Source organism: Callorhinchus milii, unplaced genomic scaffold, assembly GCF_018977255.1.
Source record: "Callorhinchus milii isolate IMCB2004 unplaced genomic scaffold, IMCB_Cmil_1.0 Scaffold3, whole genome shotgun sequence".
In the NCBI taxonomy this organism is placed as follows: Eukaryota; Metazoa; Chordata; class Chondrichthyes; order Chimaeriformes; family Callorhinchidae; genus Callorhinchus; species Callorhinchus milii.
In genome coordinates, this window is record NW_024704744.1 from 21,591,342 (window position 1) to 21,735,520 (window position 144,179).

Below are 144,179 nucleotides of genomic sequence, written 5' to 3' on the forward strand. Positions count from 1 at the left end.
TGTCTTCCCAGGTTTGTGCGCACAATGCCTGGATGTAACACGTTAACAGTTACACCAGTGCCCACCAGACGTTTATCCAGTTCATGAGTGAACAGGATATTGGCCAGCTTGCTTCTGCTGTAACTAAAACTCTTGTTATAGTTCTTCTCGCTATTCAGATCATCGAAGTTGATCTCACCATACTTGTAGAGTTTGGAAGACACCACTACGATCCTGCTTGGGGCTGATCTTTTGAGGAGATCAAGAAGGAGGTTAGTCAGCAGGAAATGTCCCAGGTGATTCACCCCAAACTGCATCTCAAAACCATCCTCAGTTTTCATATAAGGGCACTGAAAGATTCCAGCATTATTGATCAGCACATCAAGCCTCGTCTCTTCCTGGAAACAGGGAGGAGGAAGAGATCCACTATTATTTACCATGATTAGACAACAAAAAGAGACAAAATGTGTTAATTATTTTAACGGCAGTTTTAATTTTTTATATATATATACACACACATATATATAAAATCGCTTTGGCTCAAATCACTGTTCCAGCATGTCACACAATGCTCTTGCCATCTTTTCACGATAACTAAAAAGATGCACAAATGGTGACAGTAATGTTGCTGTTATACTTGCTGCACACCTGCTGTACTGCTCAAATTTGTATAGTGTTGCACAGAAAAAGTTTCACCACAGGGTAAGATGTACCTCTGAGTGCACATATTCTGAGTGCTTCTTATTATCTAAATTTCTTGCAGAAAAATCAGCTAGTATATGAAATCAACTATTATTTCAGAAAAAGTAAAAGTTTAAACTGATATAAGTAAAAGGCAGCATTGCAATGGAAAGATTATTGATTTTGAAAAAAATGCACATCTACATTTCACTAGAAAAAATGCATTAACAGGAAACTGATAGTAATCCTTGTATTTGATATAACATCTGTCGTTGAAACTCGTCATGGAAATTACTGGAGTGAGTGCAGTAGTTATGTATTTGCAGGTGAACACTGCAGCCAATTTGCGCACAGCAATGTTCCATAAACAGCCATGAAGTGAATGACAATTGTTGGTTGGTTTACCGGGAGAAATTCCCTGATGCAAATGATTATATGAAGTATGACCTGCTCCATTCAGGAACATAAGGGCTTGAAAGTATTCAAGGCCCAAACATGGTAGTAATAATCTTAAATCCATCCAACTGATAAAGGTGAAAGATATGTCTATAATTTCTTGTAATAAATACTGCAGTGATCCTAAAATAATTGGACAAACCCTAATGTGTTTAATCCCAATGCCTTTTCAAAAAAATGTGTGAATTCCTTTCCCCCATTAACAAGTGGCAAAACAAGAAAATATATTGTTGGTTGTCTTTATATTAAAGACACTGATTTATAAATATGAGAATGAAGATAACCATAAGATAACCATAAAAGGCCTTCTACTGATTCTAGAACATGTGGTCTGTGAGACTACATGTTGTTTAAAGTGTACCAAATAAGATGCCAGGAATAGAGGGGGCAAGAGAAAACAAAACAATTAAGTAAAAGAAACTCTGAAACCTTATAATGTTAAAAACACTGATACATTCTTTGACAAAAAGTTCACGTGGATATCTCACGTATCAGGAATTGGTGCATGGTATAATTTCACTAACAACCTAACAAGCTAGATTATATCTGAAAACATTTTAAAATAGTTATCGCAAAACCGTGACAGATTCAACAAGCATCAGTTATTTGGCACCATAACTCTCTTGCCAGACAATAATCTCCTTAAATTCAAAAAAGCTTTGTCATTGTCAGTTCGAAGGTTACATAATATGCCATCACTTTGCATTTCTAAAGGGTGAAGAGTTTGAGAGCCTCTGACTAATATTTGTTCCTAAGAGTATATTTTGCAATATTTCAGTCAGAGAAAACTTGTGGCAGTTTGCCTGCGTAAATTTTTAAAGTATATAGTCTAGTCAAAGATGTAAAATGAATGGCTTGCTTTTCATCTGTCGTTTTCCAATCTTCCTAGGCAAAACTCATACATCTGTCTCTGGTTTTACCAAGTTCATTCACAGAATGATGCCAATATCTGGATTTCAATGTCAAATCAGTTGACTTCAGAGTCCCAAGACATTATGGCCAAGCTTTACAGAGCTCAGGTCAGGCCTTGTACTGAATAGAGTACTCAATCCAGGTCTAAGTCACAAAGAAGCTGCCAAACCCTATAGGATTGCTGCGGAGAACAATAAGGCTGATCACAGTATTAGAATTATTCTATAAGGAACACCTAAATAAATTCGGGCTTTTCAGTCTTGAGAGCATATCATTGAAGGGATCTTCTAAAACTGTTTTAGACGATAAGTGAAAGAGAAAAAGTAAACCAATACTCATTTAAAAAACTGAATGCTGCAACCAGTTTGTAGTATTCTTACCTCTGTGCCAGAAAGTTGGGGGTTCAAGCCCTACGTCATGACTTGAATTTATAAATTAGGCTGGCAGTTCATTACTCTCGGGATCCTGCTATACTGGAGGAGTCTTTATTCAGATGACATTGAAACAAGTGGACGTTAAAAATAGGTTATTAAAAATGATTAAATTAAATATTTAAAAATCCCATGACATTATTTGAAAAGATAAGTTTCACCCAGTGTCCTGGTCAACAGTCCTCCAGAATAATTGGTCATTCATTTCAATGGCTGCTTGTGGGAATGTGCTGGCGCAAATGGCTGCTGCATATGCCTACAAAAACAATCACAATACTCAACAGTAATTATCTTTGAAGGGCTCGGAGACGTTTTGACATGATAAAGTGCTTTAAAAACGCACATTTTTTCTTCCTTCAATAATTTCTGGAAAACAGGAACAAGGGTGATGTGGAGAATCCAAACAGGAAGGGGCTCACCAAGCTATTGCTGAAATGAGATGGATTGGCCTCCACTTTAAAGCTCAGACATCATCAGTCTCAAATGAAGGGGATTTACATCCACTGTAACTGAGATGGAAAATGGTGAGGCTTGAAAACAGATGGAATCAAAAAATGAACAAAACATAAAGTAGGGGAATCAAGAGGATTATAAACAGAATTGCTGAAAATCCACAGTAGATCAATCACCATCGTAAAAGAAAGGTAGGTAACCAGTTTGGATAGAACATTTTGCCAGTTCTGATGAGAGGTCATGTCTGAAATGCTATCCTATCTCTCTTTCAGGTGCTGATTGATCTGCTGTGAATTTCTAGCATTTAATGGGAATTTAAAGGATTTGCTAAAACATTTAGCTGCTTTTGATACCAGAAAATTGTACTTCAAAAACACAAATCAAGATGATTTTGCAATCTCTTCCACTGCTAAAGTCACCACTTTGGTGCCAAACATTCATTTTACTCTTGACTTAACTCTTTTACAAGACCTAGGTCGATGTAGAACAAACTAAGTCTGTCGGTGATGTGAAATTCATCCAATTGCATTCCAGATAGATTCTACAATTATATTAGTGAGAAATTAGCCCATCCTAGAAAGGGCAATAGGAAGGAGAGTTTAGGAAGGCTTGTACAGTAGTATCAGTTGGACCATAATTTAATATGACTGATGCAAAGTATGAGTTATGTCAAACTTGCATAAATTGTATTATGTATGACTCATATAAAGTTATATATTAAGGCGGATTTTATATAACTTACACCTAACAAATACACAAGTACTGAACTGCCCAGTGACATTAAGGCAAGGTTTAAAAATGGAAATTTTCAGACCCATCATTTTCCGGAACAACCATTTTCATTTACTTTTTAATCTGTTTTATTATCTATAAATGTTTTATTTGAATGTTCCTGTTGACTCCCTGATTTTATTGCATTTTTCTTGCATTGGGAGATGATACAAATGTGTAAATTATTAAGAGTTGTAGTGGGATGTTAAGGGTCCACTTAATTGTCTTAATTATAAAGGGAGGTATGTGTTCTGTTTTAGTTATGCGCGGGAAACAAAGGTTTGACCTTGCATCCGACAAGCGCGGTAGCAGCGTTACGAGTTGAACGATTTTGACGAGATGTATGACTGAGCCAATTATTCAGATCATACAGATCAGACTTATGTGAGTTTTACTTGAGGAGGGAGCTATTGGTATCAAGTGTTGAGTATAATTTATGAACGAGTGTCTGTTGTTTCTCCCTCAATTCCTGTTTTAGTCAACAACTTACACTTATATAGCACCCTTCATGGGGTAGTAGTCTCAGTCCCCCCATCTATGCCTATCCTGGCTCCCCATGAATCTGTTCTTTGTCTTTCACTCTGTCTTTGCGTTTGTCACCTTTGTTGTCCAGCTAATACTATAGATTAGTATTCTAGGTTACTGTGTCCCAACCGCCAGCTCTGCTGCAAACCCAGGACTGTCCAGCGCCTTGGGACGTCATCCCGACATCAAAGGCACTATAGAAATGTAAATTGGTTGTTGTTATACTATATGGGTTAATATTATCGGGTATTACTCCATCTTTCATTGGGTTATTACTCAGGCTATTTTGTTCCTCCAGTTATTACCTGGGTTATGTGTGACTCCATTTTACCATAAATCGATGATACTATAATTCATAATATCATTTTACTCATTATTACGTGTGATATTGCACATATTATTACTCTTTATAATTATAGTGTTATGCTATCATTGCTCAGGTGAGGTAGTAACTGAGTATTTCTCTCTGTATATTATTCTGGTTGGTATTCCTGTTACTATTATTCTTTTGTTAGTACTTTCTGTTGTTATTAGTCCCCATTTCTATGACTGGCTCTTATTACTCCTTGTTACTATTACTCTTTGGTTGTTATTACTTTTTGTTGTTATTATTTCCTATTGCTATGACTCTGTTGTTATTACTCTATTACTCTTGTTATTGCTGTTACTATTTATCTGTTTTTGTTACTCTTTGTTACTATTTTATTATAATTATATTATTACTATATCTCTTTGTTATTGTTCCTCCAGGTGCATGTTCATCCCCGGTAAATATTGATTGGATTGTTATTACTGTTACTATTCTTTTGGTAGTTATTTCTATGGTTGTTATTCCTCCGGTGGTTATTACTCTGTTACTGTTACTCTGGTGTTGATCAATCTCTAATGGCTATTACTCTGTGTTACGATTAGACTGGTGGTTATTAACTGTCCATTACTCTGCTGATTATTAATATTATTCTGCTAGTTATTACTCTCTGTTACTGTTACTCTAGTTGCTATTACTCCCTGTTACTATGGCTGTTATTACTCTCTGTTACTATGCCTATTATTCTGTTACTGTTTGGTGGTTATTACTCTGACTATTATTACTCTGTTAGTCTGGTGATCATTATTCTGTGTTGCTGTGCTATTGTTGCTGTGTGTTGCTGTTGTTACTGTGTGTTGCCGTTATTACTGTGTGTTGCCGTAGTTACTCTGTGTTGCTATTTGAGATGTGGATTTGAGCACCTGGCTCAAATCCAATATAACGGTCCATCGGCAGATTTGGCTAAACCTTACCAAATCTTATTGCTCCACCCTCGCCTCCGCTAAATCGTCATTTTACACCAAGAGATCTTGGAGTCCAAAGACAACCCCAGGCTCCTCTTCTCGAGTACCAACCGGCTCCTCCGCCCACCCTCCACGCCTCGCCCATCCTCTCCTCCAACATCAACTGCGAGGCGATGTTGGACTTCCTCGAAACTAAAGTTGAGGGAATCCGCTCAGCTGCCTCGGCCCTTCCGTCCACTACCCCCTCCCCATCTCCCACTCACACCCGGCCCCTATCCATTCCTCCTTCCACACGTTCGAACCTGTTTCCTGCTCCTTTCTCACTGCTTGTCGACCTCCCCGACTCCTCCCTCCACAGACTGCAGATCATCCAGACCTCTGCAGCCCGTGTCCTCTCCCGCACCAGGCCCCGCGACCCTATCACCCCCATCCTCACCCAACTCCACTGTCTTCCCATCACACAGAGGATACAGTTCAAGATCCTGGTCCTCAGCTTCAAAGCCCTCCATGGCCTTGCTCCCCTCTACTCTGTGACCTGCTAACCCCTACCATCCCGCTCACTCCCTCTGCTCAGCGGGCTCCGGCCTGCTTCACGGCCCCCGCCTCACTCGCTTCACCACTGGTGGACAGCCGACAGCCACCCTGCACCCACCCTCTGGAACTCCGTCCCGCAGTCCCTCCGCTCGTTCCCTCCTTCAAGACCCATCTCAAGACCCTCCTCTTCGATCCTGCTTTACACATGTCATTTTGTTGTTGTATTATAACTCTGAATTGCTGGTGTTACTCTGTGTTGCTGGTGTTACTGTGTGTTGCTGTTGTTACTCTGTGTTTTGCTGTTGTTACTCTGCTTTGCAGTTGTTATTCTGTGGTGCTGTTGTTGCTCTGTGTTGCTGTTGGTTGTTGCTCGGTGTTGCTGCTGTTACTCTGTGTTGCTGTTGTTACTGTGTGTTGCTGTTGGTTGTTGCTCAGTGTTGCTGCTGTTACTCTGTGTTGCTGTTGTTACTGTGTGTTGCTGTCGGTTGTTACTGTGTTGTTGTTGTTACTGTATGTTGCTGTTGGTTGTTACTCTGTGTTGCTATTGTTGTCCTATGTTGTTGTTGTTACTCGGTGTGGCTGTTGTTACTCTGTGTTGCTTTTGGTTATTACTCGGTGTTGATGTTGTTACTTGGTGTGGCTGTTGGTTGTTACTCGGTGTGGCCGCTGTTACTCGGTGTGGCTGTTGGCTGTTACTCGGTGTGGCTGTTGGGCTGTTACTCGGTGTGGCTGTTGGGCTGTTACTCGGTGTGGCTGTTACTCGGTGTGGCTGTTGGGCTGTTACTCGGTGTGGCTGTTGGGCGGTTACTCGGAGTGGCTGTTGGGCTGTTACTCGGTGTGGCTGTTGGGCGGTTACTCGGAGTGGCTGTTACTCGGAGTGGCTGTTGGGCGGTTACTCGGAGTGGCTGTTAGTCGGAGTGGCTGTTGGGCTGTTACTCGGTGTGGCTGTTAGTTGGAGTGGCTGTTACTCGGAGTGGCTGTTGGCTGTTACTCGGTGTGGCTGTTAGTTGGAGTGGCTGTTGGGCGGTTACTCGGAGTGGCTGTTGGGCTGTTACTCGGAGTGGCTGTTGGGCTGTTACTCGGAGTGGCTGTTACTCGGTGTGGCTGTTAGTTGGAGTGGCTGTTACTCGGAGTGGCTGTTGGCTGTTACTCGGTGTGGCTGTTAGTTGGAGTGGCTGTTGGGCGGTTACTCGGAGTGGCTGTTGGGCTGTTACTCGGAGTGGCTGTTGGGCTGTTAGTCGGAGTGGCTGTTGGGCGGTTACTCAGAGTGGCTGTTACTCGGAGTGGCTGTTGGGCTGTTACTCGGAGTGGCTGTTGGGCTGTTACTCGGAGTGGCTGTTACTCGGAGTGGCTGTTGGCTGTTACTCGGAGTGGCTGTTGGGCGGTTACTCAGAGTGGCTGTTACTCGGAGTGGCTGTTGGGCTGTTACTCGGAGTGGCTGTTGGGCTGTTACTCGGAGTGGCTGTTGGGCTGTTACTCGGAGTGGCTGTTGGGCAGTTACTCGGAGTGGCTGTTGGGCGGTTACTCGGAGTGGCTGTTGGGCTGTTACTCGGAGTGGCTGTTGGGATATTACTCGGAGTGGCTGTTACTCGGAGTGGCTGTTACTCGGAGTGGCTGTTGGGCTGTTACTCGGAGTGGCTGTTACTCGGAGTGGCTGTTACTCGGTTACTCGGAGTGGCTGTTGGGCTGTTACTCGGAGTGGCTGTTACTCGGTTACTCGGAGTGGCTGTTGGGCTGTTACTCGGAGTGGCTGTTACTCGGAGTGGCTGTTGGGCTGTTACTCGGAGTGGCTGTTACTCGGTTACTCGGAGTGGCTGTTGGGCTGTTACTCGGAGTGGCTGTTGGGCGGTTACTCGGAGTGGCTGTTGGGCGGTTACTCGGAGTGGCTGTTACTCGGTTACTCGGAGTGGCTGTTGGGCTGTTACTCGGAGTGGCTGTTACTCGGAGTGGCTGTTGGGCTGTTACTCGGAGTGGCTGTTGGGCGGTTACTCGGAGTGGCTGTTGGGCGGTTACTCGGAGTGGCTGTTACTCGGTTACTCGGAGTGGCTGTTGGGCTGTTACTCGGAGTGGCTGTTACTCGGAGTGGCTGTTGGGCGGTTACTCGGAGTGGCTGTTGGGCGGTTACTCGGAGTGGCTGTTGGGCGGTTACTCGGAGTGGCTGTTGGGCGGTTACCTGCAGCACTTGTTGGCAGAAGCTGGTGACGGAGCTGAGGGAGGACAGGTCCAGGCGGCGGAGGAGCAGCTCTCCGGCCGGTGTGAGTCGCCTGATGTCGGCCACGGCCTCCTGTGCGGCGCGGGGGTCCCTGCAGGCGAGGATCACCCTGGCCCCGGCCCGGGCCAACTCCCCCGCCGCCGCCTTCCCGATCCCGCTGTTGGCGCCCGTCACGATCACCGTCTTCCCGCGCATCGGCATCGCCATCGTCACCCGCCGCCGCCGCCCTCCCGGCCCCACCCTCAGCAGCCTCCGGGCCACCAGCAGCCCCGCGCCGAGCAGCGCCAGCGACACGGTCACCAGGGCCACCGCCGCCATACACCAGCCCCCGGCCAACCGCACCCGCCCCCGGCGGTGATCACAGCCCCGCACCAGGACCGGCCAACCGCACCCGCCCCCTGCGGTGATCACAGCCCCGCACCAGCCCCCGGCCAACCGCACCCGCCCCCTGCGGTGATCACAGCCCCGCACCAGCCCCCGGCCAACCGCCCCCGCCCCCTGCGGTGATCACAGCCCCGCACCAGCCCCCGGCCAACCGCACCCTCTCCCTGCGGTGATCACAGCCCCGCACCAGGACCGGCCAACCGCACCCGCCCCCTGCGGTGATTACAGCCCAGCACCAACCCCCGGCCAACCGCACCCTTTCCCTGCGGTGATCACAGCCCCGCACCAGGACCGGCCAACCGCACCCTCTCCCTGCGGTGGACAACAACAACACCAAATTACATTTGTGCAGCGATTTTCACGTTGGGGGGGACGTCCAAAGGCTCTGAGAATAGAGCCTGGGACGCCCTCTCCACACCGTCTCCCTGTGGTGGCAGAGCCTGGCACAGGGCCGGCCACTGCATTTACACGGCACCCCTCCCCGGGGTAGCCTCCCAGTGCTTGACCCAGTGGCAGTGCACAACACCGAGCCGGCGGGGTGGGGGCACAGGGAGAGGAGAGGTGACCACAGGTCCGGTCGAAGGGGAAGACAACAACAGAATTGCATTTGTAAAGTGCCTTTCACGTCGGGAGGACGTCCCAAGGCGCCGGACAGACAGAGCTACGGACTCGAGCTGGGGGTGGGGGTGGGGGAGGGGAGGGGTCTGGTGTACCAGGACCGCACCCTCTCCCTGCAGTGACAGAGCCCAGCGCTATCATCAGGCCGAGGGTGACCAGCACTAGGTCATCACTGCCCAGCAGTGACGGGCTCTGCCACCGCCTTACACCGGTGGGTCGTTCAGAACTCCAATTTCCATGTTGTGGCCAAATGACGGTCACCTGCCCTGCAGACGTATCCGAGATCCTTGCTGCCATTTCGTGTATCGTGTGGGTAATAATAAACTATACATTTTGTTTCCTTCATTTGATAGAGTGCATTTCACCCTGGGAGTCCGTCTCAAAACGCTTCTCAGGATTAACCATAAAGTAATTTGTGCTTTTGGCAATGAACAAAGCGACTGTTAATCAGTTTGTAACTCAAGCAGTGATGCTTCTTTCATGTTTCTTGTGCTGGTGCCTGGATGTATCTTCCATGCAGGTATTTCGGAGAGAGAAGCAGGGGAAAGGGTAAGATAGGACACACAGCCCTTTTACCCTAAGGTTCATCTCCGTGCCTTTGGGACATGTCTCATATGAAATGCGTTTGGGCAATTATCACAGTCCAGTTCCTTGTAGCTGTGGGACCACCGAGCAATACCATTGGTGGCCGGGCCTTCAGCCACTCTGCCCACACCCTCTGGAACTCCATCCCGCAGTCCCTCCGCCTCCATTGCTCCCTTCAAGACCTGTCTCAAGACCCTCCTCTTAGACCGTGCCTTTAGTCACCCTCCTCCCCCCCATGCCCTCCATCCTCCCTGATCCTGACCCCCAGCTCGGGTTCGAAACACTGACTGCCCAGCGCCTAGGGACGTCCTTCCAACGTGAAAGGCGCTTTTCAAATGTAATGTTGTTGTAGTGCACATGTTGGCAGTTTCACTCATTCTCTGATTATTAGGTAAATAATATCAGATTAAAACGGAAATTAAAAAAAACAGTTTACAGAGAGGATGGTTGGAAAGTTAAATTCTCTAGCACACAGAGAGGCTATTGTTGTAGCAGAGACCATAAATTCTTTCGAAAGCGAATTAGTTAGATACTTGAAAAAGAGCATTGTTAAAAGAAATGGTGAGAAGGAGTGCGGGATTAGATTAGGTAGCTCATGTGGAGAATAAAAAACAACTCATACTTGATGGGCCAAATGGCTTGTTTCTCTGCTGTAACATTCAATAAATCAAATATTCGAATGATGATTCTGTCAAATCTGAGAACACTTGGATAAATTTAACAATGCCTAACTTCAACAAAGATCCAAAGCAACTCCCTAATCTCAGTCACTAAATGTGTTTGCCAGCACCACTTTTAGATCCCTTGTATTGTTGCCACTTCACCCAATTGCTTCTGGTTTCTTGGCTTGCAAGTTGCAGATTTTCCACACTTGCCCTGTTTGCTGTGCAGGGATCAGATGAAGAAATATTGTCATTTTTCACCCTGCATGCCAGTGGTTCACAGAGTTGGCAGGGACATGAATGTTTAGAATTCTGTTGAATACAACTGCAAGTTAGATATTAAATTTGGCATCGTAAACACTGCAGTGTGGTCTGCGTGGAAAGTAGATTGAAACATTCTGGTGAGGTTAACAGATTTATTCAGTACCCAGTCTCAGCCATGCCTGTGAATGTTTGATACTGAGATTGGTGTCAAAATTGGTTCGTAATTAATTTGTTCTTCACAGTGATAAATAGAAAACCTATTCTAAATATACTATTTATACAGTATTTTATATTGCAAAAATACAGTGCATCTCAAAAAAGAGACTTGACAAATGATATGGAACTGAGTACAAGGTAACTTTGAGTATTGTTCAGGTTCACATTGTCATCCATTGGGCACTTTGTTTTCCAACAAGTAGAACTCGGCAGAAGGGGAAGTTAGCCTCAGGCACTAGCACAAGAAGCAAGTAAGAAGTAGACTTACTTCTTTGATTGCAAACTGATTAAGAGTTGCTTTTATATTGTATCTATCAGAAGACGACGGTCTTATGGATGAATCAGAGGTAAGCTTTGAAACTCTGCTTATGGGTCAAACATATTACCAATTTTAGGCATCATCTGATTCAGACTGAGTAAGCAGCCGGGGAGGTCAATGGAATAAGAAGCACATCATTTCTAGCAAGAACCAAATAAAAATGTTTCATGCCTTTGATGTTTGGCTGCACAAAGTGATGGCTCATCCAGTGTATATGATAGATAGCTGGTCAGCTAGAAATTCTAAAATGTAATTTTAATTTGAAAGCCAGTTTTCTTTAAGTTAATTTCAGAACTACAGAATATCAGGTTCAAAGCTGAGTCTGAATTAAACAATTTGCCAATTTTTGCACATATTGAAATGCGAAGAAAAATCTAAACCTAGATGGAATTTTTCCCTCACAGCTTGCCATTGGGAACACTGGCAAGTTTCCTGCTTTGTGTCCCCATTTCACTTACCCTCCCCCGAGGGGTACAGGCGCCAGTTGGTAGACTTTAATTTCTTACTTACAGATAATGGTAAACATGAATCTTAACGATCTCAGTACTGTTTTTTCCTAGTTGAGAGGAGTAAAGCCGATGCAAGGGATGAAAAATCTTATAGGATCCACCCATCCTCAGATAATACTGTTTGCCTTTTTTGCCTTCTTGAAAGATAACATATATGCATAGAGAACAATTTTAATTTGAACCATAACTATTGCATGTCAATGTAAATCATCTACTTTTTACCCTTGAAAAAAGCCAGCTCCTTTAAAAAGAGCTTAAACATTAAGTTGTACATCATTTGTGGCACTGTAATGCGCAATTACTGGTCCAAAACACTCTAGTAATGTTTTTTATTAAGAGTGGTTTATCTCAGCTTGGTTACTCATAGCAACTCACAGTTTATTCAGACAAATTGACAAAATTATTCAACCATGCTACTGGTTACCTTCCTTCCTGCTTGGTGTCCAGGATGGTCTCTGAGATGTTAGTTATTACTGTGGTTATATATACTCGCATGAGTCCACTTAGAGGTTCAAACTGCCCTCTGATTATTGACTTAAATCTACCTCGGTGCTCTTTGTTTGGTTACTTAAATCATAGAATGGCAGAAATTTCCAGCACAGAAAGGTCATTTGGCTCATCGAGTTTGTATTGGCTCTAAGAGCAAGGTGTTCATTCAATAGCACTGCCCTCCGCATAACACCCCCCAAAAAAATGTTTTACTTCAATTATTTTTTTTAACCCGCTGGTTGCCTCCTTATGTCACGGTGATGGTTGCATAGCTGGTTGTTCTCCAGTAACCGACCCAAGATCTTGGCAGCATTAGGCTACTCGACTTTCCCAGCTGAGCCTGGTCTCTCCTCACCCAGCTGCTTCACACATGTACAACCAGTGGAGGGTGCAAAGCAGATACAAGAGGAAAAGTGCTCTGGGATGCTACCCCGCGTGAAGGGCACGAAACTGGATTTCCCCTACGTAAATCTACCACACCATCCTCTGATTAGCTGCCCAAATACTGTCCTTTGGTTACTTAACAATGTTCTCTGACCTACTTAAATCTACCACATTGCCCTTTAAATTGGTTACTCGAAACTATCCAATTGCAGGCAACAGCGAGCCACTCAGCAGTTAAATTCAGTTTCACTCTTACATTGGGTAAAGGCAGATTTACTGCCATTTCTTGAGGAAGATATTGAGAAATTTTTTCCCATATATCCAAAGTAGAACCACAGAAATCATCCATGAATCATAAGCACATTTATTGTTTTATTATCCTCAATATTCACTTCTCCAGCGAACCCATCTATTCCAATAATTATATAGAGCCATACAGTTGTGATGCAGGAAAGTAAAACCATTTTGCACAAAATTTGCCACTAGATGGAACCTTTGTGCTAATTTTAAAAATATGGTTAAAATTTAAAACAAATGTTCAGTGTGCAAATGGTTTAGTAAAGAATATACGGATATCTGATTGTATAATTCATTCATGACATGAGAACCTGCAGCATTCTGTGTCATGCAATAGTGTGTTTTGGATGGACTTTCTCCAAGTCTAATTTCAGGATTCCCATGTTAATTGCTTATACATGGTTAATACTTTTATGGTACAAAAGTGGAGAGGCCAGTTACAATAAGTCTGTAATCAGATGTACCTGTTGTACTATATAATAATAATTAATAATAATAATAATCTTTGCATTTGAAATAGGAGCTTACCACATCAAAACATCTCAAAACACTTCACTGAGCTTTCTGTAAAGTGTAATGATGGTGTATTTGTAGACGAATGCAGCAGCCAATTTACACACAACAATGTCTCTCAAACAACCATTATGTGAAGAACATTTTTTTAATCTGGGGGATTATTGGCCAGGATACCAGGAGAAACTTCCTTCTCTTTTCAAATAGGGTCATCCACCTGATCAGGCGGTTGAATCTTTGGTTTTTAATGTCTCTGAGAGACGGCACCTCGACATTAATGTGCTCCCTCAGCACCTCTTTGTAGACCCTGCCGAGCCTGTGAGTTCAAAGTCCTGATATAAGGCTTTAACCCACAACCTTGTGACTCAAAAGCAAGAATGCTATCAGCTGAGCCAACCTGACGCCTAGTTTAATATCAGTCCAGTGAACCACAAGAGTGAAGTATGTAATTAATTGTGATCGCTGAAGTTTGCAATTAAATTGCTCTTGTATATTTATTGACACCTATCCAGTAATAACAGTATTTAGAAGATGGATTAGCTATTAGAATATTAGCAGTGACTGGTATGTATCTGGTTGTCTTGGAATCATAATTTAACATAAACTGTCTATTTTACTGGTCTTTTCTCAGACTTTGTTGAGTTTCAGGATTTGCATTGAACTGTTTTGCAAATCTTACAATTCAAATGCCTTCGGATATTCACAAAGTCATAATCAACTCAACAAAAACAGTTTGCGACTATGGTAAATTTAACTACAGTACAATCTAAGAGTGGTTTTCATATTATATAATAATAATCCTTGCATTTGATATTGCGCTTTTTCACGTCTTCTCGACGTCTCAAAGCGCTTCACAGAATATACTGTAAAGTGAATTGACTGTATATTTTTGTGGGCGAAACACGGCGGCCAATTGCGCACAGCAGTGTCCCACAAACAGTCTTGGATTGAAAATGACCAATTGATTGAAAATGACCAATTTATTATTGTTTTGTTTTTTGGAGGAATTATTATTGGGCGTGTGGCGTAAGGAAACTTGCCCAAGGTTTCGCTCTGACCTGCCTGGAATTGAACCCAGGTGTCTCGCTTGCAAGGCGAGTGCTCTAACCACTGAGCTACAGGACTCCAATTGCAATTGTATGAAATAATTTCACAAAAGAGGCTTTCAAACTATGGACAGAAGAAACTTAACCTATCAGCCTGGACTGGATTCAAACCAGGTCCAGAGGTGAAAGGCAAGTGGGTCATTTTGTATCTGACAAGACCAGCTTTACAATCAGTTAATTTTATGCTGATTAAAATAGTGAATAATAACAAATAAGAATGTTATCGATGCCCAGGTATACTTTATTTATGGAATCAACCACTGTGACAACTGCACTGTGTAAAATGTGCATTGGTGATGGTGTGACAAGTGGTTACACTTCCTTTCATGAAAGTTGATCCTTCATTTGGAAATGCAGCAAGTAGTAATCAGTGCTCAGTAACATTTCTCAACAGGGTAAACAGGATGTAAAGAGGAAAGAATGTGCAGGATTTCTTTTTTACTGGATAGAGATGGGTTGTGTTTCAGAATAAACCAATGGATTCTTGAATAGACCAAGAAGCGGTACCATTTTGGAAATATCAAATTATGTGCTGCATCAGTATAATCAAACCACAAAGTCATTGAGGAGTTAATCGGTGAAGCGGTAATGGGTGATTTAAAAAAAAGTGCTCAGGCATTTTTAAAAGTTTATTTTAATTAATTGGTTAATTCTCTCTGTTCAGTGAAAAGTGGCTTGCTTCTGTCAAAGGTGCCCGCTCTGTCTCACCACCAGTGGGCAAGCCTACAGCCACTCTGTTCCCACTCTACACCCCAGAGTCGCTTCACCTTGTCCTCTGCCTTCAAAGCCCACTTGAAGACCTCTCCCTTTGATCTTGCTTTTCAACACCTTTCTTGTATCAATTTCCCCACAGTTTCAGTTCTTGATCAGTCATGTGAAACATTTGAAGCCCTCCTACCTGTTGGACAACACTGATCTAACATAATGTCATTCACATTCATGAGCTCTGCATTATCAGCCATTATTGGCCTCTTGAGTGTAGATCCACTGTAGTATGACTTATTTTCAAATATTGCATTGGAGCAAGGCATATTTGGCCACATGATAAGTTCAGAAAATGTATAGATGAGTTGTTCAATGAACAGGAATTGTGGATTTGAACCTAATGTTACTTTTCCCAATTATTTTTCCTTTTTCTAAAGTTTAGATAATTTTGCGAAATAAATCTCTGGAAAGAAGTGTTTTTGCTAAAATTGAACCCGAAGGCTTCACAAACCTTTCTCATCTTATACCCTGAACTGTCACCAATTTTGAAATATATGGTGCTGTACATCTTAATAAGAGTATTCTGTGCAAGTACAATTTGAAAACGATCGATCCAAAATACATAATATCTCTTGGACAACTAGAGACATAGATACTTTCATATCACCAAGTTTCCGTTGAGAAAAATCATTGAAAACTGCTTTTCAGCATTTCATTATTAATTTCTGGACACAATAGAATATATATATTCAAATAATAATTATATTCATGATTCACTACACTTTTCATTTGTCTAAAAATATAAGATTGTGTAGAGTTTTGAAAACTTAAATTTGGTCTTAAATTGGAAGCTACTGAAAATCATCTTCCAAATCAAAACTGAACTCAAGAATTCTCCAAAATTCTGCACAATCTCAAAATGTAATCCCCACCCTGCCAGCCCCACCATCAGTGGTCGGGCCTTCAGTCTTTCTAGCTCCACCCAGTGAAACTCCATCCTGGAATCCCTTTGCCTCGCCCCATGTCCTGCCTCCTTCATGGCCTGTCTCAAGATCTTCCTCTTTGGCTGTGCCTTCGGTCATCTTCTCAAACCCCAAACCCCTTCCTACCCCTCACAAACCCCCTCTTGAATCCAACCCCCCGTTCAGGTGCAAAACCTTGATTGAGCACTTTGGGATGCCCTTCAAACGTGAAAGGCACTATATAAATGCAACTTGTTGGTTTTGACTTATGGTCTTAACGCTAAGACCATGAGAGGTTTAGACCGCAGACTTGTAGATATTACAGTATTTTGCCCACAAAATATACAGTCAATTCACTTTACAGTATATTCTGTGAAGCGTTTTGAGACGTCTCAAAGACACAATAAGTTGCTATATCAAAATGCAAGGATTATTATTATTTGCAATAAAAAAAATGCAGCTCTGAAAACTGCCAGTAGAATCCTTTTAATTGTCATTGTTACAGACACCGTGCATTCTTATACGTTACAGAAGATACTTTTTAAACACTAGTACATTTTAGACTGTTAGATAGTAAAACTTTCCGAGAAGTGATACAAGATAAGGCCAAGTTCTCATCAAAGAAAATATGAGGGTGGATTGCTTCTAAGACTGGTCCTTTCGGTGAACCAGCCAAGAAGAGAGTTTTATTAATCTCCAGGCCACAATTGTGAATATCCTTCAAAACTTTCTCTACTTTGCTTGCAGGACTTCTTTCTGTGATTAAGTATGTTCGGATGGGACATTCCAAACGTTCGTTTTTGTCAAAGAATTTTCTCTGGATCTTTCCCAGGATTTCTATAAATCCTTTGATATGGTTCTGTTTGTGAAACAGGTAAATTACAACTTCAGAAATAGTTGCTGTTTAATATCTCACACATTTAATATGTTAATATTTTCATACTTTGTCATTTCAGACCATTAAGGCCCAGTGGCTAGTTCAAAGAAATAGTGGGCTCTCTTCATCTTTTAGTTGTGCTTAAACCAATGTCTGGTCTATTGCCTGGCTCAGGAACTGGTCTACCGAGACCACTGCAGAGCATTGACTCGATGCTGATATTCCGTTGTCAAACATGTCACCTTGGCACCAGTTCAGTTCCAATAAGATCCAGCTTACCTGCTCTTTCCCTCCAGATGGTAATCACTTGTAGGTCATTTACTATCTGACAAGTCCAGGTTTGATTCCTGAATAGCAGGTATCAGGAACTCCCTACAAACGTCTCTATAAAGTATTACTGAGAGATGTAGTATAATTTTTTTTGAAAAATACACACCTGAGAGCGAATGAGCTCCTATGATGCGCAAATACAACTTTTTGAGTCACTATTATTTTGCTGACAGGATTTATTGTAACACCAGCCCATCTTATTATTAAGCATTTAATGAAATATTAGAATGAAAATTGTGCAGTGTGCTGTGAAAATGACCGCCTGTGCTTATTATCACATTGTTGAAAACCATAGTTGAGGCCGGCCGATATTTATCCACAAGTACTGAGTCATAGGTGAGACAGTGAACTCCTGGTTGACATTGTTACTATCCTTCTCTTCTGTAAACCTAACAAAGCTCATATTACCACGTGTAACCAGTTGAAATGCTTTGAGACATTCCTGTGATATGAAAGGCACTATATAAATGGCCTTATTAAGATTATAGCTGAACTGTATTTTATTTGTTAAATTCAGCACATAATAAAAATTTCTTACAATTGTTGTTGCCCCTTATCACATAGTTGTAATGACTCAAAGCCCTTCACCAGATTTATTGTAAAGTGTAGTGACTGTATTTGCAGGCGAATGCCACAGCTGGTTTGTACACAGCAATGTCTCGTAAACAGGCAACAGCAATTTTATCTGAGGAATTGTTGGCCAAGCCAGGACATCTACCTGTTGCACTTGAATTTAGATTTTCTCTCAATATTTGATCTTTAACTATGAAGATATTGGAAAGTAGGAAGCTATCACTGACATAAAGATAGGGTTGTGAGGGTACTCAAATCCATTAAGTATGGCTCCTGTTGCACTCAAACATCATAATACAGGTGTGGAATTTCTGTTTTTTTCTTCAAATTCATGCATGAACTGGATCGATTATAAATATTAGTCAATTTGCAGAAGTTTCTAAATTTTATCCATTAGATGGAAGTACCTTCCCTGATTTTGCACCAGAACAAACACATTTTAATGCAAATTGATCCAGAAATGTAGCATTTTTGGAAAACAAAACATTTTCTGTTGTGCAATTGACCTTCCAACCTACTCACTAATAATCAAGGCCTAACCTCTTAATATATTTAATATATTTGAGAAGCATTCAGATAAGAAACTCTTTGCTTGGGTTGATAAAATATTCTAACTAATAATATAATAAATCTAAATTTTCTTATAAAATATTGCCAATTCTATGATTCTCAATTGGCTAATAGGTACAAACTAAAACAGACAAAGTTTAACTTCAAAAGTAATTATTGGACAGACAGTAAACCATAAATGATTGCCTAAATACACCAGTGTATTGTTCAGAGCATCAGAATATTGAATATGACAAAAAACAGACATTTTGCTGCAAAACTATTAGCTAAAAAAAATTAGACATTTGACCAGTTGAAAAAATAAAATTTTATCTTATATTTGAAAATCTTTGAAGAACATGAATAGGTACAGAGTAACGTGTTCAAACTTTGTATACTCAGTGACAGCTCATCATTCCTGTTTTGGATAATACTGTATCAACAAAAATGTAGATGTGTGCAAACAGGACACAGTGCCAGGAGATTGTTTTTAATATCATGTCAAAACATCTCAGTGTTTCACAGAGTTTTTCTGCAAAGTGCAGTGACTGTATTTGCAGGCTAATATGACAGCCAATTTGCACACAATAATGTTACTTAAATAACAACAAGTTGCACAAACAGCCATAAAGTGAATGACTAATGTTACTGGCAACAATGGACAAATTGTTCATGTTACAGCTATGTTTAAGGGTTTCTCCCTCTCAGAGGCTGGAGATAAAATCTTAATCCAAACTAAAATAAAATAACCAATTGAAGGCTTTGTTAAAACTACTGAAGACCAGCTTTTGTAACTTTTTGTAACACTGAAACGTGCACTATTGAATCCCCAGGGTAGCCATGCAGTTACTGAGGTTAACAAAGAGGACCATTCAGAGATATAGTATCATCACGGGAGTAAGTGATATTAGGAGAGACATTTTCTACCTGAATGCATAGAAATGATTAGTGTGCATCTTACAATAGAGGACAGGATAATCCGGCAGCACAGAATATTTAGACTTTGCCCTGTGTGTAAAAATGGCTGCCGCATTCCTCCACAAAAAACACAGTTCACTACACTTTACCATATATATGGTGAAGCACTTTGGGACGTCCTCCTGATGTGAAACATGCTACACCAAAGGTAAGGATTAATATTCAGGAGACACAGAAATAGGAGCTGGTTTACTTCCCCAAGTAACAATCCCAGGGTTGTGCTTAGTCTTTGAGTAAGCTTCATAATTCAAAAATGTTGTGTGGCCATGGAATAGTTTTTGTTGTTGATATCTTACTGGGAGGAATCCAAAGTTCTCAACCAAATCCTAAAACTGGGAACTGACATTGATGGGCTAACAGCCCAGAGCCAGTCAACTGAACATGACTTGATTAAGATAGGCTACAATGAGATGGTGCTTAAAATGGCACAGGTGAAAATGATACAACCATGGAGTAACATTAAGCAAGATCTAAATCAGGACAAAGAGTCTTAATAACAATAAATAATAATAATCCTTACATTTGGTGTAGCTCCTTCCAAGTTGGAGGACATCTCAAAGCACTTCACAGGAAAGGGTAGTGACTATGTATTTATAGACAAACACGGCAGCCTAATTTTGAACAGCAATGTCCCACAAACAGCCATAGCTCCATAGATTGGACAGATCAGAACTAGGTCATTTGACCCATCCAGTAGGGCTGGTGTTTATACTTCACGAGTGTCTATTCTAGACACCTTATCCCTGGTCCACTATCCCAGCTTTTTCTTCATATTCCTCAACTTTATTCACTCTTAACTGCCCAGTGATACTTGAATGTGCACATGGTTGTCGGCACAACAACTAATTTGCAGCAGAGAAGTCCACACGCCTACCATTCTATATTTGAAAACGGTTTTGTTCATCTCTGTTTTGAATCTCTTAGTTCTGATTCTAAAACTGCACCCTCTAGCTCTTGATCCCCATGCTACTGGAAATAATCTTTCCTTATCATCTTATATACCTCTAGGATACCCCCTCTTAGCCTTCTGAGTTTCAAAGAAAAAAAAGCCCCAGCTTATAAGCCTTTTTCTATAACTACATTTCCTCATTCCAGGCGACATCCTAGTGAATCTTCGTTGTACTGTCTCCATCGCCTTAACATCTTTCCTATAATGAAGAGCCCAAAGCTGCACACAATATGAATGGCCTGTGGTTAACTGTGGTTTTTGTACAAATTCAACATGACCTCCTTATTCTTATACTCTATTCCCTTAGCTATAAACCCAAATGTCCCATTGCTTTTTTAATGGCCTTATCCACCTGAGTTACTTCAGTGATCTATGAATCTGCACTTCTAGATCTCTCTGTTATTCTACCCCTTTAAGATTTAAGTTGTAGGTTCTTCCTATGTTTTTGCTCCAGGTTTACTGTCGATGGAGCTAGCACAGACACTATGGGCTGAATGGACTTCCTCTGTGTTATAAATTTGTATGGTTCTATGGTTGTTGTCACCAGTCGTTGTTATGTGTTAACCTGGCTCAGCTGAGTCAGAAGCTTGTGGGGTTCAAACCCAATGTGGAACTCATATAATCTAGGCTGATTTTCCAATACAGTACTGTGGTGCATTACATCGTTGGAGTTGTTGTCCTTCAGATGAGACATTAAACCAAAGTCCCATCTACCTGTTCAGGTGAATGTTAAAATTGGACTGCCGCATTCAATCACAAGGTACACAGATCAAAAGATATAAATGTTATAACTGTGGCCCGTACAAGATAATATTAGGTACTTTAACAAAATATAGATTCCTGTCTAGGCTTTTTCCTTTAAAGATACCAAGCAGATAATATTTGGAACCATTTACATAGCTGGTGTATGTCAGTGATGTTTCTTTTAATCGTCCTTGACATTTACAGCTTGCATTGTCATTCACCACAGAAGGCATTGATTTAACAATGACATATACCCTGACCGTGTGATGCTACTTCTTGGTGATGAATAATTTGATCAGGTGGGAACATCTGTCGATTCAACAGAATATGAGGTTGTATTTTTTTGAGGATTGAAGTTTTCATTGAGCCAACGAGGAAGAGTGCTTCATCAATCTCAAGTCCCCAGTTCTGAATTTTCTTCAAAGCTTTAACTCCAATACTTGCAGAACCTTCTACCATGATTAGATATGTTCGGACAGGGCAATTCAAGCGTTGAGATTTGGCAAAAAATTTTCTTTGGATTCTTCCCAGTAGTGCCAGAAATTCTCTCATGCAGATCTATTTGTGAAACAGGTCAATTACATCTTCAGGAACAACTACCGTGTAATATTTCCTAAAATCTTAAAATGCCTGCTAGTTTTGCAATATGTACTTTAAGAAATTAAATTAATTTGGATACTCTATGTGAACCCTAAATGATAGTCATGCTTAAATCAATGAACAATGAAAGGTGTATGAACAGTATCAGTGATATTTATCATAATGTAGTCCATCAGCTTCAAACATGAGCCACTAACATGATTTGAATTCTTCAAGATGTCATTGGAATATGCAGGAAGTTTCTGCCAATGAATAATCTGTGTTCCACAGTGTAGCATTCAGTATTATTAGATTTAGAGATACAGAAAACGAATCCAATCCAGAATTACATGGGTAGTCTAACCCCATTGATAGTCTATTCCTGCCTGAAATTGTTCCTATGTTTAATCGTTATTAGCAATTTACAATGAAACAATAGAAATTGAGTCCCAATTTCTAGTAGCTATTTGGGGCATTTAAAAAAAACTGGACAAGCATATAATGTGTATTAGGTGGTACAGGAAATAACAGAGAATCTGCATTAGGACAGATAGCTTCTTAGAGGAGCAAATACCGACACACAAAAGAGGGTGAATGTATAGTTTTTATGTTTGTGATGTATAGTTTTTATGTTTTGGAATCTACAAAATACTCTATAATTATTTCATCCATTCAAAATATTAATCTAGATACTAAATAAAACCATCAAGTACCATCATAATAATAACAAATTCCAGAAGATTATTCGAGATATGACCCTTGATGACCAGAAATGTATCAAATTAAATTATAATTAGTGACAATGAGCTCCTCATGGAGCTCTGCTTAACCTACCCATGATCATCACTAATATTCTATAATAATAATATTCCCTGCATTTTTATATAGGACCTTATCAAGTCCTTGGGACGTCTCAAAGCACTTCACAGAATATACTGCAAAGTGAATTGACAGTATATTTTGTGGGCAAAATGCAGCAACTAATTATACACAGCAATGTCCCACAAACAGTCGTAGATTAAGTGTCCAAATCATTCTTATTTATTTATTTATTTATTTGTTTGTTTGTTTGTTTGTTTGTTTGTTTATTTATTTGGTTGTTTGGTTGGTTGCTTATTTATTTGTTTGTTTGTTTGTTTGTTTATTTATTTATTTGGTTGCTTGCTTGTTTGTTTGTTTGTTTGTTTGTTTGTTTGTTTGTTTGTTTATTTATTTATTTATTTATTTATTTATTTATTTATTTATTTATTTATTTATTTATTAGGGATAAGTGAAGCTTATGCATATGTGTTTGTGACTTAGGGATGATCACTTCCTTTCCTATTTGTATTTCTTAAAGTATTGAAGTGGATAAAATAATAAAAATCCTTGCATTTGATAGAGTGCTTTATCTCAAAGCGCTTTATACGATATACTGTAAAGTGGATTGACTGCATTTTGTGGGCAATATGTAGCAGTCAGTAGCACATAGCAAAATAATTACAATGACTTATTTTAGTTATTTAAAATAACTTATTTTAGTTATTTAAAATAAGTACATAAAACTTTACACTTTCAAGAACACAAAAGCGCTGGCTTCACAATCAACAGATATGTTGTCAGAAGCCTTTTTTTNAATAAATGTAGAAACAAAAGGTTTTCCAAAATACAAAGCTCTGCAATATAAAATTCATGAAGATATGAATCCACACCCCCTCCCTATTTCTGCAACCTGCTAAAACCTTACCAACCGCCATCTCCTTCCCTTTGGTGGGCACTGACTTGCTCCATGTCTCCTGCCCTGTCCCCTCCACCGTCAGTGGTTGGGTTTACATGCTTTCTGCCCCCACCCTCTGGAACTTCATCCCAGAGCCCCTCCGTCTTGCCCCCTCCCTTGCCTCCTTCAACGCCCGCCTTAAGATCTTTTGTTGTCCTGTAAAAACTCTGGTCCAGAAGTAAATTATGTCATGATGGAGTTCCTATAGACGTGGTAACCCACAATCTGTTATTGGAAAGAATTCCCATTTACTTGATTCAGATTCCTTATTAAGGAACACAGTTATGAAACAGTCTAAATACGACCCTTTTGTGCTTTGCACTGAGGTCATCTCTTGTGTTGTCAGTACTGCAGCACTATTGAAAGAATAAGCAATTTGGCAAGCCTAATGAATTGGTGAGACTCTCTCTGGTTTGATGTTGTCTTTTTCAAGTGGAACCTCTGGAAATCCCTCCCTGGATCCCCCAGTCTTGCCTCTTCTCTATCCGTCTTTAAATCCCATTTTAAAACATACCGCTTCACCCACACCTATGGTCATCTCCCCCTTCCTCACTTTCCCCCTTGCCGGCTCAGCAACCTTCTCTGCCACTGTAAAGCTACAACATTATTCTATATGAAGGGTGTGATATGTACACAAATTGTTATTGTTCTTAAATGTGCATATGGACACTTGCGTATTTCTCCTTGAGTTTCTGAATTATCTAAGTTTAGCCCCTGAATATGGGATCAAAGCTGATTTTCACTAAAATTAATTCTAGGAATTTCCAATTCCATTCAATCAAGTGCATCGTTTGTATGCAGTTCAATACATTGCTAGAGCCTTACTTCTATTTCATATTATGAAGGTATCAGTGGAGTATATTTCTCCAATGAAATCCTTTTTCCTTCATTGTTTGAGTAGAAAATAATCTTCCATTTTAGCTATGATTTTTTGCCAGCATTTTGGAGTCATTTATTAAATAGTGACATTGACAATATGAGTTAACAATGACACTCAGCATAGGTTGGTGTGCATTGTCAAAGTTACTACACTGTGGTATGAGGAATGTTATGCTCTTTCCATCCTCTTCTACTACACTGGATAAAATCTGCCATTAGGATGACAGGTATTCAAAGTTCTCTCCAGGGATATAATTTAAGACTACTAAGTAATTAAAATGACCACTGTTATGTTAGTCCCCTAACACAACAATGCAACCATTCACTGATGTGCTTTGCAGCAGTTGAAGGTCAAGTTCTTCTGAACCCCATTCACACAGATGTGTATATAAATATAACTTAAAATCTACTCACATAGCGCTATGGAAGTTTAGGATTTTTTTTTTACTGTTATCATTTAGTCATTGTATATCATTGGTAGTTTAAACCACAGGGTCATAAGCATTGAAGCATCAGGAGGATGCACAAAGATTGTGACAGCAGAGACAAGTAAAGGCATAAAAGAGACTTGGTAAAGAAAGGCCCAAGAAAAAAAACAAGAAAGGATTTATAGGCAAGAATCTTGCGATAGGCAAAGCTGTAGGATACATGTAAAGTGTATAGAAGAGGTTGCAAAACTGTTGATAATGAGAATGTGTAAAATATTATTAGCAATCATGGAACATGGGGTACAAAGATCTTGGAGGTATAGAGTTCCATGTCTTAGTTACCTTCAGAGATCAATTGCAGCCAACCCTAGATGACGTAGTGCAACAATGTGAAGTGCATTCCCAATTGAGCAGTTTAAAGGGAACAACAAAACTAATCCATCTTTGGAAAACATTTGTGTTCAGCATGAACACCATGTATCAACGAATGAGCAGATTCACCAAAAAATGCCTAAAGCTATATATCTAGTGAAGGTTATTGTAGGTTGTGGTGATAACTCCAAACAGCTGTCCAAACAATGTCTGTGAGTAGGTCCATAACCAGAACAAAAGTGTGCAGGGATGTCTGGTCTGTGTTGCACCCATATTTGTTTTGATATTAAGCATACAATATTAGAGCAGAAGTGGTGAGCTACATGTATTTGTGCTTTGTGAAAAATCCAGTTATAACATGGTAATAATGGACGAATCATCGGCGATTCAAACATTTTTTCTATTCATTGTCACAAATTTATATTTTTACTCCTTTTCACGATTTGTTTCAAAATCCATACGTGTTCTTTGCTCTCCCAAGTGTTGGGACAGTTTAGTGAAGGTTGGTCTTCTTACCTTTAGTATTACTACCACAGGCCATCTGTGCATGGATGTGCCATGTCACCAAAGTGTAACCAACCTGAGTATTGGGGCTCCGAAAAAGATCCACCATTGGTTGCTGCCCCCATGATTGCATGGACATTGGTGGACTACAAGCTTACAGTTTATAAAATTCAATAGGAGATCCAGACAATGATAATAAGATTTCCGCCAACTGTAACTTGTGCCAAAGTGAAACCTGCTATCTGTGCATAATCTTGTTGCTTTGTACATTGTCTTGTGTATCATGTGAAGCATGATATCGTGGTTCATCTTTGTTTAGCAGATTTCTGTTACCTTCTGACCCAGGCCTGAACATTTCCAGAAATATAGAAACGCAGCTGTTATGAAACATGGCCACCAGCACTGTCGTAGAATCATCTTGCTTCCAAATCTGCCTGCAAATGTGGGCCACAGTAGCCAGAAATCTGCATGAACAGCTACTCCATCATTCTGCAGGCATGGCATTCTGTTGTAGTACACATGATCCATTGGTTAGTAGCAAAACTATTGGCAGAGATGGTGGTAGCGTCATTCCCATGTTATTATCCCATCTTCATCTGGCACTGCCAGAAATCACAATGCTACATTGTTTCCCAAAGTAAATCAGCTTCTGAAAATGGCTAAGAATAGCATGGTTGATGTCCCACTTTATGAAGAATTCTACTTTTCCACAAGGCAGATCAGCAAATGTCACTCATTTTACTGTTAGCCAACACAACAATGCATACAAAGGTTTTCTCGATGTGACCTAAACCCTGACCGCAATTTTTCATGACTTTACATTGGAAATATGGCATGATTATAGTTTCATTACTTTATCAACCAACGCTTTATGGAAAACGTCTTGTCTGCTGTTTAACTCCTGCCCCAAATGACTATTAGCTGTAAAATTTCATTCAAATTTGGGGTATATAATGAATTAGTTGGTAGCACGCTTGCCTTTGAGTCGACAGGTTGAGGGATCAAGCCCCACATCAGGATTTTGAACCCAAGTAGTCTGGGCAGATACTTCAGTCCAGTGCTAGGGGTGTGCTGCATTATTGATGGCCTGCATTGTTGAAGGCCCTTCTTTAAACTGAGGTCTGTCTGCCTGTTCAGGTGAACGTTAAAAATCCCATAGCACTATTAGAAAAGAGAAGGGAATTTCTAACTGGCCAACTGGACAGAAAGAAATATCATTCATTTCATGGCTGAGGGACATTGCTAGAGGAAAATTGTTTGCTGTGTTACCCTACAAATATACAGTAACTACACCTTACAGAAAAAAAAACCTCTGTGAAGTACTTTGAGTCTTTTCAACATGACAATATCATACGCAAGGATAATTATAGTATTGCCCAAAATAAATTTCACAAATGAAGTGATAATGGAGATGTTTCGTCAATATTTCTAAACTTGTGTGTTAGTCTGATGCAGTGGTAGCATACTTGCGTCTGGGTCAGAAGGTTGTGGGTTCAAGCCCCAAGTTGGGACTTGGAATCGCATAGCCTAAGATGACACTCCAAAGCAGTGCGGGGACTGTGTTGCATTGTTGGAGGTGTTTTCCTTCAGATAAGTTGTTAAACTGAGGTCCAGTCCGCCTGTTCAGGTGGATGTTTAAGATCCCATGGCACCATTTGAAAATAGAAGGGAGTTTCTTCCAAGTGTCTTGGTCAACAATCCCCCAAATTAAATTGATCACTCACTCCATGGCTTTTGTGGGACACTGCTGTGCACAACTGGCTGCCGCATTTTGCTCACAAAATACACAGTCAATCCACTTTACAGTAAGTGCTTTGAGACTTCTCGACGGCATGAACGATGCTATATCAAATGCAAGGATTATTGTTGTTATTATTATTTGTGATTTTACATGAGCTACCTCCAGTTGTTGAAAGGAACTCAGAATCTGAAGAGAGAAAGCAATGCATTATCTGTTGGAGAATGTAACATTATCAGTTGGGTGAAAATCACATGGTATTTTAGAGACATGTAATGCATCTAAAAATATGCGTTTATTGGAGGCGGAAATAATTTGTAAAATTATTTGCTTAGAGTCCAACCCAGTCACAGTATAGTGTGACACTATTCTGCATGAAGAGCAGGTTGTTGTTGAGAACAAAATACTAGCAAAATCAATACTTGAAAAAGGTAATTGTTGTAAAATTGCGCAAAAAGCAATATTTTTTTTAAACAAGCACTTGCATTAACTTAATGTTTTATCTACAGATTATACATATATGTAGTATTCAATATTTCAGAATTATCAGATGTACAAAAATCAAACCTTTATAAAAACAAAGGCGCTATACAAAGTGCAAGGATTATTATTATTACCAATAGTGCAAATAAAATTATTTTAACACACTTTAGATCAACTTTAGGCTTCAAGCACGTTCTTAATGTAAGAACAATGATGTGAAATCTAATGCCGATTAGAAGTTCTTAAACAGATAATGCTTGCTTGCTTTTTCCATTAAAGATTACAGGCAAACAGAAATTATTCATAATAAAACACAAAGCTATGAAATCGTTCAGTTAAATCCCTTTAATTCTCCTTGATGTATACAACAAGCATCCGTAATCACTTTCAAAAGGATCTTAATGCTTCTTGTATGTTGTAATGGGTCCCGACTGAACTGTTGAATGAAGTGCTTGGTCATCAAAGAAAATATGAGGGCGAATTTTATCTATGATCAGTAATTTTGGTGTACCGTAAAGAACAAAGGCTTCATCCACCTCAAGGCCCCAGCCGCGAATTATCTTCAAAGCTTTTGCTCCATTAGTCGCACCGCATTTTGCCATGATCAAGTATATTCGGATTGGGCAATCCATACGTTCATTTTTGGCAAAGAACTTTTTCTGGAGTTTGCCGAGAGCTTCCAAAAATCCTACGAGGGGGGCCTGTTTGTGAAACAGGATGAATTACAACTTCAGAAACAACTGGCGTTCAATACTTCCTAAAACCTCATCATAGACTTAAGTTAATCTCTGCTAATTTCACACTCTTGTCACTTTAGATAACCAGCACAATAGTTAGTTTAAAGGGACATAAGTCTCATTTCCCCTTCATTTTTTGTGCATTGTGCTTGTCTCCTTTTAGGTGACCCATACTAATAATCCTTGCATTTGATATAGTGCCTTATCATGTCTTCTAGACTTTTCAAAGTGCTTCACAGAATATACTGTAAAGTGAATTGACTGCATATTTTGTGGATGAAACGCGGCAGCCAATTGCGCACAGCAGTGTCCACAAACAGTCGTGGATTGAGTAACCACATTTTTTTTTAAAGGAATTAATAACCCTGGACCCATTCCCAAAATATTTTCACAGACAGAATTCCCCAGCTTTGTCGTGTCCTGAATGCTAATCTACAACCAGTGCTTAGTATTTGTACAATACAGCCAGGTTGTCACATCTTGCAATATTTCCTCTATCCTTATGCATCTCAGCTCCACTCAGCATCTCTCCTGACTGATCTGGACAACTGGGCATGGCCTTGGAGGGATTAGCAAATTAACGGTGTAGAAAGGCTTCTTTCCTTCACAATGTGTTTGCAAGTCACCCATTGCAGAACATACACTTACATTGCTCCTGGGCACCCACCTCCCTGCAGAAATATGCAGAATGCAGAATGATACGAAAACCGCAAGCATTCAACATTCCCACCACTCGAACGCCAACATGTGATAGAAAATGGTTGACAAGTTGATCACAGGTTGTTAAATTGTATGTTTGGAAGCTTGGAACCCCAAACAATTCCCTAGGTAACCGGGACAGTTGGGGTTGGAGGGATTTTTTAATATAAAAATTTAAAAAATAATATAAAGAGGTGACATTTACTGCAAACAGAAGCATTTATTATTGCATAGTATACTGATCAATGCCCTACATACTTAAGAATAAAAAGGATTCTTGGAAACGCATTCCCCCCACTCAATGTTTGAAAATGTATTTCAAGCACAAATCTTCCACTTTCGGAGCAACTAAGATCCAAAATGTGGCCTGAAAACCTTTTTCAAAAAAATCGTTAAACTGAACCAAATCTTAACTGAACCAATTAAAGAACCCAAATCTGTTTTTATCTTTACTCACTCTTAAAAGTGCTCACTGTGGTAAATCGTTGCATTTCAACAGCTACTTTTATTTTAATCTGAACATAGGGTTTCTCTGATGGTATGGAAGAAACTCTGCTAACGAGTGCCAACAGTATTCCTTTCATTCAGTGACAGAGAAACCAATGTGGGAAAATGCAGCTTCGGAAAGTGAAACTGATAAATGGTGAAAATTCATATTCATAACAATTCTAAATGCTGCTATGACTACAGACAATGTAACATAATAGAAATTGAAGAATAAACTTAAAAGAAAAAATCACAGAACATTTCAGTGAACAGAACATTATGTTGACAGATATTGACAGATCAGAGTCAGCAGCTCTGAAACAGAGACAAATTCCTAATACCATGAACAGGAAAAGAAACAGAGACAATAAGAAACATAATTATAAAATTAGGTTACTCACTTTTAACGGCTTTGGTTGTTCATGTGGTTGTAAGATAGAGAGTGTAAGTGGAAAAATTATTTTGCTGCAGAAAAAAATAATCTGACCCTGCATTCTCTCTGGCCCCTACAGTATAACTTGGGCAAAAATAAACTTCCGAGGTGGTGTGTCAGGCAATGGTTGAAGCATTGGTACTCTGATTAGACATTGTTCTAATTGCCAGATTGACACTATTGACAGAGTGTTCTGGAGGCAGAGTTTACTATCTTACCAGATGCCAGTTATGAAGAATATTTTTTTAAATGTCGTTATAAAGGGTATCATAAAGAGTGTTGTACTGCAACCTGTCACCATTGCAGACAGCCATGTCCATAGAGTTCATTATTCTAAAAGTGCCTTCCTCGCTGATCTCCCCAACTCCACAATACACAAAATACAACTTATTTAGATCTCCGCCGTCAGGATTCTCACCCGCACAAAACTGCGTACCCATCACACCAGTCCTTGCCAGGCTCACTGGCTCCCAATTACTGAATGGATTGATTTCAAGATCCTCTCACTCATTTTCAAATCCCTTCATATCTTCGCACCTTCTTACCTATCCGATGTGCTTACACCCCACTCCCCCATTCGCTGACTCCGCTCGGCTGGCTCCGGCCTCCTGTTTGTCTCTTGTCCACTCTGCTCCACCATCGGCGGCCGTGCCTTCAGCCAGTACACCCCGAAACTCTGGAACTCTCTCCCTCAATCCCTCCGCCTTTCCCCCTCCCTCTCCACTTTCAAACCCCGCCTAAAGACCTTCCTTTTAATTGTGCTTATTGTCACCTCCCTCCTGCCTCTCCCCCTGGCTAGGGATTAGACTCTTCCACTGTCAAGCACTCTGGGACGCTACCCCGTATGAAGGGCGCTATATAAATGCAAGTTGTTGTTGTTGTTGTGGATGTGCAAAGATCAGCTCTCACCCAAATCATTGGGTGTTGTAGGAGCAGATCATTGAACAGGATCCCAATGCTATGTGTCCAGGGGAAGAATAGCAAAGAGAGCGATAATATTTATAGTTGTCTGAACCATGGAAGACAGATTTCAATGCAAATGATTGCACAACAGTAACAACTTACATTTGTAATGTTGAATGAAGCATTTCACAGAAACACTAGGAAGCATTGAGCAGAGAGCAGAGACGATGGAATTTAAGGTTGTTGATCAAAGGCATGGTCAAAGAGCGAGGTTTTAAGAGGATTTTAAAGGCAGGAAGGAGCGAGCCAAATGGATTTTTAGAAAATGTTTAAGGGAACGGATAAATATATGTAAATGCTTTTTAGAAAAGGAAATGATAAACAAATAGTAAACCATTAGTAAGAACTAACTTGCATTTTTATGGCACCTTGACAAACAAGACTAATCTAGTTTCAGTTAACTAAATCTAAAAGTACTTCACCGATAATTAACATAAAATCCAGTAAATAATCAGTAGGCCAACACAATAGTCTTTTACATAGCAAAGTTGCATAAAAAGTCCTGAGGTGCATAGCCAATTTATTATACTATTAATATCTCATCTGAAATCATATCTCTGATAATGCCCCCACTTACCCCACCCCCTCCCCCCAAGGAGAATAGTCACCAGTTGGTAATTTGATATCCAACAAGTGCGGGTTTAAGTCCTCACTAGGTGAATGGGAGGTAACAGGAACTCCTGCGAGCTTCCTGGTGGGCAACACATCTCAGCATGAAATGCTTAAGAGTATCCAAACCAAGCTGAGATTTCCATGCATCCCACCTACACATGGAAATTCCAGAGATAGATTGTTGGAATGGAATGTGCACTCTCTCCCTGGAGGAACACATCCGTCTTACCTAATTCTGGAAGGTATTAGGTGCAGTTTGGCAAGAGCGAAGGCTTGGGGACCCATGATTGTGCATAGGGGTACTGCTGGAGTCTGACCAGCTAAAACCCTGTCCCCAATGACTGGTCTGCCCTTCCAAATCCTGCCAATGAGCCAGGCTGGCTGTGCTGTCATCAGCAGTGCCCTGGAATACTGCAGACCCACCTGGCTCAGGAACCGGACTACCGAGACCACCACATACCATTCAAGCAAGTCACCTTGGAGCCAGTTCAGCCCCCACTTATCTCCCTCTTCCCACCCAGGAGCATAGTCACTAATTGGTCATTCGACACCCAGCAAGCTTGGGTTTGAGCCCTCACTATGTGGATGGTAGGTACGAGGAACTCCCTGTGAGTTTTCCCGGTGGGTAACGCATCTCAGCATGAAATGGGTGATAGCATCGACACCGTCTTCCTGGCCACAGCTCGGACTCCAGGTAGAGCCTTCCAGCAGCTGTCACCCCAAGCCTCAGAGTCTCCTCATCAGCTATCTGTGGGAATCTGCCTTCAGCGTGGTGGGTGGATCTTTACATGACAGCTTGTGACGTGCTAGCCACCTTGATGTTCTTGAAGTCCAAGTCTATTATCGTGTACCAGGTTTACTCAGTACCAGCTGCTCCAGGTCCTCATGTGAGGAGCCTTGGCAAATAAATATGCCCATTGTGAAGCCAATTCCATCTCCAGGGTGTTCAGTGACAGATCAGTGTAGGCTGGAGGCCTCCATCCTTGCAGCCGCTTCCCGTGTTTGCCACAAATTCCACCTTACTGCTTGATCCTGGACTTTCCAAATGGGCCAGAGGAAGTCTCTCCACCGCCAGGTGCAACAAATTAATTATTGTCTTCCACGTAACTTTTGCAATTGTATCCATGTAATGCAATCCATATATTGTAGCATACAATCTCTTTTCTAATGAAAACATGTTGAGTTCCATGAGTCTCTCAAAAGAGCCAAATTGATTTGCACCGCATGCATTTATACTCTAACAGTATATATTCAATATTCTGGTTAAGCTATTTCCTCAAGGCGATCTCAGCAGCTGAGTTCCAGAGCGAATTCCTTCATGCTTCAATGCCTCACACATGATTTACACTAGGATTTTCATGGCAATTTGGCAAGTTTTTTGTGCCAATTTGGCATGAATTTCATGGTGAATCAGCACAAAAAGCATTGTATAAACTATACATTAATCTTTTCTGTAAGCCTCATGTTCGAACATTTAAGTAGATTATTGCCAGTGAATTGTCCTTGTGAACTCACTCACTAGTATCCTGAAAGACTTTCAGTGGATTTAAAGCACATTATTACTTATAAATCCATTGCAATTATATATGAAGATCTATGGGCTCCTTTAATGAACATAATAGTACGTTGTCAAATGTTCTGAAGGACTTGCCCAAATGTCCCCAGTACTAGCATTAATTCAAATGGTCTACAATTCAAAATGTAAACAGCCATAACTTTTTGATATCCTGAGATAGCTTCATGCTATCCCACTCCCTTAATCTTCCCATCCCTTATTTCTTCCAACCTTTTCTCCCTCACAGCCATGACTCTACCCTCTGCGGTTTATCTCTATCTTTCAATCTCTTACACAGCTCTCATCAAACTTGTATGAAGTCTGTTCATTTTACCGTTCAGCAACTTAGCCACTAATTACATAACAATGGTTCTAGACTTAATTCTAGACAAAAATGTCAACTTCCCTTATTTTCAACAAATAAACAGATTTTGAAATTCTTATCATCGTTTGCCTTATTAAAAAGCTCTTCCATGATCCCTCGACCTTCTCAACTTGCTCTTTCTTGCCAACTTGGTAGCACATGTTGACACTTGACTAAGCTTTCACCTCTATCATCATTCCTTGATCAAGACCCTGGCACACCACTGATCAAAGTTACCAATTACATTTGTCTGTCTGCAACCAGGGTTTATTGTCTGTCAACAAGAAGCTGTTCCTCAGTTTTGGAGAATGATCTCCACTGGTGGAGGAATGAACTATGAGCAACATTCAGGGCTCTTCGGACTTGAAAGTTGCTTCAGGAGGGATCATGTAGAGGTATACAAGATTTTAAATTGAAAATGTAAACCCAGAACAATACATTTTATGCATCATAGAATGAGAGGTTTAGAGTTGCAGAGGGGAAGTTCAGGAACTATGTCAGGAAGTATTTCTTTACTTCTGGGTATCTGTCCAGAATTTGCCCGTTGGATGAGACCAGGACACTGGATTCATTAAAAAAACAAATTGAAGGATATTCTTCATCTGAACCAATCTTGTGGTGTAAATTTGAGTTTCTCCAATGTTTGCTGCTGTTGTTGAGCATTTCATTTTTGTACATTACATTTCCTCCATGATACAATTCTATGGCACCACAATTTTGACAAGCATTTTGGCAACATGGTCCCATAAAAAGCCTTAAGGTGAATAAACAGAAATTCTCTTTCTTAATAGCCACATGAACAGGTAGACCATATTTCAGTTTAAACATCTGATCTGAATTATAGCACGTCTGACAATAAGTGTTGACCCAGAGTCAAACATTGCATCAGCCTAGAGTTATTTCATCGTGGGAATTGAACCCACCATCAAATTGGTGCCAACTGAGCAAACTTTGACACGTTATATGTGGTCTTGGAAAGTGAATCAAAACCTTATATATTGAGTTTAAACTAGCTGATTCCTAAAATCCTCAGCTCCATTAATGTTAATATTTAAGGTGACTGCCAAGATGTCAGTCAAATATCAGAAATTGGTGACAAGAAAAACTGAGTAAAAATCTGATCAAGAAATCAGATCAGTGGAGTCCAGTAGTGTATTGGTTAGAACAATCACCTCACAATTTAATTCTCGGCCGGGGCAAAACCTTAGGCAAGATTTCTTACACCACATGTTTCTGTTTGCCTGGCAGTAAGTAGGAACCCAATCGATTGGCAGATTGCTTTGCCAGGGGTAATAATTCTTTTAAAAAATAAATAATAATTTGGTCACTCAATCACTCACAACTCACAACTCTTTATGGGACACTGCTGTGCACAATTGGCTGCTGCCCTTTGCCCATGAAATATATAGTCAATTCACTTTACAATATATTCAGTGCTTTGAGATGTCTCAACAATGTGATAAGGCACTATATCAAATGCAATAACTATTTTTTGATTATATATATATTAATTCGACAAAAAATGATCCAGCTAAGTAATACCCATTTGTTCAAAAGGGATTGGGTTGTTGGGATGGAACACCTACCTCAGGTAAAGAAAAGACAGCTTCAAATTAACATCCCTAATGGGTATTACTCAGCTGGATCATTTTTTGTCTAATTAATGTATATAATAATCAAAAAATAGTTATTGCATTTGATATAGTGCCTTATCACGTTGTTGAGTCACCTCAAAGCACTTGACTGATTAATATTGCCAAATGGTCAAGATTTTCAATCAATAAGTGGTTCAGTCTAATTTCTGATCCAAATGTGATAATTTTAGTCCTGGGGTGATTCATTTCTGTCTGGGACTACTGCGGATGGTAACTGGAGCCTCTTGCACAACCAGAAGCCCATATAGGCTGAGGTCCGCATCAAGAGAAGGTACTGGAGATAAAGGATTGAATCACGATATTCACAAACTGTCAGAAGTCTCAAGTAATGCAGGAATTTCTGGTTTGTGAATATCACATTTTCCTTCCTAGTGGGCACGAATGGGAAGGACCCTCTGCAGTCAATACAAAGCTGAAACATTCTGTAAAACACTCTTGTTATAAGAAATTTGATCAACTTTGCAAATAAAATGATATTTTTGCCTGAAGGCCAGGAAAAAAGTATAATACCATTAGAAATTACTTCTCAGAAAACATAAAAGATATGATGTGACAAGACCAAATAGCTTGATAAAAGAATTATGAACACACAGTCATATTTCATACGGTTATATTCCAAGCCAGATCCAATTTCTAAATATGAACAGAATATTTCTTAGTTAAAAGCTGTATAATCTGTAATGATCTATATCACTGAATTTCATGGCCACCAAAAACATATTTTTTCATTTTTAAGGCACAGTAGCTGTTTATAGTCAAATGCATTTTACAAACTATTCATTGTCTTTGAGATGTCTCAACAATGAGATAAGGCACTCTATCAAATGCAATAATTATTTTATATATTATATACATTAATGAGACAAAAAATAATCTAGCTAAGTAATACCCATTTATTCAAAATGAAATGGGTTTGGGATGGTGTATGTGTTGGAGGATATGGGGTTAACACAAGACAAATTTGTACACACATCTCTTAGGAGGATTGTTCTTATGCTCTTTTGAGCCCAATTCTCAATGTAATATGAATATACAGAGTTAATTTGCCTATTTGCAATTCCTATATTGAGGGATTTTTAAGGGAAAGTTTGCATTTGTCCTAACTTAATAGCCTAATATCTTTGGCTACTTTCTATTTTTGGTTCAGAATTCTATCTTTATTACCTAGCAGTTCATACTACTCATATTACTGCTTTATTGTATGTGTGACATTGAGTTAATATCTACAGGGTAGTCAGAGGCTCAAACTGCTTCTGACCATTTCACGTAGACAATTGCAGATAATCAATATCTAAAATAAAAACAAAAAGCTGGAAATTCACAGCAGGAAGAATGAACAGCTGAAAAAGAAAAAAAAAAGTTCATCTTTCTGGTAATTGAGAACTCTGAAAGAGTCATAACAAAAACATTAACCTATTGTTCTCTTTCAGATAGTAAATGATTTGTTATCTATTTCCAGTCTTTATGATTCAATGTTAGATACCTGGCACTCTCAGTTTGTCTTTGCTGATTTTTTCTCCATGAAGTCAGTTTTAAAGCAAAAAAACCCCACCAACATCTCACTTGGCTCTTACATCTTACTTTGCTCAAGTGAATTACAAAGTTAAAAGCTCTTATGAAAGCCACCAAAATCCAACAAATAATTGGTTTCTACTACAACACACACTGTATGAATTACTATTGAAATTAGTAGAATAACTTTGGCAGAGTAAAACAAACATGATGTGTCTTATTCAGTAATTTCACATCTTTTTAATAATTTTTCAAAAGTAAATATTGACAGTGTGAAACCTTTGGTGATTATCAGCTGCCATCTTGGCTCAGTTGGTAGCTCCCTTCTTCTTGGTCTGAAACTATGAGTTCAAGCTCCATGTGGAAACTTTACAGTCCAGGCCTCGCCACTACACACTGAGGGATTCTTGAAAGTTCTTTGTTTCTGTGCTAACGTAGATGTTAAAGGCCCCATAATATTATTTGAAAAGAGAAGTTTCTCTTGATATTCTGTGAGGCAAACCACCAGTCAAACTGACCATTCACTTCATGGCTGTTCGTGGAATCTTGCTGTGTGCAAAATAGTTGCTGCATTTGCATACAGTTGCCTGTGAAGTGCTTTGTGACATTTTGGCATTAAGGTTGCCACATCAAATGCAAGAATTATTATTATATTCCATTAGACTTGTTATTATTGTTGGAAGGAGTGAATTTTTAAACCAAGTTTTCTTCATTCCAAATGCTCATAGGAAACTATTTCTCCATACACTTGATCATGATATACAATTGTGTCAATATTGAGTTTGACTACATCCCAAGCTGATGTGATGACAATTTGCCTTGATAGGTTGGATTTAAGTGAACTGGGACAATTCCAAGTGTATGCAGATGTACAGTATTAACCTCAACATATCAGGTTGTATTCCCACCTAAGGAGCCAATGGAAAAGGATGGTATGGAAGATTGAAACATTGTGGTAGCTGTAGCTCAGTGGTTAGAGCACTCGTCTTGCAAGCGGGAGGCCTGGATTCGATTCCCGGCAGGGCGAAATGTTGGGCAAGTTTCCTTACTCCACACGCCTCTGCTTACCTAGCAATAAGTAGGAACACAGTTGTTAGTCGATTGCCAGATCGCTTTTCTTGGGGTAATAATTCCTTAAAAAAAAAAAAATTTTTTTTCACTCAATCCACGACTGTTTGTGGGACACTGCTCTACGCAATTGGCTGCCGGGTTTCACCCATAAAATATAGTCAATTCACTTTACAGCATATTCTGTGAAGCGCTTTGAGATGTCTCATAGATGTGATAAGGCGCTATATCAAATGCAAGCATTATTAATATTATCACACTAGTGCAGAAAAGAAGTGTGCTGGAATTGGAGCTTGGACATGTTTTATTGAGCCAATATAAAGGAGTTTGTCAGCTTTACTAGCTGGTGGTAAACATGACCAAAGAACAGTTTATGTTTAACATGGGGTGGCAAAGCCTTAGCATTCACCAGGACTAAACTCTCTTACTTGAGTACAAAATTCCCAGCAACTACCTTTATCTGTCATTATTTAAATATGGTTATACTGTGGGTCAAATGGTAAGCACATTTTACTGACTACATTTATTGCTAGGAGTAATTTTAAAACATATTCATGCAGAAAAAAAGATAGGTAGATTTGAATAACCAGACTTGGTTTCTAACCATATCGTATTTAGAATGTGATCATTCGTCTATTTCTAGGTCTTGGTGATGGTAATTTATGATAGAAATTCCCATTATAAGGTCATACATTGAGATTACTAAATTTTTGATTAGTGAAGAATATGTATCTCTGTGAATGTATATAAAGTTACAAGAACCTGGAAAACCATTCATCAAATTCCTTACTGATTTTATCAGTTGAAGCAGCAAAGGCAATATTCACCTTAACACAGTTTTATGATTTGTCAAAATTAATGTTTTTATTCCAAATCCTATTAAAAATGAAATTTTCTCCTTTACATGAAGGAGATTTGGAGTTGTACTGTAGTACAAAACAATTCTTTGATTCTTGAAAGTATCACATTAAGTTGACAAACACAAGGACAGGTTCCAGATTACGTGTGTATATTTTAGTTGTTTGGTTAGTTTTCTAGGTTAGATAATAAGAACATAATATAATAGAATAGAAATAATCTCAATGATGTGATAAGGCACTATAAATGCAAAGATTATTATTATTATGGGTGCCTATGGTCGGAAAATGCAGCTTGTTGGTTAGAAGACCTGGTATTTCCTTGGTCCCCTCCTTTGCAATATCTATATGACATTATCCGCATGTATGCAGATGGCACCCAACTCTATCTCTCTGTCTCCACTCTCGACTCCAGGACCACTGCTGTCCTGACAAAATGTCTGTTAAACATCAAATCCTGGATGAGAGCTAACTTTCTACAGCTGAATGTCAACAAGACCGAGGCCCTCCTGATTGGTTCCCTTTAGCACTTCCACACCCCAGGCACTGAAAGTATCACCATCCAAGGATGCACACTCCACTTTACGTAAGCCTGTCTGGAACCTTGGCATCTTGTTTGATTCTCAACTATCCTTTCTCCCCTACATCTGTGACCCGCTCTGCCTTCCCCCACCTCTGCAACATCACCCGGCTCCACCATTGTCTCACACTGCAGGCCGCCAAGACCCTCAGACACACAGTCATAATATCCAGGCTCAACTATGCAAACTCTCCGCTTCTCGGCTCCACGACCCTATCGCCCCCATGTTCACCCGACTCCACTGGCTTCCCATCACGCAGAGGATACAGTTCAAGATCCTGGTCCTCACCTTCAAAGCCCTCCTCTCTCTTGCTCCTCCCTATCTGTGACCTCCTAACCCCTACCAACCTGCCCGCTCACTACGCTCAGCGGGCCCCGGCCTGCTTCACATCCATTGGCAGACAGGCCTTCTGCCACTCTGCCCCCACCCTCTGGAACTCCATCCTGCTGTCTCTCCGCATCGCCCCCTTCCTTGCCTCCTTCAAGACCCATATCAAAATCCTCTTCGACCGAGCCTTCGGTCACCCTCCTTCCCCCCCCATGACCTCCACCCTCCCTGATCCCAAACCTCCAGCTTGGGTCTGAAACACTGATTGTTTAGCACCCTGGGATATCCTTCCAATGTGAAAGGCGCTATAAAAATATAATTTTGTTGTTATTGTATTTATCATTGCTTTGACACTGATATATTTATTTATAGTTTGGGTATGAGCACTAAATAGGTCTGTAGGCTCATTTTGGGGAGGCAGAGATGAGATTCTCTTTGGTTTGCTCCTGAGGCTCTTTATATATTTATGTACTCCGAGATCTCGTCCGGCGTGGAGGACACTATATAAATGCAAGTTGTAGTTGTTGTTGGTATTTAAACGACAAATTCACTCTATTTTGACAGTTTCATTTTTCTCCTCTTCCAGCATCACCATCTCTCTCATCCTCATCAAGATTGTCTTATTAATCCTTGCATTTGTTATCTTGCTAAGACATCTCAAGTGTTTCACAGTTTTCTGCATGGTGTGTATTTACAGGCAAAATTCTTTCTTGGTAAAAGGTAGGCCAGTCCTGTCAAATTTGCCCATTTCCTAGCTGGCTCGAGCTACCAGCTGCTACGAGCTGCCAGCTGCTAGTTGCCAGTGCCTTGGCACATCCTTCCGATGTGAAAGGCACTTTATAAATGTAATTATTTGTTGTTGTTGCTGGCAGGGGAGATTCTAACACAAATATCCCAGCAGGGTTTGTACAGAAAATGAAGTTGGCAAAGATTCTGATTGTCCTCCATCTGTTGATAGATATACAAGACAGATTAATTTATTGATTTTATGATGTGAACATACACTTTCTCATTGAATGATACTTGAACTTAAGGTAATCACAGTTTACCATTAAAGGGAAAATCAGTTTGCAACATTCTGCAGTTTTCGGAAACATCGATGTTCTTAACATATGTCCTGAGAAATTATTTCCACTGGTTGGGTAGTCAGTGATTAGAAGGCATCAATTTAAGATTGTTTGTAAACTAGCACATGGGGAGGTTAGAAGAATTTTTTTTCACACACAAAGTAATTAGGATATTCTGCTAGGTGAGGCAGAATCCATATTGGCTTTCAAAAGTGTAAAGATAAGTACCTTAAAAGGAGTCAGCTACAAGAATAAGGGGATAGGGCAGTAAAATGGTTCTAAGAGGATTACTTTTAAAGAACCAGGCACAGACACAATGGGCTAAATGGAGTTCTTCAGTGCATTTGTACGGAATAGATTTTTGCATCCAATAGTGAGTTTGCAGATTGCTTTAATTTTGCTATGCAGAGTTAAGATGCTTTAGTAATAACTGACCTGTTGGTTGATCTCTTTATTGCAGGTCACGGTTACATCCTGCTCCACCACAAGCTACAGAGATGGAAATCGTCCAGTACTTGGTGAGACTTGGGCTGTTCAGGAATAGCTAGAACCCCATTTCACTTGTGCCTCTGCCTAGAGGCATAGACTTTGCGTTCATGCCAGTTTATCATTGGCTTCATGACCTGTAAAGTGACATTAATTTAGAGTCCATCACCTCCCATATCCTCTTCCTCACTACTGGAAGCGAGGATGGAACTCGCAGGTCTTAAAAAACAATTCACAATATCATATAGAACCTAATCCATCAAGAAGTCAGCTCTTGCCTCAGTGAATATGGAATCACACTACATGCCAGGATGTAACTCTGCTCCAGTGTCATTTATTTTGTGCTTGTGAAGCATGTTTCTTTGCTGAGTATTCAAATGTCTCCAGTAGATATTGATGTGCATGGAACTCTAAGTGCATTTATTACTTGAAAGACAATAAGCCACTGATGTGCTGCATTAAAGAATTCATAGAATCATAGAATTATACAGCACAGAAGGAGGCCATTTGGCCCATTGTGTCTGTCCCGGCTCTTTGAAAAGAGCCATCTAATTCACTCCCATTTCCCCGCTTTCTCTCTATAGCCCTGCAAACTTGTCCTTCTCAAATAATTATCTACTTCTCTCATAAAAGTTGTTATTGAATCAGCTTTCACCATCCTTTCAGGCAATACATTCCAGATCCGAACAACTCGCTGTGTGAAAAAATTTCTCTTCACCTCCCCTCTGTTTCTTTTAACAACTATTTTAAATCAGTGTCCTCAGGTTACAGACCCACCCGCCAGTGGAAATAATTTCTCCTTGTTCACCCTATCAAATCCCTTCATCATTCTGAAAATTTCTATTAAGTCTCCTCTTAACCTTCTCTGCTCCAGGAGGATAATCCTAGCTTCTCTAGCCATTCCTGATAACTGAAGTCCCTCATTCCTGGTACTATCCTGGTAAATCTCCTTTGCACCCTCTCCAGTGCCTTGACATGTTTCCTAAAGTTTGGTGCCGAGAACTGAACACTGTACTCTAGCTGAGTACTTAACCAGTGTTTTATAAAGGTTCATCATAACTTCCTGACTTTTGTATTCTATGCCCCTATTTATAAAGCCTGGTATCCTGTAATTATGTAGTGTGTGAAAGTGGAAATGGTTTTATAATAATAATAATAATCCTTGCATTTGATATAGAGCTTTTCACATTTTCTAGACGTCCCAAAGCGCTTCACAGAATATACTGTGAAGTGAATTGACTGTATATTTGTGGGCGAACGTGGCAGCCAATTGCGCACAGCAATGTCTCACAAACAGTCATGGATTGAAAAATGACCAATTTATTATTGTTTTGTTTTTTTGGAGGGATTATTATTAGGCGTGTGGAGTAAGGAAACTTGCCCAAGGTTTCGCCCTGCCTGGAATTGAACTCAGGTCTCTCACTTGCAAAGCGAGTGCTCTAACCACTGAGCTACAGTAAGAGACAAAAAAATTAGAGAGATCACAAATAAAGTTAAAATAACAAAGTCATATAATATTATAGTTCTCCTGCAAAGACCTCAGAGAGCCCAAACTTTCCAAACAATTTTTTAATCTTGGATGTAAAACAGCAGTAAATGCACTAGATCACAATGGCCTACAGAATACTAAATTGGGACTAGCAACTAAATTTGTCCTTCCTTCCTTCCTTCCTTCCTTCCTTCCTGTACCTCCATCTCCCTGACAAGGAAACGTAGCCCTACCAACCTCATAGAATTACATAGATCTTCAGCCCAACTGGAACATACTAGTGTTTACACTCCACATAAGCCTCCAACCCTTCTAATCCCCTCTCCAAAACCCTATATTCCCTACTCACTCATGGATACAAAGGTAAAATCGTACAGACATATATATGATGTGTGCAAGAATAATTTAAGATCATGTAAGCAAATGTGTGCAAATGTTATCTAACTTTTACTGTATCAAGTTTCGAAAAAATAAAGGTTTGAAAAAAACACTATTGGCGGATTATTCATTTATAGCTTCCTAACAAAATCATTCAATAAATTTTCTTCAAACAAAAAGCACTATATACATTTTCAGACACCAATCCATTACTCATTGAGGAACATACTCCAATAAAGAACTATGCAACCATTGTAGAGACCACTATAATTCAGAATGAAACCACATTGGATCTTGAAGGGATGTTTTAACATGCAAAATCTGTTCGCTTCCTTTTGGACATGAAAACAGCAAACACTCCAGACCACCCATGTACTAAAAGTACTAAATACTGTAGAATGTGGCATATTTGAGAATATAAATCTTTATTAAAGTCATGAGATGGTTTGGAAATATATTCCTGACATAAATGGCTGTTTGTTCAACCTTGGCAACAAAAGCAAAGTACAGAAGTCTGGACCACACTCACATGGAAAATAACCAAATGCCAAGAAATGTGCCTTTTTATATCTGATTCTAAGTCTTGATGTCCATCAACAGTCAAAGGAAAAATACTTTTAAGTATCACAAGGGCCATTTAATGCGTCCAGTATTCAACAACAACTTGCATTTTATATAGCGCCCTATTACGCAGGACAGTGTCTCTGAGTGCTGCACAGTTCCAAACTAGAAAGTGTTAGGTAAAATCCACCTAAAGGGCAGAAACTGAAGCTACTGCAAAGTGACTCACCACTAATGTATGTAACTTTTTTTTNCTGACGTAATAAAAGAACACCAAGTTGATGTTGCTCAATGGAGGCAGTATCTAGTTAACACTGGCAGTGAATCTCTTTCTAAATTGTTGGAATTTTGCACTCTTGGTGGTATGCCCAGGTGGCATTTTTGTCTGCAGCTCCAACAATGTGGAAAGGCTAGACTGTCCATCTATGGGGTGAGCTGGTAATGACAAACATATCTTTGCTGCAAAAAATGTTCAAAATACCAGGATAACAGTGATAAATTGATTACCTTGGTGGGTGAGCAAAGGCTAACAGATACAGCTTAAAGAATAATTCTTAAATTGGGGGAATCTGGTCGTTTAAATCCAGCATAAATCTAAAATCAAACACATAGTCAACCTATGCAGTTAACACAGCATGGAGTGAGGATAAGCATTAGGTCAGAAATAAGACCCCCAGTAAATTGACATTTTTCAGTTGGTTCAGTTGTGTGAAATATGTACAAATGTATAACTGTACTTAACCAAACACAAACCAAACTAGAAACATAGAAAAGTACAGCAGAGAAGAAGGTTAATAATAATACTCCTTACATTTGGTATTGTACCTTTACATCGGGAGGACATCTCAAAGCACTTCACACTGTAAAACACTTATATTGTAAAGCGTAGTGACTGTGTGTATTTGGGTGAAAGCAGCAATCAATTTGTGCACAGCAATGTCCCACAAACAACCATGAAATAAATAATCAATTTTATCTGGAGGATTGTTGGCCAGGACAACAGGTGAAATTCCCTTCTCTTTTAAAATAGTACTGTGGGATCTTTAAAGTCTACCTTAAGATGCAGAGAGAACCTTAGTTCAATACCCCATCCCAAGGATGGTACCTCAGCACGGCATTGGGATGGCAGCTCAAAGGCCCATGTCGGGTTTGAACTTTCTAACTCAGAAGGTTGAGGATATTTGCCATAACTCTACAAATTATTGCTTTTTAGATATCTGCTGAGCATTCCACATATGCATGACATTTCCATTTGTCTAAAATGGAATGCATTCTTCCCACCTTCAGGAAAGCACCTTGCTCACCTAATGACCTAGGCAGAGATTGGCAAGAATCAAAGTACTGTTGCAGGTTAACTAGCTTTACCACGCAACCTGCCATTACAATCATTACCTGGGAAGCTTCCTGCTGCTTGACCAGCTAGGAGTATCCTACAAGTTAGGGCTTTGGCTTCCAGGGTTAAAATGAGTTGATGGGAAGAGTCCCTACAGCCAAGTAAACAGTAAAGCACTTTGAGAAAGGCAGATATAATATCTGGCTAAAGCATACTACAGGTCAAATCTGAAGCTATTTAAATAACGGTGGGAAGCTGAAAAGCAATGATAATGATGCGTTTGAGATGTTATATGTAATCCTAAATAATCCTTGCATTTGATACAGTGCTTTTCGTGTCTTCTAGACATCTCAAAGCGCTTCACAGAATAGATTGTAAAATGAAATGACTGTATATTTGTGGGCAAAATGCGGCAGCCAAATGCGCACAGCAGTGTTCCATAAACAGTCGTGGATTGAAATGACCAATTTATTATTGTTTTTTTTTGAGGGATTATTATCAGGCGTGTGGATTAAGGAAACTTGCCCAAGGTGTCATCTTGCCAGGAATCGAACCCAGGTCTCTCACTTGCAAAGCGAGTGCTCTAACCACTGAGTTACAGGACTCCACCTATATGGATGGTATCCTGATGTGGTTACATGTCAAAATACATTGTGGGGGAAATATTAGATTAGAGACCCTACAAATTTATGTGTGTGCCTTCAATATTAATCTGTTTTGGATTTGAACTCAGAATTAAGGCTGATACTCAAGTCCAGTACTGGAAGTGGTGTATTGCCAGAGTGCTATCTTTTGGATGACACAGTAAGCCCTTCAGCCCATATAATCTCATCCTTCCAGAACACCCAAATTACTGTCTTCCCTTGACAGCATTGAGTTGTTGTTTTAAATAAGTCCAGTGTCGTGGCATCAACCACCCTTCTTGATAACCTGTTCCAAAAGGCAAGAATGCTACCACCAATAAGAACAACAACTTTGCTTTTGTACAGTAACCTTAATGTAGGGCAGAATCTCGGAGTGCTCAACAGTGGCGGAGCCCAATGCCTAGCCAGGGGGAAGGAGGAAGTGAACGTAAGCACGGTTGAAGAGGAAGCTTTTCAGCTGTGATCTAAAAGAGGGGAAGGAGGGGGTAAAATGGAGGGATTGAGGGAGAGAGTTACAAACCTTTGGGGTGTCACTCTGAAGCTTTTGAATGAATCATGGTTGAATACTAAGCAAATTGTCCCATTCGGCCCATTATGTCTGCACCGGCTCTGAAAAGAGCAATCCAACTCAATCCCACTGGCCCGCTTTCTCTCCATTGCCCTGCAATCTTGTACTCCTCAAATACCCATCTACTTCTCTCTTAAAAGTTGTTATTGAATTGGCTTCCACTACCCTTTCAGGTAATGCATTCTAGACCCGAACAACTCGCTGGGTGAAATTTTTTTTCTTAACCTTTACTCTGTTCCTTTTAACAACTAACATAAATTGGTGTCCTCGGATTACTGCCTCACATGCCAGTGGAAACAGTTTTTCCCGGTTCAACCTATCAAATCCCCTCATGATCTTGAAAACCTCTATTAAATCCCCTCTTAATCTTCTCTGCTCTAGGGAGAATAATCCTAGTGTGCTAACCTCTCCTCATAACTAAGGTCCTTCATTCCTGGTACCATCCTGGTAAACCTCCTTTGCACCTTCTCCAGTGCCCTAACATCTTTCCTAAAGTGCAGTGCCCAGAACTGAATGCAGTACTCCAACTGAGGCCTAACCAGTATTTTATAAATATTCAACATAACCTCCTGACTTTTGAATTCTATGCCCCTATTTATAAAACCTAGTATCCTGTATACATTTTTAACAGTTTTTTCTACCTGTCCTGCCATCTTCAGAGATTTGCTTATGTGGACCCCCAGGTCTCTCTATTCATTTGTCTCCTTTAAGATTACACCATCTAGCTTATACGGCCTCTCCTCATTCTTCCTAACAACATGCAACACTTTGCATTTCTCCACATTAAGTCTCATCTGCCACGTTTCTGCCCATTTTACCAATCTGACTAAGTCCTCTTGGAGTCTGGTGCTATCCTCCTCACCATTAACTACTGTTCCTCGTTTAGTATCGTCTGCAAATTTGGAAATTTTGCTCCCTATATCCAGGTCCAGATCATTAATATAGATCAGAAAGAGCAGTGGTCCCAATACCAATCCCTGAGGGACATTCCTACACACCTCCCTCCAGTCAGAAAAGCAACCGTTTACTACCACTCTCTACGCTCTGTCTCCTGGTCAGTTCTGAATCCATGTCGCCACAGTCCCTTTAACACCGTGGGCTTCTATTTTGTTGATATGTCTCTTATGTGGCACTTTGTCAAATGCCTTTTGAAAATCTAGATAAACTACATCTACTGCACTACCTTCATCCACTCTCTCAGTCACTTCATCAAAAAATTCTATTAGGTTTGCCAGACACGATCTGCCTTTAACAAATCCGTGTTGACTGTCCTTTATTAAACCATATTTTTCTAAGTGAGAATTTATATTGTCCCGGATTATAGTCTCCAGCACTTTCCCTGCTACTGATGGTAGGCTGATTTGCCTGTAGTTCTCAGGTTTATCCTTCTGCCCCTTTTTGACAGGGGAGTAACATTTGCAATCTTCCAGTCCTCTAGCATCTTTGATGACAATAAAATAGTTAAAGGGTAATTTGACTGTGGAATTTGCAATAATGAAAGAAAATTACAAGCTAAATTAGTTAGTGACCCTTCCGATGAAGGGATCGAAAATAATGGGGACATAATTAGAGCTGGTATGGTTAGAAATTAGATCAGAAAATAATTCTTCACACAGAGCATTTAAGAGTATGAATGAACCACCCCAGAAGGCCGTGAAGTCAGAATCCATTGGGACATTTGAAAGGGAAATAGACATTTAGGAAGGAAGAGGCATGGGAAAAGGCTGGGAAATGGGAAAAATATAAATCTGATTATATCTGATGTAATCCAATCAACTGTTAGAATAGGCTAGGCTTGATGGGCTGAATGGCCTCTGCACATGTCCTGCCCTGAACAGGCTCATTGCATTATAATGAAAACTCATCACACAATCTCGCACTCAAACTCATTCATTACTGAAAACCTCAAAACATTGGCACCGTCACGGACTTAAACATGTTACCATCTAAGGCCTGAACATACTCCTAGCCTTAAGATCATTGCCTTGAAATGTAATATCATGGAGATCTTCTGTACCAAAGTAGAAAAAAAGCAAAGAATTTTTTTNAGGTAAGCTGGAATCCCATGAACCAGCATGACAATTGTCATATTTCATGGGCCAAAATCGTTGTACCAAATGTAGTACATTTGAAGCGGGCTTTAGTTATCAACTCTTTCAATTGTATTTATCAACCAGGTTGTAATTATCACTAGTGAGAGTTTTCATCAATAAGGCTTCATCAAACAGAATGACGTTAGATAAATACAAAGTTTCACATGTTGCACCATCTCCACAAACATAATTAAATTAGTTTTGTACTTCTTTGCTATATTACAATATTCTACCATCATATGCCAATGGTTAAGCATTCCCTTATATCCATACCCCTGGGAAGGTAAATTAAAAAGGGAAAGAGGTAAAGGCACTGAGATTGAGTTCCGCAAAAAGGGGAGAGGAAACCAAAGACCATGAACAGCCTGGTTGCATCTGCCAGTTACACCTTAGGCTGTGGTAAGACCTGTCAATCAAAATCTGTTGGACAGCTCTTTCTCTAGGGTAGCTGGCTCTAAATCTGATACCAATAAGAACTGAAACTGCCTCATCTTGCTTTGGTCTGTGTAACAGTTTCATGTGAACTGTGCATGCCTCCTTCCATAGGATGATGGGGTTAAGTATTTAAACAGATTATATTTAACACACCTTTCAGTAATACTGAAAGTTTTTGGCATTTGCAAACTTAAGGTTTACTTGCATGTAATTACTCAGCCTTAACATTATTTAAGTATTTTGTAACCATTCATAGTCTTCACATTGCTCCCTGGTTTATGGTTTTGGGTCTGTGTGAATAAACACAAGGGTAATTTTCTCTTTAGCTTCCCTTCAGATTAGACAGCAACAGATAAACAATACATCAGTCAATATAACACAGTTAGTAAGACATATCATGCATTGTGTATTATAAATACAGTAAAAATTTGCACTAGTTCAATCAGTCAGAAGCATAACATTTAATATGATTTACACAAAGTATGAAATGCAGGCAGACTTCTATAAATCTGATTTTTTACGACAATCACATAACAGTAAATAAGTATCTTGTTTTTTGTGGATGTTTCAACGGATCACAATGCATTGTACTGCACATGCGGTATTTCAGCACTGTAGCTAGTACTTTCACATGTAGTGACTGGTCAAGACTTCCTTTCCCGCGTTTGTTTCAAATGGAATGCATGCATACTTCAATGCTGCCGGTATATGTGCTTAGGGGAACGGATCAAGAGTTAATTTCCCGCAATTCACTGAAGATGTTAAGTGTGCATGCAGTGATGGATCAAAATATTGCACATGCGTTTTTCAATGCAGCCAGAAAGGTGATGGGCTAAGACTGCATTTCCATGCAATGTTTGAAACAAGCGTAGGAAGTGGCAGCCATTAAGTGCCGTAGTGGTCTTACAAGGTAAAAGATAATTTACATAGGATTGAGGATCATTTGGGACCAAGAAACGGTTGCGATTTAGCCATTTATCCGATTTATAGAATACAACTAATGCAAAGAAATCTAAGTGTTTTTTGCTAGGAAACTGTGGAGTCCTGTAGCTTAGTGGTTAGAGCACTAATCTCGCAAGCGAGAGGACATGGGTTTGATTTCTGGGCAGGGCGAAACGTTGGGCAATTTTCCTTACTACACACACCTCTGTGGTCAATATATTTGTCAAAAAGTGGAAAATAACCTCTTTTAGACTACTTATATTATATTTCTCGCTTCTGTAGCTATGCTATAAAACATGTATACCACAGAGCAGATAATATGTGACTTTGTAGCTCAATGATTTTGCAGACACTTTTACGTTACACATAAAAGCTTAGTTGTGCCATAGTTTGCAGTGGTTTATATAAGGCACATAACTGCACAAGTTATTTGGATGGATTCAGCATGCCCTATATTTCACTGCATGAATTCTAGAATATGTCCTTGTTACACAGATTACAAAAGAAGAATGGGATTGAAAGCAACTGAAGGTCTCAGGTAAGCACTACTCCTTTGGAAAATTTCGGGAAAGGAATAAACATTCAAATTCATTTAGTCAAATGTCCAAATTCATTCAGAAGTCCAGCAATCCTTCTCTTCAGCACAAGACTGCATCATGTTGATTGCATATTTCCTTCTTCATCTCTTCCTTGATCATGTTTCCCATTCATGTATCCACTTTATAAAATGGTACATTAAAATTAATTTGCCTTGAGCCCATGTGGTGAATAATTCCAGATCTGTTAAATGTTGTTCATCCCCACAATATATATCAAATGTCTATGTAGCATGGCATCATCACAAATGTTGTCAAATTAGTAGCAGCTGGCTTCTCCAAGATACTTATGAAGTTAGTTGTGAACAATAGAGGGCCCAGTGAAGTCCTCCAGGTAATGCTACCAGTCATCCCCTCAGCAGGGCTGTTTTCTTCTCATCACTTCAATTCAGGTCAATCATTTGCACTTAATCCAAAAATCCATGTTGACTACTCAGAGTAGCCTGTAATGCTCGTTGTACATTTATTATTAACAAGTTGGACTTATATAGCAGCATTTACACAAAAGTACTAACAGATTTAGCAATAGGAGCATTGGATACCAATATGTAGGGGGGCTTCAAAGTGACCAAAGACATAGTTGTAAAGATAGATCTCTAGAAGGTTTTTAAAAGATGAGACATTAAACTAATTGTGCTACAATTTTCAGGCTTATGTCCTATTCCAAAAAAATATAAACCGGATCCTTACCGAGTTTCTTTCCATTTCTTTGGTGATTCTTGGGTGTATTCAGTCGAAGAGAGACATAAATAAATTGTCCCCAGAAATCACTGAGACAGTCTCTTCATTGGTTCCCATCACAGTCCATGGAAGATGAGGCCAGACAGGAGAGATGTTTTGTGTTTTCAATGATGGAACGTTCCTGTGTCCAGTCCTTGCCTCAAAAACAATCAACTTACCCTGGTGCAAGAATGTATTCAATACACAAGTAACCATTGAAAAATAATAGCTGCTTTATTTTGGTTCAAATGGCTTTGAAAAATGTAATCAGATCCAGAGGCCTGAATTTGGTCATGGTCTTTTTCATAATTCTCCATAACGTGAAATTTTGAGACAACGGTCTTAAGGCTAAGACCATGACAAATTTCAGACCTCGTGCTCTTTGAGAACTCCTGTGCTCCCACTTCAGATCACATTTAGGAATTGCAGACACTGCCTTTAAAACACTGTCACCTCATTGGGCTATTGCTGACAAGTGTATGTGTGAGTGAGAGACAGAGCAATAAAACTAAGGGGTGTTTCAAATAAACACATACGAAAAAGAGACAAGAGACACACATGTACATGCATCATACCAAGAGACACGTGTAGAACTGAGCAAGAATGGGCCTTAATTATTTTATGGAACATATTGGGTTTTGTGATTATGAGTTTGCAAAGTGTGAAGAGCAAAGGTTGTCCTGTAACCCTAAGAAAAGACAACATTGTTGTTGAGGCAAGTAAGGCTTAGAAATGAAGAATATTGAAAAGGTAACAGAAATGAACATTAAGCAGAGCATAGAATGGAAAAAAACAAAGGGAGAAAAGAAAGGAAATCTGAGAAAGAAAAGTTTATACCAGATGCCTGATTTTGCTTAAGAGAGTGACCCCATTGAGTTGGACAAATGAAGTTTAGTTTTTGAAATAAACTCTTAAAGTTGGACAGCTTCCTAGAAATATAGGAAATATGTCATTGACGTTCTCCATATAATTCAACCTGGAAAAAATCTTAAATAGACTCAATGTTTGCTGCGCTCACTACAAACAAATCATGCATTCAGTCCACCCATTAAGAACAGTTATGAATGCACTAACGAATCACACATACATTGAAACTGAGTCAAATATAAATTGTTGAGGACTGAGAAAATACCAACAAGAACTACAGAATAAAGACTGTTCTTGCATAACTATGTTCTTGTATTGAGAAGCTGGGAGATCGTTTGCTTTCCCTCAATAAAGATTAGTGAATCATGCCACAATCCCAATATGTAATGCTGATCGTATTTCTTACTCTCCAAATACAGAACATTTTGATAGATTGTTAATACTAAAACTGTTGAAGTTGAAAATCACGATCCGATAATCATCAAGCCGATACAACAAATATGGGATCACATATGTTTTGAACTTATTACACATTATAAACCACAGGATTCATTCAGAAGTCCAGTATTGCTACTTACGTAAAATAGCCGAATATTGCAAAAGAAAACTCTAATGAAGAATGAAGCATACCTGTGATGGCTTAGATTCCTGCTTTGATTCACATTTGTCTAACTCAAAGGACATGTCTAATCCATGACTCCTCCCATATTTCTCAACATTGTCTTCATGGTGCACAAAAGAATCTCCATCAAATGCCACCCTGAGTTGTTGCTCTGAAAGATTGGAATCTTTGTCTAGGTGATTCGTACAAGCTGCTGCAACTCCTGAAACCGCAGAAACAAGTTGTAGGTTTAAATAAATTAGTTGCCCTTCCTGCACATCAGTTATCACACAATCGGTTTGGGTGAAGAAGACACTTTGAACTTATCATTTCAGAATACCCACCCTACCATATTCCCATTGCAATATCAAGTTGATTTTCAAATAAATCCAGCTCAACCGCACTTCCGGATAATCTGACTCAATTGTTAAAGGGTCAGACATCAGTGTCTGGATGAGCACTAGCTTTCTGCAGCTGAATGTTGACAAGACAGAAGCCATATCCTTTGGCTCCCATCAACGACTTCTCACCTGTAGTTCTAATCTCTTTAACCTCCCTGACCTACCCCCCGCCCCCACCACCACCCTTACTGAACCTGTGCATAACCTTGGCATCAGATTCGATTCACAGCTGTTCTTCCTACCCCACTTCCAGTCCCTAATGAGCGCCGCATTCCTCTATCTCTGCCACATTGCTCACCTCTAACTTTACCTCACCCCCAATGCACCCAAAATCCTTATTCATGCTTTGTTGCCTCCCTCTTTGATTATTACAATACCCTCCTCAACACTCTCCCCAGATCCACCATTCATAAAATCCAATTCATTCAAAACTCCGACATATTTCAGCTTCTACTACCCCAAACTATGGAACTCTACCTCAATCCCTCCACCTTGCCTCCTCCTTGCCTATCTTCAGATCACACCTGAAAACCTTCCTCTTCGACTGTGCCTATGTAGGTTGTCGTTATTGACAGCATCACAGATTCAAGAATCAGAGGACTGAACTTCCATCTAGTCTTATCTCATATCATAAAATTACACCAATATCTTGAAAAATCACAGATTTCACTTTGCAAGTTACAAATCCAGTCAACATATAAGGAAGCAAATCTCCATTCACTGCTGCTTATTAGCAGTATTTTATGTGGATAAGTTTAAGGGTTCGCAAACAATTCACAATAGGGATAATAGGGATGGGCGCAGCACAGACGTGCTCAAAATTTTCATTAAATTTGTATTAAATTTACAATTTAAATTTAAATTTCCCGACGTGAAAAGCGCTATATCAAATGCAAGGATTATTATTATTATTATTATTATTATTATTATTATTATTATTATTATTATTATTATTATTATTATCACTCAAAGAGAGGCATTGTACTTTGTGTGCGACATACAACAATATCGATAATAACCCTAGGCTTTTGTGTAGTGTCTTTCAGATTGGGAAGATCTCTGAAAGCACTTCACATGATATACTATGTATATATACATTTATTTTACACATATACATATGATATATCCGCTCTACTGGCACCAGCCTCCAGCTCATTCCTCGCACCCACTGCCCCACCATCGGAGGTCGCACTTTCAGCCAGTACGCCCAAAACTCTGGAACACTCTCCCTCAATCCCTATGCCTTGCCCCCCCGCTCTCGTTTTTTAAATCCCACCTGAAAACCTTCCCATTCAACTGTACTTACGGATGACCATCGACTCAACAATGTAGAGGAGGTTTCACAATAAACTATTATTCGAAGAACAACACCAAGGTAAAACATTAATAATAGTGGGCAGCAAGATTATAGACAAGAAGCTATCTATGCGCCAAAAGGGAAAGTTTTAAATGCTTATAGTGATAAAACAACTGTTAGCTATAATATAGAAACCAATATGTAAAAATCAGGAAGAATATGTAAATTACATTGCAAAGATGGGAAAGCTATTGAATTAGAGGAAGAAACTTCCATTAACTAAATCACTGCGTTTCACTCAGCAATGCTTCTATTTTTAAAAGTTAAAATTGGTATTCAATTGACCAGAGAATAACTGATATTAGGCACCAGACCTGGAGAAGTTTTGTACGATATGTTTTTTACAGCAACAAAACATTCTACAACAAAAACAACAACAATTTGCATTTATATAGCGCTGAACAGTGGCCGAGCTGGGGGGAAGTGACCACAAGCACAGTCAAACTGAAAGGTTTTCAGGTGTGATCTGAAAATGGGGAAGGAGGGGGCAAGGAAGAAGGCTTGAGGGAGAGTGTTCCTACTAATTTATGTATGAACCTGTCTGTCTCTGGTTATAAGGGCAAAAAAGTATAAAGTACTAAGACTAAGTGTATTGTAAAATGTTGACAGCCACTGATTTATCGAAAGTAGACAACAGTGCACATGGGTTATACTCAGCAGTTGTCATTAAAAACTATCAGTTTAACATAAAGCCTCTGCATAGCTGATCTTTTGAAAGAATTATTGATATTTGGTGTAGATCTTCTACACTTCTACACCATAGTGTTGCCTAATGTTGAAATGTATCATTTTGTGATATACATGCTGCAAATGTTATTTCTGTGATCTATTAGTTTCTTTGCCCTTACCTTCGCCTAATGCTTTTGCAACTTTTAAAGGATCTGATGACAGGTACAGGTTGGTGTGATATGCTTTTAAATAATTGACAGGATTTGTTCCTCCTGTCATACAGAATCTTTCAATTGTCAAACCTAAAACAAAAATGGAAATAACAATTTAAAATGTGTTTTCATTTGATGTTTGTCTAACCAACTGGTGTTAAGTGAGATATTGTATAAGAAGTATTTGACAACAAACTTTGCAATACACATGTCTAATTACTTTTTTTATTTGGATTCAATAAGCTAAATTCAGTGATTTATGTGTTGAAGAAATAATACTTTTAGTATTAGTAATAGTACCAAAATGAGTCAGTGAGGTATAATCCCTCACAGATACAAAGCTTTACAAGATGCAAGTCCTCCACACTTAGACGGAGATAGCACAGACAGCTCGTGAGATATTGTTGAACGCTTTATTGGAAACTTGAAAAGGAAATGGTCAGACCACTTGCTAAAAAATTTTAAACTCAGAAAATTAACCTGAATAAGAAATAAAATACACCCTCAGGTTAACTGCGCAGCTGACTCGTGAGATAAGACAGAGCTTCAACAAGAAATTGAGGATTAGATGCAGATAACATACAGAGAGATAAAATAATTGAAAGTGGAGGGATAATCATACCAATATTGCTTCCATCAATATTGTACAACTCGTGGAAACTGAATAGTAGCTTGCAGCTCTGCTATAGTTATGTACTTTGATAATATATTTGCAATGAATGTTAATGTTGGTAAAAAATGCAAGTTTTGGGTGAACATACCGTAATGATTGATGCTGTTTATCAACCTCACTCCTACTTGGGCATGGTTATTGGTCATTAGAACAACATCAAACAACTCTTCACTGCCAGGATAAAGTTCATGTAGTCGAGAATTAACGGCTTCCATTGCCTAGAAGGAAAGCATATGTTGTATTTCTATCAGACAATTACAATTATTTCAGGCTTTTGTATACAAAGTCCACCCCCACCAAAAAAAATTACATAATGCAAAGGGAAATAATAAATAAAAATAATTCTTGCATCTGATATAGCACCTTATCACATCTTCCAGATGGCTTAAAGCTCTTCACAGGATATACTGTATAGTGAATTGACTGTATGTTTTGTGGGCGAAAAGCAGCAGCAAATTGCGCACACCAGAGACCCACAAACAGTCATGGATTGAGTGACCAAATTCTTTTGGTTTTGTTTGTTTGAAGGTATTATTACCCCCAGAAAACCGATCCACCAATCGACTAACAACCCGGTTCCTAATTACTGCTAGGTAAACAGAGGCATGTGAAGTAAGAAAACTTGCCCAACGTTTTGCCCTGCCGGGAATTGAACCCAGGTCTCTTGCTTGCGAGGCGAGTGCAGACTGAGCTACAGAAACTATACAAAAATTATAAGATGACAGAGCATTCAGTGAGGTTGAGTGGTGGTCCTTACCTTGAGTAAAGGGAACCCGTGTCCCTTCTTGAGTGGCTCGTTTTCGTGATCCTGCTGGTATTTCACGTAACACTCCAGGCCTTCTGCCTCGAAGATCGCCCTTTCATCGCTCATGTTGAAGAGGGTTCGTGAAGACACGGCCACGGTGATGGCATGCTGAGCTTTGGGCTAAAAACAATCATTTAGTCTCTTCTGTCTCAAATTGACAGGCGTGCACACAAACTTACCTTTCCTGTAAATTTCCGGATCACCTTTTAGATACACATACAAATACACAGGCATTCGGGGACATTGACAACACAGATGTACTCACAACTCTGTTTTTCTTCTTGGCTGAAGATGGTCTGTCTGGAAGTATCGTGTGGCACATATCCTGGTCATCCATAGTGTAGAGCCCGCTATCACTCATCCCACCTGCTTTCCACTCCTTCCCAGAGACTTGCCGTTGAAAGGCTGGTGACTTAGTGCAATGCAGCTGCAAAGAACAGGACTGTGTTGGGAGGGGGTTTGGGGAGATGTTAATGTGAGGGGTTTGGGGTTATTTTGCTGCCCCCCCCCTTTCCTGCTGCCCTGCTCCTCCAGGGTGTTACCCGGGGGAAGTGTCACAAAGACCTGCAGGTTGGTCACAGATAGAGGCTGGGAAACCATCCTGAGCTGTGCTCACTGGGAACAGGCCTGGGGTGTGATAAGACAACATTATCAGACTGCAAACACCAGAGGGAATAAAGATCCTCTTTCCTCTAGCCTGCTATCAGGGTGATATCAGGCTATTAGACACTGCTATTATTACATGAATATTCTAAAACTTCAGTTTGCTGTTTTAGACCTACTTATAACATGATATAATAATAATAATCCTTGCATTTGATATAGTGCTTTATCATGTTGTTGAGACGTCTCAAAGTGCTTCAAAGGATGTATTGTAAAGTGGATTAACTGTATTTTGTGGGCGAAATACAATGGAGTCGCTCCTGTTATCCTAGGAAACTTGTGGTTTGTGGAAGCCTGCTGTGCGGAAATTGGCGATCGTGTTCACCCACAAAACACACAGTCACAACAAGACACAGCTTATCCTGTGAAGGGCTTTGAGATGTTTTGATACATAATAAGGTGCTATATCAAATCCAAGGACTAATATAAATAATGTAATTGAATATATACTCATTTCCATAAAGCAATACTTATTGGTGAAGTGGAATGATAGCTGACTCATGATACTCACATTAATAAATTATTTGGGAATGTTATATATGGGGATATATTTGTGATAATTTATAACAGTTTTAATGTGATAATTATCAAATGTTTTACAAGATTTATGGACTATCTTAGGTTAGAGTGCATTATAGATTATATACAGTACTATAATTCAGGTTGAATAATGTTTCGTCCACAGAATCACAATCTATTCACTTCACAATATCTTCTGTAAAGTGCTTTGAGACGTCTCAAAGATGTGATAAGGTGCTATATCAAATGTAAGCCTTATTATTATTACTTACAGATGCATGTGGTAAGGGTTGAGTACAATTTGGATAGTGATTTTGGATCACCTCTTGTCAGAGTACTGAGCCAAGTACTCCACAGGTGGATCTGAATGATCCATTGGGCGAATGGCGGTCACATGATTTTGATAATTATTCTAGTAGAAATGCAGAGATCTGCGTTAATGTGCAATGATATAAAAAAAATTTACACAGCCAAACATATTAAAAATCTCATGAAACTTCGAAAAGAGAACGGATTTTCATGCAGTCAATTCACTTTACAGTATATTCTGTGAAGCGTCTCAAAGACATGACATGAGCTATATCGAGTGCAAGGATTAGTATTATTACCATGTGTACTTTCCAATGATCCTCCAGATTAATTGATCATTCATCTTATGCTTGTGAGACCACACTACGCGAAACAGCTGCTGCGGCTGCATTGTCCACAAACATACAGTACCTACACTTTCCAATAATCACTTGTGAAACTGTGAGATGTTCAAATATGTTAAGGTGCTATAAAAAAAACAAGAACTAAAAATTTCCGTTGATAAAATCATTTTAAATGCATCTTTCCAGTCAAAGGGAAGTAGTGAAGATTATTGTCGATTTGAATTGAATGGAACTGAACAGTGTTGAAAGAAAGCCAATCACGACCAAAGCAGAGTTGAGGAATGAATGCTGGAAAGTGAGACTGTGTTATTCACTTTAGAAGAGAGAATGAGTATTAGATTTGGACATATGTGTTGAGGCATTGAAAACCTTGGGTAGGAGATGATGAGATTTGAAGGAGAGATTTCCAGACTGAGTAGTACTTTTGGACATCACTGTGGGCTAGATTCATAGAATAGAATCATAAAATGTTCATAGCACAGAAGTGGCACATTGTGTCGGTGCTATTTTAGACTCAGTTCCATTTGACAACTAAAACCATTCCAAATGACTCACTTCACTCTTCAGTCAAAGAGTCAAAGTAATAAAATTCAAGTTTCAGTAGACAATGTCTGATCTAGATCTCTAGTCCCTTCTTCCTACGGTTGTTACCTGCCACTTTGATCCAAGCTCCCCACCTGTGTCTTCCAGTTTTATCCAATTTTACTCTTTTCTTCTATTGCTCAAAGCCTTGGAGAGGGTGCAAAAGAAATTTACCCAAATAATACCAGGGATGAAGGACTTCAATTGGCAAAACAACCAGAGGGGAGAAAAGGATAATTTTGTTTTACTCAGAGAGTTGTTACTATCTGAATGCACTGTCCAAAAGGGCGGTGAAAGCAGATTTGATAGTAGCTTTCAAAAGGGAATTGGATGGGTATTTGAAAAAGAAAAAATTGCAGGGCTATTGGGTAAGAGCACGGGAGTCGGACTAGTTGGGTAGCTCCTTCAAAGAGCTGGCACCGGCATGATGGGTCGGATGGTTCTATAATATAGTGGCTTTTTGTTGCGAGGACGTCTCAAAGTGCTTCACAGGATTTACTGTAAAGTGTAGTGACTGTGTATTCTGTTAGGAGCCAAGGTCCCCCAAAGGGCCATGAAATGAATGATCAATTTATCTGGGGAATTGTTAGTCAGGACACCAGGAAAAATTCCCTTTTCTCTTTGAATGGTGCAATAGATGTCTCAAAGATCGTGATAAGTCACTATATCAAATACAAAAAATATTATTATTATTATTATAAGGTCTTTAATGTCCAATTGAGCAGGCATATGGGACAGACTTTGGTTTAGTATTTCATATGAGTGGTGGCATCTTAGACAATTCAGTAGAATTGTCCCTTAGCACTACTTTGGGGTGCCAGCCTGCCTTAGACTGTGACTTTAAAATCCCTACATGGGGCTTGAACCCACAATCTTTTGACACAGAGGTGAGAGTGCTACCATGTTTATTTATTTTATATTCATTTTATGTATTTTATTATATTATTCATTTTATGTAATATATTTTATAAATAAATTATTTAAATACATATTTATTCTATTCTTTTATTTCATTGTTTCTCTCTGTTTTTTAATTTTTTTTTATAATTTTAAAGGTCAATCTATTGTAGCTTTGCCATTATTCTCCCCCTAACCTAAATTTATCAAAAAATTCAAATCAATCGGTTACTTACCTCACTATTGTTCTTGAGATGATGCTGGCGCTGATTAGCTTCCATGTTTACCCACAAAAGAGTCCCTAAATGTGTTGACAAGATAAGTTGCTTTTAATTCAATACAAGTATTATTTGTGATTAATTTATTCAAGATCATTATCCCTTTTCCGAACGAGTTGTTAAACTGAAGTCTTGTCTGCCTTGTGACTCAGACAGACATAAAGATTCTGTGCCACTATTTCTATTAAGATTAGAGATTCTCCGATTGTCCAGGCTCACATTCCTCCTTCATCCAAATTCATCCACGAAACCTCAGAGTAATTGGTTACTCATCTTATGGTTGCTTGTGAGACACTGCGGGTGGAAATAAGATGCCACGTTTCCTTAGACAGCAGCATTCACTTAGTTTCAAGCTATTCTTATTTTGTGAAGCACTTCAAGATGTTTCTCTGTGTAAAGATGTAAAATTGGTTTTGAAGTATCTGCTTATCTCCTTATCCTATCCGTTTGCTTTGGGACTGGACGTCCAATGACCTTTCCTGCTCCTGCAACTTTCTGTGTAATTGTTTGTTTTGCAATATCTACTCTACTGGCAACTTCCTTGTGATGTCATAAAGAAACCCAGCGATCTCTACTCTTTATTTTCAGTGACTCTCCTTCCCCGGAGGAAAGGTAAGTGAGTCTTCTTGGAGCTGAATGAAACTCTCCAAGACGCTGCCCTGCGTGAAGGGCTCTATATAAACGCATTGTTGTTGTTGAATTGGCTCAGTTGAAGGAAGAAAAGGGTCAGTTGCTTCCTAAAGATGAGAAAAGCAAAGGAAAATGATAGGCAGAGAAAGGTGAACTTTCGTAACCGTTTACAATTTATTAAATTCAGGATATGAATTTTAGTTTGCAGTGGTGTCTAACACCCAGGTTTTGGAACAGCAAATCACAAGTAGCAGCTCATGCCAATAACCGGACGTGAGTCACATGAACCTGTGATCTATTTCTGATTGTATTGATGCATAGTTCTCATGTATTAGCGTGATATATATCTGGTTCCCAGCAGGAATCATTATTTGGGACATGCTGCACAATTATTTTATTTCACTTCTCACCCCCCACCCATCCCCCTCCCCCCTGGCAGAAAAAGATTCTTATGAGGGTGAAAGATGAACAAAAAAGGCAATATACTTCATGTACACTGCATGATATTGACCAGATGTTGACCTTGCAAGCAATGATCAGATAATACAAACAGGGAGAGAAATTCCCTTCGACTCGATTTACTCTTATTTCTTAGCGTGCCAAAGTGTACAGAGCTTGGCAAATTGTAGAACACCACCTTAATTTTTAAATTGTTTTTCTGTAGGTTTTAAAAGAATAGAAAACCAGCTTCAAAAATTAAAACTACAATTGAGCTCCATTATAACATGGGGGCTTGGATCCATAAAATCCCGACGTGCGGTAGCCAGTTTCACTGTGAATGCATGTAGCCAGCACGCTCCCTGCAAGTCTGCTGGTTCTTGCTAAGTAACTTCCTGATCATCAGAATTGCCTCAGACATTACTTTTGTTTTGCACAATCTGATAATCAGGAAGTAGGTCTTTTTTTTAATACTTTTTTTGGTCAACTGGGTGTCTGACACAAGTGGAAACCCATCACGCTTAAAGGTATCCAAACCAAGCTGAGAATTCCATGCATCTCACCAACACACAGAAATCCCAGAGATAGATTGTTGGAATGGAGTGAACACTCTCTCCTGGAGGGCCGCATCCCACTTACCTAATTCCGGAAGACATTAGCTGCAGGTTGGCAAGAGTCAAGGCTTGGGGACCCCTAGGGTATACTTTGGGGTACTGCTGGAGTCTAACCAGCAAAAAAATAAGTAGCTTGCCATTGATATCGCTGTCTGGCAAGCTTTACTGCTGTTTGTTTACCTAGGATCACCCTACCCATTAGGACTTTGGCTTGCAGGGTTAACAAGAGTGATTGGGAGACTCCCTGCCCCCAGTGACTGGTTTCTCCTTCCAGATCCTGCCGATGAGTCAGGCTGGCTGCTTTGTCATCATCAGTGCCCAGGAATACTGTGGACCCGACTGGCTCAGGAATCGGACAATCGAGAATGCCACAGAGGGCTGTGCCTCGATTCCAAAATTCCAATGTCAAGCGTGTCACCTTGGAGCCAGGTCAGCTCCAAGGAGATGCCACTTACCTCCCCCGCCCAACACCCCCAGGAGGACAGTCACCATTTGGGTATAGTACAAAAGTCAATTAGCTGGGCTGGGAGGTTGTATACAAAGCTCTGGTATAATATAGGTTTACTGTACTCCTGTGAGTTGTGCTGCCACTCTGGGCCTCATTGTGCACGTATTATGTGTCCAGTGATTTTAATTTCCAGTCAATTCTGTTGTTTCCATGTAATATGTATCTGAGATCCAAATAGAACGTGTTGAATGGCCTCCATCTGTATCCTCGATTTCTGTGAGTTCCCATCCTCTCCTGTTTGTTTGGCTCTGAGCTGGGTGACAACACACACATTAATTGCTATCCATTAATTTTTCCCTATGTTTAACACTTTTTTTNAATGTGATGTAAACAATACAGTAGTAAATATTATCTGTAAAATCAAAACTATATTTAATATTTCTCCAAAGGTCATAAAGTCATTGAGTATAAGTGATTTCCTTTTGATGTAACAATAACACTACAACAATAGATTGCATTTATATTGCACCTTTCACATCGGGAGGATGTCCCAAGGTGTTGGTGCTACAACAGCAGCAACCCTGCACCCTACACGCAGGATAGTGCCTCGGAGTGCTTACACGACTAATATAAAATTAAAACAATTGGATAGCATCAGAAGAATAAGCTTGGGAGCAAAGCAACAAAAAAACTGATGAATCACAATGTTCCATAAGCCAGCTTTATTGAAATAGAAAAACAAACATGAATTTATGAAATAATCTGAGAGATCAGCTCCGGTAAACAGAATATATAAAATAAATGTAAAGTACAAAGTAGCTGCTAGCCAATAGCAGTATTTATATCAGTAAACCACAACAGGCCACAACAAATTATCTATCTTCTCAAAACTCATTATCATGGCATTAAAACCAAGCGTTCCATCAAACCATGAATTTATGAAATAATTTGAGAGAGGATTATTCCGGTAAACAGAATATACAAAATAAATGTAAAGTATAAAGTAGCTGCTAACCAATAGCAGTATTTGTATCAGTAAACCACAACAGTCCACAACAAATTATGTATCTGCTCAAAACTGATTATTATGGTATTAAAAACATTGTTTTGAACAAAAAATGTTCCATCAAAACATGCTTCCAACAGGATTTCATTAAATAAAAGTTGCAAAGAAAGTGCTACAATACAGTACAGTCGACTTGAATCATCTACATATACACCAATTCTCTAAAGAGGCAAATATATTAAACAAAGGTGCACAAAAACTCAACTTATATCACACTTGATTTAAAATACAGTGAATTCTACCCTGTTATGAATAATAGTCACTTGAAGGAGAAGGAGACATGTTTTTCAATTATTACTTAACTTCCTTCTATCTAGAATTTTACTGAGGGTGGAGTTATTTTAGTCTCTACAAATTATCAGCTAGGTGAGGAATATTAGAAAATAGAATATTTTCTCAATTCAGGAACCCCAAATTTATCTTCTGCTGATCAGCAAATTTACCAAATCGTTCCTTGGTAAATCTCATTGTAACCCCTTTCCCTAGACCCCAATACATTCAAATAATATGTCTTGATTGGTGTATTTATGGACAACCAGAGAATATCCCTCTCCTTGAGTCAGAATGAAAATAAGGTCTACTTTTAGATGAGCCAGCTTCCAAGTGAACCTGCTTCTACTCTAACTGCAACATACTCTAGCCCCGATGCTCAACAGAACCCTCTTACTACAAGAGTCAGACGGACAATTTTGCCAATTTTGTACCCATCACCACTAGTTATTCGGATAAGCCTGTTCAAAACTGCTTTATGTAGCCCATCTCGCATTGGGGAAGAAAGAGAGAGAGAGATTTTCACTTCCTCAATCTGGGTTGGAGTAAACCAAAGTGCAAGAAGTTGAAAGAACAACATGCTAAGATATTGCAATATCCTGAGAGTCCCTACCAGATTGTTCTTAAAAAAATTACTAATTTATTTGAAAGGGTTAAATAACTACATTCACCAAAACAGGCTTTAGAAATATGTCACCAGGGAGTCTCCTCAGAATATAACTGACTTTAATAAGCAACAGTTTAAAAAGGTGATCATTGAAGTGAACGACAGTAAAGTATTAAAATAAACACTTTTTCAAGAAATTTGCTTTAGTTATTGAATAGTCGCAAGAATTAAAAATTATTAAAAAATCAAAAACACAGCACTTAAGCACAAACATTCCTCAAGACTGTTCACTCTCCAATGATGACAATAATAAAATCAGTCAGAAAGTCTTTCAGTTTAAAACTTTCTACAAAGGCCTTGTGGGATACAGGCACCTCCGGGTTGGGCACTAAACCACGCTGTTCGAACGATTGGTGGTTAGAATGTGTGCAAAATTAGCTGATCTCAGATGGGGCAGCAGCTGGGGCTCAACAACCCCAGGCTAGCATTCCCACCCCAGAGACTCCTCCCGCTATGCGTGTGTGAACATTAGTGAGGACAGGACTGAGTGTGATGCTAATAACTACTAAATAAATGCTGACACACTATGCCCATATCAGCATTGCGATGAATGGCCATTTCCTGAAGGTACTATAAGTTCCTGCTGTGCACCTCAGCAAGAGATCCAGGAGACAAAGGGAAAATTAGCGATATATTTTTCAAAAATTGTACAAGTAAAAAGAAACTGCAATACTTTATGGATGTATCCCACTTTGATTCTTTAGTTTTATACTGACACAGACTTTATCATAGATGAGAAAAAAAACACGTTCTAAAGAACCTATAGTATAATCCTCGCCTGAAACCATCCATTGTGGTATTCGATCTCGGAGAAAATAGCATGTATGCACATCTCATTATAAACAAATTCGACACATTATTAAAATTTAATTCTAAAATGTTGCTTGCTTCTTTGTAAAACTAGGTTAACTCTTTTCGAGAACCAACTTGTTAAGATTGTAACATAGACAGAAAAGAGAGCAAGGAAGTACAACACAGACAAATAGTTATGTAAATCTGGAATCAGTACTTGCTCTTTTTGTGAGCTTAAGATTGCACTCAACAACAACTTGCAATTATATAGTGCCCTTAATGCAGCGTAGCACCTCAGAGCGCTTGCCCAGTTGAGGAACACTGATTCTTTACATTATAATGTGTCTTCACAGATGAATTTATCTGTGATATCTATAAAATGATCTACTATACAATGAAATTCTGTTAATTGAATACTCAATCTTCAGCGAAAACTATTCGATAATCTGAACTATTCACATAGCCGGACTAAACATCCTCTACCAGTCAGATACACACTCACTCGCACGTGGACAACTGATCAATTGCCAGCGGCCTCACTGGTGAGCAAGGAGAGTCTAGGGGAGGGGAGGAAAAGAGGTGGGGGCCACCGATGATGTTCACGCTGCAATGTAGAAGGTAGTGACTTGGGGCTTAATTTATATATGAATGGTCACAAGAAAAATTATTCAATGAACCAAATTATTCATATATCCAGTATTCAATTAACCAATCTATATTCTTAAGATTAGGTGTGCAAATTTGGGATTTCTAAATTCTATTCAATAAATCGAGCTATTCAATTATCCGATATTCAATTAACTAAATTTCACTGTGTACAGTCTTTTATCGATTCAAACATAACATGAACCTTTAGATTTATATATATATATGTATATACTCAATTTACCTTCAACACTATGGGCTCCAACCAATGGCCTGAACTTTAGAAATATGAACATATTTTGCTGGTGTAAACATTTAAATATTGCACTGAGTAACATGCGCTGTATAACACACCAATATGAATTATATTCTGTTATATTGGACAGGTAAAAAGAAAATCTCTGATTATAATATTTTTTCTTAAAAAATTCTTGAATATATATGCAGAAATATATCTTACGCTGTAATATTTGTGGAACGTTAAAAAGAATTAGATCTGGGAGTTCTGTGAATCTATCTTCAAACCCCAAATTGTTCAACTCTGGTTCCACAAACCCTGAACATACAATCACTGTTTGTCAAGTGATGCTCTGCTAAAAGAGTTCTGCAATTTAGGCACATCTTGCAATCCAATTTCAAAATGAAACGAGAACGAGATGAGAAAAAAAATCAGTTAGAAGTTTTGTAAAAATCTGACAAAGCATTTCTAATGTTAGTAAATTAACAGAGAACGGTGAGGAACAGCATTACAGAGGATCTAATCAAGTTTTTCAAAGCTATGATTGTTTTTTATAGGAGAAATAGAATTGAATGATTAATTGAAAAAAATATTGAAGGGTATAAGGAAAGAAAAGGAGAAGTAGCTAGCACCAGCACAGACAACACAAGGGGCCGAATTGCCTCCTTTTGTGCTGTAAATATTCTATGATCATAATACATAGAATCATAGAATCATACAGCACAAAAAGAGGCCATTCGGCCCATTGAGTTTGTGCCGGCAATACATCTGACTACATCTACAGAATATTAACTAGTACAGTATATTATTCAGATATTACAAACATTCCTTAAACATAAATGCACTATAGCCTATAATTTGTTTGTAGAATTACTTTCCCCTAGCTAATAAACTTAGATTTGATAGTGAACACCCTCAAAGAACTTCTTCATGTATTGGCATTTGCCTTTGCAGTGAAGTTCTCAATCTTAATGGTATTTCCTATCATGGAGACAATAGTGTGGTATTCCTAACATATTCAGTTCCTTAATAGTGTTTAGCAATACACTGTTCTACAATTTTGATTCCATTGTGTGCACGCTGGTCAATATTTTTTGAAAACCAGCAAATGATCCATCGGTTTTAAAGTGATTTTGGTCTAGAGAAAATCGAATTCCAAATTTCTATCATCTTCAGTTGTTTCATGTTGTGCTTTGAATCAAAGGGACATCACAGATTTAGAAAAGCATTTGTCCAGGTCTCTGAACCTCTATGAATGATTCATTGTCTAACTGAACAATCTGAGTTTCAACAGGTGCCAAATAGAACGAAAAGAATGAAGAAATTCAGGTATATTCTATACAAAACCATGGTATTATTGAAAGCTTTTATTCTATTCTAAGCACCTAGATGCCTAGAATTCCATAGGTCTGGGTCATAAAATCATTGTGTTAAAAATATGATTGCAGGGCAACTTGGAAAATCATTTAAATTCTGTCTAAATTTGGAAGTTGTTCAGTTCACCAGTGATCATTTCCCTGGAATTTGGCCTATAAGTGTCCCTGGTAGAAAAGCTGAGAAGGTTTAATGAGAGAAAACCACAGTGCTCAGAAAATAATGTAAGTAGGACTGGCAGGTATTGTGAACCGCTTACAATTGAGGCAAATTATGAAACACAAAATAAGGTGATTGGAGGCTTTTATGTATTAAATGTGTTTGTGATGAGTTCAATGGTTTCAAAGTTAGTGTGGCCAGCAAAATCTAAATGATGTGAACAACTCCATTACCCCAAACTAAATAGCGTAAGAGAGAAATAATCTGAGAATGGGATTTTGAAGTGTGCAAAGGACAAATTAGGTGTGCAAATGTGAGCTATGCAGAAGAAACCCTCAGCTTTATAGATAAGGCCTTTATCATATTCTCAGTTGAACAATAAGGATAAAGATCTTGAAGATGTGATATGTATTTGGAATGCAGTGCTGCATGTTTACTTCTGTTTAGTAGGAGTTTCAGCTATGGGAGTGCTCTTGTTGTACTTCTGCCCAATACCGTACGGTACATGTGCTGCAATGGTTCCCAGCTCCTGTGCTCCTTTAATGTGGAACATCTGGTCATCAAAGAAAATGTGAGGCCGTATTTTTTCTAAGAGTGGCCCTTTTGGTGCTCCAGCGAGGAAGAGCGCTTCATCAATCTCCAGCCCCCAGCTCCGAAGGGTCTTCAATACCCGGGCTCCAGAACTAGCAGCACTTCTCGCTGTGACTAGGTAGGTCCGGATAGGGCAACTCAAACGCAAATCTTTGGCATAGAACTTCCTCTGAAGTTTTCCGAGCGCTTCTAAAAATCCTTTAAGTGGCCCCTATTGGTGAAACAAGAGAGCGACTTATATCAGAAGCAGTTGCTGTGGAGCAGCCTTTAAATAATAAATAAATGATAATAATATTTGTGGGCGAAACACGGCAGCCAATTCCGCATAATAGTGTCCCAAAAACAGTCGTGGATTGAGTGATCAAATTATTACATTTTTTTTCCTGAGGGATTATTATCAGGCGTGTGGAGTAAGGAAACTTGCCCTGCCAGGAATCGAACCCAGGTCTCTCACTTGAGAGGCGAATGCTCTAACCGCTGAGCTATAGGATTCCGGTAGGTGTTAGTTAACTTCAAACTTTTGCATGGCTCGATTGCTTGTGTCTCTGCCTAGAACAAATCTGAGCTGCACAAATTCAGATAGAGCAAAGTTCAATCTGAGGTCTGGGCTGATCCCAACCTAGGCAGCAACAGCACGATGTCAGGAAAAATCAGACGGGCTTCTTATTCTGCAGCTGTGTACAAGTGACCCCTGCTGTAAAGTGTGCCTGACTCTGATTCTCTTCCTTGCCCCCACCAACACCCCCCCCTCACACATACACAGTTGAACAGACTGCCAAAATTCACTGGCAGTTATCTGACCCAGTTTACTAAATATAGTAATCTTTTTGCTATGCCTTTAAAATTGGATGTCCCACTGCAGTGGTGAGGATATTTGAAACCAAACTGCACAAACTGTTTTGCCACTGGCGCCTGGAATATGTCCCTCAAAATAAACAGGGCACATATCCATTGCCGACTTGGACACACTCCATTTGAAGTTATGGCTAAGTTAAATGTATATACTGTAAATACTAACATTAATATTCTTCTGCAATCTTGCCCACAAAATATACAATACATTTACTTTACAATATATTCCGTGAAGCGCTTTGAGACGTCTCGAAGAAGCGATAAGGCGCTATATCAAATGCAAGGATTATTTTTATTATTAAATATTGCAGTACCTGTGCAAGTGGCTTGTTTTCATACTTCTGCTCATGTTCGAAAAAGGTGTCTAAGCCGTGAGCTTTCACAATCTGCTCAGATTCATCAGAGAAGAGCACAGCATCACCATCGAACGCCACCCTCAGCTGGTCATCTGAAAGTTCCTGGTTTTTCTTGGTTTGAAACATAGTCGCTGCTGCAATTCCTGAGATCACAGAAACCAAAACCAGACAAAGGATTAGCGTCAGTGCTAAATAGTACAATAATGCAAGGACTGAAATAGTCCTGATACATTAGTGAAAATCATTAATGTGGTGGTAACATGCTGCAGTCTAATGAATGTTAAATTGTGAACAGGATTGATCTGTGTATCTGTAGGACATTTGTACAGAATGGAATATTAAGCAGGTCTGATAGATAGAGTGAATCTAAATCCACTTTGCAGATAATCCAGAACTCTGCAGCCCGTGTCCTCTCCCGCACCAAACTCTTTGACCCCATTTCTCCCATTCTTGCCCGACTCCATTGACTCCCTATCCCCCAGAGGATCGAGTTCAAGATCCTCGTCCTCATCTTTAAGGCCATCCATGGCCTTGCCCCCTCCTACTTCTCTGACCTGCTGACTCCCTACCAACCTGCCCGCTTCCTCTGTTCAGCAGGCTCCAGCCTGATCCATGTCTCCCGCCCGACCCACCCTACTATCATTGGCCAGGCTTTCAGCCTCTCTGCCCCCAGTCTGGAACTCCATTCCATGGTCCCTCCGCCTCGCTTCCTCACTTGCCTCCTTCAAGGCCGGTCTCAAGACCCTTCTCTTCGACCCTGTCGCCCTCCCACCTCTCTGCCTTCCCTATACCATCCCTCCCCTATGCTCGGGCCCCGACACCTGACTGTTCAGCACTTTGGGACGTCGTCCCGATGTGAAAGGCGCTCTATAAATGTAATTTTGTTGTTGTTGTATCCTTCAGAGGATCCAGTTCAAGATCCTGGTCCTCACTTACAAAGCCCTCCATTGCCTCTCCCCACCCTAACTCTGTGACCTCCTAAAACCCTACTAACCCGCACGCTCCCTCCACTCAGCCGGCTCCAGTCTGCTCCACGTCCCCCGACCCACCTGTCCCACCATTTGCGGGAGAGCCTTCAGCCACTTTGCACCCAACTTCTGGAATTCCATCCCCCAATCACTCTGCCTCGCCCCCTCCTTAGCCTCCTTCAAGTCCTGCCTCAAAACCCTCCTCTTCGACCATGCCATCGGTCACCCCCCTTCCCCTCCCCTACCTTATCCCTCCCTGACCCTAGCTGGAGTCTGAAATGCTGTACACTGTCCAGCGCCTTGGGACGTCCTCCTGACGTGAAAGGCACTATACAAATGCAGTCTTGTTATTGTTGTCCTGTAGCTCAGTGGTTAGAGCTCTCGCCTCGTAAGTGAGAGACCTGGGTTTGATTCCCGGTAGGGCGATACGTTGGGCAAGTTTCCTTAATCCATACGCCTCTGTTTACCTAACAGTAAGTATTGCTTTTACAGGGGCTTGCTTTTACATTCCTTAAAAAGAATCGGTCATTCAATCCACGTGAGTGTGTCTTTCTCCTCTGTATATGTGTGTGTTTATGAGTGTCTGTGTGAATGCGTAAGTGTCTCTCTCAGTTGTCTGTGTTTGTGTGTGTGTGTGTCTCTCTCTGAGAATACGTGTCTCTCTGTGTCTCTGAGTGTGTGTGTGTGTGAAACTCTCTCTCTCTCTCTGGATCTCAGTGACTATGTGTGGTGCCGGGCTCTTAAGAGACAGGAAGTGGTGATCTCCTGTAGCCTCGCTGATGTCTACCCCAAAAAATATTGGGACAACCAGTTTTTGTTAAAGAAGCAATTAATTTTTTAATCTAGTCTAATGTGTTATTTCCTCATGTTTAGTTTTTAAAGTGAAAAAATGTAGGTTGGCAGTAAAATGTACGTCAATAGCACCAATCAACTAATTCCCCACAATTTCCTGCAAAATCTGTCAAAAATTTCCTTGTATTTTTCCACAAAATTTTCAAATCTCCTCAAAGTTTGGGCAAATATTACACTTTTCTATTAGCCCAGGCCATGAGCCACAGTTTTATATAATCCCCACATGAAAGAAGATCACCTCCCAACTCACAATAAACATATGTTCAAACTGAGACCATTGCCAGCACTCTTACAGCCAGCAGTGCTATAACTCACTGCAGGATCCAGTTCACACCTCCCACTCAAGAGAAAGTGACCGAAAAAAGAAAGGCATGTGGAGTAAGAAAACTTGTCCAAGGTTTCACCCTACCAGGAATCAAACCCAGGTTTCTTGCTTGCAAGGCAAGGGCTCTAACCACTGAGCTACAGGACTCCAGTTATCTATTGTACAGTTATTACCCTCTGTACAATAGATAATGTATAACTAATCCATATACGAGCTTGAGTTTCACTCACAATCTGTTGTTTCACTTTATTACATTCAGTGCCAGGGAAAGATCCTGAAGGATTCTCTCTCAGGAATGACCAGAACCTCCAGTTACAAACCACTAACAGAAGCATTTAACAAAGGAACGACAGCTTGATGCACAAGCAACCAAAGGTGCTCTAAAGTTGAAAAAGCGCTCTTCAGGAAAACATAAGCATTCCTGGTGCCTCACTGCTGGAAAGAGCATCTAAATGCTTTGTGACAACTTGTGAACATTCATCTACAGCTAGAAATTGCTTCAGACCTCATAATCTAACCTCACGAGTCAGTGTGATGCATGTAGATTTCCCTGCAAAAAAGAAATCAATTTATATCTCAAGATTTTTTTTCTGGTAGTGAAACACAAATAGGGCCAATGGTCTCCGGGGGATGTTTTTTCAAAGTCTTCTGCTTGGGAAATATTAGAAAGTGAAAGAGTTCACTGAGCAGTTAAGGTGGTCTAATTCCTCAATTGAATCCAGTTCACACCTCCCACGCAAGAGAAAGTGACCGAAAAAAAATGGTGCTAGAATGGTTTAGTTAAATATTAATAATAGCTAATAATAATCCTTGCATTTGATATCGCGGCTTATCACGTCTTCTAGACTTCTCAAAGCGCTTCACAGAATATACTTTGAAGTGACTTGACTGTATATTTGTGGGCGAAACGTGGCAGCCAATTGCACACAGCAGTGTCCCACAAACAGTCGTGGATTGAAGTGACCAATTTATCATTGCTTTTTCTCTTGAGGGATTATTATCAGGCGTGTGGAGTCAGGAAACTTGGTCACTCAATTCATGACTGTTTTTGGGAAGCTGCTGTGACCAATTGGCTGCTGTGTTTCACCCACAAAATATACAGTCAATTCACTTTACAGTATATTCTGTGAAGCGCTTTGAGACGTCTCGAAGATGTGAAAAGCACTCTATCAAATGTAAGGATTATTATAATAATATCGATAAGGCTCTGCTGGCTTCAAAGTAATTACCTCCATGAAATACTCAATTTGCAAAGCAAAGATCAGGTTTATGCCATGTTTATTACTGCAATGCCCTGCAGAGCTGCTTTAAATACTGCTAAATCCAGTCCCTCGAGGATTCCATTGCTAGAGCAAACTCACGCGTTATGCTCAATTTTGGGTGCACAAAATTAGAAAGAATATCCTAGCTTTGGAGTGCATCCTGTACTGTAGCGTCTTGGTTAGAGTACTCTCCTTGCAAACGAGATGACCTGGGTTTGATTCCGGACGGGGTCAAAACCTTAATAATAATAATAATAATCCTTGCATTTGATATAGCGCTTTTCACGTCGGAAGGACGTCCCAAAGCGCTTCACAGAACACACTGTAAAGTGAATTGACTGTATATTTGTGGGCGAACGCGGCAGCCAATTGCGCACAGCAATGTCCCGCAAACAGTCATAGATTGAAAATGACCAATTTATTATTGTTTTTGTTTTTTTTGGAGGGATTATTATTCGGCGTGTGGAGTAAGGAAACTTGCCTAAGGTTTCGCCCTGCCTGGAATTGAACTCAGGTGTCTCGCTTGCAAAGCGAGTGCTCTAACCACTGAGCTGCAGGACGCCACTTAGCTAAGTTTCCTTACTCCGTACCCCCATGTTTAGCCAGCAGTAAACAGGATCCCAGTTGTTAGTTGATTGGTAGATCGCTTTTCTAGGGATAATAATCCCTTCAAAATTAAATGTAAAAAAAAATTTGATCACTCAATCCACGACCGTTTGTGGGACACTTCTTTGTGCAATCAGTTGCCCTGTTTCGTCCACAAAATATAGTCACCACACATTACATTTAATTCTGTGAAGTGCTTTGAGACATCTCAAAGGCATAATAAGGCACTATATCAAATACAAGGATTATTATTATTTTCCACCATTCATTGACCATGTTAATACTTAGATGATGGAGCTCAGTTATAATCCATTGCATGGATTGAGGCTTTCAAAATACTGAAGGGAATTGATAAGCCGTAATAAGGGATGCTTCAAGCCTCTGGTAGACCCATGTCCAGAAAAAAATATAAAATTGTAAATTGATAATAATAATCCTTGCATTTGATCACGTTGCTGAGACGTCTCAAAATGCTACACAGAATATATTGTAAAGTGAATTGACTGTATATTTTGTGGGAAAATACTGGTAAATAGTGCTTTAAACAAGGAGATAAAGATTTGGGCCTAAAGTGCAAGGAATCCCATGACCTGCTTGACCCTAACTGCAACCCAAGATGGCCTCTGAACTGAATACTTATGCTTTGGCACTTCACATAATGTTTCCTTCAAGAGATGCACTTTAACATTCCAAAGCACTTTCGCCAGCAATATTTAAACTGTCGCTTTTTAAAAAATTTTCAACCAGTCTTAAAATTTGAATTTTGCAGATTAGAAGTGAAATCTCATTCATGACCACTTCATTTTTTACTCTTTAGGATGTGTGCCTCCATCCTGCTAAGCACAATGAGCCATCCTCATCTGCAGGCACCCAGATGTATATATCTTGAACTTTGCTTAGATGCTCCCCCAGCAACTGCACTGTCAGTCTAGACCAGAGCGATCCAGCCTTTTGGTTGCCGCCGTCTGGATTCCCTACGTCAGAAAGCTCTGCAGGCTGCATTCAACCCAAGACAATTTGCAACATTCCAACCCACTCCCTCCCTCCCTGGTGAACATACTCCAATGGCAGTGACAGGAGCCGGCGGTTGGGAGGACCCAGAGAGTGGAAATAATACTGGCCGTTACTCCAGTCAATCAGAAAGGCAAATGCTTCTGCTACCAACCACGTTCTTAGCAACATAGTCCTGCCGCTGCAGATAGTGAACCGTGGAGGTGATTGGGAGAGAGAGGGATTGGGGGGGGGAGGGGTGCGATTGTGGATGCAGCAGGAAGTGATAGCTTCAATAAGACAAAACTCAAAATCCTGACACATTAATTTAGAAGGAATTTGTCAGAGCCACGGCTTAAGTAAGAAAATAGCAGGTAGCAATACTGAAGATTCAACAAACATTTTCAGCAAAGAAAACATGAAGCACAACTTTAATGCTTAACCAAAAGAAAATTACACCCGTCATGAGGGGCTGAACAGAAAGGATTCCATACAGCAACATACTGCTGTTTGCAAGGCAGCCACACATGAGTCCTGTAGCTCAGTGGTTAGAGCACTCGCTTTGCAAGCGAGAGACCCGAGTTCAATTCCAGACAGGGCGAAACCTTGGGCAAGTTTCCTTATTCCACACGCCTAATAATAATCCCTCCAAAAACAATAATAAATTGGTCATTTTCAATCTACGACTGTTTGTGGGACATTGCTGTGTGCAATTGGCTGCCGCGTTCGCCCACAAATATACAGTCAATTCATTTTACAGTGTGTTCTGTGAAGCGCTTTGAGACGTCCTCCCGACGTGAAAAGCGCTATATCAAATGCAAGGATTATTATTTTATTATTATTATGAGCAAAGGTCATCACTTCCATTCTTGTGCAACTAAACAATGCAGTTTATTACTTCTTAACAAACTGTTGCACAATTGGTCCTTACCTGCCTCTATTGCTTCTTGTACTTTCTCAGAATCTGCTGAAAGGTAGAGATTGGTGAGATAGGCTGTCAGATATCCAATAGGGCTATTTCCACCCGTCATACAGAACCTTTCAATCAATAGCTCTGGTGAAAAAGAGGTAAACAGCAAAATGAGTCAACAGTGTCAGCCAATGTTAAACAGTTTGATAAGCACATGTATGATCTTGTACATGTAAAATCGGCCTTTGTACTAAATCATAAGTGAACCAGTGGTCCTCAATTTATTAGTCTATCTAATTCGTCATTTTTTTAAAAATCCTGAGAGAACCAAGCACTTACAAACTGACTGAATATGCTAAAGTTCGATTCACAACAAAGTGTGAATGTCACAAATTTGCTTACAGCAAAAAGCTGGTATCAAAACAAGACAGCAAGTGTTAGGACTTCTGTCCTCCTGGGATTCTTAGGCTCACACATTGTGAGGTTGAAAATTGCTGTATTATTACAGTAATAATGCTGCTGAGATGTCAAGGGCATATTATTAATGTAATATTAATATATACTAGAATAATTCTAAATAAAAGTACATTTCTGCTCTGCCCCTTTTCTACTTTCGCTAGTCTTTCCACCTTTCCTATGTTAAAATTATTCAGAATGATTAATGATACCTTGAATGATTAATTCATGATACCTTATTCTGAATGATTGTGAATTTTACATTTTGTTATTTGTTGCTAACTATGAGCACAGAATTTAGCACTTAATGTTATTTTAAGGGTCAATGCAAATTTTGACAAGTTCGAAGTGCTACTTTCACACCACTTGGGTTTCACACCAGCTGAAGTGTAACTTTAAAGTTATACCTCTAATGTTGCTTATTGAGGTGATAAAAGATCCTATGGGGCTGTTTGTATGGTATTCTACGGACAGTAAAAGCTGACGATAAAGCTCATGAAAAAGTATCATTGAAAACTTCACCAACAATTAGACCTGATGAACAGAACTCTGTGCTCCACTTTGCCCAAGTCCAAAGCAGAGATTGCAGTGTATATAAATGTGGCTAGTCCTAGTTATCAAACTGCAGAGTAACTTGCGGATGATGGAATGAAATAGTTTCATTTTCAGACTACGTACTTTGAAATCATCGTTTTTGGATTATCAAAATATTAAAATATAGTAATAATAATTTGTTTTATGTTGTTTTATACAAAGTTTTCGGCTTTATTTCGTGTTATTTTTTATTTACAAACAATACAAGACTAATTATTATTTTACTATTTGTTAACAAAATATCCAAAAATAAATTTGGAGTCAAATGTTTAAATTTTCTCTCCTATCTAAGGATACAATTGATATTGATACAGTGCCTTTCAAGTAGGGAGGACAGCTCAAAACGCTTGACAAAGCTGGATGGGTGCCTAAACTGGGTGTGGGAGCCGAGCGGGTGAGGAGTGGAAAGATTACTCAAAGCGAAGTCGAAGAAATATGTTTTGACTCATGCCTTGAATGAAGGGAGGGAGCAAGTGAGACTGAGGAACTCCAGGATGGCTGTAATGTCACCCACCATTTGTGGGGCGGATAGGGCGGGTGATTTGAAACAGACCAGTGTTCGCTGAGCGAAGGAAATGGCCAGGATGGTGTGATTTGAGGAGGTGACAAAGGAGACAAGACGGTTGAGGGATCTGAACATGAGAATGAGGATCTTGAACTCAATTCGTTGGAAGATGGGAAGCCAATAGTGCTGGGGTGAGAGGGAATGTTCTGGACTAAGGGAAACTGGTGCCACAGAAGACACATTTCTGTCCTTGGGCAACAGAATCCTTAGGCAACAGAGCCTGTGCGTGGAAGAAAGAAATTAAAGGCCTCTCATTTCTCTGGAGAAAAAGAAGAAAATAGTGGTAGGTCTAAGCCTGTCACATAGCAGCGCACATCAGGGGAACAATGACTGTGACAAGCTGTACAGCACAGGGGCTACAGCTCCTCTTACCGAAAAAAACATAGTGTATTGTTAGAAGAGAAGTGCGATTCATAGATATTGGAAGGAATGATATACATGTTAAAAAAAACAAGTCAAATTCCTCTGTGAACATACCGTAGTGATTGATGCTGTTGATCAGTCTCACTCCTACTTGGGCATGGTTATTGGTCATCAGAACAATGTCAAATATCTCATCACTGTCAGGGTAAAGTTCACGCAGTCGTCCATTAACATTTTCCAGTGCCTACAAGGAATGAAATCAGTACAGCCTAACACAAGATGTTTTCTGAGATCAACAGATAACATGAACGATCATTCAAAGAGAGAAGCACAGAAGTTGCATTTTTGAGACCCTCATTGATGCTCTCCTCACCTCACGGAGCCAGTGCAGAACCTAGATATCTTGTTTGACCCACAACTATGCTACATCTGGGCTTTCACTCACTCAGCTTTCTCTCTCTGATACAACATTTCTTGCCTCTGAAACCAGCTTTCCCCCTAGCCTGCCAGGAAACCCCCAGGCTCTCCATCCCTCATACTTCACGGTTATTATCATCAAGGGCAGGGTCTTTTCTTGCAGACAAACAACGTCCCACGAATGACTATGAGGTGACTGACAAATTATTACGTATTACACAGAAATACAACAACAACAATTTGGATTTATATAGAGGCCTCCATGCCGGGCGGCGTCTCAGAGCGCTTTACAGTAACGGATCCCCGGACCGAGCCAGGGGGAGGAAGGTAACCAAAGGCGCGGTCGAAAAAAAAGGTCTTCAGCAGACCTGAAAATGGGATGGGAGGGAGCGAGACGAAGGGAGTGAGGAAGGGAGTTCCAGAGCCTGGGGGCATAGTGGCTGAAGGCACGGCCGCCGAGGGTGGAGCGGAGGACTCAGGGGACGAGGAGGAGGGCAGACCCGGAGGAACAAAGGCAACGGGTACTGTTTTGAAAATAGATAAACAGCCCCAAAACAAATCATTTGGCCCAACTTGTCTGAACTTTATCACCTACGGGAATTCTCTCCTCGCCGGCCTTCCCGGCACCTCCTTCCACAAGCTGCAGGTCATTCAGAACTCTACAGCTCGTGTACTGTCCCGCACCAGGCTTCGCGACCACATCACTCCCACCCTCGCTCGCCTCCACTGGCTCCCCATCCCCCACAGGATCGAATTCAAGATCCTCATCCTCACCTACAAGGCCATTCACGGCCTTGCTCCCTCCTACCTCTCCGACCTACTATCCCCCTACTTACCTGCCCGTACCCTCCGTTCCTCTGGCTCCGGTCTGCTCCACATCCCACGCCCTAACCACCCTACCATCGGTGGCGGGGCCTTCAGCCTCTCAGCCCCTAGGCTCTGGAACTCCATCCCCCAGTGTCTTCGCCTTGCCTCCTCCCTTTCCTCCTTCAAGGCCAGACTCAAGACTTTTCTCTTCAGCCGTGCCTTCAACACCCCCCCCTCTCAGCTTTCTACTCCCTCCTCGTTCCCTCCCTTCCTTCCCCTCACCCTGACCATTTCCCCCTGCTCGGGTCCCGACCCAACTGTCCAGCGCCTTGGGACGTCCTCCCGACGTGAAAGGTGCTCTATAAATGCAATTTTTTTGTTGTTGTTGTTGAGCCAGTGTTTACATTCCACAACCTTTGCCTATCGTAATCTCCCCCTCCTTGGACTCTGCCCAGACCTTTCTCTAGAAAATACAATACAAAATTATGTCCGTAAAACACCTTCATGTCGGAAGGACGTTTCAAGGTGGTGGACAATCAGGGATTTGGATTACCTTACCTTTCATGTATCATTTCTGTAGAATTGTTCACCAAGACACAGAGAGAAACTCTTTTTTGAGGGAGACTAATATCTCCCTCAGAACAGACGGAAAGGAATCTAGTTTAACATTTCATCAAAAAAATACGATCGGACTTCCCTCAGTACCGCACTAAAATTATAGCCCCTGAAATTGAAGTGTGCTGAATTTCAAACTGCACAATATTTATACAAAGGTCATTGAGCTCAAGTGTCGGCTTGGTTCAGCGTGCTGCATTGCTGGAAGTGCCATTCTTCACATGAAGTCCCATGTGCCTGTTCATTTGGATGTTAAAGATCCCATGGCATCATTTGAAAAGAGAAGGGAGTTTTTCCTGTGACCAGGCCAACAATCCCCCAAATAAAACTGATCATTCACTACATGGCTGCTTGTGGGACATTATGTGCTCATATTGGTTGCCAGTTTGTCTACAAATACACAGTCACTACACTTTACAGTAAAAAATGCTTTGAGATGTCTCGATGACACAAAAGGCGCTATATCAAATACAAGGATTATTCAACAACAACCAGAACAACATTACATTTATATAGCACCATTCACGTCAGGAGGATGTCCCATGGCGCTGGACAGACCGAGTTTTGGACCCGAACTGGGGGTCAGGGAAGGTAGAGAGCAGGGGGGGAAGCAGGAAGATGGGCGGCATGGAAAGCCGATTGGGGGGGTGTTGTGAAGGGAGTGACAGGAGAGGAAGGCGGGAACTTGAAGAGGAAGGGGAAGTTGGAGATGGGGAGGTAGTTTGGGAGTAGAGATGGGTCCAGGGAGGGTTTTTTAAAGATAGGAGCGGTTTTTAATGGGGTGGGAAGAGTACCAGAGGACAGGGAGAGGTTTATGATGTCAGTGAGTAGAGGGGCAAGGAGATGGAGCTGAGAGGTAAGGAGAGGGGTAGGGATGGGATCAAAGGAGCAGGGGGTCGATTTCATGCGGGTTATAATGGGATGAGAGAGGAGACGGAGACAGGTTTGAAGGTATGGACGGAGGGATGGGTGGGGACCGTGGTGGGATGGGGAGGGAGTAGCAGATGCAGTGGCAGAGGCAGTGTGGATTCCCTCAACTTTGCACTTGCATTTGGCATTTGGAAGTGAGGATGGGCGAGGCGTGAGAGGTTGGGCAGAGGAGCCGGTTCGTGACAGAGAAGAAGAACATGGGGTTGTCCTTAGCCTCCAAAATTATCTTGAAGTAGAACAACAATTTAGTGGAGACGAGGGCGGATTTGATATGATCCAGCCAGATCTGCACCCACCTGTGCTTTAAGGGAGTGGAGCTGGCTGGTGTATCATGGTGACTTACATGAATAGGAGACGGTTCAGGAAGAGAGGGGAGCAAGGGAATCAAGAGTGGAGGAGAGAGCTGTGTAGAAGAACAATCACAACTAACATTTATATGGTGCCTTTCACGTGGGGTAGCATCAGTCCCATACACAAATAAGGAGGAGCAACATTCAAGTTATCTTTACAGATGTGGGGGAAACTCATGATCTGAGATGATTTAGATCAGATGATTTAGACTGGCGTATGACGAAAAGTTTCATCAAATGAAAATGGACCTTTTCTGTGTCTTTACAGATTATCCAGATTTATTATCTGCTTCCATTCTAGACTTCCAGTAATTACTTTCTAAGATTTAAATTTAATATTGTCACAAATTTAGTCCAAGAGTCAAGATAAGTTAGTGATCAGTAACCAAGGCAGTTAGTTACTTCAAAAGTAAGGCAGATGGTGACCACTAACCAAGGCAGCTTGTGCAATAGCAAAGACACAGAAAAGGGTCATGTTCATTTGAAGAAACTTTTCATCACAACCAGTTTAAATCATCTCAGATCATCTGATTATCCCCCTCCTTTGCGAAAATACCTGAATGGAGCACAAATTATCTCAAATTACTGTGTTTCTTCACACTATTTGTATCTGTGACTGATGCTGTCCACAGCAAAAATATGTTCACAATTACTTTATTTCAGAATTGGTGATGAAGAGGGTTAGTAATCTAAAAATCTGTTTTAGAAACCAGCAAAATAAAACTAAAAAACTCATTAAGAGCGAGAAAAAGGAGTATGAGGGTAAACTAGCTAGGAACATTAAGTCTGATTGTAAAAGTTTTTACAAATATATTAAGAGGAATAGGCTAGTGTGGGTAAATGTAGGTCCACTTCAGTCAGAGACGGGAGAAGTTGTAATGGGGGATAAGGACATGGCAGAGTCCCTAAATGGGTACTTTGCATCTGTCTTCACCCTAGAAGACACAACAAGTCTGCCAACAATAGAGATGCACCAAGGGGATAAGGACAGGGAGCAACTTAGGGAAATTTTCATTAGTAGAGAATTGGTGCTAGGGAAACTGTTAGCACTAAAAAGTGACAGATCCCCTGGTCCGGGTGGCTTGCATCCCAGAGTTTTAAAAGAGGGAGCTTATGAGATTGTGGAGGCCTTATGTTTGATCTTCCAAAATTCCTTGGATTCTGGAATAGTCCCCATGGATTGGAAGATCGCAAATGTCACACCACTATTTAAAAAAGGTGGAAAGGAAAAGATGGGGAACTATAGGCCAGTTAGTCTCACATCAGTGATAGGAAAAATTTTAGAATCATTGATTAAGGATGTCGTAGTGCGGTATTTAGGGGAGCACAATATACTTAGGCCAAGTCAACATGGCTTTATAAAAGGGAAGTCATGTTTGATGAATCTCATAGAGTTTTTTGAGGATATTTCCAGTAAACTACATAAGGGTGAATCAGTGGATGTGGTCTATTTGGACTTCCAGAAGGCATTCGACAAGGTGGCGCATAAAAGGTTAGTCCAAAAGATAAGGGCCCATGGAATTGGGGGGAGCATATTAACGTGGATGAGGAATAGTTAATGGGTAGGAAACAAAGAGTAGGGATAAACGGGTCCTTTTCAGATTGGCGGGATGTGACTAGTGGAGTACCACAAGGATCAGTCCTTGGGCCTCAGCTATTTACCATCTACATCAACGATCTAGATGAGGACATCGAAGTTAATATATCTAAATTCGCGGATGACACAAAACTAGGAGGAAGTGTCAACACAGAGGACGACATTAAAAAAATGCAGCGAGACATAGATAGGTTAGGTGATTGGGCAGGTAGGTGGCAGATGAAGTTTAATGCAGGGAAGTGTGAAGTCATCCACCTAGATAGCAAAAACATTAGAGCGGGTTATTTTTTAGAAGGGGATTGGAATGTGTTAGCGTCCAGAGGGACTTGGGTGTCCTTGTACACCCAATCACAGAAAGTTAGTCTGCAGGTGCAGCAGCAATTAGGAAGGCGAACGGTATGTTAGCATTCATTATGAAAGGATTAGAGTATAAGAGTAGGGAAGTCTTGCTGCAACTGTATAGGGCCCTGGTGAGACCACACCTGGAATACTGTGTCCAGTTTTGGTTTCCTCATTTAAGGAAGGACGTACTTGCCTTGGAGGGGTGCAGCGTAGATTTACTAGGTTAGTACCAGGGATGAAGGGGATACGTTACGGGGATAGGCTGACCAATTTGGGCCTATATTCTCTAGAATATAGAAGAATTAGAGGGTATCTTATAGAAAGCTATAAGATCATCGAAGGGCATGATAGAGTAGATAGTGGGAGATTGTTTCCCCTGGTTGGAGAAACTAAAACCAGGTGTCACAACCTTAAAATCAGAGGCCAGCCCTCTCACACTGAGTTGAGGAAGAACTTCTTCACTCAAAGGGTGGTGAATGTATGGAACTCACTACCCCAAAGGGCTGTTGACGCTCAGTCCTTGAACATATTCAAGACTGAGATCGATAGATTTCTTATTGCAAACGGGATTAAGGGATATGGGGATAAGGCAGAATTAGGTTATTAGCTGGAGTTAGATTAGAAGATCTGCCATAATTGAATAACGGGGCAGGCTCGAAGGGCCGAATGGCCTACTCCTGCTCCTACATGTTATGTTATGTTAAAAATCACTAAACTGGTTTTCTGTAACTTTTCAAGCTGCAATTCAGAAAATGTGCTGAACTGAAGTGTTTATTCAAGGAATGAACCTAAACAGATTAAATTATATTATTTCTTCAAATATCTAGACTGTGTTGTATGTTTGTAGGGGTGAGAGATTCATACACACATTGCTTCAGGTCTCAGTAAGTCTTTAACACAGAATGTTGAAAATGGCTGATATTCACTTTTTCCACAACCCCACCCATATACGTACTAAACCTGGGAACCAGTCCAGCAAAAAGCCAAACCCATATTTAAAAGGCTCTCCACTGATTCTCCAGATTTATAATACCCATCCTTGCATTTGATATAGAGCCTTATCACTTCTTCGGGAATTCTCAAAACGCATCGCAGAATAGTCTCAAGATTAAGGATCCGCCTTTTCGAACTGAGTTGAGAAAACATTTCTTCACTCAGAGGGTAGTGAATTTGTGGAATTCTCTACCCCAGAAGGCTGTGGATGCTCAATCCTTGAACATATTTAAGAATGAGGTTGATGGATTTCTAAAGGATAGAGGGATTAAGGAATATGGGAATAGGGCAGGTAAATGGAATTAGGTTAGAAGATCAGCAATGATCTTATTAAATGGCGGGGCAGGCTCGAGGGGCCGAATGGCCTACTGCTGCTCCTATGTCTTATGCTGCAAAGTTGATTGACTCTATATTTTGCAGTCCAAATGCGGTACACAATTGCACGCAGCAGTGAGCAACAAAGAGTCGTGGATTGAGTGACCAAATTCTTCTTATTATTTCAAAGGGATTATTATCCCCGGAAATACGATCCACCAATCGACTAATAACCAGGTTCCTACTTACTGCTAGGTAAACAGGCGTGTGGAGTAGGGAAACTTGCCTAACGTTCGCCCTGTCTGGGAATTGAACCCAGGTCCTCTCGCTTGCGAGGCGAGTGCTCTATACCCTGCAGGACAACAGACTTTCTATCTGCATCCATTTTGGCCTCCAGTAATGACTTTCTAAGACTTACGTTTTTAATATTGTCGCAAACAGTGCAAGAGCCCAGACAGTTAGTGACCCCTAACCAAAGGAGCTACAGTGCAATGGAACAGACACAGAAAAGGGCCATTTTCATATCAGGATACTTTTCATTACATATCAGTCTGAATGGAGCTCAGGGTGTCTGAGTTGCCTCCACCTTTCTGAAATATCTGTGAACGTTTCTCCACACACATTTACATAAACACACACAGGCAGACTGACAGCAAACAGCCTGCACTGCCGCAAATAAACCAGCAAAGCGGGATCGTGCAGCGAAGTGCAATACCTTGACGAATTGGAAAGCGGGTCCTTTCAGCAGCGGCTCATTTTCGTGCTCCTGTTGGTATTTCACGTACCTTTCCAAGCCCTCTTCCTGGTAGATTTTCCTCTCCTTCACCATGTTAAACAGGCACCGGGAAGACACTGCGATGGTGATTGCACAGTGAGGTTTGGGCTAAAGATAACAGCGGACAGAGGGGGAGAGAGAGAGAGAGTCTGGTTACAGTTGCACGTTAGACAGCACATGAACGTTGCACACACGCCTTCCCCGTCTCACCCACACTCACAGTCCGGGGCTTGTTTTTAGGAGGTACGAGGTTTGCATAAGGATCCTTCATCTTCCCGAGTCCCTGCCCTGTGCTGCTCTGCTCACTGCTGACGCTCTTTGCTTTGGGGGAGTTTTCCTGCTTCTCCGCTTTATTGTCGCTCATCTTGAGGAGCCGTTTCTGGGGTTTTTGCTTTGCACAAACACACACACACACACACACACACACAAAAAAAAAATGTCAAGAAGAACGAGCTGGATGTGGGAGCTCCGGAGGGCTGAGGGCTGGGGGTTGGGTTGGATGATGGAGAAACACTCAGCTCCGAGGAAGTGTCAGAAGGAAGTTGTCAATGTTGCCAATGGGCGTTCCTGGACCTCTGACTCCCTGAGGCTCAGTGAGTCACGTACCACAGAGCCAGAGTCACCAACACTGGTTACAACACAGCGGCCCTGGGACCAGCTCACACACAGCCTCCAGTTGCTCAGGCACAGAGAATCTGCTGCGATGTTTTGTCAACCTGCCACGCTGTTTTCACAACAGTTTAACCCTTCTTTTAATCTGCTTATTGACTCCAAATTAAAAGACTCTCCTCGTCGACCCGACCGTCACCCTCCTAACCTGGGTTCCATTCCCGGCAGGGCGAAACCTTGGGCAAGTTTCCTTGCTCCACACGCCCGAGAATAAACCCCCAAGAGAAAGAAAAACATTTAACAAAATCCGCTTTAATCCTCGACCATTTGTGGGACACTGCTGTGCGCAATTGGCTGCTGCATTTCACTTTACAGTATATTCTGTGAAGCTCTTTGAGACGGTTAGAAGATGCTATATCAAATGAAAGAGTCATTATTATTACCCTCACCCTCTCTGCACTCGCCCCTCCTGATCCCATCTGGGGTGCATATCCAACACTTTGGGACACCCTCCCAACGAATAGCACCTTTATACATTGAAATATACAACAAATTACATTAATCTGTAATGTATTAATTACATTAAATAATACATTGCAGTGAAAGGCGCTAGACAAATGTAATTCGTTGTTTCTGTTGTTGCTCAGGGAAAGCTTTGCCAAAGATGTCTGGACTGTTGGATCCCCAGAGCTTCTTTTGATTCTGGGAACCTTTGTGAGTTATTTTGTGCATGTTTAACCTATTGCGTTTCCTTCCTCTTTGTGATGCACATTTGCAAAGCAGTGACATGCTTTATTTTGTGATCTTTAAAGTGTACAAAACAATCATTTATAGTAATCAGTTATTTTAAAGGATGAGACAGGTTATTAAAAATAAGCAGTCAATATGTAGACTGTGGGAACAAAATAAGAGGGACGTGGGGTTAAAATTATAAGGCCTCATGAAGCATCGAGGATGAATTTTCCATACAGAGAAATAAATATAAGGAACAGATTCCTAACAAAAATAGCTGGTGCAGCATTAAGAAATTTCTTCACAAAAGCTGTATTCACCTAAAAAAAATACAGTCACTACACTTTACACTACAAGAGGCACTACATCAACAATAAATTGCATTTATATAGCGTCTTTCATGTCGGGAGACCCGGGGCACTGGATAGTCAAGAATTAGCACCAGAGCTGCGGTTTGGATTCAGGAGGGGTGGGGGACAAAAGTGTTGGGGGGGTAGAAAGTGTATGGGGTGGGGGATAGATGACCGAAGGGGAAGTCAAAGAAGAAGATCTTAATACGGACCTTGAAGGAGGCGAGAGAAGGACTAGGCAAAGGGACTTCAGGATGGAGGTTTCAGAGGGAGGGGGCAGATAATATCAAATGCAAGGATTAAATCCTGTGAAGCTCTCTGGGACTTTCTCCTGACATGGAAGCCACAATATCAAATTCAAGGAATATTATGATTAATATTATCATTATAAAAGAATTGTATGAGTCAAATATTGAAAAATATAAGGACAGGTGCAGACTGAAGTGGAGGCCTCAGGATACATGATGATTTGTTTGTTGCTGAAAGACTGACACCGTTCAAACCTTTAGCCTTCTGCCATCCAGACAGCAACAACAAAGAAATCATTGTGTATCCTGAAGACTTCATTCCAGCCTAACCTATCCTTATATTTTTCAAACTTATCTCATACAATTCTTTTATCATAATAATAATCATATTCCTTGCATTTGATATTGAGGCTTCCACTTCAGGAGGAACTCACTGAGAGCTTCACAGGATTTACTGTAAATTGTAATGACTGTGTATTTTATAGTCAGAGATGATTTTTGTGAAGGAGTTACTTAATGCTTGACATTTATTTTTGTTAGAAAATCCCTCCTTATCCTTCTTTTGTCTGGTGAAACAGTATCAGCTTTTCATGTATTTCCACAACTATGACCTCTCATCCTTACTATTCTTGCAGTGATGCAATGCTGACAGGTGGTATCCAATATCCACCAGCCTCAAGCAACTTCAGAACCAATGCTGTTTGAATAGGCTCTTAAATAGCCTGCTAGCTAAATCAAGCATACAAATGAGACAAGGGCATTGGGTTCAGCCAGCTCAAACTAATGTCAGTATTTCAACATGCAATATGCACATTTTTGCTGTCAACTTGATTTTGTGATATTCAGATTCTGAATGATCTTCACAAACTCTGTTTGACAACGAACATTTCACAGTTTATAATAATCCATCTTGAACTTTCCTCATACTATCTTCATTGTGTAATAAATCAGTGTTGCTGCTTTTTTGTAATGCCATCGTGGGTGTCAACATAAGACTAACATGTTCAAGGTAAAATGGGAAAGGGACATAGTAATAAAATGTTAGGAGGACATCTCAAAGTGCTTCACTGGATTTACCATGAAGTGTAGTGACTGTATTTAATAGGTGCAAGTGGCTGCCAATTTGTGCACTGTAGTGACTCACAAACAGGCATGAAGTCAATGACTAATTACACCTGGAGTATTGTTGGCCAGGATGCCAGGAGTAATTTTCTTCTCTTTTTGGGTAACATCTGGAAATCTTTAACATCCACCCAATCAGGCAGCTAGGACCTTGGTTTAAAATATCAACAACAACAACTTGCACTTATATAGCGTCCTCCACACTGAGCGTCTCAGAGCGCTTAACAGTGGTGGAGCCTGACTCCGAGCAGGGACAGGGTGGTGGCGGCGGCGGCGGCGGCCCTTAGCACAGTCGAATAGGAAGGTTTTCAAAAGGGATTGACAAAGAGGAGAGAGGGGGTCAAGGCTGAGGGATTGAGGGAGAGCGTTCCAGAGTGTCGGGTCGTAATGGCAGATGGTGGGTGTGTTTGAATAATCCAGGCGGGAGGTAACAAACGCATGCACAAGGGTTTCAGCTACATTTGGGAAGGTACAGTCGGAGGCAGGCAATGTGGCGGAGGTGGAAGAAGGCGCTCCTGGTCAGGGACTGGATGTGGGGGAGGAAGGACAGCTGGGAGTTGAAACGGACTCCTAGCTTGCGCACTGGTTCGGGGATTCTGAGGGAGGTTGAGGAGATTGAGTCCAGGGAGGTTAAGGAGTTCAGATCTACAGGACTGAAGACGTTGACGGGAAGAAAGGAGTATGGCTTCCATCTTGTCCACATTCAGCTGCATGAAGTTTATACTCATCCAGGCCCTGATGTCTGCCAGACAAGCTGATAGAACATTGGTGGACCTGGAGTTAGTACTGGCGGAGGAAAAGTAGATTTGTGTGTTATCCACCTACGTGGAATTTTACCCCATGTCTGCAGATGGCATCGCCCACAGGGAGCACATAGATAAGGAAAAGAAAAGGCCAAAGAAGAGGGCCAGGAGGAGAAACCTGCCATATTACGGGAGGATCACAGCTCCAACAATACAGCACACACTCAGCACTGCACTGGAGTGTCTATAGTATGTGAACTCAAAGTCCCAATGTGGGGCTTGAACGCATATCAGTAGATTGTAAGGAAAACCACCTAGTTCATACACTACAATAATAGCAATAAATATAAATAAATTAACTACAAATAATAGCAATAATCCTTACATTTGATATAACACCTTTCATGGTGGGAGTACGTAAAGTGTAGTGGTGTGGCGACTGTATTTTGTAGGTGAACATTGCAGCTAATTTGAACACAGCAAGGTCCCACAAACAGCCATGAAGTGACTGACCAATCTTATTTGGAGGATTGTTGGCTAGCACACTGAAAGAAACTCTCTTCTCTTTTCAAGTAGTGCCATGAAATCCTGTGGAATGTACACTTAAACAAATAGACAGGATCTCTTTTTTTCAAAGAATGGCACCTTCAACACTATATTGGATTGTCATCTTAGAATGTGTAAGTTCCAAACCTCAAGGTGGGGCTTGAACCCACCATTTTCTGACTCAAAGTTGAGAGTGCTACTAACTGAACTATACTGACACAAATAAGGATTGTGTTAAAAAGATCTCAGGCCAGATGCTTTTCCTTCTTCCTCATGTTGTTCAATCATACATCTGTAGATGTGAACCACAATACTCATTATTGAAACATGGTATCAGGATTTCTGCATGTATCACTTGCCATAGAAATAGAATATTACATATGACACATGCAATGAACAACTCTAGTTCCAGGACTCTGATATGATTGTGTTCATCCTGTTTACAGGAATAAGTTAGTCCTTTACATAAAACGTCATTGTAAAATCCAAAGATCATTGCAATTTAGCTGCGGGCAATATCACCAGCACTGCTGTCTCTAGCTTCATACTGTGCTTCCCTGTTGGTGAGTTGTATGATGACATTCACCGCAATCTCCTTCCTGATGGCAGGTGTTCCTTTAACCAGCTTCCTTCTGTTGCAATCTTTGCCCGTTAAGCGAATGTAAGCTCCAACTGCAGAACAAGCATTCCCATGAAGGTCACAGTGAGTAAGTGAGCTTTGTTTTATTTAGTGCCTAGTGAATTAACTGCTCAATAATGCAAAATATTCCATAAGTATTTTGGTAACGGTCCAGCACTGCATTCCTTATGATGAGCTATGACTATCTTGTGTGTGTGTGGTGGTGGGGGTGGTAAATATGGTCTCCTTAGGGCTGAGTTAGTTCCACGTTAACATGTCTGGCAATGGAATATCAGAATTGAGTCAATATCCTTTGTTAGCAAGACTTGTAGGGGCAGACCAGTCACTCTGAATGGGAATCTCCCATTCAGACACCTCAGACACGCAGGAGTCTAAGATGTTGCTTTTCCCTATTTTCACTAGACTTTCAAATAATTGAAATACAATTTGAAGGTTAGATTAAGCCTTGTTTAGTGTATACAACATCAACTACAAGTGATCATAATTATGTGATTAATAACCAAGCAAAAACATTGGATCATTTTTTGCATTTCATGCAGCCTTGCAACATTTCATAAATGCATTCTCTACACATGAATTTGAAGTGGTTGGAGCAGCCCTATTTTATTTTTAAATACATTTCACGTTAAGTATTTCTAAGACGCTTGACATATTTATGCCTCCCCTTCTGCTTTGTTGGCATCCAATCCGACTGCAGTGCAGCACTTTAAGACATTATCTTCTGTGAAGGGTGCTGTACAAGTGAAAATTGTTGGTGGTTAAAAGCTAAATGATACATAGCAGGCAAAAGATTTTGCCATTTTCATTTCTTCAGTTTATTTGTTTTTCTCTCTTACTTCCCCAGTAGTCCAATGTCTATGTTCTTAGCTGTTGACACCTCTTGCATTTCACATCTCCTCCAATACATGATGCATGTCTTCTGCTCCCCCTACCACAAATATCCTATGTTCACCTGGCTGAAATGGTAGCACTCTCGGCTCTGATTAAGAAGGGTGTGGGTTCCATTCCAACATTGGGGGACTTGGAGCTAATGGTCCAGACTGATCCGACAATAAATTGTTGAGAAGTGCTGCATTATCAGTGGTGACATTCTGCAGATGAGACATTAAACTGAGATCTTGCCTCTTCAGGTAAATCGATAATGCTACGTACCGCACATTACACAATTGACATTTATATATAGTGTCTTTCATGTCAGGAGGTTATCCCAAAGCGCTTGACAAAGCTAGATGGGCACCCAAGCTAGGGGTGGAAGCTGGAGAGGGGAGATGACTGAAAGCTCTGTCAAAGATCTATGTTTTGAGACGAGCCTTTGAAGGGAAAGAAGGAGGGACAGAATCATAGACACTCTGGAATGGAGTTCCAGAGAGCAGGAGCAGAATGGCTGAAAGCTTGCTCACCAATATTGGGACAGATATGTTGAGGGACATGATTTGAAAAGAGAAAGGGGTTTCTCCTGTTGTCCTGGTCAACAATCCTCCAGCTAAATCCATTATTCACCTTCTGGCTGGCTGTGCCACATTGCTATGCACAAATTGGCAACAATGCTTGCCTACAAAATACACAATAACTGCACTTTACAGAAAACTCTGTGAACCACTTTGAGATATTTCAATGTGATTAAAGCACTGTATCAAATCCTAGGAATATTGTTGTTGTCCTTCCTTCTCTGACCTAATCAATTACTAATGTCCTCAGAGATGTCTCAGTAAATTGTATAATTCCTGTTGCTTATTCCGTTTCCAGCAGCTGGATGGCCAGTATCTACTGGCACATTTATGCAGAATATATAGAATTCCCTGCATGTTCATTGGACTTCAATTATTGCAGCAGTCACTTGAGTGACTCCACAAAATAGTGCACACATTTCAACTCCACTGTGAAACCCTGTGAAAAAGTAGGACATATCCCAAAGAACATGATGATGCAAAATTGCATGTGATCAAGTGTACAATTCATATCAAACCGTTTGATGCTGCACAAAGCAATATTCTAATCAATTACCTCTATTCAGTTTCATTTACTTTAGTAAATGCAATTCAGTTTTATTTACTTTATTAAAGAATTTACAAAATAAGTGAGTATTCAATAATAGCAACAACTACTTGAATTTGTACAGCATTCTTCACATTGGATAACGTTAAACAATAATAATAATAATAATCCTTGCATTTGATATAGCGCTTTTCACGTCGGGAGGACGTCCCAAACGCTTCACAGAACACACTGCAAAGTGAATTGACTGTATATTTGTGGGCGAACGCGGCAGCCAATTGCGCACAGCAATGTCCCACAAGCAGTCGTAGATTGAAAATGACCAATTTATTATTGTTTTTGGTTTTGGAGGGATTATTATTAGGCGTGTGAGGTAAGGAAACTTGCCCAAGGTTTCGCCCTGCCTCGAATTGAACTCAGGTCTCTCGCTTACAAAGCGAGTGCTCTAACCACTGAGCTACAGGACTCCACAAGGACAGAGGTTGGAAGCCAAGCAACAGAAAGAGTAAAGCGAGAGTGGGAGGCAGCACAGGCGCTTTCGAAGTGTAGCTTAAACCTTACTGATGCATCATAATTCATCTCCAAGCAGCACAAATCAGTTGTTAACATTGTTGTTTGATCCAAAACTTATCAGAAATCAATTTTCATTTATTTTGATCACCCGGGTGTCTGACCCATGCCATTGCCATGTTTGTATGCCATTTATGTAAACCAGACTAAGAATTCCACATCTGCATGCCACCTGGAAATTTCTCATTTGTCTGGAATGGAGTGTGCATTCTCCCCTCACCGCCCACCCCATGGAGGGACATATCCTGCTTAACTAATACCGGAGACTATTTGGTGTAGGTTTTCAAGAGCCGACTGCTGGTTCTGCTGGAGTCTAATGCTTGTCTGGCAAGCTTCTTGTATTTGTCCAACTAGGCCTATTTGGCTTGCATGGCCAAGAGATGCTGAGTTGGAAGAATCCCTGCTCCCAGTGATACATCAGACTTTCCAAATTCTACCAATGAGCCAGGCTGGATAATCTGTCATTAATGGTGCCCTGGAATACTGGGAATCTGCTTGGCTCAGAAACTGGACTACTGAGACTGCCACAGGCGGTTGACTGAATTCCAACATTCTATTGCAGGCACATCATCTTATTAAACAAGCACAGGTAGGAGCCCTTGCTGGATGGATATTAGGCACCAGAACTTTATGCTGTGCTACTTCATTTATCTTATAATAATCCTTTCCTTTGATATCACATCAAGAAATGTTTCTGTAAAGTATGCTAACTATATATTTGTAGGCAAACAGCAATGTCCCTCAAACAGCCATGAAATGACTGATCAATTTTATCTGGAGGATTGTTGGCCAGGAATACCAGGAGTCACTCCTTTTTTGAATAATGCCATGGTATTGTTAACGTCCATCTGAACAGGCAGATGGGATAATAATAATGATATGAATTATATTTTAATATAGTGCATCTAACATTGGCAGGACATCCCAAAGTGCTTCACATAATATAATGTAAACTCTAGTGACTGTGTATGATGTAGGCAAAGGCAGCAGCCACATTGCACACCGCAGTGTGCTACAAATAATCGTGAGGTGAGTGACCAATTCTATTTGGGAAATTGTGGCCAGGACACTGGGAGAACCTCACTTCCCTTTTCAAAATATGCTATAGAATCTTTAACATCCACCTAACAGGTTTAGTGATTTAGTTTAACATCTCATCTGAAGGACAGTACCTCCAACAGTGCAACATATCCCCAACATTGCAATTGAGTGTCACCATAGACTATATGAATTCAAAGTCCTGATCTGGGGCTTGATTCCCTCAAACTTTAACCTGATTCATGGGCAAGAGCCATGATCCACAAAGCAGTATAATTAACATAATATGATATATTTTAGACAATATTTTACATGGCTTTGATAATATGTTTTAAGTGAACTTTGCAGACCTTTCCATTACGGCACTCTAGATGGCACTAAATATCTTTCATTGCCTAAAACAGACTTCCTACATTTCAATTGCAACTTGCACCTTGTGTTACCATTGGGATGATTTTGCAGTTAGGCCTTTGAATCTGAAGCAGTTTTAACTTTTTTAACCTCATCAAATTCCATCTAATGCTCTCAAAACTATGTTGCCTTAAAATGTAAGATTAAGTAGAATCCTAATAACAATAATAATCCTTGCATTTAATGAAGTACCTATCATCATAAAAATGTTACAAACTGCTTCACAGGATTTACTGTAAAGTGTAATGTTTTGTGACTTTATATTTTGTGCACATGAGGCAGCCAATTTGCACACAACAATTTGCGGGATTGTTTGGAGTAAGGAAACTTGCCCAACGTGTCACCCTACCAGGAATCAAACCCAGGTCTCTTGCTTGCAAGGTGAGTGCTCTAACCAATAAGCTACATCACTCCACACAGTATACCATATTATGTTAATCATACGACTGTTGACAAGACGCTAACAGCCTAATGAATAAATACTGCAGCACTTGGTCACACGGACAAGAATATTTCAGGTTCAAATCCTGTTCTGTGCTGAATCAGCGAATCTCATACTAGGGCAAGAAACCAACTCACTATCATGGTTTGTACATGAATAGTTGCATTTGGGCAATGTAGCTGCCTGTTTGTGTGGCGGTGCACTCCAATCAAAGGTAAAGCATTGGAAATATTTTCAGGAAAGAGGGTGAGGGAGAATATTGAATAAATAAAAGTGGCGTGTCCAAAATGTCCATAATGGGATCTAAAATGTGACAATCATAAATCAAATTTGTTATGTTAATTTGGTTTTCCAGCTTGCAATTATATTACAAAGCTTGCCGCTTGTGAATCATGAATCATGATGCAGCAAAGTTTGGGGAAAAAGGGCAAGTGGGCAAAATGCCAGCCATCTCCCGCTAATGTTTTGCTCACTCTTTTGAATTTTTTGTTGTTATGTGAGATTTATATTTCATGACCTTGAATCTACCTATGAATCAGATAGCTACAAACTAGAAGTTGCAACTTGTGTAAATAATTTAATTTAGACATATTGCATTTAAGACCCAATATTCCCCAAAAGGATGATCCATTTCCTTTCATTTAATAATAATCCTTGCACCTTATCATGTCATCGAGATGTTTCAAAGTGCTTCACATAATATACTGTAAAGTGCATATTTTGTGGGCAAATGTGGCAGACAACTTGTGCACAGCAATGTCCCACAACAAACTATGGAACGAGTGACCAATTTTATTTGGGGGATTTTTGGCCAGGGCATTGGGCATTCCCTTCTCTTTTTGAATAGCACCATGGGATCTTTAACCCCTCACAGAGTTTTGTTTTTCCTGTTTAGCTTGATATCCTTCATATATTGTTAAAAACAAATTCCAAATCATTAAATCATTCCTAACAATACATTCACTAGTGAGAACTAAGAAAATCATAATTAAAAACATGTAAAAGCTACATCAAAGCACTTTTTTTTATAGTTTCGAAAATAAATTTCACATCTGCGCGAGAGGTTATTAAAGTTGAAGAAGAGCTTAGAGTGCAGAATGTGGTGGGATTGTTACCTTATATAGTAACTTTGTTTGTATAAAAAAAGGTAATGAAGTAGATAAGTTGCACCTGCCATAATGTAGTATCATGTTGCTGTGGGAGCCTGTTGGGAAAACAGTACTTTATGTCATTTGGTTTTGAACATTATAACTAGGAAAGAATTCAAAGCACCTTTTAGAAATAAACATTTGATCTTAGCAAGGGAACACATTTCAGAAATCTCATTGACAATCGTTAAGAGAAAGGATTTAACCCTTGAATCACCTTGTAGCTACGGTGTGTTTTTCACCCTCTTTATTCTACAGTACCTTGGTCTGTGTTATTGCACTAATACATTCCAACTGCTGTTATGACTGATTTTGGTATCTACATTTTAATCTTCATTAAGACACGGTAACAAATATTTATGTTAATGACTTCATTTTTTGACACAATATGAAAACTTGTCAATTTTACTTTTTTTAAAATCTGGAAATATTTTAGAATTGTATTCCCTGAACCAATTACAATTCTATTTGTTCAGGCAAACTGCCAAGGTTCACAAAGCTGAGCTTGTTGTTCAAACTTTCCTTCAAATCACTCTTGGGGCTTTCTTAATATTTTAGAATCGTGTTATACAGTTTTGATGCACTGGAAGCATTCTGAGATGTTTAAATGGGTTAGTTAGTGATGAAGTAAATATCAGCAAGGAAATCTGATCTTTATACTAACAGCAGAAAACGCTTTCATCATTGTAATCCATCATTTAGAATTTTATTCTTGGGAATCATAAAAATAGCGTAATCATAACAGTTGAAAATAACGGTGCAATTAAGAAGTGTCAAAACAAACAACATTTGAGATGGCTGTAGCACTGCACCAATCTCCCACTCCGAGTTACAAGCACATTCCAAGCCAAATATTATATTCAATGGGCAAGGAAATGTTACAGATCACAGCTGTGTTAGGTCTGCAAGCAAAGCCTTCTTATAGCTGAAACCATGACCTACTCTACAACAGAGTAATATGGAGCAATATGATTGTTTTCCGCTGGTATTGTTCTCAGTGTGCAGTGTTACACATTTGAAGAAGCAAAAATAATATTAGATTTTTTTCGATTGTTACTTCTTCCTTCCTAACATCACCCCAAAAGCTTTAATTTTCCATCGTCTCCCCTGCCCTTGAGGTTTTCCTGGTGTAAAGATCTGTTCTCTGATTGAGAGGAATTAAAGTCAATCTTTCGATTTTTGTTCTACGCAGTTTTGAAATGAGCCACGAGGAGGAACACAAGAGCAGCTCAGAAAACTCCTCCCACCAGCCTGCTCTGCCTCTCTCTTGCAACTAACACATCATGGACAAGAATCAATGTCTTAGTACACTGTAGCACAAGGTGCAAACACAGATACCTGGTGTACCATTCAGTTTGATGTCATGTTCCGTGTAGTTTTAAATGTTAAATTCAGTGTTTGTCCATGTTTCAAAATTAAAACCTTTGTTTTATTTTCTGAAACAGAGGATAAGAATTTTCTTCTCACGGTTTTCCCATTGTTTTTCTGCTCAGTTTTCAAGAGAGATGGGAATCATCACCGGTTAACCTCCAACATTAGGGACTTGGGAACAGAAGCCACAATTTCAAATTGATATTTGAAAGGGATTATGTAGATCTATCAGCTAATTATCAAATCTTTGCATATTTTTTCACTCAGATCGTGGCAGTGGAGTTACCTTGTCTGGCGTGAGTATTATTTTTACTCAGCCGTGTTATTCAGACTCCCATGTTGTGCCTTCAGTAGAATAATACTCTGCCAGTGCTAACTGTCTGATACATTATGGGCTCCTGGCACACAATAATAATTCTTGGATTTGATATAGCGCCTTATCATGACTTTGAGACGTCTCAAAGAGCTTCATAGAATATACTGTAAAGTGAATTGACTTTATATTTTGTGGGCGAAATGGCTCAGGTGGACCTTCCAGCCTCTCTCTGCCATCTGACAAAAGTAAGTGGCTGTCACAGTACAAGTATTCATTAATGACAGCTGTCATCACTCTTTAATCCCCCCCCCCCTCCCCACCACTGAAAAATGCATGGAGGTTGAATTATCCATCACCTCTGTATTATTGCCCACCTGCAGTACTCCCTCTCCCCTTGGGGCATCGAAGCCCCTAATCCATGCATTTATGACATCCAGGCTTGACTATGCCTATGCTCGGTGGACTCCCACCACTCTTCCCTGCACAACCTAGTGTCTATCTAATCCCTGTAGCCCATGTCATTTCCCTTACTAGGCTCCACAAGCTTATTATCCCCATCCTAGCCTGGCAACATTGGCTCCCTTTCCCCCAGCAGATCAAGTTCAAGATCCTCATCCTCATCTTCAAATCCCACCACTGTCTTGCTCCCACCCTATCTCTTTAACCTCCTCAAACCCCAACGACCAGGCTGCTCCCTTTGTTAAGCGAGAAATGGCCTCCTTCACGTCCCCCGCCTCACCCACTCTACTCATGGAGTCCTGTAGCTCAATGGTTAGAGCACTCGCTTTGCAAGTGAGAGACCTGAGTTCAATTCCAGGCAGGGCGAAACCTTGGGCAAGTTTCCTTACTCCACACGCCTAATAATAATCCCTCCAAAAAAAACAATAATAAATTCCTGTTTGACTGCACTTTGTTAATCTTGCCCATCCCCACCACCCTTGGTTCAATCCTCCCGACATGAAAGGTGCTATATAGATGTAAATTTGTATTGTATTATATAGACCCCCAAGAATGAAGCCCAAGTGCCTACAGCCTTGTGTCAGTTTGTGTTTGACCACATTCCTGTGCACAGAAAGTAGAAAATAAGGCCCAGTATAATCTAACATCCAATGCACAACAATGTTTACATTTTATAGCAATGTGGCAGAAGTTAGCCTTTCTGTGCAAAGGAGTTATTTGTGATAGCATGGAAAAACTAAAGACTATTGGCTTAATTAAGATGAAGGATTTCATCCAGCAATCTGCAGTGAACATGTATAAATAATTAACTGGGAATGATGAATAAAATTTCAGTCTGATAAATTAAAACATTGTTGATTGGTCATGCTTGAAAAGCAAAAGCAAATCAAGAACAGCCCAGGAGAATAACCAGAGGAAAAGATAGAATCTTATGAATATACACAGAACTTTACTGCTTTACTTGAGTATATAAACCTTATCATAACATGTTCAATCAAAAGCACGGTGCAGCAAAGCATTGCGAGTGGAGAGACAGACTGTATAGAGTTACGCAATGCAGAGAATGTGGAGTACATACCTTACACAGAGGGTTCGTTCACAGAAAACCATTTGTGACTGCTTCTTTTTAAAATTTGGATAGACAAATTAAAATTTACCAAAGCGAATATTTAAAACTAGTTTTCATTGGGTTGCTATGGTACGAAGAGAAAAATAGGACACAGAAACTCTCCGATTAATACCCTTCCCCCTCAATACAACACAATACAATATAAATTACATTTGTATGGACAATGGCATGGAAACGTGATTGGAGGCCAAACCGCTGGAAGAAACTTCCCTCTCTTATCATATATTTTAATGAGATCTTTAACATCCACCTGAAGAATAGGCTGAAGAATCGATTTGATGTTTCATGTGAAAGGCACATGAGAAAATAAAGCACTCCCCAGTACTGCAATGAGTATCTGCTTAGAGTGGAGTGAAGAAAGAAGCAATTACAATTGGGTCAATTTACAGTCATAGCCCACATGTGACTTTTGGTAGGAAGTAAATGCATGGTCAATGTTTATGATAGCCCGCTGCTGTAATTCCAATGGGCCCAAGTCAACTGATCTTGGTATTAGTCCCAGGGAACCATAGACATTTTCAGCACAGAAGATGGCCTTTTAGCCCTTCGTGTCTATTCTGGCTCTTTGAAAGAGCGCTGGATCACTAAAGTTATCACTAAAAAAACACTGAAGGTGAGAAAGTACAAATTTATTAGGTTGTACCAGTATTAAACTTATTGTTGTAGTCTGTTCTTTGCTGTGCTCTCCCCTGGAAAACTTTTGTGTTTTTATTGCAATTTGCTCTCACAAAATATATGATTCACCTCGTTGGTACGAAGTTGTTGTAATAACACTTTTACAAATGGGTTGGAATTCCACTACTGAAAGCTCAGGGCATAACCTCATACAATTAGTATGTTTATTTAGCATTAGAAATATGTTCAAGGTGGATTATATTGCACTTGAATGGACATAAAGTCACATAATTCTGAATAATGAAAATTTGACGAATGGAACTTTAAGATTTCCTTAAGTCTATCCCTCAAAATAAGCAAGAAACTTGATTGATAGTGGTAAGTAGATTGATAAACCTACAAGTACAGTAACTGTACTTTGAAGTGAACCTGCAAAACTCTTTGAAATGTTTCAACAACATGAAAATAATAACCATTCTTGCATTTGATACAGCACCTTATCTGTAGACGTTTGAAGACATTGAGACATTGAGACGTCTGAAAGCGCTTCACAGAATATACTGTAAAGCGAATTGACTGTATATTTTGTGGGCAAAACGGTGCAACCAATTGCACATAGCAGTGTCCCACAAACAGTCGTGACTAAATTATTATTACTATGATAAAGCTCTATATCAAATGCAAGGGTTATTATATGTTATTATTGTTATTAAATTATACTGTCCAATTACTGAGTGTTTTCATTATTACTTCAGTGGACTAAAAATCAGCGATACTATTTTGGTGAAGTATTGTTTTGTGTTATAGCAAAGCTGTGATGATGAAGAATATTTATGTTATAAATGCCACCGAGCTCAGAAAATAACTATCTCAGTTTGCAAGGTCCAGAATAAGAGAACTTGTCAAAGAAAAGTTAGCACCTTTTCAGAAGAAGGTTAAGAATGTTCTTGTGCTGATATACAGTATACAGTTTCATTGTTTTCATTTGAAGCTCATTCTGTACCTGTCAAATGGGTAAAACTGTAGTCTGCTCCTCAGACTCTTTCACTCAACAAATGTAATCATATTTGAGGAGCTCTTTAGTTTTTCCAATCCAAGGTATGAAATATCATATCTTATTCTTAAAACCATTGGCTTAAAAATGAAATATCTTGCAGAATTTTGGAAAGCAGCTATTAATTTAGTTGTAATTTGAACACAGTTTTTTTTCAGTTCTTTTTAGATTTTCGTGCCTCAACTTTATTCCCCATCAGCACATGGTGAGAAAGTAACACTGGCTTTTCTATCAAGGATGCCAGGATTGGAACTAAAGCTTTGCTTGCAGTGTTCTATATAATTCAGAGTTACATAGAGAGATATATGGTGCAGAAACCGCCCAACCAGTTCATGTCAATATTTACACTCCACACAATCTCCCACCCATTCCCTCAATTTATTTCACCCTCACATATGAATCTTTCATTTGTACAGTCTGTCGATTGTTAATGTAGATTATTTAAAAGAAGTAAATTTCATTTTCCAACAGAACTGGACTCATTAAAATGTCTATGGAATATTTTAAGAATACAAACTTTGCCTAGTTTAAAGAGAGAAGGATCAGCCTTGGATTTGCTTCATTGGGATGTTTACAAGTGACATATTGTGCGAAATCCAGTGACCATTCCATCTGAATTGTGCCTGCAACTTGAAAAGAACTCGTTATTTTGAACTTTGAACACCAATATTTTATTTGACAAAATGCAATATTTTATTTGAAACTGGAGAAGCTGAGAGTGAAGGTTACCATTATAAAACGTCAGCTTGGTTCAGTTGTGCATTGAAGTTCCATGTCGTCCAGGCTGACATTCCAGCACAGTGCTGGGGGAATGTTGGATGGTGCAGGTTGCTGTTTTCTGAATCAGATATTGGGTTGAGGTCCTGTTTACCACTTCACGTACCCACTATTCACAAAGGGAGTTTCTCCTGGAGTCAGGATCAGACAAATTAATTGAGTAATTCTTCTCAAGGCTGGTTGTGGGACCTTGCTGTTACTACACTACAGCTGATAGCAGTTACTTGTGAAGCACTTTGAGATGACAAATGCAAATTCTTTCTGTATCTGCAAGCTGTTTTCAAATAATTGAATTCATAAGAATATGACACCCTCATCTGCCATTGTGAAACTGAAAACCAGCTTTGGTTCAGAATTCTTGTAGGAATAATGTACAGCATGTTCTGGTACTATTCCTTTGTTTATTTTTCTATGTTACGCTAATGTCCATCTATTTGCATACATGTTTTTAGTGTTAATTTCAAACCAGATTAGGTTAATTGTACAAACCTGTAAATACGAGCTCAAATCCTAAGGAGATTTATGTTTGAACGAGAGATTGTTTATTTCTTCTTTTCATTGGCCTTTACTTTAACAAGAACATATGAGAGTATGGAGCAAGAAAATGACATTGGGTCATTAAACTTATTTGTTCCACTGGAATACGTTTAAGTTTACCATCATGGATTCTGCTCAATTTATGTAGTCACTTTTATTTCTTTCCTCTCTTTCACATATGTAGGCTTATCACTAGCAAAATAAGTCAATACAGATAAGTAGAAGGAAATGAAAATAGAAGGCACAGGTACAATACAATACAAATTTAATTTATATAGCACCTTTCATTGGGAGGACGTCTTGAAGCAGTTCACAGTGCTAGATGGGGGTGGGAGTGAGGAGATGGGGAAGAGAAAGATGCCTGAAAGGGTTGTCAAAAAGATATTTTTGTGATGTGTCCTAAAAGAAGGAAGAGAGAGAGGGAGTGAAAGACTGAGTCGGAGAGATGCTGGGAAAGAGTTACAGGGAAAATTAGCAGAATGTCTGAAAGCCCGTCCGCTTATAGTGGGACAGATACAGCGGAAGGTATGAAGCAGGCTGATGCTTGCTGAGCTAAGGGAGTGTACTCAAAGAATGGGACAGAAGCAGCAATTTGAATAAAGGCCTAAGGATGGGAAGCAGTAAAGCAAACAGGTTGCAACTATATTGCTGAGTAGTTGAATTCTGAAGTCACACTCCAGGCCATCGAGGCAGTGTAGAGAAGAGCGAAACAAACGATCCCCAGTGACAAAGGCATGAGGAATAACTAGATAAACTGCAGCTCTTCAGCCTTGATAAAAGACATCTCAGAGTAGATTTCATAATACAATACGATACTTAACAGAATAGGGAAAGTAAAAGTGAAACTATACTTTCAGAAAACTAGCTTCGATATCAGGCTCTACACTGTATATTTTTTTATCCGTAAACATTCAGAAAACATGTTTAAAGAAATATTATACCGTTTCTAATCTCTACATTACTGCATTTACTATATGTGAAACTAATTATTCAGGAATCTGTATTAATCTGAATTGTCACATGATTAGAAATATTATGAAGAGAGCTATTTATACACTTATTGGTATCTCTTAGCCTGATTCCTGTGTTTTATGCTGTTATACTGCTGTGACACGTTGTTTAGGAAAGATGGTTCTGCCTGGCTCTCTGTAATGAATGGTGAGTGTTACTCTCTGTCACAATTACACTGAAGGGAGAGGAACTTGTGGTATCACTGAAGAGAGGATTGACCTGCTCACAGGCTTGTCTTGGGACATCATTCAAAGCAAACAAAACACATTTAAACAGAAATAATTAATACATATAACAGAAACATGATGCACAAATGAGAGAAAAAGGTATAGAGGGATATGGGGGGCTGGGGGTGCGGTGGGGGGGCGCGGGGGGACTAGGCAGGGAGGATTTGAATGGTTCGGATTTAATTGGAGAAATAAACACTGGCAAGGATGAGTTGGACCAAATGCCATCATTCAGTCCTGGAGATTCTATGTATGGATGTGCCACACTTTATAGCAGTACAACAACAAGAACTTGCATTTATATAGCACTCCTCAGCAGGGTAGAGTCCCATACTGTGAAATTTGAGACTATAATAGTCAAGCTAAATCATTTGTTAAATTAAAACTATTTTGAATATGGTATAAAAACTGACCATGAAGTTATCTTGCCTAAAGTAATCAAGCTTTTACACTGGTATCAAATAAGTATATTTTTCTATTCACCAGAATGCATTGGAGTACTGCCGGAACTTAACCAGCCCAAAACCCATAACTTGCCATTCAGAGCACTGTTTGGCAAGCTTTCCACTTAGTGTTCAGCTAGGGCCATCCTACCAATTAGGGCTTTGAGTTGTAGGGTTAACAGGAGATGAGTGGGAAGTATCCCTGTTCTCAGTCACCGGTCTGCCCGCTCCGAGTCCTGCTGATGAACCAGACTGGCTGGGCCGTCATCAGAAGTGTAGTGGAGTACTACAGACCCGTCTGGCTCAGGAACCAGACTCCTAAGACCCCCACTTGATTAACTTGATTCTGACATTCCATTGCCAAGCAAGTCACTTTGCAGTCAGCTCCAAGGAGACCCTGCTTAAGTATCCCCAAGGAGTATAGTTACACATACATAAGTGTAAAAGGCATTCTTGCATCAAACTGGTATTCCTATTGTAGCACATCTGCTAACTATTGATGTAATGTATTCCTCTTCCCTGTGATATATCATATTTCATGTGATTTTCATCAGCTAATTCTTGGACTTCAACAGAATTCTGGTGGAATTTCACTAGTTTTGCCACATTTGCTATTTGTCTCAACTTTATTATCCTTCACACCCTATTATTAGCTGCTTCTTTGTACGAGCTTTTGGTTTTCAGTCTGAGTTGGAGTGAATTGGGACCACTTCTTAGGTCCAGAAAATGTTGTGCCAACATTAGGAGCTCTACTCCGATGTAATCTATTATCAAAATATAACTGCTGGGAGTTGATAGGAATTCTCATAGGAATGCCATTAAATAATAACTCAAATTAGGCTTTGATACTTTTGCTTTGCTTCGTCTGATCCTATTACCCCTTGTTTACTCCATTTTATAACATTGTCTCCCCTTCCCATATGACTCTCACCAGTGGGCTAACCATGCCTTGCTGCCCCCCACCCCCGCTGCTTGCTTTTAGTCTCGGAATGTGCATTATGGCTGCCGCCACCGACCTGTGCTGCTTCCCCACAATGCCCTCATCCTTGGCGATTTCAACCTTCACTTCACCCCCTCCTACTCTACCTCTGCTGACTTTTCCTCCTTTATCTCCTCCCTCAATCTCTCCTTCCACATCCACTCCGTCACCCATGACCGCGATCACCCCCTCGACCTGATGATCACTCAGGGCCTCACTGTCTTGGACCTCACCATCATCGCAAAAGTGATCTCGAACCATCACTTCATCTCCCTTAACTCCTCAATCCCTCTCCCCACGGCCACCCAACCCACCTCCATTTCGTACCACCCCTGGAAAAAAATCTCCCCCCCACTCCCTGCTTTGGAGGCATGAGAACTCCTTCCCCTCTGGGCGTCCTCCCGCAATGAGCTATCCTCCTCGGTCACCCTTCTCCACAGCTCCCTCTCCTTCACTCTTGATTCCCTCGCTCCCTTCTCTTCCCGAACCGTCTCCTACTCACGCAAATCACCTTAGTACATCAGCCACCTCCGCTCCCTCAAAGCCCAGGCGTGTTCCGCTGAGAGCACCTGGCTTAAATCAAACCTAACTGTCCACCGGCAGATTTAGCTGGACCCTGTCAAATCCTACCACTCCGCCCTCGCCTCTGTTAAATCGGCGTTCTACTCCACGACAATTTTGGAGGCTAAGGACAACCCCAGGGTCCTCTTCTCCATCACGAACTGACTCCTTCACCTACACTCTCATGCTTCACCCATCCTCACCCCAAATGCCAAATGCGAGATGATGCTGGACTTCCTCAAGTCGAAGGAATCCGATCAGCTGCCTCTGCTACTGCTATTGCTACCCCCTCCGCATCTCCTCCGCCCAGCCCAGCCCCTATCCACCCCTCCCTCCACACCTTTGAACCCGTCTCCCCCTCCTCTCTCATCACCATCATAAACTGCTGTCATCACTCCTATCCTTAAAAAACCCTCCCTGGACCCTTCTCTATTCTCTAACTACCGCCCATCTCCAACCTCCCCTTCCTCTCCAACTTCCTGGGATGAGTTGTTGCTTAACAGCTTCGCTCCTTCCTCTCCCACCACTCCCTTCTCGAACCCCTCCAATCGGGCTTCCATGCCACCCACAGCACAGAAACCGTCCGGTCAAAGTGACAAATGACATTCTGTCCATCTGCGACCAGGGCTCCCTCTGCCTCCTCATCCTCCTGGACCTCTCTGCTGCTTTTTACACAGTCGACCACTCTATCCTCATCCACCGCCTCTCCACTCACCTCAACCTCCACGGCGTTGTTCTTGATTGGTTCAGATCGTACCTCTCACACCACCTGCACTTCATCTCCTCAAACGGCTTCTCCTCTAGCCCCCGGACCATCTCATGCGCTGTTCCTCAGGGCTCTGTCCTTGGTCCCCTCCTCTTCAACATCTATATGCTACCTCTTGGTGACATCATTCGCAGACATGGGGTCAACTTCCACTTGTATGTGGATGACACCCAACTCTACCTCTCTGCCTCCACCCTTGACTCCAGGACCACTGCTGTGCTGACAGAATGTCTGTCGGAAATCAAGTCCTGGATGAGAGCTGACTTTCTTCAGTTGATTGTCAACAAGACCGAGGCTCTCCTGATTGGTTCCTGTCAGCGCCTCCTCACATCAGGTGCTGATAGCATCACCATCCATGGTTGCACACTCTACCTTGCTAAGCCTGTCCGGAACCTTGGGGACCTGTTTGACCTTCAACTATTCTTTCTACCCCACATCTGCGCCATGACCCGCTCTGCCTTCCCCCACCTCCGCAACGTCGCCCGGTCTGACACTGTCTCACACCGCAGGCCGCCGAAACCCTCATACACGCTTTCATTACATCAAGGCTCAACTATGCAAACTCACTGCTTGTCGGCCTCCGCAACTTCTCCCTCCCTCTGCAGATCATCGAGAACTCTGCAGCTTGTGTTCTCTCCTGAACTAAGCTCCGCGACCCTATCACCCCCATCCTTGCCCAACTCCACTGGCTTCCCATCACACAGAGGATACAGTTCAAGATCCTGGTCCTCACCTTCAAAGCCCTCCACGGTCTTACTCCCCTCTACCTCTCTGACCCCCTAACCCCCTACTACCCTATTCCCTCCCTCCACTCAATGGGCTCCGGCCTGCTTCACATCCCCCGACTTGCTCGCCCCACTCTGCCCCCACCCTCTGGAACTCCACTCTGCTGTTCCTCCATCTCGGCCCCTCCCTCTCCACCTTCAAGACCCACCTGAAGATCCTCCACTTCGACCGGGCTTTCGATCTCCCTGCTTCCTCCCCTGCCCTCCCCCTTCCCCCATCCCGACCCTCAGCTCAGGTCCGTAACTCTGCCTATCCAGTGCCTTGGGACGTCCTCCCGACATGAAAGGTGCTATACAAATGTAATGTAATGTTGTTGTTGTTGTTTATCCATTCACCCATCCATTTTATTTGTTACCCATTGCCCATTGTATTAAATTAACCTATCTTTCTCATTCGGATGTTGATCAACTTGTTAAACATTGTCATCATTTTCTTGTATTATTCCACATTTCCAACATTCACCGTTTTTATTCTTACTTAAACACTAAAAGATGCCGGAAGATTCAATTAGGTAAATATAGGGCATAAAAGATTCCAGTATTTGTGCAGGCATCCCCTTGCAGTACCTAACAAGAAAAAGCATGACATATTTTGGTGAAAGTGATTACTGCATAATAATCCTTGCTTTTGATTTAACATCTTGTTGTTCACTGAGTCATCTCAAAGTTCTTCATATGATTTTACTGTGAAATGTAGTGACTATGTATTTGTTGGGAAACTCGTCAGCCAATTTCCTCACAACAATATTCCTCAAAACAACCTTGAAGTGAATGACTAATTTTATTTGGGGTAATTGTTGGCCAGGACACCAGAGAAATCCCTTTCTCTTTTCAAATAGTATCATGGGGTCTTTAACGTCCACCTGAGCAGGTAGACGGGATTTCGGTTTAATGTCTGCACCTCAACCAATACAGTGCACCCCTAACATTGCATTGGGGCATCAGCCAAGACTGTATCAGTGAAACAGGGATAGAAATATACATTATTTACATTAAATTATTCCTCGGTGGTCAAATGGTGATTCTTTGGACGACTACAAGCAACATCTAAAGTCTTTATACTCCACGTCTGATGTGATTCTCAGTAAATTAATGCCAACTGCTGAAATATTGATAAATACCGTGAGGTGTTATAGCACTGTTCTGACTTTGCACTGGACACATGGAAATAGGAGGATTCACACATAAGAGTTCAATCCAAGCCTGAAGGTTAAAGGCTATTTCTATTTCTGTTTTGTATTGAATCTGTATTGATTCTCGTTTTATCATGTAATACTGGATTGTGCCAGTCAAATGTTTTGCATTCCATTGTATAGATTGGATAAAGAAGCAGCATAAGTTTATAAAGTGAGATTCAAACCATTTGCTTGACTATATTAGACAGCAGAAGAACAGGGAAGCTTCTGAAGACAGCTGTAACAAGATATCTCTTATGACTGGACAAATCTCAAATTTCCTATAATTGAACCCATGTATCAGGAACCCTAGTTCACCATTCACTGTTTAACTCTGAATGACTTTTGTGTACAAGAGAGAGAATCACAGTCTGAGAGAAGCAAAGTGTGAGGCTTTGTCACTGCTTTTCATACAGCAACTCTTGGGAATCCCAGCATAAACGTGGAAGTCTGGCTATAGTGCGTGCTCCAGATGTGACCTTGTAGAGTATTGACAGCCCTTCGGTATTGTACAGGCATTGATTAGGTCATAATCACCATTGCTTTGTAACTGAGTCCACAAATGGGTTTCTGCTGGAGCCTGTCACACAGAGGTAGAATACAGACTTGGAAGAAGACTAATGTTGTGAAACTTTGTCGTCTCTCTCCTCCACATGTACGTGTGGACCACTTGTACAACTTTCTTAGATTTCTAGTTATATATAGAAGCACATGTGAGTATGGTATGAAAGAGTATAAGGAAAGAACAGAAAATCTGGATTAACATAGATGGCTTCACTGGAGAACCAAACACAGACACCAATACAGTAGGTTAAATGGTCTCCTAAAATGTTGTAGATTTCTATGGTTCTTACTGTTCCTTTAAACAAATCTTCTTACAATTATTATACCAGGATCAATCTCCACTAAAATGTTTATTTTTTAAACCCACAGACGAAGCAAACAAACCTATCTTTATTGACAACTGTATTTTTTTAATCCTTATCTCTTTCAATATAATTATTTACATCTTTATATTCCATTTGTCTCACTCTCTATTTCTAATTCTTCCTTTTTTATTATTTTGTTTTACATGTTTTTTATTCCTTTTTCCCTCGTTTCTCCTATCGCTTCTTTGTTACTGGATGTTATTAACAACAATAACAACAAGATTCCATTTATAAAGCGCCTTTCACGTCAGGAGGACGTCCCAAGTTGTATTAAGCCAAAGCATATATTGGTGTGTCATATTTCTGTATTTCTGCACAGTGCTACCTATTGTGTGGAGTCAGGCACTACGTCCATGGGTTCAAGTTAGCAGTACATTCAATATTTAACATATATGCACCCAGTTCAGCTCCCTATCCTTCAGAGGATCCAGTTCAAGATCCTGGTCCTCACAAACAAAGCCCTCCATGGCTTCGCCCCACCCTACCTCTGCGACCTCCTAACCCCCTACCAACCCGCCCGTTCCCTCCGCTCAGCTGACTCCGGCTTACTCATTGTTCCCTGACCCACCTGCCCCACCATTGGCGGGGGAGCCTTCACCCACTCTGCCCACAACCTCTGGAATTCCATCCCCCAGGCACTCCGCCTCACCCCCTCCTTAGCCTCCTTCAAGTCCCGCCTCAAGACCTTTCTGTTCAACCATGCCATCGGCTACCCCCCTTCTCCTTCCCTCCCTTCTCCCCCCTGACTCCAGCTTGGGTCAACAGCAACAGCAAGATTACATTTGTATAGCTCCTTTTAAGTCAGGAGGACGTCCCAATGCATTTCAGCATTTCAGACCCAAGCTGGGGTCAGGGGGGTGAAGGGAGGGGAGTAGAACGGGGGTGGCCGATGGCATGGTCAAAGAGGAGGGTCTTGAGGCGGACTTGATGTAACAGCAACAACAACTTGTGTTTGTATAGACTTGAGGCGATCTTTTACTAGAGCGGGACAGAATCGTGTTAATAAATTCGGGAGAGGGGAAACATCTCTGGGAATGTAATGGGCCATAATGTAATAATTCTCTTGGAACATAGAATATCAATTAAATATTAAACAGAATTTAATTCTAATTCTAATAGTACAAGTTTAGAGTATTGTGTTAAAATGCTTTCACGTTTCATGTTGTTAAACAAGTTAGCAGTGCAAAAAAAGTAACATAGAATAGTGCTCTACCACATGGGAAATAGAAGGTTTCCAGATTTTAGTGCTTCATAATATTCTAAGAATATAGTTAGTGATGCCAAATTACAGTGTATTACACTTAACGTTATATTTATTTTTGTTAACTAAATAATGTCATTTGTATTCAGCTGTAGCTGTTAAAATAGTCCCTCTCATGCAGAATTATCCCCCTAGTGCTCATTTATTAAACAATTTCTCATCATTTCGGTGCCAAAGTCTTAAGAAAACAAATTGAACTGTTATGGTGGAATTGCCAAGCAAAATATCTATCATTTCTGGTAATTGCTTAATTTCCAGGTTTGTTAACAAGGCCAAAATTGATATGTCAGTTAAGTTAAATAGAAATTTTGCAGCTTGGAATGTTACTATATGTCATCTTTTGCCACTTGTTTGAAAAAAAAGCCTTTCTTGGTGACTAATTTAAAATTCAGTTCAATTCACTATTTGAGCCTCATGCTAAAAATACTGCATATGACAGACAGGTCTTATCTAAGAGTGAATAATGAGCTTTAACTGAATGAAATTGAATGAATGCAATGTGAATCCATTGCAACTATTATTTTATAATTTTTCAAGTATAACAATAATAATAATCCTTGTTATATGATATAGTGCCTTATCATGTCTTCAAAACATCTCAAAGCGCTACACAAAATATATTGTAGTGACTGCATATTATTAGATGAATGTGGTAGCAGATTTGCACACAGTTATGTCCCACAAACAGCCATGAAGTGAATGAATAATTTTATTTGGGTGTTTATAGGCCAGGATCTTTACATCCACCTGAACTGGCAGATGAGACCTTGGTTAACTGTGATATCTGAAGGATGGTGCCTCCTACAATTCAGTGCTCCCTCCACACTGAATTGGAGTGCTGTACTGTACAGTACAGGAGTCCTGTAGCTCAGTGGTTGGAGCACTCGCCTTGCAAGCGAGAGACCTGGGTTCGATTCCTGGGCAGGGCGAAACCTTGGGCAAGTTTCGTTACTCCACATGCCTAATAATAATCCCTCAAGAAAAACAAACACAATAATAAAATTGGTCACTTCAGTCCACGACTGTTTGTGGGACGCTGCTGTGCGCAATTGGCTGCTGCGTTTCGCCCACAAAATATACAGTCAATTCACTTTACAGTATATTCTGTGAAGCGCTTTGAGACGTCTCAAAGACGTGATAAGGCGCTATATCAAATGCAAGGATTATTATTATTATTAGTTATTTGAGCTATGAGCTCCATGTCTAAACTCATAGCCTTCAGTTTCAAAGGTAAGAGTGCTACCAACTGTAGTCTTCAAGGTGATGTAGTTTGCACACAGCAAATGACTCACAGCAGAGACTCTCTGCCCATGTTTTCTTTCCACAAATAAAACAGGCATGAAGTATTTTTAAAAAAGCATTTAAATTAACCATAACAAACCTCATTAGTATGGTAGATTCCCGAGTGGGGAGTGTGTGAATGGTGATTTTGTTAGCAAGACATTTGAGTCATAGAGCGACAACTAGCAGGTTTTTGGTAAGTAATAAATCACAATGGTCCCAAAATTCCACCTTATTTTATCCTGTAAGACTATATTGTGTTACAATTCAAGATAATTGCAGATCCTTAATTTCGAAGGTGGTTCTTTTTAAGAACTGCGGGGAAAAAAAGGATTTAAGAATATTTTGCAATTCCTCACGATCATAAATTTTAAGTCAAAAATAGTCTTGTGGGCTGAGACTAGGAGGAATTTCAGCAGATCACACTTTTGGGAAATCAGCAATGTTAATGTCCCTGCAGATTTTAGTTCCTTCTAAGATGCATGTCATCAGAGGTCTAAAATTTCTCATGGTCTCAGCCTTGCACAGCTCAGTCTCATTCTAATTGCGTAGTCCAAAACTGTTACTGTTAATGGGATTCCAAGAAGCAGTTACAAGTTAACAAGATGTGCAAACTTAAAAGCATAGGACGAACACTAGCACACAATCTTTTCACAAAGCTCTTGCTGAACTCGCTCAATTGGTCCTTTATTTTGCTAAGAATTTTAATGCTATTTTTGTAGGGGTAAGAATTCCAGAAGCTGCAATTAAAATCTCATTCGCTGAAATGTCCTGTATCTCACTCAGCTACAATTTTTACTAACATTTTCAAACAGAGGAGTTTCAGTCCCTAGAGAATGATACAGCCACTGAATAAATTCTGAAAGATATAAAAATGTCTGTGGCTGTGACAGATGCTGTGGTTAAACAAATATGCCTCTTTCAAGATTTGAAAAGTGTACAAAAGTGTACTCGCTTCACAAGCAAGAGAACTCGAGTTCAATTCCTTGGTAGAGCAAAATCTTAGGTATGTTTCCTCTTTGTACCTAGTAGTAAGTAGGAACCCGGTTGTTAGTCAATTGGCAGATGGCTTTCCGGGGGTAATAATCCCTTTAAAAAATTTAGTAACTCAATCCACATTTGTGGGACACCGCTGTATGCAATTGGCTGCTCCGTTTGTCCACAAAATATACAGTCAATTCACTTTACAGTATATTCCGTGAAGCACTTTGAGACATCTCAATGCATGGTAAGTTACTATATGAAATATAAATATTATTATTATCATTAAAAGTTGGAGTAATGTGCACTGAAAAATATGACAAATTTCAAGCAAGCACAGTGACTAGTGGGCAAATGTTTATTTCGTTTGCAAGTCTGTTAATTGGAACAAGGAGTCAGGAGTCAGAATAAAGCCAAGGCAGATAAATGTTGTGTTTTTTACCCTTACCCAAAGGATTGGAAAGAAATAATCCTACTGCAGGCAATTGCATGTTAACTCTCACTGTTAAAACAAAACCTCTTGACTGTTGTATGGAACAGGAGGTAATAGTGTAGAGGTTTTGATATTAGTTGGGAGAGTAGTCAGACTTTGTTGGGTGATGCTCCTTTCTGCATTGCTGGGAAATCACAATGAGATGGGATCATTGAGTTAAGGGTTATAAACTTGGGAAGCAGTGATATTATAGTTTGAATTATCACATCATTTACCCAGTTCATTTAGAAAAAAATACTAACATAAAGAGGCATCATTTTCTGAGTTTTCAAAATGTGCGACAATCCTACATATTTATTAAAAATGCACTGCTTAGACTTGTAAAAGATATATCACAATGTTCCCAACTGGATTTGATATGTGAATAGTAAAATATATCTAATCTATGATATTCATGAAATGGCAAATTGTGAATTCAGAAACTGACAAAATATAGAAAAGGCCAGGGAGGAAAATGCCACCTGGCTGTTTGGCCTTTAATCTCACTTTGCCTGTGTTCAGAAAGCACGTTTATATATCATATTCCTTGCATTATATATAGTGACACATTCACCTACAAATACACAGTCACTAGATTTTAGAGTAAATTGTGTGAAAGGCTTTGAAACACTTTGACAAAATAATAAGATGCTGTTTCAAATTCAAGGATTATTATTTATTATAGTTCATGAAATGGTGTGCAGTTTTGGACAGCACATCTGAAAGCAACAAGTTGGAAATTCAGAATGAAGATGTTTGATGATCAGTTTTAAAAGAAAAGAGAGTAAGAATTATCTGAGATTGTACTACTTGTGTGAGGTTAGGGGATGTTGAATAAATATTTTACCAATTAAAAAATTCTCATTTGTGGAGTTTATTAATTGGACTAACTTCCTATTAAGTCTCTAAAACTGCCTCCGTTAAAATCATTGTGATGTGCTTCACACTGAAATAAATAAACAAATAAACAGACAGGAGGGCAGGCAGGCAGACAGATGGGCAGACAGACAGACAGATAGATTCTGTTCACAGCTACATGTTGACAAGAACATAATTCATTTGCTTCTTGTAATACTTAAAACAGGCAAGACAGTTTTGCCTTGTAGTTGCTTAAAATCTAACAATACCCAATATAACTCTTGGGTCTCCAAGCATTAGTTCCTGCCAACCTGTGTCTAATACTTTCTGGATTTAGGTAAGCAGTGTGCATCTCTCCAGGGAGAGAGTGCACATTCCATCCCAGGCACAGGAAAATCTCCAAATGTAGGTGGTGTACATATGTGGAACATTCAGTCTGGTTTGAATACTGTTAAGCATGGCAACGTATTTCCACATGTGTAGCAACTGGCTGACCAAAGCAATTAAAAAGGCAATTATCAGGGAAGTGGTTAGACTTGTTAAATAACCAATAATTGAAATAAATACGGGTGATATTCGCAAACTCAAACCCACCACCTGCTCCCTTGATCCCATCCCCACCTATCTTCTCATCTCCCAGCTCCGCATTCTGGCCCCTCTTCGGTCCGACTTCATCAACCTCTCCTTGTCCATGGGTTCAGTTCCCACCCCCATAAAAACAGCCGTCATCACCCCCATCCTGAAAAAACATTCCCTGGACCCATCCCTCCAGCTACCACTCCCATTCCTCTCCAAGGTCCTGGAACGAGTCATCGTGTCCCAGCTCCACTCCTTCCTTCCTTCCTTCCTTTCTTGCCATTTCCTGTTTGAACCCCTCCAATCCGGCTTCCGCACTGCCCATACCACAGAAACAGCCCTGGTCAAAGTCACTAATGACATTCTGAACATCTGTGATCAGGGCTCCCTCTGCCTCCTTGTCTTCCTCGACCTCTCTGCTGCCTTTGATACTGTCGACCACTCCATCCTCATACGCCGCCTCTCCTCTTTACTTAAACTTCGCGGACCTGCCCTTGCCTGGTTCGATTCCAACTCTCTCACCGTCTCCACTTTGTTGCCTCTAACAGTTTTTCCTCCAGTCCCTGCACTCTCACGTATGGTGTCCCCCAGGACTCTGTCCTTGGCTCTCTCCTCTTCAATATCTACATGTTCCGCTTTGGTGATATCATCCGCAGACATGGGGTCAACTTCCATATGTATGGGGATGACACCCAACTCTATCTTTCTGCCTCCACCCTCAACACCAGGATCACTGCTGTCCTGACAGACTGCCTTCAGACATCAAGTCCTGGTTGCGGGCAAATTTCCTACAGTTGAATGTGAACAAGACTGAGGCTCTTGCCTGCGCCTCTGCACCTCAGGTTCTGGCAGCATCAACTTCTATGGTTGCACACTACAACTCACCAAGCCAGTCAGGAACCCAGATGTCTTGTTCGACCCTCAGGCCGCTGGAACTCTTGTTCATGCCTTCATCATCTCCAGGCTCGACTATGCAAACGTCTTGCTTGTCGGCCTTTCCAACTCCTCTCTCCACAGGCTGCTGATAATCCAGAAATCTGCAGCCCGTGTCCTCTCCCGCACCAAACTCCGTGACTCCATCTCCCCCACTCTCGCTCGATTCCATCGGTTCCCTCTCCTTCAGAGGATCCAGTTCAAAATCTTGGTCCTCACCTAAAAAGTCCTCCATGGCCTCACCCTACCCTACCTCTTTGACCTCCTAACCCTACCAACCCACCCGTTTCCTCCACTCAGTCGGCTCTGGCCTGCTCCATGTCCCCCGTCCCACCCACCCCACCATTGGTGGGATAGCCTTCAGCCAATCTGCCCCCAACCTCTGGAATTCCATCCCCCAATCACTCCGCCTCGCCCCCCTCCTTAGCCTCCTTCAAGTCCCACCTCAAGACCCTCCTCTTTGACCATGCTATTGGTCACCCCCCTCCCCTCCCTTCTCCCTCCCTGACCCCAGCTCGCGTCTGAAATGCTGTCAGCGCCTTGGGACGTCCTCCCAACATGAAAGGAGCTATACAAATGTAATCTTGTTGTTGTTGTTGCTTGGTGTTTTTTTTTAATCTTTTAATTTATTGCCATAGAAAACTTCATTCTGACAGATAAATATATTATTTACATGGTTCACCCTTTATTCTTTAATATTACTGTGGCAATGAAAGCATTTATTCTAATGTAGTGAAAAGATTTGCCAATACCATAATCCTTGTATTTGGTGCTGCATGTTATCACATTATTGTGATGTCTCAAAACCCTTCACAGGATTTTACTGTGACACTTGTAGATAAATGCAGGAATCAATTTATTGTCAATAATGTCCCACGAATAGCCATGAATTGAAGGACCATTTTGTTTACATGATATAATGAACAGTGTAAAATCTAATTGAGTTTAATAATACTGTGATTGTCATATTATTTAATAATAATAAACCTTGGATTTGATCTATAATAATAATAATAATAATCCTTGCATTTGGTATAGCGCTTTTCATGTCTTCTAGACGTCCCAAAGCGCTTCACAGAATATACTGTAAAGTGAATTGACTGTATATTTGTGGGCGAACGCGGCAGCCAATTGCGCACAGCAGTGTCCCACAAACAGTCGTAGATTGAAAATGACCAATTTATTATTGTTTTGTTATTTTGGAGGGATTATTATTAGGCGTGTGGAGTAAGGAAACTTGCCCAAGGTTTCGCCCTGTCTGGAATTGAACTCAGGTCTCTCGCTTGCAAAGCAAGTGCTCTAACCACTGAGCTACAGGACTACCATCTAATGCTTTATCATGTCATGGAGATGTCTCAACGTGCTTCACAGAATATATTGTAAAGTGGATTGACCGTATTTTGTGGACAAAACATGGCAGCCAATTATGTACAGCTGTGTCCCACAAACAGTTGTGGATTGAGTGACCAATTATTAGTTTTTAAAAAATTGGTAGAGGATTATTACTCCTGGAAAGCGATCTGCTAATCGACTAACAACCAGGTTCATACCTACTGTTAGGTAAATAGAGGTGTGTGGAGTAAGGAAACGAGCTCACTAGCCACTATGCTACATCAGATACAATAGGTCTTGATTATCTACTTTGTAATTCTTTGATACTCTCCATTCTCTTCTGTGGCTAAATTCCCAGATCCTGCTCTCCTTCCCAGTGGAACTTCTGGCTCCTCCATTACCTCCTAACTTGGCTCCTGCTCATGTTTAAATATAACATATATCAATGTAAAACATATGTAATTTCAAAAGTTCATAACGTCCTATGAGCTATATTGTTTCTGTATGCTTTATTTTTAATTAAAACTGTAGAACTTTACAGTCATAACAAAATTGCAACAGTACAAATTATGTTCAGTCACCAAAAACAATGTCAGTCCTGAATGGAATTTTCCACTTACAGTCGTGTGACCCCAAAGGTGCTACACAAGCGAGAGGACCTAGGTTCAATTCCCGGGTAGGGTGAATCATTGGGCAGGTTTCCTTGCTCCACACGTCTCTGTTCGCCTAGCAGTAAATAGGAACCCGGTTGTTTGTTGATTGGCGGATTATTACCCCCCTTTTCCAGTGGGGTTATATTCCCATCAAAAAGCAAATAATGATTTGGTCACTCAATCCACGACTGTTTGTGGGACACAGTTGTGCGCAATTGGCTGCCGCATTTCGCTCACAAAATGTACAGTCAATTCACTGTACAGTATATTCTGTGATGCACTTTGAGAAGTCTCGAAGACATGATAAGGCGCTATATCAAATGCAAGGATTATTATTAATATTATTTTGGAAGATAATTGAGATGCCACTGTATATAAGTCATACTCATAGAGTTACAATAAAGTATAGAGTAAAATGCCACAGAATTCAATCCATTCAGTCCAACCACTCCGTGTAATATTTATACTCCACACAAGTCTCCATCCCTCCTATTACCTTCTCTTTCCCTTCTATTTCCTCCTCCTCATGTATGATCAATTAATCATTCACTTCATAGCTGATTGTGGAACATTGCTCTATGCAATTTGAATGCCACATTTGTCACAACTGCAAAGTCACTACACTATAGTAAAATCCTGTGATTCATTCTGAGATATTTTGAAGAGGTAATAAGCCATTATATCATATTCAAGGATTATTATTAATTGCAAACATTTCTCTATATCTCACATTAGACTGAATTATTTATTTATTTTGGAATATATATGTTGCACATGGATGATTTGACAACACATTTATTAATGATAAAAAGGGTTTTCTGTTGGAATTTGCACAATATAATGCACATTCAAATGTAATGCAGCCAACATGCTGATGAATCACTCCACAGTGAGATTGAACATCAAACATGGAGGAGGAACCATGACTGGAAAGGTATGTGAATATTTAAATACTTTTTACTCTAAATGTAGAAAATATAATATAGATTACAGTGCAGACTCGATGGGCCAAATAGCCTACTTCTAAACAGGCCATTCGTCCAACTAATCCATGCAGGTGTTTAGCCTCCATCCATCTTAATCCTCTCTCTCATAACTGATATTCCCGTCTCCATTATGTCTGTATCAAGTTTCTTCTTATATACCTTGATGCTTCCAATAGTTGTTTCTAATTTCTAGTTTTAGATTTAGTGAATGGTGATGAGTCTCCTACCAATGAGTAGTTGATTGGGAACTCCCTTCCACGGATGCAAACTCACAAAAACAACAACTGGCATTAATGTAGTGCCTTTTTTGCAGGGTAGTGTCTTGGAGTATTTAACGAGAATACAAGAGAGGTTGGATAAAGATAGCCCTTAAGCCCATTTGCCTACAAAATGCACTTTACATGAGGAGTTATATCAAATGCAAAGATTATTATTATTATTAGTGAATATCAACCTTCCAGAATATTAACTTTATAACAATAATAATCCTTGAATTTGATTTAGTGCCTTATCAAGTCATCGGGATGTCTCAAAGTACTTTACCAGAATATACGGTGAAGTGAATTGACTTTGTATTTTGTGAGCGGTCAGTTTGTGCACAGCAGTGTCCCACAAGCAGCCATGGAGTGATTCACCAATTTTACTTAGGGGATCTGTTGTCCAGGACACCGGGAGAAACTCCCTTCTCTTTCCGAATAGTGCCGTGGAATAATTTACGTCCACCTGGACAGGCAGATGGGATCTCGGTTCAACATCTCACCCGAAGGACGGCACCTCTGACGCTGCAACACTTCCCAGTAAGGCATTGGAGTGTCAGCTTAGACTTCAAGTCTTGACTAGGGGTGGAATCCATAATCGTTTGACTCAGAGTCGAGAGTGCTAACACTGCACCTGGCTAACACTTCCTAAACTATAAATTGAGAGGGTAGACATAGGGAAGATGTTTCCACTTGTGGGGGAGACCAAAACAGGAGGCCATCAACATAAAATAGTCGCAAATAGATTAAATAGGGCAGTGGAAGAAATTTCTTTACACAGAAAGTAGTGGAACTTGCTACCACAAGGAGTTGTTGAGGCAAATAGCATAGATATATTTAAGGAGGAAGCTACATAGGTACATGAGGGAGAAAGGAATAGAAGGTTATGCTCTAAGTATAGACCAGTTGGCCTGAATGGCCTGTTTCTGTGCAGTATATTCTAATGTATTCTGATGTATTGCAGGATCAAGCTGTTTCATAAATGGGCCCTGGCCACATTCACCCTTTTTCTAACCCCTTTTTCTAACCTCCAAAAAGAGCCCGATATGCACAAGGGCTAATAGCTGGCAGATGAAGCTTAATATAGTTACCATGCAAGGTACCACATATAGGATGATAGGAAGTACCTAATCACTTTCATATATACAATATATTCATTTACACACCAGTGAAATTAAATTTGTTAGTAAGTCCATGAACTATGTCAAATTACTTTTTTTAATCTATTAACCTTCAGCTATGCTTTTAAGAAATTGAACATTTTTTTAGCGGGCTATTAAATGTCAAAATCAATTGGCAGCACAATTGTATAATTAACCTCATAACTCTTAAAGAGGTTTAATTAATCACAACACAGTCTTTGGCTGGTCTGCAAGATATCATAAAGAGAGGAATTTTTGGCTTCATTTTATCCATTAACACATATTTCCAAAATCTGTTATTCTCGGACTGTAAAATCCTGCTGTTCCCGCGTACATAGTTATATTAATGTGTTCAGCTCAAAACTTTCTCAAGCATTTAGGCCAATCTCCAGGAACAGTAACGTCATTCAGAAAAAATCTAAATAAATTAACTTTGCACTTGTTATCTGTAAAAGTGGCAATATATAATCAGTCATATTAATGCGCTCATTTAGCTGAAATTACCGAGCAAATACTTTCAAAGGTTTTAAACATAAATGAGCTTGCTGTGAGGTTTGCAGCAGAATCTCAGGCACTGGAAATGCTTTCAACATTTTACCTTTTTTTGTTATGTATACTGTATTAAGAAAAATAATAGCAGCTTGCAAAGAAGGAGCTTGCAATAATTGAGGTAACATTCTTGCCAGGATGTACAATCAATATATCTTTAAAGTGGTTGTTATGAATTTGGGAAATATTAAGTGCCTGTAATATGAAATTAATTTCACACCTTTTGTCACGTAACATAAACAAAAGGTTCACATTCTGCCCATTTGTCAAATTTCACAGATAACTGAAGCAATAACTTTTGAGTTTGGTTGCAGTTACGAGCTAAGTTTTAAAAAGTTACTGAGGGGAGTTTGTGCCTCAGCTTAAGGCAGAATGAATAAAGGGTAACAACTGCAACATTTCCTGAATGTTAATTAACATTGACGTTAACTTAACGCTGACAATAATTATTGCTGCAACTAGCATTCCAGTCGACCTACTGAACCTGCTGTAACATACTGTTATTTCAGTCAGCCGAGTGTCTGACATATGCAGAAGCCCCTCGCCATGCTTAAGAGTATCAAAGCCGGACTGAAAGTTCTACATATGTACACCACCTACACACAGAAATTCCCCTGTGTCTGGAATGGAACATAGAACATAAGAATTGCTGGACGAAAGAAGACTAAGGTCCATCCATTTTGCAGTTCACCATCCTGGCAGTCGCTTGCACATTTAATGTCCCAAACTATATCCTGTATTCCAAGATATTATTTCCTAAAATAAATCTAATTTGCTTTTGAAAGAATTGATACTTTCTTTTTCCACCATTTCCCAAGAGAGCCTGTTCAATATATTTACTATTCGTTCACCGAAGTAATGTTTCTGCAGATTTGTTTTCAATTTACCCCTCTTCAAGTGGAATGTGCAATTTCTTCCCGGAAGGACTTACCTTACTTACCCAATTCTGGAGAGTACAGGCACAGGATGGTGAGAGCCAAGGCACGGGGACCAGAGAATACTGGAGCATGGCTGGAGTTTAACCAGCTAAACCTGTATAGCTTGCTCTAGGGAGCTTTGTCTGGCAGATTCCCACTTCCTTCCCCCCTTCCCAAGCGCTCCAAATTTCAATCTGATCTGATCCTCTGCCATCTTGGATTTCCAGTCTGAAATTTTGTTATTTGGCCTTTAGAGAATCAGATAGGTATCTTTTTGTTTTAATTCTTGTTTTCTGAGCTGGATCTTTAGGAGAGTGGCAAAAATCATGCTCACCCCAGGCTAGAAAATGTTATTTCACTCTCAAGGTCGGGGCCTAGCAGGGTCAATGCCTCCATTATTGTTGCATTTCATCGACCGCCTCCAGGCACATTATATCGTATTGTATAGTACATTGTATGGTACATCCAAATCCTTTTGCTAACTCGTTTGCTGCTTTTGGCTTCACTGTTCATTGTATTTTACTATAATAGGCAATGTTTGTCAAATTTTGCAATTAGCTGATATCCAGATCACACTTCACATTTTTTTTTGGTCAGCTGGGTGTCTGACACATGCGGAAACCCATCACCATGCTTAAGAGTATCCAAACCAAACTGAGAGTTCAATGTATCCCACCTTCACATGAAAATTGCAGAGATATTTATCAGAATGGAATGTGCTTTCTCTCCCTGGAGGGACTCATCCTCTTACCTAATAACATAAGGTATTACAACAACGACGACGACAACAATAAAATTACATTTTACTTTTACGTCGGGAGGACATCCCAAGGCGCTGAACAGTCAGGGATCAGAATCCGAGTGTGGGGGGGTGCAGGGTTGGGATAAGGGAGGGCAGAGGTGGTTGGAGAGCTGATAAAGGCATGGTCAAAAAGGAGGGCCTTGCATTGTGTCTTGAAGGAGGCAAGAGAGGGAATAACGCAAAGGGATTGTGGGATGGAGTTCCAAAGAATGGGGGCAGATGGACTGAAAGCCCCTGCGCTGATGTTAGGGTGAGTCGGGCAGGAGACCTGGAGCAGGCCAGAACCTGCTGAGCGTAGGGAGCGAACAGGTCGGGCGTGGGTGATGGTGATGGGCTTATGGAGCCTGGTGCCAGAGAAGACATGAGCTATAGAGTTCTGGATGCTCTGCAGCTTGTAGAGGGAAGTGTTGGGGAAGCCGACAAGGAGCAAGATTCCGTAGTCGAACCTTGAGGTGACGAATGCATGTATGAGGGTTTCAGCAACCTGAGGGGTGAGGCTGTGGTGGAATCGGGCATTGCTGCGGAGGTGGGGAAGGCAGAGCGGGTTATGGCATGGATATGGGGGAGAAAGGGCAGATGAGGGTCGAACAACATGCCCAGGTTCCTAACTGGCTTGGTGGAATGTGCAACAGTGAATGTTGATGCTGCCAGTTACTGAGATGCTGAGGCGCAGGCACGAGACAATCAGGAAGTCCTCAGTCTTGCTGACATTCAGCAGTAGAAAGTTGGCTCTCATCTAGGACTTGATATCATCAGACAGACACTGTGTCAGGACATCAGTTGTCCTGAGAATCGAGGGTGGAGGCAGAGTGATAGAGTTGGGTGTCTTCCGCGTACATGTGGAAGTTGACCCCATGTCTGCGGATGATGTCACCAAGGGGGAGCATATAGAGGGTGAAGAGGAGGGGACCTAGGACAGAGCCCTGAGGAACACCACACAAGACTGTGCAGAAACTGGAAGAGAAACCGTTGGGGGAGACAAATTGGAGACAATGTGAGAGAACCTTGAAGGTTGAGGTGAGAGGAGAGGCAGTGGAGAAGGATCGAATGGTCCACGGTATTGATATTATCGGTATTAGGTGCAGGCAAGAACCAAGGCTTGGGGTCCCCAGAGTGGGTTACTGCTGGAGTCTAACCAGATAAAACGCATAGCTTGCCATTGCCATTAAGAGAGCATTGTCTAGCAAACACTGCTTGTCCAGCTAGGACCACCCTACCCATTATAGCTTTGTTTTGCAGGGTTAACGGTTGTTGCCAGCCAGATCTTTCAAGTCCTGCCCATGAACTAGCCTGGCTATGCTGTCATCAGCAGTGCCTGGTGACTCATGTAGTGGACTACCCAAATCGTCACAGAGGGTTGGCTTGATTCTTGTAGCCAGTTCAGCTCCCCCCAAGGAGGATAGTCACTAGTTGGTCATTTGATATCCAACTAAGGCCCCTGGCATTATACAAAAAGTGAAGGTCTTTCTAGTGATACTCTGGCTTACAATCCTAATTGTAAAATTAATCATTCACTTCAAACCTATTTGTGGGATATTTCCGTGCACAAATTGGTTGATGCCTACAAAATACAAAGTTACTATAGTTTATGGCAAATCATGTGAAGCACCTTGAGACATCCTTTGAACCTCTCCAAGATATCATCTTACAAGAATAGTGCTATATTTTGTTCTCCTGATGGGAAAGACACTAAATTGAATGCAAGGGTTTATTATTTCAAAAAATTAATTTGCATCACCAACAGGTTTGTGAATTTCCCCTAACATCTATATAAAGTTAGAAATGCCATCTGCTTTCAGAGTAAGTTATTTTAAGAACTGCAGAAAACTGCTATCAAAGTTAAAATTGAATTCAACAATTTTTAAAATTCTGAAAAATTCACTCTGAAATGCTAATGAACTAGAAGAGAGCGGTGCTTTGAGATGTCCTCCCGACACAAAAAGCACTGCATAAATGTATATTTTATTGTAAATTTAGACCCATTTAGAATTTCCCCATTGTGGTTTTTGATGGCAGTAGTCACAATCAACTACTGGGGTTCAGGGTAAGAAGTGATGTGGTTCTGCTAATAACCTACTACTAACACTGAATTGATATTACCAGAGGGAGGAAAATGCCAGACAGAAATTCATTAATTGGAGAAATCTGCTCTCTGACTTATGTAGCCATGATCAAAAATATACAAAATGAATATTATTTTTGAAACTGCAGCAGCAAAGGTTGATTAATGCATGTGTGATGTGACGCCCACAAATATACAGTCAATCCACTTTACAGTCTATTCTGTGAAGCGTTTTGAGACATCGAGAAGACATGAAAAGCATTATGTCAAATACAAGCATTATTATTATTATTATTATTATTATTAACTGCTTCTCAGTATTCTGCTTCACAATGGTCAAATAAAAAGTGTATCAATGTAAGTGTGAAGTCCGCTTGGTATATATTCGTACCCTATAAAAATAAATTCCAACACTCAGGAGGAGAACATGCAATGTTATGGTGGCACAACTGGCAGTAATTCTAGTACTCAGTAACCCAGTGTAACATTCAACCCTAGGTTATTTTATTTAATTCCCATCTGCTGTTGCCTGACTCACCACTACACAGTACCAGTTGAGCATTTTAACAGGGCAATAGCATTTTAAATTCTATTATATAAGCTGCTGCTAAAAACATCAGATTTCATTTAAATATTTTTACCATGCAATTATCTTACCTCTCGGTTCATGTGGGGAATATATTTCATCTCACTAGCTGAAGAAGCCTTTTCCCTGTCACTGGTCCCCAGGCTAACTCAATTTCCACTGACATATAATTCATTGGCTGCATTTAAACTTATTTTTTTGGTCAGCTGGATATCTGACACATGTGGAAACCCATCACTATGCTTAAGAGTTTCCAAACCAAATTGAGAGTTCCATGCCTCCTGCCTACACATGGAAATTGCAGAGATATTTGTTGGACTGGAATGTGCACACTCTCCCTGCAGCGATGAATCCTGCTTACCTAATTCCAGAAAATATTAGGTGTAGGATGGGAAAAGTCAAGGCTTGGGTTCCGAGAGTGTGCGTTGGAGTTTAACCAGCTAAAATCGCATAGTTTGCCAATGAAATTGTTGCCTGGTAAGCTCTCCCACTACTTCTCTATCTAGCACCATCCTACCCGTTAGGACTTTGACTTGCAGGGTTATTGGGAACTGAGTTGGAAGAATCTCTGCTCCCAATAACTGGTCTGCCCTTCCAAGTCCCACAAATGAGCCAAGCTGGTTGTGCTGTTACCAGTAGTGCTTTGAAGTATTGCGGTTCAGCATGGCTCAGGAACTGGACCACCAACACCATCACAGAGGGTTGGCTTGATTTTGACACTGTGTTGCCAAACATATCACCTTGGAGCCAGTTAAATGTCTAACTAAGGCATTGTAATAAATGGTTTTGTAGGTTATGAACAGAGAATGTGTTTTCCACTGAATATAATGGTCATTGGCTCCAAACTTTAGATTTCAATACAATGCCAGTGGGCACAGAACCTCAATTTACCAATTAATAAAGCAAATGGTGAATTAACTCATGCCAGATACATTGTGTGATATATTGATAGTTTTAAAAAAATTGATAGGAAAATAGCGAAGACTAGATAGTTACTAAATTATCTGTAATTTAACCAACTTCTAAACTAAATAATAGAATTTCTATATATTCCTATATAATACATTGAGTCATAAAGGCTGGAAAAAAACCTCCATTATCAAGTGAAATCTGCAAAATCTTTCACTGTAAGAAATACATAAGAGATAGATTAGACTTTTGAAACCAGAGAAATTCCACCCGAGTCTAGTTTCACTCTATTTGTGTAACATTTCAGAGCATCTAGAATTTGGTAAATTCTTAAATAAAGTCTTAATTTTGAAACCGGTTTTCTGTAAGTTATTTTGAAGCTGGAGTGAGAAATGACTTTAAAACTGAGATTGCATTTAACAATGTGCCAAATTCTGTATATTCTGAAATGCGAACAAAATAGAGCAAATCAAGAGCCAGGTGGAATTTTCCCTCATAATATGAAGGAATGATCTGCCCACCTCACCCCTCTTCTCTGACAAAATGGTTGGACCCCAAGCTGTCTCTTGGTGTCCATTGGACCTCCCTGTCCACAGGTCACAACACTAGTTCATAGGATATTGGCTTGAACTCAATAAAATCATAATAGTAAAGCCAGTCTCTTATTAATTGTCACTCTAATGCCACAGTCCACAGGTTAGTATCCGTGGCCTGGATTTGGGATCAAGCAATGCTACATTTGGGGTTTTGTATGACTTGACAATAATGATTGTTTATAATTAATAAGATCATATGTTATATGTTTTCACCCCATTAGACAGGACAAACAAAAGGCCCTTTGATTTCCATCAGGAAGCTGACTTTAGCTACCGTTTCTTTCCGATGCATTTGCAGCATTTGTAAAAGTGATACTTTACTTCTAATCAGTTTCCTTCGGGCAGCAGCCAAAAATGACTGCAAAGCCATCATTTACCACATATGCCTCCTATATGTTTGGTAATTTTCCTACAAACATTTTGTAAACTATTCTGGACGTTTGTGCCAGTTGTTGTCCCCTGAAGGCTTTAGCTCAATCTGGGGCACAGCTCTACAGGCACTGGCCACCCTTTGGTACCCCACCCAGATGTTTTGTGTGTTTATAAACATTATGATTTTCTCAGCTCAAGACACTGGAAGTCAAAGTAATACAAAGACATGGCACTGGAATGGATGTCTGTCACTAGAATATAGGCAGAGATGAGTCAGGTGATGTTGTGTGGCCAGAAGCTGGACAGAGGCTGAAGAGCTGTGGTTTTCTGCTTAGAAATGGATGAGAGAAGCTTAAAATCTGTGTAAAACTCTCGGATGATTTCTGTAAACGTATGCCGCTAGCTGCTAGAAGGTAGAATTGTAAACCATGGCACTCTACCCAATTTGAAGATTGATCGGACATAGTGTGGAGCCTCATACTTTGACTTTCCATGTCAATTACAATAAACTCACTGTGATCGGAGAGAAGTTATATCGAGTTTAAATAACGGAACCACCCCAAGTTGGGAAACTTGAAACATTCTTGGCACAATATAGAGAGTATAATTAAATGTTCCACATTAATGTCTAAGTTCCTATCACTTAATTATGAAGGAATAATTGTTGGGTCAGTGCCTGTAAAGCCAAACAAGGGGAAAAAATAGGCATACATCACCTCTTGACCATAAACCCACCACAAAATAGAATCATAGAAATGTATGACGCAGTAGGAGGCCATTCGACCCTTTTTTTGTGCGAGTGTTTGCTCATCCAAGTACTATCCTATTCCCTGATCCATCAAGATGAAATGTATAAACAAGCTAACATTACAATTGTATTGTATTCCCATATTTGATATAATGCCATATCACATAGTCTGTAAAGTGATTTGTGGGCAAATGTGATAGCTGACTCCCTCAGCATTTAATCAGAGTGTCAGCATAGCCTGATAAAAGTAAGGGTGTTAATATGTGGGATTCAAATAGTTTCAAGCTCTAACTAAGAGAACCATTGGAAGGGTGGATCAAACTATGGAAACCAAAGAAATCTATGAAGAAGGCCATTCGACCATTGTAATAGTGCTAGAGTTTGCTTTTCTATGAAGCATTATTAGAGTTAAGAGAGCATGACAATGAAGCACCTATATAGTTCATACTATGTGACCATTGCTAAGGCAATATCTAACAGCTTTAACAAGCTGAATTAAGGTTCAAATCTTCTCACAAATGCTACAGGCTGTGAAAGAAAACCAAAAATGTTGCTGCCAACTTTACTCATTGAACGACAGTAATCTGTAACACAGTAGGAGGTCATTTGACCACAGTAGGAGACCACTGTATTAGTGTCTGTGCTTTTTCCCTCCAATGAAACCATCCATTCAAATCCCAATTCCCTGCTCCATTCTCATAACTTTTAATACACTTCTGCATGTACTTAGATAATTCCCTTTAAATGCCTCAATTAACTCTGATCCAACTGGCAAATCATTCCATATTCTGATAACCCTTTGGGAGAAAAGATTCTTTCTCAACTCTTCTCTTATGTCCCCAGTTCTCTTAAATTAATCCCCTCTTGTCTTTGAATCATCTATGTGAAATTGGTCCCTCACCATTTATCCATTCAAAATCTTAATTGTCTTAAACACCTTCATTATTATCACTATCTTGTTAAGCGCTCCGAGATGCTACCCCGCATGAAGGGCGCTATATAAATGTTGTTGTTGTTTGAGTGGGAGAGTGCGTTCTGTCCAAGTGGAGCTGCCACCTAGTGGTTGTTTCGTGTTAACACTAAACAATGCAAACTCCAAAAACTTGTCACAATCAATTGTTTTAAATTCAGCACAGCTTTTAACTATTTTTAGTATTGCTTTCATTTGAAAAGACCACAGATTTTATCGTATAAATCCTTGATATAATTATGTTACATATCTCCGTCACTCTCTCCTATGAATCCATGGACAAGATCATTCTACAGGTCAGGCAGCATCTATGGAAAAAGAAAAGTGAGTCAACATTTCGGCTCCATGACCCTTTGTTAGAAGTGCCTTTGTCCAGTTCTGACGAAGGATCATGGACCTGAAATGTTGACTCAATTTCCTTTCTCCGTCGATGCTGTCTTGACCTGCTGAGTGTTCCCAGCGACTTCTATTTTTGTTTCAGATTTCCAGCATCTGCAGTATTTTGCGTTTTGACAAGATCATTCTGCAGTGCTTACACACCAAAAGACTGCCCCAATCCTCAATCGTTTTAAGTTCTGCACAGCTTTTAAATATTTTTAGCATTGTTTTCATTTGAAAAAGACCAAAATATACAGAATCAAGTAATTATATCACAGAACAAATTGCTGTAAGGCTACAATTGAATCAAGGGATTCAGGTGACATCATAAGTCAAATAGGATAAAGTTATTTTAAGATATATCTTTGAACTAGGCATTGACCCCACTCCTGCTTCTGCCCACTGCTCCGCTTTTCCGTGAGAAACATCGGACTAACATTGAACAGGCTTGACCTCTTGTGGCTTTGTAAGTCAACACAATAATTCGAATGTTGAATACTCAAATACACCGAGACTGAAATTAACAATGAAAATAGAATGACTTAGAAAACCTGGAAAGGTTTTGAATCATGCACCTTAACTCAATTTCTTTCTCTGAACAATAACAAACTCAATTTACATTTATTTAGCGCCTTTCATATTGGGAGGATATCTCAACTTGCTTCCAGTACAACAACAACAAATTACATTTGTATAGCGCCGTTCCTGTCCAGAGCTCGTGCCATAGCTAACTGGGTGCCTAAGCTGAGCATCCTATGTAATGTGCATTTGTTGCAGGCCCTTCCCACACTACTAGGCACTCTGCCTATGCATATGGTGATGCTTTCTTTAAAGACATTTATATTGAAATCTGTGCAATGTAATAACAAGCATAGATTGTGTGTTGAGTCTCTCACTTCCATGTGGATATGCTGTATATGTCAGTTTGGGCATATAGTTTGCTGAATTATAATAATAATAATCCTTGCATTTGATATAGCGCCTTATCATTCAAGATGTCTCAAAGCCCTTCATAGAATATACTGTAAAGTGAATTGACCGTCTATTTTGTGAGCGAAACAAGGCAGCCAATTGCGCACAGCAACAGTCGTAGATATTGAGTGACCAAATTATTTTTAAAAAATTTGAAGGGATTATTACCTCCAGAAAAATGATCCGCTAACTGACTAACAACCGGCTCAGTATATCTCTCTGAATAATGCCCATGAATGGCAGCTTGCGACATGGAGAAGTGTGTGTATAAATCTGCATCAGATGCTTTATTCCTTCTTGTATGTTGCTGTCAAAAAACATTTTACGGTATTTATTCATCAGAAAATCTGGATATCCATGGTACAGACTCGTGGGAACCTTCTAACTCAACCTATTCTCAGAGTGTGATGCATGTTACATACTTTCAGTTAAAGGAAAGGGCCCATTTGGATTTACGAAACCCTGGTAAGAAAAATCGTACAATTAACCCTTGTTCCTAAGGTCAACACAAAGGCAGTGATTACATTATAAAGTTTATTATTATCATTATTTTTGATATAGCCTTGTCATCATGTTGGGTTGTCTCAAAGCCCTTCCTTCTTTCTGTGTGAAATGTTTTATTATTGTTTTATTATTCCTGTTTTCCACATTAAAACTACTAAAATTAAGACTGATAACAATCAATGCAATGCATTTTTATTCAATTGCCTTGTAACTAGGATTATATTTTTTGTGATATCCAATGTAGTATTGTTCTATTTGCAGCTCAATAGTCCATGGAAAAATAATACTGGCATTTGATGTAGCACCTTAACACATTGTTGAATTTAAGATCGCATTTCACTGTTCAAAAAGAGAAGGGAGATCCTCCTCGTGTCCTGGCCAACAACAACAACAGATTGCATTTATACAGCGTCTTTCACATTGGGAGGTCATCCTAGCCCTAACCCTAACGGAAAGATTTGAAAGATTTCACCTGAGCTGGGGTTTGGGATCAAGGGGTGGAGGTCAAGGGGGATGGGAGGGTGGCCGAAGGCACGTTTGATGGGGAAGGTCTTGAGATGGGCTTTGAAGGAGTCAAAGTAGGAGGTGAGGCGGGATGAAGTTTCAGGGAGTGGGGTTGAAAGACTAAAGACTGATGGTGGAGTGGCAAGGGCAGGGGATATGGAGGAAGCCAGTTCCTGCTGAGCGTAGGGAACAGACAGGTTGCAAGCAGCCTTCAGATAAAAATTGTCATTTACTTCATGGCTGTTTGTGAGACATTGCTGTTGCATTTTCCTCCAAAACATACAGTCACTATAATTTACAATACATCCATGGAGTGTTTTGAGATGTCTTCCTGATGTGAAAGGAGCACTATCAACTGCAAGGATTATTACAGTGATAATGTACAGTTTTTGTAGGTGAACGAAAAACATTGTACCAGAAAGAGCACTTTAAGCACACTGAAATGGCACTGTTCCCATTGAATGCTGATGTGAGATAATAATAATAATCCTTCCATTTGATATAGTGCCTTATCACATCTTCAAGACGTCTCAAAGTGAGACTGTAAAGTGAATTGACTGTATATTTTGTGGACGAAACGAAACAATAGTGTCCTACAAACAGTGGATTGAAGTGACCAATTTATTATTACTTTTTTTTAAGGAATTATTACCCCCGGAAAAGTGATACACCAATCAACTAACAACCGGGTTCCTACTTACTGCTAGGTAAACAGAGGCTTGTGGAGGAAGGAAACTTGCTCAATATTTTGCCCTACCAAGAATCAAACCCAGGTCCTCTCGCTTGCGAAGCGAGTGCTCTAACCACTGAGCTGCACGACTCCTGTAGCTCAGTGACTACATGATCCAAATGACCACATTATCTGAAATTTTCATTCCCCATCTATCAGAAATTGAGGAATAAATGCTGCTTCTACCTCAGCAGCACTGTCCAGTGGGGAACCTGTGTCTATTTTCGCATTATTTGTGATTATAGAAATGGATGTGGTGATATAGAGCCTGGATCACATTATAACTAAGAGCAATTCCTGATGTCTAAGATTGAGGAATGCATAGTGCTGAAATGTTGAGAGTGAGGTGCTCCTGTTGAATTCATTGCCTTAACGCAGATAACCCTGGTCCAGAGATTTCTAACCAGCAGTAGTACAGGAAAAGTTTGGGCTGTTGGGAATATTATGTGGGAGGATAGAGTTTAATTTAGTAGTGGCACCACAAATTAATGATTATGCTAGATATTACACCACAACTGTGCATTTGCAGAGTAGGAACAGAAATTCTCTCCTATTTTGTTACCTGCGCACATACAGTGTTTAACTTCCCAGCTTTACAATACACTCCAGCAATTGTTTTCTTTTAATGTTATAATGATTTTAATAATGATATAAAACATTTCGAACACCACAGAAGAATTTTTCATCAGCAGCGCCCTCTGAAAAAATAATTAACAATGCTATGTTTGGGGAAAAAACGCTATAAAAGGCCTGGAACTGCTCACTGTTCTGTTACTGGAGCACCAGTAAATAGGTTCCAGATGGAATATATTAGCTAAAGAACTCAGCTGCCAAATATTTTTCCTTTTATAAGATATTAGGATTGACGTTTGCTGCAGGTAATTTGGCAAAACACATCCGTCTATTAATTAAAATTTGCCGCTCGTGTAAGTAGAGAAGAGTAATATGATCAGTCCGAGGTTGCCTTTAATTGCAGGTGAAATGTAAGGTTTCCTACCTGCTGGCTGATATATCTTAGTTGCATAAAAGGAGATTCTATTAGAATTAAAGCTCTTTGAGGGGCTATCCTGCATGAGGGTTGCTATATAAATGGAAGTTGTTGGTGTTGTTGTAAACAACTGTAGCACAGTGGTGTCCACCCAGTGATATGATGTGGGCATGACACAGTGATGTGATATGGGGGTGACACAGTGATGTGATGTGGGGATGACAAAGTGACGCAATATGTTATGGAGTTGATACAGTAACACAGCAGATGGATGATTGGTTCACCAGCGGCCAAAACATCAAGGCTGAAAGAGAGGTGAGAAATTTGAACTGAATTGGTGAGTTGGTCAGTAACCATCGAGTCATTCCTAGATATTGAGGTTTCAACATGGACTGAATTAAAAAAAACTAAGTTTAAGTTACAAATTGCGATATTACTGATTGCAGGTCTCTAAGGTTAGAAATGATTTAAAAGCTGGACTGGCCAATTGTTCACTTTGTACTAAGTGAAATCGGGTGGAGTTCTGTAATTTAGTGGTGAATACCCTCGCTTCGCAACCGAGAGGACCTGGGTTCAATTCCTGGGCAGGGAGAAATCTTAGGCAAACTTCCTTACTGCGTACACATCTGTTTACCTAGCAGTAAATAGGAACCCTTGTTGTTAGTTGATTAGCAGATTGCTTTCCCGGGTTAATAATGTGCGCAATTGGTTGCCATGTTTCACTCACGATATACAGTCAATTCATTCTACAATACATTCTGTGAAGCGCTTTGAGACATCTCAATGATGTGATAAAGCAAGTTCAAATGCAAGGATTATTATTATTATTACAAGTGTAAGTTTCTGTGATATTCAGAATTATATGAATGATCACAATGGAGATGTATAAGGGGCTGCCTTTGGCACAGGGATTAGGTTTTGAATGACAGAAGTTTTTGTTTTATGGGTTTTTCTCTAATCTTTCGGGATACAACTTGTTCTGAAAGATCCCAGTCATGTCAGTTTGGCTCAGTCATTAGCACTCTTGCTTCTTGGTCAGGATGCAAGGATTTTCTTTGTGTCCTTACAAAATACTTTGTGGTTCACTATTTATATCTTTTGACCTTATTTTTGTTGCCTTAAGAGGGAGGAATCTGAAAACTGGGTATGGCTCTACCAAATGTATATTTAGTGTTCTGGCTCAGATTACTTGTAGCTCAGCTGCAAAATTCTTTAGATAGCAGAATTAAAAATCCAATTCATCACTGACGTTTTTCTCTTTGTTTTGACTGAAAGCAGACAGAGCATTGGAATGCATATTTTCCCCTGTATAAAACAGGTTATGTTCGTAACCTTACCTGCCTGCCATAAAGCGAAAGATTCCTGCTTGCTGAGATATTATAGATATTAATGTTTAGTGCCAAGATTTTCCTCTGAATAGGAGGTAGAATGATTCTCAATATGTTTTATAACACCTACTTACTGGTAACATTGGTCATCTGGGGAAACCAATTTCTCACTATTCAGAGCAGTTGTAATGCTTTATTACTAGAAGGCAAAGGATAGGTAAGAAGTACAGTATGATCAGATTCCAATTGATTACTGCAGATGGCCCCTGTATTCAACTTACTGGTTAGAAGGCTGACAAGATCAATGAGCACTGACCACAATAGCAGGATTTTTCAAAGATATGATTGTTTGCATCAATTTTAACATATCACAAGTCACAATTTTAACCAATGCTTTGGTTAAAAGCATTGCTGCTTCATTTCTTACATGCATTTGTCATCTCAAGGCTCGATTATGAAAAATTCCTCCTTGTCGGCCTCCCCAATTCTTCCCTCCACAAGTTGCAGATCATCCAGAACTCTGTAGCTCGTATCCTCCACTGCACCATGACCCCATCAGCCCCACCCTCCTCTAGCTCCACTGGCTCCCCATCCCTCAGAGGATAAAATTAAAAATCCTCGTCCTCACTTTCAAGGCCCTCCACCTCTGACCTGCTGACCCCCTATCAATCTGTCCACTCACTCCGCTCAGCAGGCTCCGACCTGCTCCAGGTCTGCTGCCCGACCCACCCTACCATCGGCGGACGGACTTTCAGTCCATTTGCCCCCACTCTTTGGAACTCCATCCCACAATCCCTTTGCCTTGTTCCCGCTCTTGCCTATTTAGAGGCACAACGCAAGACCCTCCTTTGTGACCGTGACTTCACCTGCCCTCCTACCCCCTCTGCCCTCCTTCATCCCAACCCTGACCCAAGCTCAGGTCCTGATCCTTGATGTTGAGCACCTTTGGACCTCCTCTCAAAGTGATAGGCGCTTTACAAATGTAATTTTGTTGCTGTTGTTTTATTATCTCATCCGAAAGCTGGTACCTCCGACAATGCAGCTCACTCCAAAGCATTTATTGAAGTGTCAGTATAGACTATATGAGTTCTAGTCCTGACAGTGACACTTCCAGTAAACTTCCATATTCTAATTTAATTTCCACTGAGCTGGCAACTGCTTGTTAAAGTTAAATTTTTATTCTAGAGCCTAAACAAACCATTTTTATAGAGGTTCTGCCATCTTCTCCAGTATTGAAGCTTGTCATTCCATGGTTGACTATAAGATGTGCTTTGTAATATGGATGCTGAATTTTGAAAGTTCTCTGACTTTATCCAAATATACGCACGTTTTGAAAAAAATTGAACAAAATATATTATTCTTTGATTAAAAGAAAAGGCTTTGTAAGACAAAAGTTAAAACATCTGGCTCGTTACAAGCTCACTGATTTAAAAATAAAATGGCCTTTTTGTAAACCTTAAACAGGGAAATACCACCTGCTGTTCCATTAAACGTGACCTGACCCTTTCTTCTGTCTAGTTATAATAAACACTCCACTTTCTATAAGCAAAGGCTGTTTGAAAGATAGTGGACTGTAAGTGTGCCTTCTCAGATCCCAGATGAAGTTGCAGACTTGTGGAGTGTTTGATCTTTTATGATTGTCAGATAAATCGGGTCTGGCACCTGGCAACTGAAAGTCACTGACTGCTTGGGCACAACCTTTCTGTCAAACATTTTGACCAAGCTCATTGTTTGGATTAAAAATATTGATATCTGCTGTGGTGTGTTTATGCAAGAATACTCTCATTGATGTTTCTCATTAGCAGCCCGCAGATGAAACAGCCTTGAGTGGAGATCATGCAGCCTTTCAATTTTGCTACTTTTATATGTTGATTTTTCACTATATTAAGATCTCATTTTCTCTTGACGTCTATAATTCCTAAGCGTGTTACATATATTTTTTTAAAAAAAAACCTTAGTACTACAACGGTGATATTTTTCTTTGTTTCTGCTTGTTGGAGGGCAAATAGAGTTCCTTGTTGAAGCACAAGTGGGCATCCCACCAAAGATGACCACCCAAGGATGGAAGTTGCTGAACATATGAAAGTTCATAAATATTGTGTTACAAGCAATCTAGCAGTGACACTACTCGGTACATAGAGAGGTCAAAACCATAGTGCAGCAGTTGCCAGTTTAATGGACCCAATATAAGTGAGGGCATTTGTTAAAAGGCAATACTCTTCAGCTGTACTCTCGCTCCCTATATGTATGCCTGTAAATCACAATGGTTTTAGGACAGATTTAAGATTTTTGTGTTATTGAAATAAAGTTACTGCAGCTATGAGATTAGCGATTGCAACTGATACTAATAAAAGCAACAATTAAGAGTTTTATTAAAGTAGCTAAATGGGACTGCTTGTGGTGAGTGTTGATTTTGTTTTGAGATGTTGAGGTAAAACTTGGCCATTTGATAACACATTCTTTGTGTGATATTAACACAAAAAATGATTAAAACTTTATCCCCAAATCATCATAAAAGCCACCCTTAAACTACTGGCTTGGCTCAGTTTACGGCATTCTTGCCTCTGTATTAGAAGTTGTGGGTTAAGCTCCATGTTGGAAACTGAGTTTGCAATCCAGGTCGACCCTCCAATGCTGCATTGTTTGAGGTGCTTGTCCTTTGGAGGAGACTTTAAATCAAGGTCCTGTTCAAGTTGATGTTAAAAAAAATGACGCTATTCATGATACTTCATGAAGATGTGTTCTGCCAACAATCCTCAGGAGAAATTGATCACTTCTCTGCTGTCTGTGCACAAATTGATTGAAGTGTTTGCATAAAAATATACAGCCATTACACGTAACCGTTATTATTGGTAAGCATCTTGATATAAATCAGGTACAAAGAATTACCAGCAATAATGTATTTGGAGTTATTTCTTTGATCTTTTTTGCAATACAGTATTTTCTTTTAAACATGATTGCTGATTGCATCATTGGGAGAATTAATGAATATTGTGAGAAAACTGAAATAGGATTTATGCTGAGGCTGAAACGCCATGTGTTAACTAGTGATGTTAACACAGCTGCTTTCCAATGATCCAGGGAAATTTTATAATAATCTTTATAATCATTCCATTTGATAAAATAAATAATAATCTATGCATTTGATATAGTGCCTTTCACATTGGGAGGATGGATGTCTCAAAGTGTTTCACAGAATTTACTGTATGGTTATAGAGACTATTTTGCAGGCATATATGGCACCTAATTATGTGCACAGTAATGTCCCACAAGCGGCCATGAAGTAATTGACCAATTTTACTTGAGAACTATTGGCTAGCCCAGAATACTGGGATTATATACCTTCCATAATCGCACCCAAAAAAATAGTCACACCACTTTACAGTAGGTCTTGTTAAGCGCTTTGAGACATCTTGATGAAGTGTTAAGGCATTATATGAAAAGCAAGTACTGTATTATTATTATATCAATATTCTATATTCTACATATTCAATTAGCTCTCCCTGTTATGTCACCAGGAGTCTCCATCTGTGTGAATCAGATTCCTTATTGTAGAATCCTATCAAGAAAAACCACAACTTAGACGATTAGGCTCTTCCATCTGCTTACGAGAATTTTTTTGCCATTTTTATTTTTAAGTCTTATCAAGTTATTGACCCCAATCATTAGGTAACTAAAATGGCATTGGTAAATTTTTAGTCAAAATCCCAAGAGTAATTCAGAATCGGTGATATAGTTATTTCAGTTCCTTTATGCCAAGGGGTCTCCGACTGATCAATTACCCTTAGGTAGTGCTCTCGTGCACCATCAAATGTCCATAGCAAGATCTGTGTTATTATTGAGGCGATTGGAAATGAAGCCAGATGCTTTGAAATAAAAATATAAACTTTAATGTTTAAACTGTGGTAAATATCATTCCTTCCTCTTGTTTTTATTGAGCATGTGTGAGACTCCACCTAGTGGTGATCGATTGGTTGGAGGCCGCTGCCTTACGCCATCAAATTCAGAAGCTAACGCTATCATTGAAGCCAACGATGTTTTCAATACTTGATTTTAATTACCTTGTAAACTGAAAAAGAATGTCATACGTATATAGAAATAAACCATTGTTTTATGTTAAGAGGTGATTTAATGCATTGGGATGTCCTTCTGACATGAAAGTCACTACATAAATATAATTTTGTTGTTGATTCATTAAAGAAAGAGCTTAATGCCTTGAAGGAAGGACAATAGAGTAGGTATTCTGGAAGGATTAGACCAAATGGGCCAAAGAACCATAGAAATTTACAGCACAGAAGAAGGTCATTCGGCCCATTGTGTCTGTGATAGCTCCCGCAAGAGCAATCCTTTCAGTCCAATTTACCTGCCCTTCCCACATAACCCTCTTTTTAAGGGTTTTATCTGGTTCCCTTTTTAAGGCCAATGTGGGTTTTGACTCAACTCCAGCTCTCAGCAGGGAATTGCATATCCTAGCTATTCTGTTCATGAAAACATTTCTCCTAGTCTCCCCCTTTGCTTGTTTGCTAACTATCTTAAATCAATGCCCTTTAGTTACTGACTCACTGAGGAAATAATTCCTCCCTACTGATTCTATCAAAACCCTTCATATTTATCATTCAAGCCTCTTTTGATTAGTGATTCAATGGATGCTGTATTTGGTTGAAGTCACCATAGTGATCAGACAATGGTATGTACCTTCTAAAGTTATATTTTATTTACTCTTTACTTACTGGTGGAATACACAGTGTGCAGATCTTAGTGAGACTGACAAGGTATTTACTTATTCACTATTTCATTATTCATTATTTCCCTAATTCACTATTTTCTTTTAAACAACATTCATTGGGAGTGCAGGAGAAAGGGAATGGAGCCTCTTTATAATGATGTTGACTGTAATAAGAGAATGGTATTTGCCTTGTCTTCTGTTATACATCCATTTGGGTTGATTTATATTTTGAAATACCTTCTTTTGAAATTTTCGGCCTAGCCCAGTTGGTGGCACTCTCACCCTGAGTCTGAAGGATGCGGGTTCAAGCCCCACGTTGGGACTTTCCACTCAAAGCCTAGGCCAGTGGTGGCCAACCTTTCTTGCTCTGCCAACCGAATATATTTTTCTTGATTGGATATTTCTTGTTTTATGACCACACCATGAATGTGGAGTCCTGTAGCTCAGTGGTTAGAGCACTCGCTTTGCAAGTGAGAGACCTGAGTTCAATTCCAGGCAGAGCGAAACCTTGGGCAAGTTTCCTTACTCCACACGCCTAATAATAATCCCTCCAAAACCAAAAACAATAATAAAAAAAATTGGTCATTTTCAATCTACGACTGTTTGTGGGACATTGCTGTGCGCAATTGGCTGCCGCGTTCGCCCACAAATGTACAGTCAATTCACTTTACAGTGTGTTCTGTGAAGCGCTTTGGCACGTCCTCCTGACGTGAAAAGCGCCATATCAAATGCAAGGATTATTATTATTATTACTATTATTATTATTAAATATCACTACTCAGTTGTGACTGGAAATAAAATATTGATTTAACACAGACTAACCTAGAGTAATGTTCGGCAGGCCACTTCTTGGCCGCTGCCACCCAACCCCTGCACGCCACCAGTGGTCGAGGCTGATATTCGAATACCGTACCAGGCGAGAGCTCCAATTGCTACAAGTTCTTGAGATGAGACTTTAAACTGCAATCCCTTCAGCCTATTCAGGTGGACGTTAACGATCCCATGACATTATACAAAAAGAGAAGGGAGTTTGTCCCAGTGTTCTGACCAACAATCCTCCAGATCAAATAAATCATTCGCTTCAGTTGTTTAATAATGATAATAATCTTTTCATTTGATATAACACCTTATCACGTCTTCAAGAGTCTCAAAGCGCTTCACAGAATATACTGTAAAGTGAATTGACTGTATATTTTGTGGGCGAAATGCGACAGCCAATGGTTTGTGGATATTGCTGTGCACAAATTTGCTGCTGCATTGGTTTACAAATAGACAATAAGTGCACTTTCCAGAAACATCCTGCGATGTTCTTCGAGACGTTTTGACAATGTGATAAGACGCTATATCAAATGCAAGGATTATTATTACAGCATTTCTACATTGTAAAACTATTTTTTAGAATGACTGGATTAGAAATACAATATTTATAAGAAATACAATATTTCTTATTATGATTTGTTACAGTAGTTTATTGTGCATTATGTTTTACTGTCTGTTAAAACACCTGGTTGCTTCTCATTAACTTTTCTTAACTGTTCACTTAATCTTACAGACATTCCTTTCTCTCCTTATTTAACAAACAATGGTGTGCAGAAAGGGTAGCATTTGTATTATTTGAACTGACCTGAAATCCGAAGGATCATTGCCATTCACATTCATCCTTTGACAAGCAGATTCACATTTTGATGCGATTTATTATCAGTTGCACTGGCAAACATTTCTACACGTAAACCATTCATTGTGATGTTGTGGTTGAAATTAGATTTCAAGTTGAACTGAATATATCTGATTCAGTTCCATTGGACTATTGATAAAATGCTGACTTTGGCAGCCATACACGTGTTACAGTGAGAGAATGTAATGAAGAAGGTGATTTACAGGTCTTAAAGCCACAAATAATGCGTTACATCAAAAAGAGATTGCAGTATTCTGGGGAGCATTTTAGTGAGGGCCAGCTCTGTTTATAATATATCAATAATCCTTGCATTTGATATACAGTGCTACGCACTTATTTTGAACCCATTTATATTGACATCCAGCATATGTTGACAAAATGTTGAAGTCCCGTGGAACACATTAAACTTACTGTGTATGTCGACGTTGACATAAATTTCGGCATGTTTATATGGACACATTCTTCAAGCCCCTAACAGCATTAAGTACATTTGTGTTCTTATCGCTTATGTTGGCAGGCAAGTTTTTTTTAACCCTTGCATCCCCACCGGCACCTGGCTCTGACAAGCCGCTGAAATGCTCTACTTTGAGGCGTGAAACACATATTTATTCACCCTGGAGTTGCAGGGCATGGCATTCAGCGTGCGCATCGACCACAATTCCCAGGGCTTACCTCAGCTGCCAGCAACTGACAGAACTTAGTTTGTTCATTATGCTGACATAAATGGGTAGGATCGAAGTACCTTTTACGTTGGGCGGATGCCTCAAATTTCCTATGAATTGTAGTAGCTGTATGTTTTGTAAACAGCAACAGTCAGATGGGACCTCGGTTTAACGTTTCATCCAAAGGACAGCACCTCCATCAATAATAATAGCCCTTGCATTTGATATAGCGCCTTATCATGTCTTCAAGATGTTGCAAAGCGCTTCACGGCATATACTGTAAAGTGAATTGACTTTATATTTTGTGAGCGAAACGCAGCAGCCAATTGAGCACAGCAGCGTTGCATAAACAGTCATGGATTGAAGTGACCAATGCAGGTCTTCCCCCAGTCATTGTGGACTATGTGAGCTCAAAGTCATATTGTGGGACTTGAACTCCCACCATTACTCAGCTGTGAGAGTACTATCAACTGAGCCAAGCATCCATCTTCATTGTGGCTACACAGAATGTTCTATGCTGGAATAGAGAATAGAGAGATTGTTAGCATTGATAAATTTATCAACCTTGCAGGGTGAATGTGTCTTATCCTACTGGTTAATTATTCTTCAATAAATTTATTGGCAGGGGGAGAACCACACCTAAGGTGTTAAAGAATGTTTTGTGCCCAGTGTCCTGGCCAACAATCCCCCAGATTAATCATTTATTCACTTCATGGATATTGTGGGAGTTTAGTGACAAATGACACAGGATTTGCCAAGAAAATCAGTCACTATATTTGATAGTAATTGCCCATGAAGAGCTTTGATACTATTTGAAGTGAAGGTGCCATAATTGGGTTATTCCCTTCATGGCCTCTGTGGGACATTACTAAGAGAAGTTGGCTGCCATGTTCATCTACCAAATACAGTCACAACACGTTGTATGAATCCTGTGAAAGGCACTAAATGAAATATAAGGATAATTTTGTCTTATTTTAATAATGTCAATTCTTTCTTTCTTGTTTTAAATAAACCACAGGTCTCTAAATCCAGCATGAAAAACACTGAGAAATTCAATATAGCAAATAGCTGATATGAGACTGTTAGACCATTCATTTAGTTTAAGTGTCAAATATCCTGTTAGATTATGATGCTGCAGGGATTCATGATTCTTTATGGATGTCTGAGTGCTACTTTTTTGGAGTTTCAAAGCCCAACTGGGACTTTAACACATACCCATACCCACCTCACAGCCAATATGTTAATACAAAAAGAGGTAATCAACTGCATTTGTTAAATACTTCCATACTTTCCAAAATGTTAAGTGGCTGTGAAATGTTGCTGAGAGCAGAAAAGAAAAAAATAGTTGCAGAAACATTCAAATAAACTCATGCTGTGGAACAATCTGATACAGGGAAAATAGCAGATGTGAACTGAGTAAGTTCAGCATTTGTTTCAGTTCTACAGTCATCTGTAAAATAATGATCCTTACATTTGATATAGTGCCTTTCAAAGCATGAACCTCAAAAGTGTAGTGACTGTTTTTTGTAGGGGAATGTGGCAGCCAATTTGCGCACAGCAATGCCCCACAAACAGCCATGAAATAATTGACACTCACCACTATTCTTTAGGAGTTAAAGGGAAAGTGAAATGCTTCCTAACAAAATGTTACAGCATATTTAATAATAATAATAATCCTTGCATTTCAAATAATGCCTTATCATGTCATTGAGACGTCTCAAAGCACTTGTCAAAATATGCTGCAAAGTGAATTGAATGTATATTTTGTGGGTGAAACGCAGAAGCCAATTGCCACAGCAGTATCCCACAAACAGTCGTGAATTGAGTGACCAAATTATTATTGTGATTTTTTTGGAGGGGTCATTATCCCTGGAAAAGTGACCCGCCAATCAACTAACAACATGGTTCCTACTTACTGCTAAGTAAACAGAAGCATGTGGAATGAGGAAACTTGCCCAACGTTTCGCCCTGCCGGGAATAGAACCCAGGTCTCTTGCTTGTGAGGTGAGTGCTCTAACCACTAAGTTACAGGACGCCACATGTTGGGACATGTATCAAAATAAGACTATAAAAATCCCTGCATATTTAGGGAAAACACGTATACTGATAACTTATAGAATATTGGTTGGCTGAGAATATGATTGAAACATATAGGAATGTAGGAAAAAGAGGAGGCCATTCAGCCCTTCAAGCTTGTTCCAGAAATGTATTAGATCTTTGCAAAATGTTTAGTTGCAATGCCTACCCTTTTGCCATATCCCTTAATATCTCTATACAATAATAAACCTTGCATTTGATATAGCACTTTATCATGTCTTTCAGACATCTCAAAGTACTTCACAGAATATACCGTGAAGTGAATTGACTGTATATTTTGTGGCCAAAACGTGGCAGCCAACTGCACATAGTGGTGTCCCACAAACAGTCGTGGATTGATTGACAACTTTTTTTTAAGCGATTATTACCCCTGGAAAAGCAATTCGCCAATCGACTAATAATCGGGTTCCCACTTACTGCTAGGTAAACAGAAACAAATGGAGCAAGGAAACTTGATTAACATTTCTCCCTGGCCGGGAATCGAACGCAAAGTATTTATCTATCTCTCATTTTAAACATCCCAATTAATTCCATCTCTACAGTTTTCTGGGACAAAGCAAAACTGATTTTGCAACCAAACTCTCTTCCACAACAACTTCTTGTCAAGTTCTTAAAGTCACGTGGTAAGGAAAGCATATAGGACTCACCCAAGGGAAAAACTGGATCACAGGATCAAATATTTGAGAGACATTTGTGAGTTGAAGTGTTAACTTCAGTGGGAATAAACTGCAGTTCAGGCAATTTCAAAAGATACCATGCAAAGCTATGGATCATTGTTAATAGAACAATCCAGTTTTTAACCACTTAGACACATGATTATTTTATGATGATTTTCTACACCGAAGATTATGTAACAAGGGCTCTTAGGGAGCATATATTTTATGTTTGGGTATTCATGTTCAGCAAGGCTAAGTTGGAGGATCTGATTTATTACCACAAGTAGACAATTTTCTCTTATATAATAGACCAGGGTGAAGTAATCTCACTTTACATGTTTCACTTACACAACTTTATCAACCACAGTGATTCTACACCTCTTGTTTCTAGCCATTAACATAGCAACCAAAGAATGACTCCAAAGACCTTTTGGCACTTACTTCTTACTGTGCGCCAATACATACGACACTGAATAATACCTAACCCTCAAGTAAATATCTCCTATTACTTTGCGTCTCTTTAGAAATAGATGGGGCAATTGAACTTGAGAAAGCCAATCACATAACATTCAGACTAAATGAACTAGATTTTCTGTGCAGCAGTATTTAAAGTAGAACGTATCTCTCCAAGTTTTGTTTGACTGAGGCCCAAACTTCACATTGGCATTAATGTTAGATTATGGGGTTATGTGCTAATAGAAACTGATGGTTTGCGAATTCACTATGAACTAGATTTTTTTTTTAAAAAATCGGCTCAGAAAAGAATCAGGAATTAGCTTCCGTTCCTCAAATGATCCCACAGGAAGTCCTGCACATGAACAGTACTTCCTGCACTGCAACATTCTTGGGTATGTAGAGAAACTGCTTGTCACTCCAAGAATTTCAAGGAAGTCTCAAAGTGGTTCACAGAATATACTGTAAAGTGAATTTTCTTTATATTTGTGGGCGAATTGTGGCAGCCAATTGCACACAGCAGTGTCCCACAAGCAGCCGTGGATTAAAGTGACCAATTTTATTATTGTTTTTTTTCTTGAGAGATTATTATGTGGAGTAAGGAAACGTGCCCAAGATTTCACGCTGCCAGGAATCGAACACAGGTCTTTCGCTTTCGAGGCAAGTGCTCTAATCACTGAGCAACAGGACTCCTAATCTCACCCACGCTACCCTCATCAAACCAGTCCTTGCCAAGCACCACTGACTCCCTATCACAGAACGGAGATATTTTAAAATTCTCTTACTCATTTACAAATCCCTTCACCTCCCTACCTTTCTGAGCTGCTTTCTCCACTATCTGCTGTCTCGACTGTCTTCATGTGGAGTCCTGATTGAGTGTCCTGTCCTCCGCTCCACCATGGGTGGCCGCGCTGTCAGCCACTACACCCTGAAACTCTGGGACTCTCTCCTCCTCTCCCTTTGCATTGCCATTGCATATTATATACTTATATAACTGACAGTCTGGGAGATAATACCTGACCAGCTTTCTCTTTGTGATCATCAGAC

General features: G+C 40.1%; 3 protein-coding genes and 1 non-coding gene across 4 annotated transcripts in view; 1 reads left to right on the plus strand and 3 right to left on the minus strand.

Moving 5' to 3' along the window:
• LOC103183127 (retinol dehydrogenase 14) overlaps window positions 1-8,592 on the minus strand; it is a 9,048-nt gene extending 456 nt beyond the window's left edge. Inside the window, exons 1-2 of the mRNA XM_007900404.2 lie at window positions 8,188-8,592; window positions 1-377 (exon numbers count right to left, since the gene is read on the minus strand). The exon at window positions 1-377 is cut by the window's left edge and continues 456 nt beyond it. Coding sequence (XP_007898595.2) covers window positions 1-377; window positions 8,188-8,544 — 734 coding nt within the window. The 5' untranslated portion in view covers window positions 8,545-8,592. The remainder of the gene's footprint in view (window positions 378-8,187) is intronic.
• A 19,784-nt stretch (window positions 8,593-28,376) lies between these two features.
• LOC103183152 (cytosolic 5'-nucleotidase 1A-like) lies at window positions 28,377-57,061 on the minus strand. Its single transcript, XM_007900470.1, has 6 exons — window positions 56,990-57,061; window positions 56,677-56,844; window positions 56,008-56,137; window positions 55,214-55,336; window positions 52,637-52,830; window positions 28,377-28,679 (listed from the first exon to the last, which is right to left on the minus strand). The coding sequence occupies exons 1-6, from the start codon at window positions 57,059-57,061 to the stop codon at window positions 28,377-28,379; spliced, it is 990 nt and encodes a 329-aa protein (XP_007898661.1).
• A 9,775-nt stretch (window positions 57,062-66,836) lies between these two features.
• On the minus strand, window positions 66,837-84,990 carry LOC103183128 (cytosolic 5'-nucleotidase 1A). Its single transcript, XM_007900405.2, has 6 exons — window positions 84,709-84,990; window positions 84,429-84,596; window positions 77,462-77,591; window positions 75,391-75,513; window positions 69,415-69,599; window positions 66,837-68,459 (listed from the first exon to the last, which is right to left on the minus strand). Exons 1-6 carry the CDS (start codon window positions 84,850-84,852, stop codon window positions 68,091-68,093), a joined length of 1,119 nt encoding a protein of 372 aa, XP_007898596.1. The 5' UTR covers window positions 84,853-84,990; the 3' UTR covers window positions 66,837-68,090.
• Window positions 70,779-70,850, plus strand: trnat-cgu. Its single transcript has one exon. It is a non-coding gene; the product is annotated as a tRNA-Thr (tRNA).
• Window positions 84,991-144,179: the final 59,189 nt, after the last annotated feature.

Coding starts and splice junctions, on each gene's coding strand:
- LOC103183152 (XM_007900470.1), bottom strand. CDS start 57,061: ATGGATGACCAGGATATGTGCCACACGATACTTCCAGACAGACCATCT. Junction 52,831..55,213: donor TGCAAAAGCATTAGGCGAAG/GTAAGGGCAAAG, acceptor CTGCGGTTTCAG/GAGTTGCAGCAGCTTGTACG. Junction 28,680..52,636: donor AGGAATCTAAGCCATCACAG/GTATGCTTCATT, acceptor TTTCACAAACAG/GCCCCCCTCGTAGGATTTTT.
- LOC103183128 (XM_007900405.2), bottom strand. CDS start 84,852: ATGAGCGACAATAAAGCGGAGAAGCAGGAAAACTCCCCCAAAGCAAAG. Junction 69,600..75,390: donor ACAAGAAGCAATAGAGGCAG/GTAAGGACCAAT, acceptor CTGTGATCTCAG/GAATTGCAGCAGCGACTATG. Junction 68,460..69,414: donor AAAACAAGCCACTTGCACAG/GTACTGCAATAT, acceptor TTTCACCAATAG/GGGCCACTTAAAGGATTTTT.